The sequence below is a fragment of the Pristiophorus japonicus genome, chromosome 14, assembly GCF_044704955.1.
Source record: "Pristiophorus japonicus isolate sPriJap1 chromosome 14, sPriJap1.hap1, whole genome shotgun sequence".
Taxonomy (NCBI): domain Eukaryota; kingdom Metazoa; phylum Chordata; class Chondrichthyes; family Pristiophoridae; genus Pristiophorus; species Pristiophorus japonicus.
Genome location: NC_091990.1, coordinates 34,666,139 through 34,810,317, shown reverse-complemented (window position 1 = coordinate 34,810,317; position 144,179 = coordinate 34,666,139). Strand labels below are relative to the sequence as shown.

The 144,179-nt window shown below is 44.4% G+C and overlaps 1 protein-coding gene across 4 annotated transcripts; it reads left to right on the top strand.

Moving 5' to 3' along the window:
- The first annotated feature begins 47,570 nt into the window (after positions 1–47,570).
- Positions 47,571–133,597, top strand: LOC139279352 (transcription factor AP-2-beta-like). 4 transcript variants are annotated; one of them, XM_070898473.1, is made up of 8 exons: positions 47,571–47,597; positions 48,291–48,731; positions 54,199–54,227; positions 57,250–57,311; positions 97,264–97,471; positions 97,789–97,907; positions 116,760–116,901; positions 133,306–133,597. In XM_070898473.1, exons 1-8 carry the CDS (start codon positions 47,571–47,573, stop codon positions 133,595–133,597), a joined length of 1,320 nt encoding a protein of 439 aa, XP_070754574.1. The 4 variants fall into 4 exon arrangements, with proteins under 4 accessions (XP_070754574.1, XP_070754573.1, XP_070754572.1 ...); XM_070898472.1 differs by lacking the exon at positions 54,199–54,227 and adding an exon at positions 51,451–51,456 and having other exon boundaries at positions 48,291–48,752; positions 57,236–57,290; positions 97,246–97,471; XM_070898471.1 differs by lacking the exon at positions 54,199–54,227 and having other exon boundaries at positions 48,291–48,752; positions 57,236–57,290; positions 97,246–97,471.
- Positions 133,598–144,179: the final 10,582 nt, after the last annotated feature.

Genomic DNA, 144,179 nt, shown 5'->3' with positions numbered 1-144,179 from the left:
TAGGATCATGGCTGATCTTCTACCTCAACTCCACTTTCCCGCCTAATCCCTATATCCCTTGATTCTCTTAGTATCCAAAAATCTATTGATTTCTGTCTTGAATATACTCAACGACTGAAAATCCACTGCCCTCTGGGGTAGATAATTCCAAAGACTTATAACCCTATGAGTGAAGACATTTCTCAGTACTAAATGGCCAACCCCTCATTCTGAGACTGTGACCCCTAGTTCTAGACTTTCCAGCCAGGGGAAACATCCTCCCAGCATCTAACCTGTTAAGCCCATTCATTATTTTATATGTTTCAATGAAATTACCTCTCATTCTTCAAAACTCTAGGGAATTTAGGCCTAGTCTACTCAATCCCTCCTCAGAGGACAATTCCTTCAGCTCCCCCATAGGCAGCTTAAATGTTGCGGCGGCGGTTGCAGCGAGGCCCCAGATCACCACGATCTCAGGTAAGCACCTCCCCGCCCCCCACAGGCAGCTTAAAGGCAGCGGTGGCGGCGGCTAGATACTCCAGGGAGCAGTGCGAGCAGGTTACATCACAGTAAAGTAGGGAAGCAATTGGTTGGTGTGTTCTCTCTCCTTTATTGATTTTCTTGCTAAATTATTGAATCAAAAGTTTACTAAATAGCAGTAGTGTGTGTTTTATTAAGGGTTAGAATTATGTGGCATTGGTGGGACTAAAAATAAAAAAAATCATCAATTAACTACATTAAGATGGCAGGACGGGTGATGTGTCAGTGCTGCAACACGTGGGAGCTGGTGGACCCCATTGAGATCCACGGTGGCCACGTCTGCGGTAAGTGTCTGCAGCTTGAGGAACTTCGGTTCCGCATTAATGAGCTGGAATCCGAGCTGCGGACACTGCGACACATCGGGGAGGGGGAGAGTTGCCTGGACACTGTGTTCCACGGGGTAGTTACACCCCTTAGGTTAACTAACTCAGATTTGGCTAGCGGTGAAGGACAGGAGGGTGTGACTACGAGTGAGGAAGGTATTGGGATCCGGGAGATAGTGATGGAGGAGCCTCGGCCCTTGCTCTTTTCGAACAGGTTCGAGGCTCTTACGCCGTATGTGGACGAGAGCAAGGACTGCAGGGAGGATGAGCAAACTGACCACAGCACCGTGGTACAGGAGATCATTCAAGCGGGGGAAGTAAAAAGAAACATTGTAGTAGTAGGGGACAGTATCATTCGGGGGATAGATGCAGTTCTCTGCAGCTGTGAGAGTGAGTCCCGAAGGCTGTGTTGCCTGCCCGGTGTCAGGGTTAAGGACATCTCCTCAGGGCTGGAGAGGAACTTAGAGTGGGAGGGGCTAGATCCCATTGTCGTGGTCCAAGTTGATACCAATGACACAGATAGGACAGACAAGAAGGTTCTGATAAGGGATTATGAGCAGCTAGGGGCCAAATTAAAAAGCAGAACCACAAAGGTAATAATCTCTGGATTACTACCTGAGCCACGAGCAAATTTACACAGGTTAAATAAGATCAGAGAGCTAAACTTGTGGATCAAAGACTGGTGTGGGAGAAATGGGTTTTGGTTCCTGGGGCACTGGCACCAGTATGGGCTAAGAGGGAGCTGTTCCGTCGGGACGGACTCCACTTGGAATGTGAAGGGCTAGGATCCTGGCGAACCGAATAATTAGGGATGCAGAGAGAGCTTTAAACTAATTAGTTGGGGGGAGGGTTCAGGTGAGCAGAAACCTAAAAGTTTAAAGAATAAGGTGAAGGCAATGGAGCAGGGTAGCAATGGAGGAAACGAAAACCTGAACATGACAGAAAGGGACAGAATCTATAAATATAAGAGTGTATCAGAAACTGGGGCCATATCAGAGAAAATGGTAAGAAAAACATTTAAAAGCTCTTTATCTGAATGCATGCAGCATTCGTAACAAATTAGATGAGCTGTCGGCACAAATAGTTACAAATGCGTATGATCTGGTAGCCATAACAGAGACGTGGTTGCAAGGTGACCAAGACTGGGAACTAAACATTCAGAGGTACTTGCCAACTCGGAAGGACAGACAGAAAGGAAAAGGAGGTGGGGTAGCTCTGTTGATAAAGGATGAAATTACTGCAATAATGAGAAATGATATTGGCTCAAATGATCAGGATGTTGAAATAGTTTGGGAGGAGATAAGGAATAATAAGGGGAAAAAGTCACTGGTCGGCGTAGTCTACGGGCCCCCTAACAGTCGCAACTCTGTTGGTTGGAGTATGAACCAAGAAATAGTGGAGGCTTGTAAAAAGGGAACAGCAATAATCATGGATGATTTTAACCTCCATATTGATTGGGCAAATCAAATTGGTTAGGGTAGCCTTGAGGAAGAGTTCATAGAGTGCATTAGGGACCAGGTTCCTTGAGCAGTATGTAACGGAACCAACCAGGGGGGCAGGCTATCTTAGATCTGTGTAATGAGAAAGGATTAATAAACAATCTCCTAGTAAAGGATCCCCTTGGAATGAGTGATCATGATTGAATTTCAAATTCAGATGGAGGGCGAGAAAGTTGGATCACAAACCAGCGTACTAAGCTTAAATAATGGAGACTACAAAGGTATGAGGGCAGAGTTGGCTAAAGTGGACTGGGAAAATAGATTAAAGTGTAGGATGGTTGATGAACAGTGGCGTACATTTAAGGAGATATTTCATAACTCTCAAGAAAAATATATTCCAGTGAGGAGGAAAGGATGTTAAAGCAAAGATAGCCATCCGTGGCTAACTAAAGAAATAAAGGATGGTATCCAATTAAAAACAAGGGCATACAAAGTGGCCAAAACTCATGGAGGACAGAAGATTGGGAAGCTTTTAAAAGCCAGCAAAGAATGAATAAAAAAATGATTAAGAAAGGGAAGACTATGAAAGTAAACTAGCATGAAATATAAAAACAGATAGCAAGAGTTTCTACAGGTATATAAAAAGGAAAAGAGTGGCTAAAGTCAATGTTGGTCCTTGGAGGACGAGACCGGGGAATTAGTGATGGGGAACATGGAGATGGCAGAAACTGTGAACAAATATTTTGTATCAGTCTTTAAGGTAGAGGACATTAACAATATTCCAACAGTGGATAGTCAAGGGGCTATAGGAGGGGAGGAACTGAACACAATCACAATCACTAAGGAGGTGGTACTCAGTAAGATAATGGGACTAAAGGCGAATAAATCCCCTGGACCTGATGGCTTGCATCCTAGGGTCATAAGAGAAGTAAAGACAAACATCAAGAGGTTCTTCATCCTCAAAGGTGTTCAGGAGAGGGAGACAGAGGAAATTAGCCCAACTCCAGAAGAGTATGCAAAACCTGCTCCTGCTGCAGTCGATGGGGGTCGATGTCGCAGAGGAACTCCAAGAGATGAAGAGCCAGCAAGCCTCGCTCTTTGCCTCAGAGTCCTCCAAAATCATTTTCCGCTCCAGAGTCCGCTCCGTCGAGCAGGATGAGACGTGTTCGCGTTTCTTCTTCCAAAAGATACACAGGGGGAGCTCTGTGATCAGCAGCCTAAAGGAAGAAGATGGTTCTGTGACGTCTTCACAGCCCGACATGCTGAGGAGCAGCAAATCCTTCTATGCTGGGCTGTATGACGTCAAGCCCACTGGCCGCGCGGCCTCCATGTCTTTCCTGTCGTCTATCTCAGAGGTCTTAGACGACAGCAAGCGGGAGAGTCTGGACCACCCGCTAACTCTGGACGAGATGACAAAGGCCGTCCGGTCCCTTGCAACGAGTAAAACTCCCAGAAGCGACGGCTTACCGGTTCGAGTTATATTTGGCTCTGTGGGACTGGATGGGCCCAGACCTGCTACAAGTGTATGGGGGTATGCTTCTGGCCGGCAGTATGTCAGAATCAATGAGGAAAGGCATCATCACCCTTATCTACAAGCAGAAAGGGGAGAGGGAGGAAATCAAAAACTGGTGACCCATCTCGCTGCTCAATGTGGACTACAAGATCATGTCAAAGGTCATTGAAAACAGGGTCAAGTCTGCTCTGGAGCTGGTGATCCACCCGGACCAGACCTGCGCTGTCCCCGGCAGGAAGATCTCTGATAGCCTCGCGCTACTCAGGGATACGATCGCCTACTTGCGGGACAGGAGGGTGGACACCTGTTTAACCAGCCTAGACCAGGAGAAGGCCTTTGACAGGATATCGCACACGTACCTGATGGACGTGCTCTCCAAGATGAGATATAGGGAGGGTATCCGCAATTGGATCCAACTGCTCTACACAGACATCAGTAGCACAGCTCTAATCAACGGGCGGGAAATTGAAAGCTTTCCGATCAGGTCTGGAGTCAGGCAAGGCTGTCCCCTCTCCTCTGTCTTCTTTGTGTGCTGTATCGAACCCTTTGCCGAGTCCATCAGGAAGGATGCGAGCATTAGAGCGGTGACGATCCCAGGCAGCGGAGGCGTTCAGGTCAAGACCTCCCTGTACATGGACGACGTCGCTGTCTTTTGCTCGGATCCGCAGTCAGTCCGCAGATTGCTCACAATCTACGACCAGTTTGAACTGGCCTCGGGAGCGAAGGTAATCGCAGCAAAAGCGAGGCCATGTTCTTTGGCAACAGGGCCCACCGATTCTTTATTCCCTTCACTGTTAAGCCAGATTACCTGAAGGTGTTGGGAATATGGTTCGGAGCGGATGGGGCGTGCGCCAAAAACTGGGAAGAGCGTACTGCCAAAGTGAAACAAAAACTGGGATGGTGGAAGCTGCACTCCCTCTCCATCGCAGGAAAGAACCTGGTCATCAGGAGTGAGGTGCTCTCGGTGTTGTTGTATGTGGCACAGGTCTGGCCCATCTCACGCTCCTGTGCTGTGGCAGTCACCCGGGCCATCTTCCACTTTGTCTGGAGGTCCAAAATGGACCGTGTCCGCAGAGACATGATGTACAAATCTCTGGACAGTGGAGGAAAGGATGTTCCAAACGTGGCCCTCATCCTGATGGCCACCTTTGTGTGCGGCTGCATCAAGCTGTGCACCGACTCCCGGTACGCAAACACTAAGTGTCACTACGTGCTGAGGTTCTACCTGTCCCCGGTGTTGCGAAGGATGGGTCTGGCCACGCTGCCGTGAAACGCCCCCACCAGTTGCACCATGCCTGTCCACCTGTCCTTTGTGGAAAAGTTTTTCAGAAAAAAACCATTTGACCACAAGGCCATAGAGCAGTGGTCGGCACGTAAGGTCCTGGACGCCCTACGAAAGAAGGAGAGGGTGGATGGACCCTGTCGGGTGGTTCCCCGAGCAGACTGTCAAACTCGTCTGGCAGAACGTCTCATCGCCAGAGCTTTCACACAAGCACCAAGACGTAGCTTGGTTGGCGGTGAGGAGGGCCTTACCCGTCAGATCCTTCATGCACAGCCGGAGTTTCAGAGACACGGCACTCTGTCCCCGAGTTGGCTGTGGTGTGGACGAGACAGTCATCCATTTCCTTTGGGATTGCTCCTTTGCAAGGCAGGTCTGGATGGAGATGCAGTGGTTGCTGTCGAGGTTCATCCCTAGCAGCTCTGTAACACAGGACTCTGTGCTCTACGGGCTGTTCCCAGGGACACACACCGAGACAGACATCATCTGCTGCTGGAGGGCCATCAACTCGGTGAAAGACGCACTTTGGTCTTGCCGAAACTTGCTGGTCTTCCAGAGCAAGGAGAAGTCTATGTCTGCATGTTGCAGACTGGCGCAATCCAAGATCCAGGAGTACATGCTGAGGGACGCACTAAAAATTGGTGCAGTGGGGAAGCACCACAGTTTAAAGCCCTTCCGTCATGATAAACCCAGGGGCTGGAATCAGTATAAAACTCCCCTCAGGCTGTCCTTGTAAATTTTTTGTATACATAGAGCACCGTGATCTGAAAAAACCTATGTAGTACCATGTATAATGCAAGTTCTGTTTAGTAATGTATGTTGCAAAGAAATGTAACTGTACCCTCACCCATTCCGTGTACCGTATAGTGCCACTAGTAAATTAATTTGATGACTGTATTACAATGTATCCTGGATTGTACTGAAATGTACCTCGAAATGTAAAGCAAGCAAATGAATTGAACGGAACTGCGTTAGCATCCAAATTATTGTATGAAATTGCTGACCGCATCCAAATGTACTGAACTATCTTCCAATGTATTGTGCAAATTTTTATATGAATAAAGTATATTTTGAAATAAAAAAAAGTAATGGCAGGGATAGTGGATGCATTGGTTGTAATTTATCAAAATTCCCTGGATTCTGGGGAGATCCCAGCAGATTGTAAAACTGCAAATGTAACGCCCCTATTTAAAAAAGGAGACAGACAAAAAGCAGGAAACTATAGAACAGTTAGTCTAATATTTGTGGTTGGGAAAATGTCGGAGTCCATTATTAAAGAAGCAGTAGCAGGACATTTGGAAAAGCATAATTCAGTCAGGTAGAGTCAGCATGGATTTATGAAGGGGAAGTCATGTTTAACAAATGTGCTGGAGTTCTTTGAGGATGTAATGAACAGGATGGATAAAGGATGTGGTGTATTTGGACTTCCAGAAGACATTTGACAAGGTGCCACATAAAAGGTTACTGCACAAGACAAAAGTTCATGGGGTTGGGGGTAATATATTAGCATGGATGGAGGATTGGCTAACAAACAGAAAACAGAGAGTCGGGATAAATGGTTCATTTTTGTGTAATTAGTGGGGTGCCGCAGGGATCAGTGCTGGGTTCCCAACTATTTACAATCTATATTAATAACTTGGAAGAAGGGACCGAGTGTAACGTAGCCAAGTTTGCTGACGATTCAAAGATAGGTGGAAAAGCAATGAGTGAGGTGGATACAAAAAACCTGCAAAAGGACATAGGTTAAGTGAGTGGGCAAAAATTTGGCAGATGGATTATAATGTTGGAAATGTGAGGTTATGCACTTTGGCAGAAAAAAACAAAGAGCAAGTTATCATTTAAATGGAGAAAAATTGCAAAGTGTTGCAGTACAGCAGGACCTGGGGTATTTGTGCATGAAACACAAAAGGTTAGAATGCAGGTACAGTAAGTGATCAGAAAGGCCAATGGAATCTTGGCCTTTATTGCAAAGGAGATGGAGTATAAAAGCAGGGAAGTCTTGCTACAGTTATACAGGGTATTGGTGAAGCCACACCTAGAATACTGTGTACGGTTTTGGTTTATGATACGTCCTTACTATATAGTATAAATGCACATGAGGCCCATGCTTGAGAGAAGGTCAGTCTGTCCTTTATTCCTTAGCACTCAAGTGATGAAGGTGGGTGGAGCTTCCCCTTTTATACCTGAAGGTTCAGGTTAGGAGTGTCTCCCACCTAGTGGTCATTGTTCTCACAGTGTACAACTTAGGTCAGATTATACATGGGTTACAATGCTGGTTGAATACATGACATCACCTCCCCCGCAAAGTCTTATTGGGATCACAGGTTGAGTCTCTCTGGTGGTTTATGCTCTCTTGTAGAACGCCTGAGTTGGGGCTCCGGTTGTTGGGCGCTGGCCTGAGTGTCTGCTGTTTGCGGTGCCTCAGGCCTATCCAGACTGCCCACAGTGATTGGGCTCTCCTCCCTTTGGTTCTGCTGTTCGGTCACCTGTGGTGGAGTGAACTCTACATCGTGTTCTTCCTCTGCTTCTTCTATGCGGTTGCTGAACCTCCTTTTTGTTTGATCCATGTGTTTACAGCAGATTTGTCCATTGGTAAGCTTAACTATCAGAATCCTATTTCCCTCTTTGGCAATCGCAGTGCCTGCGAGCCATTTGGGCCCTGCAGCGTAGTTGAGGACAAAAACAGGATCATTTACATCAATACATCGCGCCCTCGCATTCCTGTTATGGTAGTCATATTGTGGCTGGCGCCTGCTCTCGACAATTTCTTTCATGGTGGGTGTATAAGGGATAGCCGGGTTTTGAGTGTCCTTTTCATTAGCAGCTCTGCGGGTGGAACCCCTGTGAGTGAGTGTGGTCGGGATCTATAGGCCAACAGGAGGCGTGATAAGCGCCTTTGTCGGGAATCCCCTTGGATCCTGATCATCCCCTGTTTGATTATCTGCACTGCTCGTTCTGCCTGGCCGTTTGAGGCCGGCTTGAATGGTGCCGTTCTGACATGGTTCTGACATTGCCTGCCATGAAACCCTGGAATTCAGTGCTTGTGAAGCATGGGCCATTGTCGCTGACCAAGACGTCCGGTAGACCGTGGGCGGCGAACATTGCCCGTAGACTTTCTAACGTGGCAGAGGATGTGCTTGAATTTAAAATGTCACACTCGATCCATTTGGGGTAGGCGTCCACTACAACCAAAAACATTTTTCCCATGAAAGGACCTGCGTAGTCCACATGGATATGGATGCGTGACCAAGGCTTGGCAGGCCATGGCCAGGGGCTAAGGGGGGCTTCCCTGGGTGCATTGCCCAGCTGGGCACACATGTTGCACCTGCGAACACAAAGTTTCAGATCTGCGTCTATCCCTGGCCACCAAACGTGTGATCTGGCAATTGCCTTCATCATGACAATGCCCGGGTGCTCATTGTGGAATTCTCTGATGAACACCTCTCTGCCCATCTGGGGCATGACTACGCGGTTTCCCCACAGTAGGCAATCGGCCTGAATCGAGAGTTCATCCCTGCGCCTGTGAAATGGTTTAAATTTCTCAGGGCATGCCTTGTACGTGGCTGCCCAGTCCCCATTCAGGATACATTTCTTGACTAGAGACAATAACGGGTCTCTATTTGTCCAGACTTTAATCTGACGGGCTGTCACGGGTGAGCCTTCATTTCCGAAAGCTTCAACAGCCATGACCATCTCAGCAGCATGCTCGGTAGCCCCCTCAGTGGTGGCTAGTGGGAGCCTGCTGAGTGTATCGGCGCAGTTTTCAGTGCCTGGTCTGTGCCGAATTGTATAGTCATAGGCAGCTAACGTGAGTGCCCACCTCTGTATGCGGGCCGATGCGATTGCATTTATGGCCTTGTTGTCGGCCAAAAGGGACGTTAGGGGTTTGTGATCTGTCTCCAGCTCAAATTTCCTGCCATATACACATGCGAGCACCTCCTTTTCTACCATCCCGTAGCCCCTTTCTGCCTGGGACAGACTCCTGGAGGCATAAGCTACCGGCTGTAACTGACCCTTGACATTGACATGCTGCAACACACACCCGACACCATAGGACGACGCATCGCACGTTAACACAAGTTTCTTACATGGGTCGTATAGTGTTAACAGAGTGTTGGAACATAACAAATTGCGTGCTCTATTAAAAGCCCTTTCCTGGCTGTCCCCCCAGACCCATTCGTGACCTTTGCGTAGGAGCACGTGTAGCGGCTCTAGCAGCGTGCTCAATTTGGGAAGAAAGTTACCAAAATAGTTCAGGAGCCCCAGGAACGAACGCAGCTCCGTCGTGTTACGGGGTCTGGGTGCTCTCTGGATTGCTTCCGTCTTGGATGCAGTAGGGCTGATCTCGTCTGCTGTTACCCTCATCCCCAGGAATTCTACCTCTGGAGCTAGGAAGACGCACTTCGCCTTTTCCAGTCGCAGCCCTACCTGGTCCAGTCTGCATAGCACCTCCTCCAGGTTGTGGAGGTGTTCTTCAGTATCGTAACCCGTGATGAGGATGTCGTCCTGAAAAACCACCGTGCTTGGAATCGACTTGAGGAGGTTTTCCATATTTCGTTGGAAGATCGCGGCGGCCGAGCGAATCCCGGACATCTGTTGTACTCAAACAACCCCTTGTTTGTCGTGATGGTGGTCAGCTTCTTCGACTCACTCGCAAGCTCCTGGGTCATGTAAGCTGAGGTCAGGTCCAATTTTGAAAAAAGTTTGCCACCGGATAGCGTCGCAAAGAGGTCCTCCGCTCTCGGTAGCGGGTACTGGTCTTGGAGTGACACCCGATTGATGGTGGCCTTGTAATCACCACATATCCTGACCGACCCATCCGCCTTGAGCACCGGCACGATCGGGCTCGCCCAGTCACTGAATTGGACTGGTGAGATGATGCCTTCCCTCAGCAGGCGGTCCAATTCGCCTTCTATCTTTTCCCGCATCATGTACGGCACCGCTCTGGCATTGTGGTGTACTGGCCTGGCGTCCGGGTTTATGTGAATCACTACCTTGGGCCCCATGAAAGTGCCGATGCCGGGTTGAAATAATGAGTCAAATTTGTCCAGGTTCTGTGAGCATGATACTCGCTCCACAGAGGAAATTGCATTGACATCGCCCCATTTCCAGTTCATGACAGCAAGCCAACTCCTTCCCAGTAGCGCGGGACCGTTCCCTGGGACAATCCAGAGTGGCAACCTGTTTTCCGAATCTTTGTGGGTCACGATTACCGTGGCGCTGCCGAGCACCGGAATAATCTGCTTTGTGTAAGTCCGTAGCTGTGTGTCAATCGGCGATAATTTTGGCCTCCTGGCCTTGGACGCCCACAACTTTTCGAACTGTTTGATACCCATCAGGGACTGGCTGGCCCTCGTATCTAGCTCTATTGATACTGGGATGCCATTGAGGAGCACTTTCATCATTATCGGTGGCGTCCTGGTATATGAACTGTATACGTGCTCCACATGAACTCGCTGAACTTCAGCTTCCAGCGATTTCCCCCAGTGTTCATTTCTGCAATTTCTGCAGGTATTTTGCTCATCTCTGCAAACTTCGGCTGAGTGTGTGCCTCCACGCCTCCAACATGAGCTGTGTTGGAAACAAAAGGTCCCTTGCCAGTCGATCGTCCCTGACTGCCCCTGTGACTTTCCTTGAGTGTGCCATTAACAGGTATTGATGGTCCCATTACTGGCCGCATTGTCCCTTGCAATGGCGTGAATCACCGTTCAACTTGCCATTGTCTCTGTCGAACTCCCCCTCTGGGTTCGACTACATGTTGGGGCATGCCCGACTGCCCTTGTCTGCCTGGAGAACTGTGTGCTGCTTTAACAATGGTGAATCTCTGTCCCAACCATTCCTTAACACAGTACCTCTCGTCTGTTCTGCTCGTGGCCATGCTCGCGTGGTTTAAATCCCAGTTTCTTGTCGCCATTGATACGTCCTTACTATACAGTATAAATGCACACGAGGCCCATGTTTGAGAGAAGGTCAGTCTGTGACCTGTCCTTTATTCCTTAGCACTCAAGTGATGAAGGTCGGTGGAGCTTCCCCTTTTATACCTGAAGGTCCAGGTTAGGAGTGTCTCCCACCTAGTGGTCATTGTTCTCACAGTGTACAAATTAGGTCAGATTATACATGGGTTACAATGCTGGTTGAATACATGACAGTTTACATATTTAAGAAAGGATATACTTGCTTTGGAGGCAGTTCAGAGAAGGTTCACTGGGTTGATTCCGGAGATGAGGGAAGGTTGAGTAGGTTGGGCCTCTACTCATTTGAACTCAGAAGAATGAGAGGTGATCTTATCGAAATGTGTAAGATTATGATGGGGCTTGACAAGGTGGATGCAGAGAGAATGTTTCCACTGATAGGGGAGACTAGAGCTAGGGGGCATAATCTTAGAATAAGGGGCCGCCCATTTAAAACTGAGATGAGGAGGAATTTCTTCTCTCAGAGGGTTGTAAATCTGTCGAATTCGCTGCCTCAGAGAGCTGTGGAAGCTGGGTCATTGAATAAATTTAAGACAGTGATAGACAGTTTCTTAATCGATAAGGGAATAAGGGGTTATGCGGAGCTTATGTTATGTTCTTATGAATCAGTCTAATAAGAACATAAGAACATAAGAAATAGGAACAGGAGTAGGCCATACGGCCCCTCGAGCCTGCTCCACCATTTAATAAGATCATGGCTGATCTGATCATGGACTCAGCTCCACTTCCCCACCCGCTCCCCATAACCCCTTATGCCCTTGTCGTTTAAGAAACTATCTATTTTTGTCTTAAATTTATTCAATGTCCCAGCTTCCACAGCTCTCTGAGGCAGCAAATTCCACAAAATTACAACCCTCTGAAAGAAGAAATTTCTCCTCATCGCTGTTTTAAATCGACGGCCCCTTATTCTAAGAACATGCCCTCTAGTTCTAGTCTCCCCCATCAGTGGAAACATCCTCTCTGCATCCACTGAATTTCTGCATCTAGTGAACCTTTTTTGCACTCTATCTAAGGCAAATATATCCTTCCTTAGGTAAGGAGACCAAAACAGTACACAGTATTCCAGGTGTGGCCCTATATAATTGCAGTGAGACTTCTTTACTGTTATGCACCAATCCCTTTGTAATAAAGTCTAGCATACCATTTGCTTTCCTAATTGCTTGCTGTTAACTTTCTGTGATTTCTGTGAGAGTTCATTGAGTACAAGGTACAATCTCAGGGCTGGAATTTGCTGCAGAGGCGAACCTCTGGAATACGCTTCCGACCTGAAAGCAAATCTGAGCCTACTGCTGCCTCCCAGGCTTCGGGGACTTCAGGTCCTGGGCCTGCAAAAGGCTCACGGATCCCAGGAACGCAGGCAGTTCGGAAACGTCCCTAGGATCACGTGGGTCAGATCCTCCTGCCAGAAAAGAGGATTCCACATATGCTTATGGGGATTCCAGTTACGAATGGAATCCTCATTAGCATATGAGGAATCAACAACAACAACAACTTTAACGTAGTAAAACATCCCAAGGCGCTTCACAGGAGTATTATGAGCCTCCAAAAATTGACACCGAGCCACATAAGGAGAAATTAGTGCAGGCGACCAAAAGCTTGGTCAAAGAGGTAGGTTTTAAGAAGCCTCTTGAAGGAGGAAAGAGAGGTAGAGAGGCGGTGAGGTTTAGGCAGGGAGTTCCAAAGCTTAGGGCGTCGGCAATAGAAGGCACAGCTACCAATGGTTGAGTGATCATAATCATGGATGATCAAGAGGGCAGAATTAGAGGAGCGCAGACATCTTGGTGGGGTGTGGGGCTGGTGGAGATTACATAGATAAGGAGGGGCGAGGCCATGAAGGGATTTGAAATCCAGGCATTGTTTGACCGGAAGCCAATGTAGGTCAGCGAGCACAGGGTGATGGGTGAGTGGGACTTGGCGTGAGTTAGAACAGCCGAGTTTTGGATCACCTCTAGTTTATGTAGGGTAGACTGCAGGAGGCCAGCCAGGAGTGCATTGGAATAGTCAAGTCTAGAGGTAACAAGGGCACGGATGAGGGCTTCAGCAACAGATGAGCTGAGGCAAGAGCCGAGATGGGTGATGTATGGAGGTGGAAATAGGCGGTCTTAGTTATGCTGTGGATATGTGGTCGAAAGCTCATTTCAGGGTCAAATATGACACCAAATTTGCGAACAGTCTGATTCAGCCTCAGAAGTTGGGGAGAGGGATGGAATCAGTGGTGAGGGAATGGAGTTTGTGGCGGGGACCTAAAACAATGGTTTCGGTCTTCCCAATATTCAATTGGAGAAAGTTTCTGCTCATCCAGAACTGGATGTGGGACAAGCAGTCTGACAAATTAGAGACCGAGGAGGGGTCAAGAGAAGTGGTAGCTGGGTGTCATCAGCGTACGTGTGGAAACTGATGTTGTGTTTTCGGATGATGTCGCCAAGGGGTAACATGTATATGAGCAATAGGAGGGGGCCAAGGATAGATCCTTGGGGGACACCAGAGGTAACAATGCAGGGGCAGGAAGAGATGCCATTATAGGTGATTCTCTGGCTACAATTAGATAGATAAGAATGGAACCAGGCGAGTGCAGTCCCACCCAGCTGGACGATGGTGGAGAGGCATTGGAGAATGATAGAGTGGCCAACCATGTCAAAGGCTGCAGAGAAGTCAAGAAGGATGAGGAGGGATAGTTTGCCTTTGTCACAGTCACAAAGGATATCATTTGTGGCTTTGCTGAGAGCCGTTTCGGTACTGTGGCACCAGCGGAAACCGGATTGGAGGGATTCAACATGGAATTGCGGGAAAGTTGGGCACGGATTTGGAAGGTGCCAACATGTTCAAGGACTTTGGAGAGGAAAGGGAAGTTGGAGATGGGGCGGTAGTTTGAAAGGACGGAGGGGTTGCGTGTTGGTTTATTGAGGAGAGTGGTGATGATGGCAGATTTGAGGGCGAGGGGCACAGTACCTGAGGAGAGAGAACCGTTAACAATGTCAGCTAACATGGGAGCCAGAAACGGAAGTGGTGAGCAGTTTGGTGGGAATAGGGTCAAGGGAGCAGGAAGTGGGCAGAATGAGCTTGGAAAGGTCATGAGGGGAGATCGGAGAGAAACTGGAGAAAGATGTGAGGTCAGGGCAGGGAGGATCCTTAGAGTAAGTTTGGCCCGGTGGGCATGGGGAAGGAACGGAAGAGGCAGAGGTGGCTGAACGGATGGTCTCAATCTTAGAGACAAAGAAGTCCATGAGCTCCTCATCCCCAAATAATCAAATAATTTACACAACTCTAATAAAAATAAATGTTCCCATTGTCACATTTAATTAAAATTCCCTTTAATGAAACATTAATAATAAAGATTTTATTTTTTTGAAAAATAATTTTAAATATTTTAATCCAGGCTTAAATTTACATCAACTAATTTGAAATATTTGTTGCTGATTTTTTATTTTTACATTTTTAATTAAACATTTATATTAACCCTTATGCTGGTGAAAGCAGACCCTACTTTGTTCTTGTAGTTTTATGTGCCTCATCAGAACAATTGTGTCTTAATAAACGATCACAAACTCCAGCCAAAATGTTACTGTACTCAGTATCTTTTATTCCCTGTATAACTGTTCTCCTTTAGCCCAGTTTTCAGCATGCACAGATGTTTCATATATTTGAAATTCTTTGAAACCTCCCACCCCTTTTACCCACCCATGACATCTGAATCGGAATTGAGTGAACTGGTGACCTCAGGTATGTCCACTGCCTAGAACCTGGGTTTGAATCGTTCACATTGAAAGATCGAAAGTGTCCCCTCTCACAATTATAAGGGTCCTACAAAAAGTGGGTTTGGGCAGATCAACCCAGAAAGCATAGCCAACACCACAAAACAGTTCACAAAGTGCTAACTGGCAATGATTGGCAGTGTCACTTTGTGACAGTGGCTGGTATGAAAAATAGGGACATTTACACTGGGGATTTACTGAAGTTAGGATTAATGTGCGGTGTTTAAGGAAAGTAGAGAAAGCTTCACTGCATCTCATCTTGCTATGCTTAATCAGGAAGTGATTGACACTGAGATGGATGAAAAATGGGGATGTGAGTTCCATGCTCCTGCGCAGCACTCCTTCTTCACTTTGTGAAGACAGAAATTCACCATAAAATTATTTAATTCACTGTACCCTGTATAATTAAAATAATCATTAAAGAAAGAACTTGCATTTATACAGCACCAATAATGTCCTCAGGAAACCCAAAGTGTTTTACCATTAATTGCTTTTGAAGTGTAATCATTGCTATTATGTAGACAAACACAGCAAGGTATCACAATCAAGAAATGAGGTTAAAGTTTAAATACCAGTTAATCTGTCTTGGTGGTTGTAATGTATTTGCTTCATGGGGTCTTTGCTTAACAATTCATAGCAACATATTACTATTAAGAATGAGTTGGTTTATTAACAAAGGTTTAACAATCACACTACACATTACCAGTTCATCTACTAGGCTCACAACTGCATAACTCATCGTGAATGATCTAGACCCAACTGACTGGGGTTTTATTGAGTCTTGTGATCATCACGTGACTGGCTAAGCCACTCACAATGCAACAGCTCAACAACTCTTTTAATAGGACAAAATAAACATTACTTCAACTGCCCCCCGATCTGGGGGACACTCCAGACACTTTTCAACTGCCCTTTTTTTTTGTGTTTTTTTTGTGATTTTTTTGGGGGCATTAAAATCATAAATTTTACAAGTGCCCCTTATAAGAGGGGAGGGGGACACTAAAACCGGCAATTAAAACAAATTAAACTTTAAAACATATAAAATCAAATTAAAATTTGGTTGCCGGGGGTAATAATGCACTCGAGTCCCTCCGGTGCCCACCTCTCGCGGAAGACCGCGAGCGTACCGGTGGACACCACGTGCTCCATCTCTAAGGACACCCTGGCTCGGATGTACGCACGGAAGAGAGGCAGGTAGTCAGGCTGAACTACCCCCTCGACTGCCCGCTGCCTGGACCGGCTGATGGCATCCTTGGCCGTGCCTAGGAGTAGTCCTACGAGGAGGCCCTCGGACCTACCCGCTCCCCTCCGCACAGAGTGCCCAAAGATCAGGAGTGTCGGACTGAAGTGCAGCCAGAATTTCAGGAGCAGCCCCTTTAAATAGTGGAACAGGGGCTGCAACCTCGTACATTCAATGAAAACACGGAACATGGACTCCTCAAGACCGCAGAAATTGCAGGCGGCCTGGGAGCCCGTGAACCGACTTAAAAATTTGTTGCACGGGACTGCTCCGTGCACCACCCTCCAGGCCAAGTCCCTGATAAATAGTGGGAGGACTCCCGCTTAGAGTGCACTCCATCGGGGACCCCCGCCTCCTCCGGACGGGCAAGATGGTACGCCATGGCATGTCCACACGGCAGACGAGGATGCCAAGGTTGGGAGTGTGCAGGAGCAGCCCGTATAGGAAACCTCTCCGCGCAGAACTGAAAGGCACGGAGGGGATTTCCCCGAGGCGGCTCAAGTTGTGAGACGCCGGCTCCCAAGGGCGGTTTCGGGGTTTGGCGCTGCTGAGGAATTCCGTCCAGACGGGGGTCAGTTCGGACGGGATCTCCCCACGTGCTTGAGTCTATCGATACACCTAATGGAGTCAGGGCCCAGTGCTGTTTTTAGCGACTCGATGGCATCGGCCGCAAGGCGGACGTCGGCTGAATTTAGGCGCTGTGCCAGCACGTCTGGCGCCATCCAGCCCGCTCCTCCGCCATCAAGCAAGTCCCTGACCCTGGTCACCTCACCAGCCACAGCCCTCTCGTCCGCCTGCCACCTAAAACCTCGGTCGTGGAGATACGGATTCCTGAGCAGCGGCTCCTGCAGGACAGCCGCCATTCCAGATGGTGGAGAGCTGAGCTTGGTGGAGACTTTGTTCCAGACCCTGATGAGTTCCTGGTAAAAGACAGGCAACCTCTGGACGGCGGTCCTGACGCCCCCCAAGCTCACAAACAGGAGCTGCATGTCATAATTGAGGCTGTACTGCTGGCGGAAGAAATACGTCGCCAGCGCACGCCACCTAGAAGGAGGCTCGACGTAAAGGTATCTCTGCAGGGTCTGAAGACGGAAAGTCGCTAGCTGGGTGCTAACGCACACCAACGACTGACCGCCCTCCCTAAGCAGGAGACTCAAGACCGCCGCAGAGACCCAATGCTTCCTGTTGTTCCAGAAGAAGTCCACCAGCTTCTTCTGTATCTTGGCGACAAACGCAGGGGGAGGGGTCAAAGTGACCAGCCGGTACCACAGCATAGCGGCTACCAGCTGGTTTATGACTAGCGCTCGACCCCTGTAGGACAGCTCTCGGAGCAGTCCTGTCCAGCGCCCTAGGCGAGCGGCGACCTTGGCCTCCAGCTCTTGCCAGTTCGTCGGCCAGGCTTCCTCGTCGGGGCTAAGGTAGACTCCAAGATAGAGGAGATGGGTCGTGCTCCAGGCAAAAGGCCTGAGCTCCTCCGGCAGGGAGTCCACCTGCCACTGACCCACCAGGAGTCTGGAACATTTCTCCCAGTTGATCCTGGCGGAGGATGCGGCCGAGTAAATCTCCTGGCACTCACGCATCCTCTGCAGGTCAACGGGATCCTCTACCATGAGGAGCACGTCATCGGCGTAGACCGAGAGGACGACCTCCACACCCGGCCCTTGCAGAGCCAGTCCTGTCAACCTTGTCCGCAGAAGGCGCAGGAAAGGCTCCACGCAGATGACATATAACTGGCCAGACATGGGGCATCACTGGCGCACCCTCTCCTAAAGCGAAGGGGCGCCGTCAAGGATCCGTTAACCTTAATCAGACACTCCGCAGCAGCGTACAAAAGTCGGATCCGGGCGACGAAATGCGTCCCGAACCCGAAGGCGCGCAGAATTCCGAACAGATAGTCGTGATCCACCCTGTCGAACGCCTTCTCTTGGTCGAGAGATAGGAAGGCAACCGACAGACCAGTCTCCTGGGAATGATGGATGAGGTCTCGGACCAGATGGATGTTATCGTGGATTGTCCGGCCCGGGACTGTGTAGGACTGGTCGGGGTGGATCATGTGGTCCAGCATGGCGCCAAGGCGAGCAGAAATCACCCTGGCGAAGATTTTGTAATCCGTGCTGAGGAGGGAGACCGGGCGCCAGTTCTTAAGTAGGCGGAGATCGCCCTTCTTAGGCAGCAGGACGATGACTGCCCTGCGCCAAGAGAGGAGCATCTCCCCGGTCACCAGGCTTTCCCCCAGGATCCGTGCATAGTCGCCCCCCAGGACGTCCCAGAACGCCCTGTGGAACTCCACGGTCAGCCCGTCCAGCCCCCGGGGTTTTCCCCTCGAGGGCGCCGGACAACTCGGCCAGGCTTAGCGGAGCTTCCAGATTTTCGACGCCCTCCGGGCCGACCTTCGGCAGGTCCTCCCACAAAACTCTACGCGCTTCCTCGCTGGACGGCTCCGGAGAGAACAGAGCCCCGTAATAGTCTCAGGCCCTGTTGCTGACACCCTACGGATCCGAGACGAGAGAGCCGTTATTGGCCAGCAGCGTCAAGTGCTGCTTACGGACACCCTGTCTTTTTTCCAGCGAGTAGAAGAAGGTGGAGCCGCGGTCCAGATCCCGCAGGAACCGGATCCGCGATCTCACGAACGCGCCTCGGGACCCGACGAACTGCAGGTCCTTCTTCACTTCGTACACCGTCCGCAGGGCCGGGTCCTCGACGACTTGACCGAGACGAGATTCCAGGTCGAGCACCTCTTTTTCTAGGCGCGCGACCCTGGCCGCCCGCCTCTTGGTCGACCCCGTCGCATACTCTTGACAGAAGACACGGACGTGAGCACGTCCCACCATAGCCTCAAGGAGGGGAAGCCCCCCTGCTTCCTTCTCCAGTCGGCCCAGAAACGACGGAACGAGTCCTGGAACCGCTCGTCCTCCAGCAGCCGGTTGTTAAAGTGCCAGTACGCGGACCCTGTCCTCACGCGGAGTGAAGCGAGCTCCACCCACACCAGGTGGTGGTCCGAACACGGCGCCGGCCGCATGGAGGCCGCCGGAATGCAGGAAACGTATGCCTGAGACACGTAAAGGCGGTCGATTCTGGACCATCCTACTCCAGGCCTCACCCAAGTAAAGGCACTGGAGTCGGGATGGAGATTTCGCCAGACGTCCACCAAGTCGAAGGACCAGACCAGGTCCCTCAACTTCTCGATCTCCGTCATGCTCTGCAGGGCACCGGAGCGGTCCTTCGCCTCGAGGGTGCAGTTAAAATCCCCCCCGAGAACAATACAGTCGCCAACGTCGACGGAGCCAAGAAGAGCAGACACTTCTTCGAAGAAGCGCGTTTGCTGCGGGCCGGGCTGAGGGGCGTACACGTTCACGAGATGGAGCGGCACGTCCCCCAGGCAAACCGTGATGTGCAGCAAGCGGCCTGGCACGGGCTCCTCGACCCCCAAGATCTCCAGCTGAAAATGCGAGGCCAGCAAGATGGCCACCCCACAAGAAGTGGCAGTGAGGTGGCTCATGCGGACCTCTCCTTGCCATTCCAGGAGCCACGTGGCTTCGTCTCCCAGAACGGTGTGGGTTTCTTCCAGGAAGCACACCGCATATTTCCCCTCCAGCAGGAGCGAAAAATTGTTAAATCTACGGCGTGCCTCTCTGCCACCGTTGATGTTGAGGCTGGTTATGGTAATCTTCATGACAAAAGCATAGTGCAACCTCGACTTAACCTATTGTTGGGGGGGAGTGGAGTCATTTGTTGACCTCCACTCCCTCAGCAGCCCAGCGAGGAATGTTTTGAGCCGGCGCAGCTCAAGGCTTTGCGCCTTTGATATGGCCCGCCCGCGGCCATGGTTTTAGCAGCGGCGCGGACGGACCTGATGAGGAGCGCCGGCTTGGACCATTTTTCCAGGGCCAGATGGTCTCAGTTGCGGCGACCCAGGCTCTGGGCCAAAAAGTCCCAGAGCTCCTTTACAGGAATGAGGGGGCACTCAGCGGCAGGCACGAGGAGATCCACCGCCTCACTGGCGATGGACTTCAGATCTTCTCCCGCACCCTCCACCGAGTCCCCGTCCCCCTCCGGGAGGTCGCCACCAGCAGCCGGTCCGTCGATCGCACGAGGTACGGCAAATGGCCTGGCCGCTCCATCCAGCCCTAGCTCTGCCCCGATCCCACCCTCAGGATCATCGGCAGAGGAGTCCCCACTGGGCTCTTGTATTTGTATTGCCGAGTCAGGAAGCGCTAGCGGAAGGGGTTCCCCCCTCCGTCCCAGGCACCGAGGAACATGGAGAAACCAGGTCGAAGAACCGCTCCAGGTCCTCCAACTCCCCCGGCTCCAAAGGTAGGGGGTGAAGGTTGAGATTCTGCCCCCTCCCCGCCACCACCCCCCGGCCCAGCGTGTGGATTTTCATTAAAATCATTAAAATGTTCTTTATCTGCCGGATCGAGCAAATCCCGGGAGATGTTGATTGTTGGCTGGACGGGCTCAAGTTCGGCCTTTTCGGCCCCGTCCGCCTCAGTCCCCGGAATGCTCGACCCGGCAGCGATGCATTCCTCCGTCGGCCCCATGCCCCCCACGACAGGCAGATCTTCTTCGCCATCCCCGGGAGGCAGAGGCTGGGCAGCCTTGACTGTCTCACCCTCCCTGGGGACAGATTCCCCCCGCCTACGGCGCGGTTTGGGGGCGCTGGTGGGGGACGCGGGACATGCGGCGGGCACCGACTCCTCCGCGGGGGGATGTTGCTCCTCCTCCGCCTCATTGGAGCGGTGCCTCCTTTTCTGTCTGGGGGGCGCGGAGGCAGGGAGACCTCTGGCTCCGCTCCCCCCTTTGACTTTTCTTGCCCGCGCCCGAGCCCCTCCGCGGTATTAATCAGGGGCTCGGGCACGGGCTCAGGGCACCCCGCACTCGCCGGTGACAGGGGTGGGCTGAGCGCGGTGATGGGGCTATCCGGCGCACTGAGGGGACCCGCCTCCAAGTGTTTCTTCTTCCTCTGCGCCTTCCTTCCGACCAGACGCTCTCCCTCCCCCCCCGCCTCGGGCCATGAAAACAAAGGCCTCCGACAATGCCCGCACACCCACGGCTCCCGGTACGCGGACGCTACTAGGGGGAGGAGTGGCGGTGGCGCCAGCCTTGGCCGCCTTAGGTGGTTTGGCGGCCTTGGAGGCGGGCCAGTTCTTACGAATGTGCCCCACTTCCCTATAGGCATGGCACCACACGCCGTCCGACGTCCAGAAGACATGGTAGGCAGTCCCCTCGTGCACCACATTAAAGGTGCCCTCCGGCGTCTCCTCCCGCGCCAGCTGGACAAATAGCTGGCGGAAGGAGAACACGTGATGCAGACTGGCCTCCCTGAGGCCGAGCGATATCGGGTTAATCCCTTATCTTACCTCCCCCAGTTGATGTCGGTGAGGGAGGAGGAGCTCAGCGGGAACAAAGGGCGGGACATTCGAAAGAATGACCCTCTGCGCGGTGGCCTCGAGAGGGTCCACCGGCAGGAACATCCCGCCCACCATGAGCCCCTTTTCGAGGGCCAGGGACACCGCCCGCTCCGACCCCAGGAAGAACACAGCCTTCCCGGACATCTTGGAGGCTGCGACAAAGGCCAAGCGGCCGACTACCCCAGCCATCGCCCGCACGCACACCTCAATGCTCATATTGGGGTGAGTGTAGCTCTTGACCCCACTTTTTTTAGTGATCAATTTAAATGGTGGCAGGGCAACAGAGGTGCCATGGCTGCGGATGCCGCCTGCGCGTATGTTTTTGCTGGCCCTGCCACCAGCGTGGATGGGGACGCCATTATCCTCATCCCTTTAAGGTCTACACCCACCCCAAAGTCACAGGCCTGAAGGTCTTAATTGGCCTCGTTAAGTATATGAGCAGAGGGAGCTCTCAATGAGGCACACCTCTCCCCTAGTTCTTAATATGAAATATATGATTTTAATGAGGAGGAAAAGGCTCCCAGAAAGAGAGAAAGAGAGAGAGAGAGAGAGGAATGAGGGATGCTGTGAGGGCAGGTCTCCCCTCACAGTGCTGGGTGGGTGTTGCTGGGGTGCACTCCCCAGATGGTGAAAGAAAAACAAAGTCTTATGGATGGTCTTTGGGTGGGGGGAGAAGATGTCTTCACCTGGGGCAGCTGGAGCTACCCAGGTACAGCACTCCCAACGATGTTTAATGGGGTATTAACGAATCTTCAGCCAGGTAGCTCCAGCTATGCCAGGCCAGGCAATGGGGGAGGGGTACTTCAGTGGTGTGTGGGGCCTAGTTGTGGGCAAGTCCCCCACACACACTTTCACACACACACACACCCTGTGAAGTTATCTTCTTTCTTCCCCCCACCGATAAAACAAAGTCTGATTGGGGAATGCACCAGTACACCCATCTGTAGATGTTGAAGTCAATCGCTCTCCCTCCTTCCTCACTGGATGATGTTTTCCAAGGTTTTGATATTATTCCCCCTCTCTCCAACTCTCTGTAGCAGTAGTATTGGTGATGTTTTCTGCTCTCCTCCTCTCCCTCTGGATGTTGAAATGTAGTAGTAGGCCCCTTCCTCCTCTTCCTGGGGTGTTTCACAGGGTCCACAGACCTCAGGCAGGAGCAAAAGCAGAGAGCTCCTTCCCTCACTGCTGCAAGCTCCAAATGATTAGGCCACGCCTCCAACAGCTCTACACACCTGTGAGCATCCTCACATGTGCATACATTACAGTGATGTTACTAGTGGCCGCACCACCATTGCGATCTCTCGCCGCTCCTTCACCACAAATATTCTCCGTGCCTCCGCCATGATCTCTCACAGCTCCTCCACCACAAAACACTTGCCGCACCTCCGCCATGATCTCCCACCGTACCTCCGCACCAAACATTCACCGAACCTCCGCCATGATCACCCACCGAATCTCAGCCACGATCCCTCATCACTTCTCCGCCACAATCACATGCCACACCTCTGCCACGACCTTCCCGCTCCTCTGCTGTACCTGCTGGCCCAGAAGAGCCGAGGGCCCAGGGGCAACACAGGCCAGCCCACACTGTGATATGTGTGCGCACTAGGTCCGTGCAGCAGAACAGGTCTCCAGTCGGCCTGGTTAACCCTTGCCACTGGATAAAGTCCTACCTCTGTGATATGTGGTGGCTGATGTGCAATGGTCACCACATGTAAAAAAAAATCCACAGACAAGCATCTTCCACCCCTTCGATTTGGGTTCAGGACTGCAATATCTGGTGCTTCATTGGAACATCTGTGAACTCGTCCCTTTTGGTGTGGAAGCAAGTCATCCTCATTCGAGAGACCACCTATGATGATGATGTTACTCATCATCATCATAGGCAGTCCCTCAAAATCGAGGAAGACTTGCTTCCACTCTAAAAGTGAGTTCTTAGGTGACTGAACAGTCCAATATGAGAATTACATTCTCTGTCACAGGTGGGACAGACAGTCGCTGAAGGAAAGGGTAGGTGGGGAATCTGGTTTGCCGCACGCTCCTTCCGTTGCCTGCGCTTTCTACATGCTCTCGGCGACGAGACTCGAGGTGCTCAGCACCCTCCCGGATGCTTTTCCTCCACTTAGGATGGTTTCTGGCTAGGGACTCCCAGGTGTCGGTGGGGATGTTGCATTTTATCAAGGAGACTTTGAGGGTGTCCTTGAAACGTTTCCTCTGCCCACCTGGGGCTCACTTGCCGTGTAGGAGTTCCGTGTAGAGCGCTTGCTTTGAGAGTCTTGTGTCAGGCGTGCGAACAATGTGGCCCACCCAACAAAGCTGGTTGAGTGTGGTCAGTGCTTCGATGCTGGGGATGTTGGCCTGATCGAGAACACTGACATTGGTGCATCTGTCCTCCCAGGGGATTTGCAGGATCTTGCGGAGACATTGTTGGTGGTAATTCTCCAGCGATTTGAGGTATATGGTCCACGTCTCTGAGTCATACAGGAGGGCGGGTATCACTGCAGCCCTGTAGACCATGAGCTTGGTGCAGATTTGAGGGCTGGCTCTCTGAAAACTCTCTTCCTCAGGCGGCCGAAGGCTGCGCTGTCGCTCTGGAGGTGGTGTTGAACCGTGTCGTCGATGTCTGCCCTTGCTGATAATAGGCTCCCGAGGTATGGAAAGTGGTCCATGTTTTCCAGGGCCGCGCCGTGGATCTTGATGATGGGGGCATTGTTGTGTGGCGGGGTCAGGTTGGTGGAGGACCTTTGTCTTACGGATGTTTAGTGTAAGGCCCATGTACTAGTGGATGAATGTTAACCAAGGCACCGGGGAGAACAGTCTGCTCTTCTTCAAGTATTGCCATTGAATTCTTTACGTTCACCTGAATAGGCAGATGGGGCCGCAATTTAATGTTCCATCGCAAGAGAGCACTTCCACCAATGCAGGGCTCTCTCAGTACTGTATGAAAGTGTCACCCTAGATTGTGTGCATCAAATTCTGGGGCTGAGCTTGAATCCTTATGACTCAGACCGTGAGATTGTAACGAATAAGGCTAGCTGTTAAATGGTGTAGATATGCTACTGCAGTCCTCAGCGGGCTAATTAACTACCTAATAGGGGAATATTTTAATTGAATAAAAATATTAAGTGGGAGCACAGAATTCCATGAGCTGCTTCAGGTCTGTGTTACCAGAATGTTGTGCTGATTAAATTAACATCTCCATGCACAGCATTCAGAAGAATCCACCTTCAGAACTCCCAGGGAAACTGACATTTTTAACTCGAGGGGGTTGGAATAATCTTTTTTCAACTATGGAACATGGTTTCAAATCTAGCCCAGACGGGCGAGGTGACATCCTGTTGGCTGTAAGGACCCTCATTGAAATGAGTTTAAGCAGCTTCAACTCAGTTCCTCAAGGGCAGGTAAATGGTTTTCTTACTGAGCACTTGGCAGGTAAATGGAGCTTTGATGTCTATCAGGCAGTAAGTAGTACATCTGATCTATGATAGCTTGATGCTGACATTTCAGAAATAAAAATTTTGTTTCTTAAAGCTACCATTCCTCAGTTTAATGAGCAAACAACCTCCCACCACCAAAGAAACCTGAAATATTTCAACCACTTAGAATCGGCAATGCTTGCATATTGTGCAGTGTTTTGGGAATTGGCATGCATAAACACATTGGTGGCACATATGAAAATAATTAACTCAAATTTGCAAATTTGAAACATAACCACAGACAAATGATTTATGCATAATCGCATACCAGTTAAGAGTTGCACACATAGAAACTCAGGAAGTTTTCCTGTTTAAACATATTGCAGACATTCAGTGAATAATTGTGCCATTATTGTTCCAAATTCCTTTTCGCCTCTCGGATTTATCCGGCCCTGTCTCTTTATGTTTGACATCAGCTGGATGGCAACATTTCTCTCTATGCTGCAGAGTTTAGTGAATATAAATCACTTTGAGTTTGATATCAGGTTAATTGAAAGGCAAAAAATGAAACCTGGCAGTATAGGTGAGCAGAACAAATTTAATAACTATGTACAATTTAAACAGATGTTTCAATCTCAGTCCTGGGGTGAGTTAGCTGATCATCCAGAAGCGGGGAGATCACCCAGTATAGTGGTCGAGGCATTCCAATTGGCCTCAGCACCTCAGTGGTGAAGAGGGCAAAATCAGCCTGGAGTCCCATTCCTGAACCCTATTCAGTGCTCCCTCCTGGAATAAGTGCAGATGTTGAGTAACATCAGGAGCCAGCTTGCCTGTGATGCTGCCTATGGTTAAATATCCTACTTACACACACTGCCTAAGCATATATAAGAAGAAAGCCGACTAAAATGGCATATAGGAGTACAGCTAGCACCTATTAAATTATAACCAGTATCTTGAGGGTATGGGGGGGCAGACATTGTGGGGGGAGGGAATGGCATTTGACAACATGGATAAGCAGGACAAATGTTATAAATGTAAACAGGTATTTAAATGTAAGTTTTTTTTTTATTCGTTCATGGGATATGGGCATCGCTGGCAAAGCCACTATTTATTGCCCATCCCTAATTGCCCTTGAGAACTTGGTGGTGAGCCACCTTCTTGAACTGCTGTAGGCCGTGTGGTGAACGCACTTGTTGTGTCCTTAGATGCTCTAGTAATGACTCCACGAACTGTAGTGACCTTAGCCCTTTATTCGTTAACTCCAGAGTGAGGATCACACCTGATGGCCTGCCTTTTATACTTGGCCAGGCACACCTGTACAGGTAACCTACAAGTCTCCCACTGCTGTGCCCTCTGGTGGCACACCTTGAGATAGTACCAACAGTAACCATGTAGGACACATGACATCACTCTCCCCTGAGCCTTTAGTGCAAATTGCCTCTGCATTGACTGTGCTCTGGGCTTAGCTCTATGTGGGCTCTATCTGGTCGGTCCTTGGCAGGTCGTTTCAATCTTGGGTGAGTGGTTGGTGCAGTAGTGTACTGGTGGTTGCTATTTGTGTGTGTCCCTGACCACTCCATTCTCCCCCGCCAACCCCCCGCCACATATAGATTATGTTGGAGGCTCATAACATTCATATACATTTAAATTCAGGGAAAATGTTACATTTGTGGTTCCATTGTGAGACAAGTACGTTAGACTGGTGAGATGCCTTATTGATGCAGTGACCGGTGCGCGAGGACAAACTAGTTCCAGGGCTGCTGGATTGAGTCCTTGCAGTATGGTGGCGGCTCAGTGCCCAGTGCTGGCAGTGGGAGCCTGGTTGGCTCGAGTTGCCTGCTCTTGGGGCTGTTGCCGTAGTCCCTAGCGTCAGGCCAGTTCACAGATGCCTGTAATCTCTCTGTCCTTTCTTTGCGCCCTGGTCGTTGCTGCTTGCTGAGGAGCTGTTGCCTAGCAGGGGACTGCTGGCTCGCTGGCCTGGGCATTGTTTGGTTTGGGATCCTGGCTGGTCCTGGTCCCCTTTGGGGGAACTGTGGCGGGTGAACCTTCATTTACGGGTATGGCCCTGGAGGTGATGGGGTCGGGGGGCTGTGCCTTGGCACAGTCTGCTCCTTCAGGCATGTGGCAGTCGGTGCCATCGGGTGCCTGAGAGGTGGAGCTGACCAGGGGCATGGTATCTATACCGGTGCCTTGCCCTGCTGAGGCAGCTTGCTCTGCAACTCGTGTGCATTGGCTGCTAGTGGCCACACTCCATGGTGCATGATTCTGGTCCCCGGGACGCAGGCTACAGCATTGGGTAGCTCGCTGGATCTGTGTGCTCCCGATGGATGTCTGCCCGCTGCATTGGCTGCGTGCAGTTGAAATCCTGCATCGCACAACTTTTCCTTACTTATGATGGACACTCTGTGGGTTCGATCGCGATCGCATGACTTTTCCTTACTGGTTGCATGTGCACATTTCAGATCACCAATTACACATTTTACATAATCACGCGACTTTTCCTCACTGGTTGCATGAACACAATTCGGATTATCAGTTACACATTTTACATGATCAGTTCCACATTTTGTCTCTGACTTGCAGTTACTATTACATTGCTTGAGTGTGTGGAACTGTCCCTTTAAATGTAGTGAGTTGCAGGCCTCCTTTAAGAGAGCCTTGCTTTCTTAACCCCAATCCACTTCTCCGTTTGGTGCCACGTGTTGTTCCATCAGTGCTGCATCTCGTGGTCTGGCCGCGGCCATAGTTTTCTTCAGCACCTCACCTCGTGGTTTGGGCGCCATCTTTCCTCCATCCACGATGTCAACTGCGGTGATCCTCTTCTCCCCAGGTTCTGCCTCCGAAGCTGGGAAGTCGCCTCTGGATCCGATTTTCTTCCTCTGGAGTCCTGCCACTGGAGCCTGGAAGGTGCGTTCGGGTTGTCTCAGCTGGATCATCTCCATGCAGTCGGCTGAGCGGTCTGTGTCTCGGGTTGCCATGCTCGTCTGCTCTCCGGTGTCGGGTCCAACCTCAGGTGAAGGCTTGCTTTGCCTCTGAGCGCAGAGGACATCGATTGCTGGAGGGATGAAGTCTTCTCACTTCCAATGGATCTTCTCCATCCACCTTCTGCCGAGCAGGGTTGGTCCATCACCTGCAACAATCCACAGAGGTAACTTGTGCACCGCGCCATCATGGGGTACCTTTACATTCGTACTACCAATGACTGGGTTGATTTCATCAGTGTAGGTGCGCAGCTTTGCCTGAACCGGGACCAACTTGGGTCATTCAGCTTGATTGTCCCATAGCCTCGCAAAGGCTTCTTGATTCATCACTGACTGGCTCGCCCCCGTGTCCACTTCCATGAAGACTGGAACGCCATCTTTTTCGACTTCCATCTTCAGCAGGTGGTGTAGGTAAATATGCTATGTACCTCCCCGTGGGGCTGGGCTGCCTCTCTGCCTATCGATTCATAATCCGCGCTGGATTCCTGGCCATCTGCAGACTCTTCATCGACACATTGAGTCATATTTCTCTTACACATTCGCTGCAGGTGGTCCTTTGTGCCACAGCCTTTGCATACATAGTCTTTAAAATGGCACTGGTGAGCCCTGTGATTCCCTCCGCAATGCCAGCATGGTGTTACACGATTAGCCCCCCTCAGCGGACTCTGCGTTAAGGGACTTGTGGGCCTGTTCTCTCTTCCTGAGAGAGTTCGCCTCTAAATGGCGCCACTCTGTGCACAGTACCTGTCGGGTTTGAGTCCTGAGGGTGAGTCATCTGCCTAGAGCCGCAGGTCGAGGTCATGGATGACTGGCTCACAGAGATGGCCTTCTGCAGTGTGACTGTGGTGTCCGCCGACAGTAGCTTATGAAGAAGGCCTTCATGGCCAATTCTAATGACAAAAATGTCCCGCAGCGCTTCATCGAGGTGGGTGCCGAACTCACAAGGTGCCGCCAGCCTCCTGAGGTCTGCTGCGTACTTCGCGATTTCCTGGCCTTCGGGCTGTCAGTGGGTATAAAACCGATGCCTGGCTATGAGGATGCTCTCCTTGGGCTTGTGTTGCTCATGGATCAGGGTTACGAGCTCCTTGTACGTCTTGGTCGTTGTCTTCGCTGGTGCCAGCAAGTCCCTGACGAGGCCATAGTTGGTGGGCCCACAACTGGTTAGCAAGATAGCTCTGTGCTTATCAGCCAGTGTGGCCGAGTCATCTCCTGCCAGGTCGTTTGCTGTGAAGAAATGTTCCAGTCTCTCCACAAAAGCGTCCCAATCATCACCATCGGCGATCTGCTGCAAAGTATCAAGGGTAGCCATTTTCGCGTGAAAGTTTGTTATCTCATCGCCAATTGCTGTGTCCTTAGATGCTCTAGTAATGAGGCAATGTGTTGTACTTGAACTGTGGTGACCTTAGTCCTTTATTCGTTAACTCCAGAGTGAGGATCACACCTGGTGGCCTGCCTTTTATACTAGGCCAGGCACACCTATACAGGTAACCTACAAGTCTCCCACTGCTGTGCCCACTGGTGGCACACCTTGAGATAGTACCAACAGTAGCCGTGCAGGAAACATGACAGTACTCCCGCAGTGCTGTTAGGGAAGGAGTTCCAGGATTTTGACCCAGCGATGATGAAGGAACGGCGATTATATTTCCAAGTCAAACTGGTGTGTTATATGGAGGGGAACTTGCAGGTGATGGGGTTCCCTTGCACCTGCTGCCTTTGTCCTTCTAGATAGTAGAGTACTGCCTTGTGAAGTTGCTGCAGTGCATCTTGTAGAAAGGGAAACACTCATCCATGTTGCACTGGTGGTGGAGGGAGTAAATGTTTAAGGTGGTGGATGAGGTGCCAATCAAGTGGGCTGCTTTATCCTGGATGGTGTTGAGCTTCTTGTGTGTTGTTGGAGCTGTACTTATCCAGGCAAGTGGAGAGTATTCCATCACACTCCTGACTTGTGCCTTGTAGATGGTGGAAAGGCTTTGGAGAGTCAGGAGGTGAGATAATCCCGCAGGATACCCAGCCTCTGACCTGCTCTTGTTGCCACAGTATTTATGTGGCTGGTCCAGTTACATTTCTGGTCTGGTCAATGGTTACGCCCAGGATGTTGGTGGTGGGGGATTCAGTGATAGTAATGCTGTTGAATATCAGCATTAGACCCTCATTTGTTGGAGATAGTCATTGCCTGGCACTTGTGTGGTGCAAATGTTACTTGCCACTTGTCAGCCCAAGCCTGAATGTCGTCCAAGTCTTGCTGCATGCGGGCACAGACTGCTTCATTATCTGACGAGTTACAAATGGCAATGCACACTGTGAAATCATCAGCGAACATCCCCACTTCTGACCTTATGATGGAGGGAAGGTCATTAATGAAGCAGCTGACGATGGTTGGGCCTAGGACACTGTCCTGAGGAACTCCTGCAGTGATGTTCTGGGGCTGAGATGATTGGTCTCCAACAACCACAATCATCTTCTGTTGTGCTAGGTATGACTCTAGCCAGTGGAGAGTTTTCATCCTGATTCGCATTGACTTCAATTTTACTAGGGCTCCTTGATGCCACACTTGGTAAAATGCTGCCTTGATGTCAAGGGCAGTCACTCTCACCTCACCTCTGGAATTCAGCTCTTGTGTCCATGTTTGTACCAAGGCTATAATGAGGTCTGGACCCAGACTGAGCATCGGTGAGCAGTTTGTTGGTAAGTGCTGCTTGATAGCACTGTCGATGACACCTTCCTGATGATTGAGAGTAGACTGATGGAGGGGGGTAATTGGTCGGATTGGATTTGTGGACGGGACATACCTGAGAAGCTTTCCACATTGTCGGGTAGATGCCAGTGTTGCAGCTGTACTGCAACAGCTTGGTCCGAGGCGCAACTAGTTCTGGAGCACAAGTCTTCAACACGACAGCCAGGATGTTGTCGGAGCCCATAGCCATTGATGTACTCACTGCATTCAGCCACTTCTTGATATCACGTGGAGTGAATCGAATGGCTGAAGACTGGCTTCTGAGATGGTGGGGACCTCAGGAGGAGGCCAAAATGAATCATCCACTTGGCATTTCTGGCTGAAGATGGTACTAAATGCTTCAGCCTTGTCTTTTACACTCAAAAGGAGGACACAAAAAATCTGCAAAAGGACATAGACAGGTTAAGTAAGTGGGCAAAAATTTGGCAGATGGAGTATAATGTTGGAAAGTGTGAGGTCATGCACTTTGGCAGAAAAAAAATCAAAGAGCAAGTTATTATTTAAATGGAGAAAGATTGCAAAGTGCCGCAGTACAGTGGGACCTGTGGGTACTTGTGCATGAAACACAAAAGGATAGTATGTAGGTATAGCAAGTGATCAGGAAGGCCAATGGAATAGAAACATAGAAACATAGAAAATAGGTGCAGGAGTAGGCCATTTGGCCCTTCTAGCCTGCACCGCCATTCAATGAGTTCATGGCTGAACATGCAACTTCAGTACCCCATTCCTGCTTTCTCGCCATACCCCTTGATCCTCCTAGTAGTAAGGACTTCATCTAACTCCCTTTTGAATATATTTAGTGAATTGGCCTCAACTACTTTCTGTGGTAGAGAATTCCACAGGTTCACCACTCTCTGGGTGAAGAAGTTTCTCCTCATCTCGGTCCTAAATGGCTTACCCCTTATCCTTAGACTGTGACCCCTGGTTCTGGACTTCCCCAACATTGGGAACATTCTTCCTGCATCTAACCTGTCTAAACCCGTCAGAATTTTAAACGTTTCTATGAGGTCCCCTCTCATTCTTCTGAACTCCAGTGAATACAAGCCCAGTTGATCCAGTCTTTCTTGATAGGTCAGTCCCACCATCCCGGGAATCAGTCTGGTGAATCTTCGCTGCACTCCCTCAATAGCAAGAATGTCCTTCCTCAAGTTAGGAGACCAAAACTGTACACAATATTCCAGGTGTGGCCTCACCAAGGCCCTATACAACTGTAGCAACACCTCCCTGCCCTGTACTCAAATCCCCTCGCTATGAAGGCCAACATGCCATTTGCTTTCTTAACCGCCTGCTGTACCTGCATGCCAACCTTCAATGACTGATGTACCATGACACCCAGGTCTCGTTGCACCTCCCCTTTTCCTAATCTGTCACCATTCAGATAATAGTCTGTCTCTCTGTTTTTACCACCAAAGTGGATAACCTCACATTTATCCACATTATACTTCATCTGCCATGCATTTGCCCACTCACCTAACCTATCCAAGTCACTCTGCACCCTCTTAGCATCCTCCTTGCAGCTCACACTGCCACCCAACTTAGTGTCATCCGCAAATTTGGAGATACTACATTTAATCCCCTCGTCTAAATCATTAATGTACAATGTAAACAGCTGGGGCCCCAGCACAGAACCTTGCGGTACCCCACTAGTCACTGCCTGCCATTCTGAAAAGTGCCCATTTACTCCTACTCTTTGCTTCCTGTCTGACAACCAGTTCTCAATTCACGTCAGCACACTACCCCCAATCCCATGTGCTTTAACTTTGCACATTAATCTCTTGTGTGGGACCTTGTCGAAAGCCTTCTGAAAGTCCAAATATACCACATCAACTGGTTCTCCCTTGTCCACTTTACTGGAAACATCCTCAAAAAATTCCAGAAGATTTGTCAAGCATGATTTCCCTTTCACAAATCCATGCTGACTTGGACCTATCATGTCACCATTTTCCAAATGCGCTGCTATGACATCCTTAATAATTGATTCCATCATTTTACCCACTGCTGAGGTCAGGCTGACCGGTCTATAATTCCCTGTTTTCTCTCTCCCTCCTTTTTTAAAAAGTGGGGTTACATTGGCTACCCTCCACTCGATAGGAACTGATCCAGAGTCAATAGAATGTTGGAAAATGACTGTCAATGCATCCACTATTTCCAAGGCCACCTCCTTAAGTACTCTGGGATGCAGTCCATCAGGCCCTGGGGATTTATCGGCCTTCAATCCCATCAATTTCCCCAACACCATTTCCCGACTAATAAGGATTTCCCTCAGTTCCTCCTCCTTACTAGACCCTCTGACCCCTTTTATATCCGGAAGGTTGTTTGTGTCCTCCTTAGTGAATACCGAACCAAAGTACTTGTTCAATTGGTCTGCCATTTCTTTGTTCCCCGTTATGACTTCCCCTGATTCTGACTGCAGGGGACCTACGTTTGTCTTTACTAACCTTTTTCTCTTTACATATCTATAGAAACTTTTGCAATCCGCCTTAATGCTCCCTGCAAGCTTCTTCTCGTACTCCATTTTCCCTGCCCTAATCAAACCCTTTGTCCTCCTCTGCTGAGTTCTAAATTTCTCCCAGTCCCTGGGTTCGCTGCTATTTCTGGCCAATTTGTATGCCACTTCCTTGGCTTTAATACTATCCCTGATTTCCCTTGATAGCCACGGTTGAGCCACCTTCCCTTTTTTATTTTTACGCCAGACAGGAATGTACAATTGTTGTAGTTCATCCATGCGGTCTCTAAATGTCTGCCATTGCCCATCCACAGTCAACCCCTTAAGCATCATTCGCCAATCTATCCTAGCCAATTCACGCCTCATACCTTCAAAGTTACCCTTCTTTAAGTTCTGAACCATGGTCTCTGAATTAACTGTTTCATTCTCCATCCTAATGCAGAATTCCACCATATTATGGTCACTCTTCCCCAAGGAGCCTCGCACAATGAGATTGCTAATTAATCCTCTCTCATTACACAACACCCAGTCTAAGATGGCCTCCCTCCTAGTTGGTTCCTCGACATATTGGTCTAGAAAACCATCCCTTATGCACTCCAGGAAATCCTCCTCCACCGTATTGCTTCCAGTTTGGCTAGCCCAATCTATGTGCATATTAAAGTCACCCATTATAACTGCTGCACCTTTATTGTATGCACCCCTAATTTCCTGTTTGATGCCCTCCCCAACATCACAACTTCTGTTTGGAGGTCTGTACACAACTCCCACTAATGTTTTTTGCCCTTTGGTGTTCTGCAGCTCTACCCATATAGATTCCACATCATCCAAGCTAATGTCTTTCCTAACTATTGCATTAATCTCCTCTTTAACCAGCAATGCTACCCCACCTCCTTTTCCTTTTATTCTATCCTTCCTGAATGTTGAATACCCCTGGATGTTGAGTTCCCAGCCCTGATCATCCTGGAGCCACGTCTCCGTAATCCCAATCACATATTTGTTAACATCTATTTGCACAGTTAATTCATCCACCTTATTGCGGATACTCCTTGCATTAAGACACAAAGCCTTCAGGCTTGTTTTTTTAACACCCTTTGTCCTTTTAGAATTTTGCTGTACAGTGGCCCTTTTTGTTCTTTGCCTTGGGTTTCTCTGCCCTCCACTTTTCCTCATCTCCTTTCTGTCTTTTGCTTTTGCCTCCTTTTTGTTTCCCTCTGTCTCCCTGCATTGGTTCCCATCCCCCTGCCATATTAGTTTAACTCCTCCCCAACAGCACTAGCAAACACTCCCCCTAGGACATTGGTTCCTTTGGAATCTTGGCCTTTATTACAAAGGGGATGGAGTATAAAAGCAGGGAAGTCTTGCTACAGCTATATAAGGTATTGGTGAGGTCACATCTGGAATACTGCATGCAGTTTTGGTTTCCATATTTACGAAAGGATATACTTGCTTTGGAGGCAGTTCAGAGAAGGTTCACCACGTTGATTCCAGGATGAGGGGGTTGACTTATGAGGAAAGGCTGAGTAGTTGGGCCTCTACTCATTGGAATTCAGAAGAATGAGAAGTGATCTTATCGAAATGTCTAAGATTATGAGGGGGCTTTACAAGGTGGATGCAGAGAGGATGTTTCCACTGATGGGGGAGACTAGAACTAGAAGGCATGATCTTAGAATTAGGGTCAGCCGATTTAAAACAAAGATGAGGAGAAATTTCTTCTCTCAGAGGGTTGTAAATCTGTGGAATTTGCTGTCTCTCAGAGAACTGTGGAAGCCGGGACATTGAATACATTTAAGACAGAAATAGACAGTTTCTTAAATGATAAGGGGATAAGGGATTATGGGGAGCGGGGAAGTGGAGCTGAGTCCATGATCAGATCAGCCATGATCTTATTGAATGGCGGAGCAGGCTCGAGGGGCCATATGACCTATTCCTGTTCCTATTTCTTATGTTCTTATGTTCTGGGCTCCGTCATCATTGAGGATGGGAATGTTCATTGAGCCTCATCTTCCTGTTAGTTCTTTAACTGTCCACCACCATTCATGACTGGATATGGCAGGACAGCAGAGCATTGATCTAATCAGGTGATTGTGGGATTGTTTAGCTCAGTCTATAGCATGCTGCTTCTGCTGGTTAGTGTGCATGTAGTCCTGAGTTGCTGCTTTCCCAGGTTTTTTAGGTACACCTGGTGCTGGGCCTGGCATGCACTTCTGCACTCCTCATTGAACCAGGGTTGCCCCCCTGGTTTGATAATGGTAGAGTGAGGGATATGCCGGGCCATGAGGTTACAGATTGTGGTGGAATACAATTCTGCTGCTGCTGAAGGCCTACAGCACCTCATGGATGCCCAGTTTTGAGTTTCTAGATCTGTTCTGAAACTATCCCATTTAGCCTTGTGGTAGTGCCACACAACACAGTGGAGGATGTCAAAAATGTTTAGACGGGGCTTCGTCTACAAAAGGACTGTGCGGTGGTCACAGCTACCAATTCTGTCATGGACAGATGCATCTGCATCAGGTAGATTGGTGAGGCTCAGTTCAAGTAAGTTTTTCCCTTGTGTTGGTTCTCTAACCACCTGCCACATGCCCATTATGTCCTTCAGGATTCAGCCAGCTCGGTCAGTAGTCGTGCTACCGAGCCACTCTTGGTGGGATGGACATTGAAGTCCCTCACATATAGTACATTCTGTGTGCTTTCTATCCTCAGTGTTTCTTCCAAGTGATGATCATCATGGAGGAAGTACTGATTCCTCAGCTGAGGGAGGGCGGTAGGTGGTAATCAGCAGGAGGTTTTCTTGCCCATGCTTGAGCTAAAACCATGAGACTTCATGAGGTCCAGAGTCAATGTTGAGGACTCCCAGGGCCACTCCCTGCTGACTGAACACCACTGTGCCGCCACCTCTGGTGGGTTTGTCCTGCCGGTGGGACATGGCATACCCAGGGATGGTGATGAGGAGTCTGGGACATTGGCTGAAAAGTATGATTCTGTGAGTATGACTATGTCAGGCTGTTGGTTGACTAATCTGTAGGTCAGCTCTCCCAATTTTGGCACAAGACCCCAGATGTTTGAGGAGGACTTTGCAGGGTAGACTGGGCTGAGTGTGCCGTTGTCATGTCCGAAGCCAGTGTCGAGGTTGATGCTGGGTGGTCTGTCCGGTTTTATTGCTTTCCATAGCGGTTTGTTACAACTGAGTGGCTTGCTAGGCCAATTCAGAGGGCAGTTAAGTGTCAACCACATAGCTGTGGGTCTGGAGTCACATATAGGCCAGACTGGGTAAGATTTCCTTCCTTAAAGGACTTTAGTGAACCAGATTGGTTGTTACGACAATTCATTTCTGATACTAGCTTTTTATTCCAGATTTATTTAATTTACTGAATTTAAATTCCCCCGGCTGCCGTGGTGGGATTACGAGTCCAGTAACATAACTACTATGCTACCACTCCCATGCTATTGGGTGCAATAGCTATAATATTGTTACTCAGCTGTGAAATAATCTGCTTGTTATACCCACATGTCTCATATTGCAATAATATTCTGTAGTGATGATATCAGTTTAGCATATCACAATCTTCAAACATTGTGATTCTGACACTACTTTTAACTGTTATTCATATTGTTTTCATTTTACTGAAACTAAATAATATATATATTATAAAAATAATGTATGGTTAGCAATGAGTCATAGGACTATAATTTAATCCTGGGGGTAAAGTGACATCCATAAAGTATTTGAGCTTTGCTCTTGTGGTTTATGATATCATCTGATTAAATTATACCCTTACTATTCGATTCCAACCATCTACAATTCTATATATCTGTCCAAAGTAATGATTGAAGAACAACAGAGAGAGAGAGAAAATCTGGCAAGTCCAGAATTAGTATCTGCAAATTCAATCTGGAATCAGTAAGCTACTTTAACTCCTTTGTAGATTGGGGAGTCACATGGAAAATTAACTGCATATGTTACTCATGTGTTTCAACGTCATAGTATACAAGCGAATGTTGGCCACTCTCCCACCGAATTCTGACTGTTATATCATGGAACCAAGAAGTTGGTGTGACTTCTGTTGCAAGTTTTATACCTACACTGTTCTTTTCATTGGTCAGAACACTGAAACTCAAATCGACAACAGAAATAAGTAAATTAGAAATATACATGCTCTTTTGACATTGTTCTCTTCTTCTGAAGGCACTTCTTGCTGGGTACAATTCTAAAGATGTTCACAACCCTTCAGTACTTCTTCCAATTGGCCATTTCTCGTGTTAAACTCGAGACAAGAGCATCACAGCCAAGCCCAGTCTCATCTTAGCATGCACACTGACCAATAAAAATCACGAGATAATAATGAGGAGTAGGAACCCTGATTGCCTCCCCTAACCACCTTGGGACACTGGGGCCAATTATAAGATTTGTGAATATAAAACCTGGTTGGGATCACAACACGACACAGACTGGGAATTGAATCTAAACTATGATTCAGCTACACATTGCCTTTATCAACTAAGCCAACGGAAGAAGCTTTGCATGCACATTTAGCACAAACCAATGGCTCGGATTTTGCGGTGGTAATGACGGTGAAACTGTCAGCGTTTGCCATCATTGCCCCCCTGAAACTGGCCGCAACTTCAGGATCTCGTGCTCCACCACAGGCTGCGCTGTGAAACTCCCCAGAGCCAACAAACAGCTGAAATCACATATAAGGATGAAAACTTCCCCTTTAACGATGGAATATTGCTGTTAAAAAACCCTAAAACTTTAAGCCTTGTTGACAGTGGTGCAACTTGATTTTTAATAGCATACTGACTGTTGTACAACCTATCTGGCCCTGAAAAATTAACTTTGTATTTGTGGAATTTCAAATGTTTCCATTAATATGAATACGAATTACAAGTTGTTTATATATATATATTTTAAGTTTGTTTGATATTTCAGGTCTGCCTTAATCCTATGTGTATGTCCCAATGTTTATTTTGCTCTTTGTAAAATTTATAAAAAGTAAATTTGAATTTGTGCATTTTACTTCCTGATTTGCTTTCAGTGATTGGCTGCTTGGCCAACTTAATGACATCACTGTTGCTGGATGCATAGGATTCGCTTGGTTTGGCACCAGATTCAAACAAAGGTTGGGAGAGCTGAAATCGACGCCACAGAGATCTCCAGAGCTTTGTGGCCAACTTATTTCGAGGTCAGCAGCGAGTGCTGTTACTTTCTGCTGACCACAAATTATTTCTACATTTACTTTATAATGCATCCAAAATCAAATGTTGAACCTAATATAATCAAGTAAAACCAGAGACAAGGTCAGCGTATTGAGATATGCAGGTTTTTTTAATTTGTTCATGGGATGTGGTCAATGCTGACAGGGCTGCATTTATTGTCCTTTCCTAGTTGCTCTGAAAAGGTGGTGGTGAGTCTTATTCTTGGGTGGCTGGTAATCCTTCTGGTGATACTGCTTCACAATGGTATTAGGTAGAGAATTCAATGTTTTTGAACCAGCAACGATGAAGAAATAACAATATAGATCCATTCAGAATGGTGAATGATTTGGCGATTCCTGTGCTATTGCTGATTTTGTCCTTGGTGATAGAGGTTGCAGGGCTCAGCAGTGCTGTTAAAGAAGTTTCGTACATCTTGAGGATAGTGAAAGCATGCTGAATAATACTGAAGCTTGATCACAAGAATGAAGAAAGCCATTTGGTTCATCAATCCAAAGTGACCCTAACGTCCTCCCATTGCAGCATCTGGTTGGTCCTCAAATGATCCCAGGGTTCTTGTCTCCAGTACGCTGCACGGTAGTCCATTCCAATTGTTGATCATTCTTTGTGTGAAGAACTTTCTCATATCAGCCCAAAAGTTGATTTTTATTAGTTTGAACCTGTAGGCTCTTGTTCTATGCTGGTGGGTTAATGTAAAATAATTGTCCAGACTCACCTTTTCTATACTGGTTACCGTCTTGTATATCTACATAGGGCCACCACTCAGACATCTCCTTTAAAAGCCAAAAACTGCCTTTGCGCTTCCTGTTAGCGTCTGGGCGGGGTGGAGGGGTGGTAATGGGGTGCTCAGGGGTTACTGACAGAGCGCGGCAAATTCAGCGACGCCCGCGAACTTCCCTGCCGGTTTAGTGCTGCCGCTAACACTTACCGCCTCGACCTCTCACACCTCGCAGATTGTCATAAAGTGCGCAGCACCCCATTACCGCCCTGGCTGTGAAATTGCCTCCTGACCCTCCTGTATCGCCGAGCGTCAGCAACGACAGGAAGAGGAGGCGCTGTCACCTCAGCTGACCGCTTGGGGAGCGCTAATTAAAGGCAGTGGTTTTCAGGTAGGCCAAACTTTATTCTTTGCACCAGTCTGGTGCCTGCTGAAAGTTTTCGATGTTTTATTGCTGCGAGATGTCCAAGCCCTTCACTCTCTGAGAGTGATTGGGGCTTTAATGGCAGTTGCGCAGGTCGCCTGTCAAAACAGGACTGAGCAGAAGTATATTGTGCACCATAATTGGCCCTTCCCTTTAAGTGAGGGAAGCAGCATCTGATGCCGGGAACAGAAAATGATTATCCCTCCGAGAATTCAAAAGTTATCGCCCCAAATGGGGCACGATGCAATTTCTAGCCCCAAGTTTCTCCAGTCTTTCCTCATAACTCAAACTTCTAACACTAGGAGTCAGCCTCATAACTCTTATCTGCACAGCCTCCAACATTTGAACTCTGTGTCAGTGACCAGAATTGGATACAGTATTCCAGGAGTGGTCTGACCATGGTACTGTGCAGTTAGATTATGACTTGCACATACAAGATAACTTCTTTTGCTTTTCAGTTTTATTCTACTTATTTCATATTTCAGTTATACTTGAAGTTGGTACCATTTTTAGAACAGTGCAAGTGGACAGCACTGAGTTATTCTGCTTCAGTTAAAATAGAACTCTGTGTATGCTGATTTAAATACATGCTCAGTACTTTACTCACCTACCTTTAACAACCAAAGTTAGAATTGTCAAATTGTGTCTGATAATGCTCCTGTGACGTGCCTTGCAACTAGGTTAAAGGCACTATATAAATGCAAGTTATAAATCATTCAATCAGATGTTCTCATTTTGAAAAATTTCATGAGCCATATTTTGCTGTAGGAGGGCATCTAATGGCATCTGCTGTTAGTTGGACCTGCCCTTCCACATGCAAGTTTTCACATTTATTTCCGTGGCAAGTTGTTGCAAGTGCGAGCTGATTATGGCGCAGTGAGGGAAACAAGGAATCTGGGACCTGAGTGAACAGGGCAAGCAACTGTGTGTTGTCTTAACCAATCAGATTGAAGGATTGTGAAATAAACAGAGGAACGACGGAGAAGGAAGTATAAATCAGAGTGAGTGAGTTAAATGTAAGAGAAATAAAGAGACGGGGAAATTGGATTAATGGAATGAGAAAGAATAGATAGAAAGGAAAAGGAAACTGTTTTTCATTTTAAATTTGACATTTAAAAAATCTTCAACAATTAATACCTGAAGGAATGAGCCGCCACACTTTTAATAGTTAATTTTCAGTGCCAGAGAAGTGATGTGGCAGTAATTCACGCTTATCAAATCGTTAAAAGGGTACATGCGCTTGACATTTTGTGGCGAGTTTCGACCGTATCTACTGCACAAATACAGAAACCTCACACCATTCAAAGCGTTTCAATGGTGAGGAAGGCAGTGCGGCAATGCAGCGCAACTCAGGCAGCAACTTTTGAATAATGGCATTTAACCGCGCACCTGGTCCTCGCCTGAAGTTGCTGTAGCACTTCGGCTTAAATAACAGAGGGCGCCATTAGCCGCATTGTTATTTACACAGCAAAATCTGGGCCGATATTAAAGTTCAATGGAGTTCAGCAAATCGCCTAAAAAGTTTCAAAGTTGTGTAACTGGTACAAAGCAGAAGCAGCAAAAGTCTGCTGTGTACCACTGAACTGCTTGAAAGTGTGACCCTCAGTGAAGCAGGCTGAGTTGCATCACCTCTGCTCTGCGGGTTACACTGAGGTTAGTGACAAAGGAGCTGTGCTTGGATGCACAGAGCCCTGTGCCTTGGTGGTAAATTTTTAATGTTAGGAGCCTACAGGCGAATTTCAGTACTTCGCTTGAGGAAGGGTAACCACATAAAGTTCCCAGCAGATTCAGTATATTGTCCGGGAATTTTAGAATGTGAATTCTCATCAGGCTGGAGTTAAACTGTAGCTGGTGTGGTCAAAGTGCCTTCTTTGGGTAATCTTACACTGCTTCAGAAGCTCTGATGCACATTTCAATCTCTCAGGTAGATCTTTCTGGTCCCTCAGAGGCATGCATAAGACACCAGTGACCTTTCCCCATTGAGTATAATCCATGAATTTAAATCATTCACCGCCAGTGAGAACCAGATGTGTTTTTTCTGTATTTGAAAAGCCGGCTCTGACACACACTTAGCTCGGAATTGAAAAGTTTAGACCAGGGCTTGAACAAAATTCGTCAAATTCTGTTTCTGACAGCAGCAGCAAACGAGTGGCTGGATTGTTGATGCAGCGGCTCTGGAATCCGTATACCCACGCAAATGATTCCAAAGTACTCTCGGCAAAATTACAACTTAGACTCAAGTTAAATCTGGCTTCAGGAATGTGAGAGCAGGTGGCGATTGCTCCTCAGTTTACATGACACAGCCAGAGGAGCATTCAATTCTAATCTTCCCCAGTGAGAAACGACATTTGGGAGGTGGCGGCTGCCTAGTGTGTATAATTATTTCAGTTTTATTATGCTGTGGTTGCAACAGGCATGAAAAGTTTCAATCAACTGGGAAGTGGCTGCCGTGTGTTCCGCTGGGTGTCGCTGTGACACTGGGACACGGTGCTGTTGGGGCAGAGCGTGCAAAGTTGTACTGTACCCAGCACACGCTCGCCAATGGACAGCAGAAGGGAACTTCATGCAGCAAAGAGGCTCGGCCGGTGAAATATAAACACTCACATCAGTGTTTTTTTAAGTAATGTTAGCAGCCGGAAAGCGAACCTGTGCGATCTTCGAATCGAGGATGAGTCTCATAAATGCCTCAATTTGCTTCCCATTTTAGAACAACTTTATTTTGAAAGAAAAAAGACTTGGATTTCTACAGCGGCCTTAACGACCACCTCCAAGCGCTTTACTGCCAATGAAGTAGTTTTCGAAGTGTTGTCAATTTGTGCACAGCAAGCTCCTACAAACAGCAATGTGATAATTCGTTTTTTTGATTTCCGGGACACCGGGAATAACTCCCCCGGTCTTCTTCGAAATAGTGCCATGGATATTTTACGTTCACTTGAGAGAGCAGACAGGACCACGGTTTAACGTCTCCTCCCATCCGAAAGACGGCACCTCAGATAATGCAGCACTCCCTCAGCACTGCACTGGAGTGTCAGCCTAGATTTTTGTGCTCAAGTTCCTGGAGTGAGACTTGAACCCACATCCTTCTGACTCAGAGGCGAGGGAGCTACCCAATGAGCCACAGCTGACATTGCAGGGAGGGAAGGGGGAAGGGAAGCAGATGGATAGGGGCAGGGAAGGGGGGAAGGGGGAATAAGGAGCAGGGGGAATGGGAATGATTTTGCAGATCATTCAGTAAAGAGTTTGAATCTGGCCTGTGATAACTCAGCGATCAGTTGATTTTTTTTCCTACATTAGATACCTTCTCTTACCATTTGCATCCTGTGTGTGTCTCTGAGTGTACGTGTGTTTTGGGAATGGGGCGATAAATTTAATTATTTAGATAAATTCGAAGCATAGTTGAGTTATTTAAATCAGCCATATGAGAAAGCACGGGAGTAATCCAAGTGTAATAGTAGATTTGTGGCAGGGGAAAATAGGATTTGGAAACTAAAAGCATTTACTAGTGGGGTTGATTAAAGGTGAGATTAAACTGTTTAACGAATGAATTCAGGTGTATAAGTTTCACCCCTGCCCGCTTCTCTCCTCCTTCTGCCCAACGACAACAAAAGCCGGGGATCGCTGCAGGCGACAGAGGGAGAATTCAATTGAATTTAATGTGAGATCTTCAATCTGTGACTGTTCCTCAAAGCTGACACCGAGAACCAGGACCAAATCTCCCAACAACACACGAATTACACAAAGACATGGCAGAGAGAGAGAAAATCAAATTATATACACATTTACGACAGAAAGCATAACAGCAATCAGCGATGAAGGTTACATAAAGAAAACAGTTTAACATTGCAAACAGTTAAAGGATGGTAATAAAATGTATTAAATAATACTTCAGATCACACACAGCGCGTAAAGAGAGAGCAACTAAGGCCATTAACTTGGCAATGCAACATGGAAACGCACAACTAGATAGAATGTCTAACTAACATGCTATTCAAATAGAAACCGTTTACAAAAGATGCGCGGATTTGCACAGATAGCAATATTTAAAATCTATGAGATATCGGATTTAGGATGCAATCGAAAAAAAAGCTGAAAAGTCAATTGCGCGGATCTGATCGTTTCAAAACTGCAAAAGCATTTCTGCGTTGAAATATATGGACTATTGTTATTATCGGATTCAGAAAATACCGAGAATCAAGCGCCACTTGCTCCTGCCAGATGATTTCTGTAAAATCACTTCCTGGCGTTCACCGCTAGGGAATCGTGCGGATATTGTCTTCGAGTGACTGGTGTAGTTTTGGAAACTGGAAGAGACATCCAGTATGCGCCGGACGAACAACCTGGGAAGAGGCAAATGTCCGGAGTCTGTGGCAACTGAGAAATTGTGTTAATGCTAATAAAAGGCAGTGGGTCCCTACTGCTTGAAATATCCCGTGAATAACTAATATCATTCCTCTCAAAATAAACTTTTAAAAGTTTATTCATGTCTTACGGGATCCCTGAATATCTTTTGTCCAGCACGAATAAGCAACACGCTCCTGTCCCCCAAGAAAGCACTAAAGCTGCGGTGGGGGGTATATATTTTTCTAGATATCGGAGTTTTCCTAGGTCTGACTAATTCCCTGTTATATTCTGTTTATGAATAACTGCGGATTACTTTTACAGACTGCGACTCCTTTTCGTGGAGAAAACATTTCTATTCTCCCCTTGGATTCCATGCACAGTATTTATATATAAATAGTTATTATAAAACCCCGTCTATCTATTTCCCTCTTTACATGTGACGTTGGCTTTCTCCCTGTTGCCAAAATATATGAAACTTATTTCGAAGGAATATGATAAGCTGATCGAACCCTTAATGAGACCAAATATGTATTGGGTTGCAGTGACGCTGTAACTATCCTTCCCAAATGTATGTACATATTTACATGTATGTATATTTACATGTATGTATGGACATGGGTGTAAACTTTTTTAATGGTTAATTATCTTGATATCCGTATTCAGTTAAAATTTCGCACAACAGATTTTCCCCGTGCATTTTCTGGGATTATTTCTGCCCTTTAAAAGGGAGGCGGGAAAATGAATGATTGGTGGGAAAATGTCCCCAAAATGTATTCTTAACTTACCAAATTCTTGGTTATCCCTTGAGATGTTCTTAAATCGACGTAAATGGAAATGCGTTTTTCTTTTGGTTTTAGTTATTAGCCTAAAATAAATCTGTCAGGAAGTAAATCCTTCGCTGCGCATGTTTGTTTAGCTGCGAGTGAGAAATTAAGTAGGATATGGGGAGCAACAACATTTAAAGAGAGTGTACAAAATATTCTCATCACCCGTTCTTCATACTTATGTAGGATTTCCGAATTGCTTTAGCTTGACAAATTAGAAATGTTTTGGAATATTTTGGACATTCTTAATGAAATTTATTATCAGTGATCAGATCACCTGATCTGCACGGGGAACCCCGGCTTGTTAAACGTCAAAAAGCTTAGATTTTTCGAGATGCAGTCCTTGTCAAAGTGATAATTACTAAGTACGATGCTGTGCAATTGGAATGAACGAAGAAAGTGGCCAGTATATGGTATTGTGTACCAGTATTACGGCCAGTGAGAGGCACTGCTATCAGTACAGCTACACATAGAGAACCACCTTCCCCGCTCTCTTTCACACACAATGTTTCTTACAGACACGCATAGTTAAAAAAAAATCAACACATACAAATCATTCTCTTTCATACACCCAAGCACACTTACTTACAGGCATACGTATCTAAGCTGTCTTACTCAATTCCTATTCTCACAACCGCTTTTTCCTTCACACTCAACAGTATCTCTGTTACAAATGCCCAGAACAGAATGTGTGGGGAAAGCTTTCGCCTATCGCAAAAAATTGGAATACCATTCCGTTAAAATTGACGACTTTCGCAACCTCACTTGTAAAGCCGTGCCATTTTTCTTGTATTTATGCATATTTATCGCCCACTGTCTGATTCATATCCTTATTGCCATAAAGATCATTCTGAAAAAGTTGTACATTTTTTGGTCCATTTGTATTTATCGTGGTCAACTCTGAACTTTCGGGTAATTTGTTTTGAGAAAGTTTTTTTCATAATGTTTTGTTTCTTAAATATTATTTTCGCAATGTAGTTTGATTTTTAATGTTCGATTTGAATGCATCCTGCAACTACAATACATACAGCCGACACATTAGGGATTTAAAATGTAAATCAGCCATCCCCTGTGGCAATGCCGCAACGAGATGACCATTATAACTGACCCAAACTTTATTTTATTATTAACATTGCGGATATTTATGCGCTAGAGTGAAGACGGGATATTTCTCAACACAACCTGGCGTACAGGTAACGATGGAGTTTAATTCTTGTTCTGAGATTTAGTTCTTGTATCGATCCATGTTCCTGCTGATTAAATTGGAGACAGTTCGAGCTCCCCAACCCCTGTTTGAGTCGGACACCGCTGACAGTGTGTGTGTTAGCGGCCATTTATAAACTTTCCTATTCACTTACCCGAGTAAATTCCAACTGAAAAGAACGGGGGCTAAATTCAGAGTAAATGAAGATTTCTACAATAGCCAGCTAAATGAAGTAGGGAGGAAGGAAGTAAACACATTCCGGAGCTGAAAGCTAACTCGTGCATTTTTTACACCTGCTCATTATCACCTTCGTTTCAATATCCTTTATTCAGTAATATCTTGCAAGTGCGTGTTTAAATGTTACAATGGGTATATTGCAAATTTACGGATGCCGTGGCAATTTTAAACTTTTTCCCCCCACAAATGGACTTGGTTGGGAGAAAAGGCCTCTCTGTACCTGCAGGAACTGAGAGAGAAAATAGGGTAGGAAAGATAGAAAGCGCGGAGCTCCAGAGAGGAAGTTAAGAAAAGCTGTGTAAACGGAGTCCCATCCAAGGCTTTAAATACATATATTGTTAGACTGGATGGGCCTCGAAGTTTATTGTTGAAAATAATTTGTTAAATGTCTTTATTATATTAAAACAGATATATTTACCATTAAGTCTAAATTGTGACATGTCGGCTGTAATACGCTGAATTGCAGAGTTTACCTGTTACAACATAACCTGCACAAATAGAGTTTATGAATATTTCATAACCTTGCGTTGAATATTGTTCAATTTCATTTCATTTCAATACATACATACGGAATTATCACAAGGGAGCACTGAACAACGATTGACCGCAATATTTGGTTTTGTTGGCGGAGACGGCGAGTCTATGAGGCTGAGGGGGACAGACCTGGAAACTCGGGGAAGATGTCAGCATCGAGCCGGGCATCGGGCTCTTTCGACTGGTTCACAGGCAGAGACGCCGCAAGCGACGCCAACTGCTCGATGTATTCAGATTTAAAACAGGCCCTCCGGCAACGGCGCTGGCCGATAGAAAAGGTAGAAAAAGCCCAACGCCGCGGCGGATTGCTTGCTTCCACCGTCCCGACTTCTCTCAAACTTTGAACAAGTTGCCTTCGTGCAGGGTTGGAGCAGGACTCCGAACAACAGTTTGTGTCGTTTTGTGTGTGTGTGTATTTTTAAATCCTAAGGCATTTGTTTTAAGTGTGTTTATTTTCTGTGAAAGATGTGTTTTTGGAGCGGGATCTTTACACCCACTGTCCCTAGGTTCTGAATGGTTTGCTCGTCCGCTCCAGTCACTTTGTGCCCGGCTTGTGCCCGGCTGAGCAGCGCTGATGGGCAGATTGCGCAAACAGACAAGACTTAATAAAAAAAATGTGCAAAATACATATTGTCTCTGTTTTTTTTCTCTCTCCCCCAAATGTCTCTTTCGGATCCTCCCCGCTATTTCTTTTCCCCTCCCGCATCAGGAGTTGTTCAGTTTGATACAGGAAGTGCGCGTCCCCGGCGCCCAGCGTCGGGAACGCGCGGCGCTCGTTCACGCTCGGCTGATTAAAGATTTGCTGATATTTAATAGAAGAGAAAGCCCAGGACTCAGTGAGACAGAGAGAGAGAGAGAGAGCGAAACTCGCAGCCGATTCCAGCCTGCAACTCTTGGCTTCCTCTTGCAAATACACCCCCCTCCCCCCGACACACGGATCTTTATGGATTTTGGGCTCGTCTTCTAATTCTTTGGAGTTTGTTGCGACTGAAACAAAAATAGAAGGAAGAAACTGGGATTGTTTGGGATTTGGTGTCCCCCAGATCGCACAGATGTTGGTACACACGTATGCTGCAATGGTGAGTACGGCAGAGAGGGGGGAACAGGGCCGTTTATATCGGATTGAAACTAAATTAATAGCATCGTGTGGGGAGGGGGAAAAATTGTTTATTTCCTTACCAAAATAATGTACACCAGATGGTCCACCCGACTCGCCTTGTTTCCCTATCGCCTTCGTTATTTTGGCCAACTTTTGACATTTCACAATGGGGCGCTCAGTCAGTACAAAACTGTAACTGCCCCACCAGAGACAACGTTATATGTTGACACACACACACACAAGGAAAAATAAATCAGGGGAACTGTGTATGTATACACACAAGGAAAATTAAATCAGGGGAACTGTGTGTGTGTATGTGTGTGTGTGTGTGGGAGGGGGAGTTGGGGGCTAAGTATTTTCTCCTCTGGGCTGGTGAGTCTAATTTTGATTCCAGATTTGTAGTCGATATATTTCCTCGCAGTAACTTATTGTGCAAAAAAAAAGCTACCGTTTGAGGCAGAGAAATAAAATTCAAATAATCGCACGGAGACTAAAGTAAGAGAGGAGCAATGCATAAGAAAATTAAATGATATTTTACATATATATATATATATATAAAACGCGAAGAATAGAAGGGAAGTGAATGTAGCGGGAGGGCTGCTGTTATGCCGCACTCGCAGGCAGTGAATTTCGCTCCTGTAATCGCTTTTTCTTGTTTGTTCTCCTCTCCCAGGATCGGCACGATGGAATGAACGGCAGTCACAGTGCCCGGCTCGCCCAGCTCGGCTCCATGAGCCAGGCTCCCTACTCCACGGCCCCGCCGCTCTCGCACACCCCTTCCTCGGATTTCCAGCCGCCTTATTTCCCGCCGCCCTACCAGCCCCTGCCCTACCCACAGAGCCAGGAGCCGTACGCTCACGTCAACGACCCTTACTCCCTGGCCAGCCCCCTGCACCAGCCCCAACAGCACCCGTGGCAGCAGCGGCAGCGCCAGGAGGTGGCGGCCGAGCAGGGCATCCTGCACCAGCCCCGGGGTCTGTCCCAGTTGTCGAGCCTCGACCACCGCCGGGATTACCACGGGATCCGGCGGCCTGATGTACTGCTCCACTCCGGGCACGGCCTGGACTCGAACCATGGACTGGTCGACACGCTGGCTCTCCACGCCCTCAGCCACCACGGACTGGACGATGTGCAGGTACGGAGCCCAGTGCAATGAACACTTTATATTAATATATTCATATATACACACACAAACAAATAAGACGGACGGGAACAATTATTCAGGAACATTTACTAGTTTTGAAGAGATAAAAAAACAACCCTAAGAAATATTACAAATGCAAACGTAACGTTATTTCTGATACTGCATCACACGCGACAATTTTGGACAGAATCTAAAATAAATAAATGGCAGCACAGGTACAGGAGAAGTTTGCAATGAGCTGACTAGTTTAATGCTCAGACTGTCAGCACGGGAGAAGGCGGCTGCATTGCCCGCAAACAGTGACACTGTATTTCTAATAACTCGCCAATCCGAAAAGATGAGCTGTTTTAACACAGTCGAATCCCCTGAATTATTATTGCATAAATATATTGAGGGGGAAACAGCAATGCATGCGGCTGTATTTTTTGGGGAGTGAGGGTTTCATCCTCAATCCGAACATAAGACGTGTTAGGGTTTCATTTTGTAAATTTACATTCCAATCGATATCTAAATAATCAGCCGATTTAGTAAATTAATGTATATATATTTATTTCATTGTTAAATGATAAATATTTTCAAATGCAAATCTGCATAACTGAGAGACTGAAGGATAAAGCTGTGAGTGTGTAACCTATGATGACGGCTCCAAGTACTTATGAATCGTTCTGACCTGTATGCAGCGCTCCTGACAACAACACTCCGGCTTGGAGAGCAAAACCTAAGTAACGAGACAATTTAAACCAAGAGAAAGTGACAGTTTATTAATACAGGCGGGTCATTATTGTCACACTTTGGACTGCGCGCTTTGTCTAGCTCGCCCCCCTCCCTTTTTCACCTCAGTTTGTGTGAAGGATGTGTATGGTCTATTGGTCTGTGTTTAAACTATGGCTGGGTGATCTGAACACAATCTGACAAGTTTCCCGAAACAGGGCAGGGTTTGGAAGCGGTATCACGGTGAATCTGCAGCACCCCCCACAGCACACACTGTGTAGATTTACCGTATGGCCATTTGGACGGGGCAGTCGCGTTTCAGATCGAGTTATTCATTATTGTAGCTGCCTTTCTCGATAGATCCAGGGGTGCCGAGGTGTTCAGTGCAAAAGTGACAACCCCCTGATGCGTTATATCATTTTTTTAAACAGAAAAGCTACGAAATAATATGCTCCTGGTCACGACAGTCTGATGGAAATATTTTTTTCAGCTTCAATTTCGTTGATAAGACAGACCGATTCCCAGAATTCAAAATAACTCCAAGTGGTACGTTTAGTGCGAGGATTGGCTTTCCACCTTTACTCAAGTTAATCGTAGTCACATAAAGGAATATTTAATTTGTATAAAACGTGGAATGTTTGAACACAGAGTTCTTGGTTTGAATTCATTCTGGGCGGGTGTCCTGCCTCTAATAAAATCCAGAACGATTGGAGCTGAACATATCAATGGGTTCTGCCCGGTTGTTCCTTGTGCTCCAGCTCTGTTATTCCCAGTTTCGGTGGCTTGTTCCACTGAAAGCTTCTTCTAATTATAGGCTTTGTAAACGCTACTCGCCTTATTAAATCCGCGCGTTAGCGCTATGTGTAGCGTTTAGCAACCCAACATTTTTTACAAATTTAAAATGGCAAAAAAAATCGAGAGAAATCATCTGCGATCGAAAAACTCGACTTGGTCATGAGATGAAAAGAGCGAGAGTCACTCTCAAAGTGGCCGCTTTATGCGGATTGTGACTATATGGAAGGAAAATATGCCCTACGTCAGGGACAGCGCTTCCCTGGTTATTTGCAATATATATATGTTAATAATCATTTTATAACCAGGTGCAACATGATGTAGGATTTTCTCTGACTGGCTTTGTTCAGTCTCCCCTTCCCACTGTAAACTGGGCGCTGGGGTGATAGATTTCCTCACTGTTCATTGCCAAGGCTTTACTGCTGTCACGATTATCTCTATAAAGTGTTCTTTGACTTCTCGGTCCCAGTGCCAGAGTTTGGCGTTCGCAAATCTAGTGAGGTCGGTCATAAATAACAAAGAGGTGCAGAGGAAACGAACGAGATTTAAAAACTTTTAGAATTGGCAAATAATTTATAAACATTATATGTTTATTTAAAAAATCCCCAAATCTAACTGTGCGTTTATCTTTTTAATTGTTGTTAGTGTTTTCTCAAACGCTTTTGAAAATGTCACCCCGCCCCTGTCTCCTGAACACCCACTCAATCCACCGCTCCCAGCAAAATCCTGGTATATTTAACTAGATTATATTACAGTCTCCATAACATGGAACAGGTATCATGCCAGTGAAATTCTAACTAATGGGGGGTTGGGGTAGGATTAATAATCAACGAATACATAACATTAATATATTCTGTTTTGCGCGATTGAATACATTTATTGCAGAATGCCAATTTAAAATGTATATATCAGATTTAAAAAAAATCTGTTTTATTGAATTAACAAATCCAAATTATAGTTGGATCCGGCCAACACTTTCCCACTTGATTTAAATTCGTATTTCCTTTCGCTGGAAGGCTGGCAAAATGGCCAATGAAGATATGTCCTAAAAAGGGATCATTTCTATTGAAAGGATTAATTCTGTCGCCAAGGTAACCTGATAGTTATATAATAACAATCGGGCTTTTATAGAAGCGAGTTTCACCCACTGCACCAGCTAACCTAGTTTGAGGCTGTTTGCTACCAGCAGTTAGTGTTGTCTCCGCAGGGTGAATTAGTATGTAATTCACAGTGCACGAGTTTCCATGTAAGTTATAAACCAGGTGCACGGTTTTAATGTGAAGGAGACTTTAACGCGGTCTTTCCATTCCAGATGTCAGTTCAATGAGGAACGGGTTGTCAGTCGCGTACGATATTTGACCCTGGTAAATAATTATTTCAGAATAACACTATAATAACAGCTCTTGCCGTTTTCATTGTTTTCTCCTCTTCAAAACTGAAATTCCCAGAATGTGGACAAGCGCAGAATTTGTTCCAATTATAAAATTATCGGGTGCCATTTCTCATCTGACCAGCATCCTGATCCCAACATAACAAGCACTGACGGCTTAATGATGCTTTACTCAGAATGCCGCTGTAGTTTAACATAAGGTGCGGATCATAGTCTATATATTTATATAATAACTGCATTAAAATAAGTACTTAAATATACTCCAAATAATTTCTCAGATTGACACCAACTAAAATTGGTGACCTCCTGGTAAACAAAATATAGCCACGTATAACCGAAGTGAAGATACTGTGTAAACTAATCAGATACAACGTATTTTGGGTAATAAGAGAAGTTTGATGACTTCTTGCTTTATGAACACGAGCCCTTAAAGAACTCGAGAACCCCAGGACATCTTGTAAATTTTCAGAAGAGATACAGCACAACCCACAAGCACCTGGAAAGTGAAGTTAATTGCGAAGAATCCGCGGAATGTTCGACCTTGCTTGGCTTTTACTAGTTTTTACACGAATGTGCTGACTGTACACGCTGAGAGTCCGGTGACATGCTTGCAGACGGCATGGGTCGAAATGTTCAATTTGCTGAACTTCGATTCAATGTCATCTTCCCTCTTAACATCGCATTCCTCCTAATGTCACATTTCTCCCTATTGTCACATTTCCCCAATATCACATCCCCCCAATATCCCATTCCCCAATAACACATTTCCCCAAAATCACATTCCCCCAATATCCCATTCCCCAAAATCACATTCCCTCAATATCCCATTTCCCCAATATCACATCCCCCAAGAACACATTCCCCCAGTATCCCATGTCCCTAATATCCCATTTCCACAATATCCCATTCCCCAATATCCCATTTCTCCAAAATCCCATTCCCACAGTATCCCATTCCCCAATATCCCATTCCCCTAATATCCCATTTGCCAATATCACATTCTCCCAATATCCTATTTCCCCAATATCCCATTCCCATAGTATCCTATTCCCCAATATCCCATTCACACAGTATCCCATTCCCCAATATCCCATTCCCCCAATATCCCATTTCCCCAATATCTCATTCCCCAATAACACATTCCCTCAATATCCCATTTCCCCATAACGATTCCCCCAATATCCTATTTCCCCAATATCTAATTTTCCCAACATCCTATTTCCCAATCACACATTCCCCCATAACCCCATTTCCCCAATAACACATTCGCCAATATCCCATTTCCCCAATAACGTATTTCCCCAATGTCCCATTTCCCCAATATCTAATTTCCCCAATATCCTATTCCCCAATCACACATTCCCCCATAACCCCATTTCCCCAATAACATATTCTCCAATATCCTATTCCCCAATATCCCATTCCCCAATATCACATTTCCCCAATCTCACATTCGCCCTAACATCACATTTCCCGTAATGTCACAGGCAATATCTAATGTCACGGGCAAAACAAGAACCACTGGGAGACTTCCTTTGGAAATCCCGACCAGGAACGAGCTGTGATTTTATCCTCTAAAGATGATGGTTGGAAATTAATATTTGAAGTTTGTTTCTTTCGATGCTGTTTTCAAACATAGAAATGACTGAGACATTGCTCGTGTGTGTTAGAGAGAGTGCAAAAAGAAATAAAGTACAAAATCCTGGCATTTAACTCAGATAGAGGGAACAGCAGGAGGAAAGTCCAGGCCAATGGATGAATTAAGGTAACAGTTTGCTTAACGTGAATATTGAGCAAACTACCCTGACCTGCACCAGTGCAGTTTAATGACTGCGATGCGTTCTTGTTTGTTTTAAATGATTAATATAATATGCAAAATCAAGAGAGTAAGTTGCATATGCCAGGTTGACACACTCGGAGACTTTGGTCACTGTTTGGTTTGGGACAGCAAACTCGTCCTGAGTAAAAGTTCGGTTTGGGTGCGAAAGTAACCACCCTTATCCTCACCTAATGCGAATTATTTTGATATGAAACAATAAAGTAGTCATAGAGGAATTCTTATTACTAGAAAAGCGGTACAATTCATTGAGGACCTCAGTAACTTCTACCTTAGTATAAAACCGTAAATCTCCCTAATTTAGAGCTGTGGTGTAATAAGACATGATCCACGCAGTATAATTTATTCTTATTGACGTCTGTAATTAGACTTGAACACTGCTCGGAACAGATATATTCCCCTCTTTGCAGTTTTATTTTAAATACAGATTGAGGACTAATTCAAATACGTTAAGTTCTCAAAAGACATGAGCCAATATAATTTATTTTACACCTCCGGGATAAAAGTTAATCTAACAATTTGTATTAATATTTTTTCCGTAAAGTTAGACTTTAGTTTGATTTTTAATGTTCTTGTTAGATTTGCATGTAGCAGGATATGGGTCTATGTATAATAAATCCAAATTCTATTTTTTCAAAAACATTGATACAATTTATCAGATTAACTTTTATCTCAGAAATCAAAACTAAATTATATTTTGTCTCCTGTCTATTGAGGACCTAGCACATTTGAACGAGTCCCAAGCCATCTACATATAAAAAAGTACTGCAAAGAAGGAAGTGTATTTGATCTAGGTAGGATACAGATATCATTTTGAGGGGGTTCCCTCTAATAATGGGCTGTTTGTTAACCTGGGCCCAGTCTCCATTTTGCCTTGTATCATGAGACCCATGTATGAAATGTTTGTCTTTTTACTGCAGTGTAAATAGCAAAGGAAGATTGGTCGAAACATTCAGGACACAGTTCCGACCAGCGTATTTTTGTGCAGTATATAAACTGCACCAGTAAAATTACCTGAGAGCTTCCCATGTGGCACCTGGAGTCGATGAATGCGGCAGTGGGCTTACAGTGAACGAGTAGCTAGGATCTCTCGTGTTTCTAGTGCAGATCAGTGCCCACCTAACACGAAACACCAACTTTAATTCCAACTTCATGTTCACGCCTATAGCTATGAATATTCACGAGTTTTCCAATTCGTGTACAGCATACTGTGCGGCGTGGCGGAAAATAACCGCTCCCAAACAAAATCATTAAAATTAGTACTAAAGAATGGCTCAAATGCATGCAAGACAATCACAATGGCGATCATTTTACACGATAAGTAGTAAAGTGGTGTGTTCGCGTATACAGGCTCACTCCTACTCTTGTAAAAGAGCGGTTAATAGCCCTAAACAGTGTCTGTCGAGTTATTTCACCACAGGCCAGCACAGCAAACTGTAGTAATACCTCTTCTGTCAACGTGTTTGGATGTAAATAGGATTTCCTGTTGATGCTGATGATGTCGTATCACAGATGCTATAGCTTAAATCCCAAAGTGACCATAAACAACCGGGACATATGGAGCTGATTCTGCTGCTTTATAACCCAAATCTGTTTGCATGTCTTCAATGTGGGCACGGTGTGGAACAGTTGCTTAAACTCTCCAAGACACCCACTGTCCTTTGCAGCTTTTAAAATATCGACTTATTTCATCCAGTCATAAACTGAGGGACTGGGGGAAGGAAACTGTTACATATGTTTTGTTCAGTACAGTGCTCTAAAGTACAACGGGCAGAACCTTACTTTCACTGATATAGCAAATAAGCTAGCCTTGTCTGATTCTTATGCCGATACAGGAGTACCAGAGTGAGATCTCGAGCATTGCAACAAACAGCAAGATTTGAATCCAGTGCAGCTCCCCTTTCCCTGCTTAATGCGACGCGTTAAAAGTTTGGTCACTCACCCTTTTCTTATACTGTAACGAGCAATAATGTCAGTCGGAATTTCCACATTGGGATCCGTGAAAAATAAAACAAAAACGTTGTTTATGGGCATGTACAGGTAAATTAAAGTGCATTTGACTCTTGGATCAGTCTGCTACATATTTAGAGTAAATAGATTGGCACATGGGAATGTTCCGATTAGGGTTTGGATCCTATTCACTTCCACTATATAAAAGTTTGATCCAACAGCGTGTTTTCTAATTAATCACTTGTTAGGATTAAAGGTTCGATCGGTTTGAGTTTAAAACAAACTCCGCTTTAAGCGCAAATCTCAAATCCCTGTCCTTAAATGCAAAGAATGCGCTGGCCGGCCGCACCAATCAGGCTTCAGTTTCGCTTTGCAGGCCATTTAATGGTTATTGTTGGATATAAGTTAAAAATTCCTGGGATTCATTTCGTTCCCATTACTCTCTTTTTGTTGAAATAAATTCTGCAGTAATGAATTTGATCCCGCCCCTGAAACCCATGTACAAACATGGATAAACTTTGTTGAATTTAAGAAGCTGAGAATAGAAGGAACTTACAAGCAAACTCCACGCGGATGAGGGATTGGGACACATCAATAAATCGCGAGATTTCAGACCCTGGTATACACTATAGCAATCTTTGTTGTGATCCATGGAAACATCTGTGACAGGACACATGGAAATTAGTCAAGATCTTCTCCCAACACCAGTTTACATTGGCTTAATGTTGACTACCCGAGTACTGTGTCTTGTCAATATTTTGATAATATACGTATGTATATAATATGCGCACCTCTACTGTTAAAGACTTACATCAACATAACAATGAAATGACACCTCTATTAGCCCTACATCGGCATTGCTGGTCATATTTAGAAATAATACCACATGCTGTAGAAAAACTCGCCTTTTCCCCATCATTATGAATTCCAGTCCTTAACATCGATCACTTTTTGCTATGCCCTTATTTTTGAGAAAAATAAAGAAACAATGTTTCTTTGCAAGCTGATCGTTTGACTCGTGTTCTTGAAAAAATGCGACCGTCAAAATACTTCAACTAGTTTTCCCCAACCCCACAACAAAAGTACAAAAATACAACAACAAAATGAGAATTGGACGGTTGAAATAGTCAATAACTCGGAGAAATATCGGGGTCATTATTATAAGATTTGTTGAATCTTTCGTCCCAGAATGTATGCCATATTGTCCTTCGATGTGTGTTTAACAATTATAGAATAGGATTTAAAAAAATCTCTGCACTGAATATAATTACAGTTTTGTGGAGATTTGGCTTGAATATGTCATTTATTTGCAAGGGGCTGCCATTGACAATCCTGAGACGAAAATACACGCATGAACTTTGTTCGGTTCTGTGTTTTTTTTTGTCAGTGACAATAGACGGTTCCGGGCACCGCAAGACACACAAAAAGTTATATGGCGTGTATGTATTGGAAATATTTGGGGCCTTTCAAGACAGGTTGACAAATATAGAAAGAAACTGACGCGGCTAGATGTAAGTGGATAATCTCCAGGGGGAACTGCGACAGTAGATGTCGGTGACAGTGAGGAGGAAGAGGCGGCGACAGAGACGAGAGCAAGTGAGTTCACTTCTGTCGGTGCTAGCCTTCTACCAAATTTAAAATGTATTGAAAATCGGGATAATTTCTCATTAACTTAGAGGCGGGGAACCGTGAATGCCACAGTGGGCTGCAGTATGGTCAGTAGAGAGACAGTTGTTACTGTATTGCGGCTGTTAAATAAACGATCTGCTCTTTTTTTTACTTTTTTCCCTTCAGGATGATAACGGCAGCCCTGGGATGAATATATTGGACCAGTCTGTAATTAAAAAAGGTAAACAACCCCTCCTGCTCTGTTCAAGCTGTAATAAACTGGAACTGATTGCGCGCGTATCTGACTTATTTTTATGAGATATGCATGAATTTTGTTCCGCAAAAAAAACATATTCACCTACCAACAGCATCACTGGCTAGGAATTCACATTCACAGACTCGCCGTCTACCGAAAATATGCATTACCAGAAGTCGATTTACAGTCACTTATGTACCCTCAGCTAGTTAACTGTTTGCTATCTCACTGTTATCGGTACTGGTTATTTTATGGTAACTCGACATTAGGGATATGACAAAGTTCGAGGCTCTAAGCTGGATCTAGTTACAATATATTTGGCAGAGATTTGCATCAAAACATATCCAGTAAACAGGAAGCAGCGAATAGTTTCTACGTTGCCTACCAGAAGTTCGTTAAAGGTGAAGGATAAGCATGTTGATGTTTTTTTAAATGTTTTTGGAAATAGAGAGACACATAAATACCCAGGCTACAGTTGAAGCCTTGTTACACACGAGCAATAAATCACATTCCACGAATTCCAGTTAGCTTTATTTTTTTGTACAAACTGGTCAGAAATGAACTGGCAGTGACTTGCCAATAACTTGGGCTGCTTGCTTTTCTGTTCAATAAAGTATTTCTGCAACCCTATAATCCTTGAATACTAACTAAAACGGTCACACAAACACATACAGAGAACTAAGTACATTTTAAAAAGTAACTTTTGTGGTTCGCGAGTGAGACTGGGACAATGCCTGGACTTCGAATATATTATAATAATTATCCAAGGCTTTTTTTGCACTTTGGACAGTCGGGCGAACAATGAACGACTTTCATTTATATAGCGCCTTTCACGACCAAAGTGTTTCACAGCCAAAGAAATACTTTTGGAATGTAGTCACTGTTGTAATGTAGGGAGGGACACACCAGGCCGCACATTTGAAAAATAAATAACAACACTAGAATTTGATTACATTTATTCCAAACAACTGGAAATTTGGGCAGGTGTAAGAGGATAGGCTGTTCTGAGTGAGAGTGAGAAGTGCTAATACAGCCCAAACCTCCATACAGGCGAATTTCTTTTCGGGAAATGAGGGAAGCGAGAAAGAGGCTGATCTGAGGAGTGATCTTATTATGAGTGAAACCGGGATAGTTGCCTATACAACAGGTACTCGACTTGAGCACTAATACTTCCTGGGTGAAGCGCCACTCGGCGTCCCTGAGAGATGTGATAAAGGCGCTAAATAAATACAACTCCTTTCTTCGTTGATTTAAAAGGGTTTATTTTAAAAGGAGATAAACTCGTTAAATTTGGTAACTTCAATATAATCAATTCCTGTCTTCAATTTTGCTGAAAACCCTTCAAACCAATAAATGTTGTTTCCAAGGATGTCTCGATTCCCAGTAAGTTTCTTCCGCACTGGACAGTGAAGGAAGAGTTGATCGAATTCGCCTGTTGGTAACTGAGCGGGTTTGTAATGTACATGATTAAATGAGGACTGTGTTTAAAAACAAGCAGGACAGTTTATTGCGGTGCCGTATTAAAAGGATTGAGTCTGTAATAAAATAAAAGATGTTCATTGTCGGCCCATTTTGCGATTCAGAGTGCGAATTCCCAGCACCTAACTGCCCATTTAACTCATTCAATGCCGGACGTAACCAGATCAATAGATGCATGTAACTGAGAGAAAGAGTGACGCGGGTGTCTGCAGGTTTCTTTTCCCCGTTTGCTTTAAATGTCCCACAACACAATTGAAGCAAAACAACAAACAACAGCCAGTCAGACAAATATTCAACGCTCTAGTCTAAACTAGTCAGATAGCCCGTCTCTTCAGCGGGATCTAACACTGTTCGGGCAGCCAAAGTTCTGACCGACTTTCAAGAGCAATGAAATAACATCGATTTCATATCTCTATATAAACGATTTGCTTAGAAGCCAAGCTTAAATCCTCTCCATTTTGTTCCCTTGTTAAATTCTCAACTCTGCCTGGTTGAGTGTATGCTTGTTGATGCTTGAGTTATCAGCGCCAGTCTGTCCTCGCGTTTAATCTTATGTCGCTTGGTTCTATTTCGTTTATATATTACATACATTGTAAACATAAATTGAGAACGTTTCTGAAATTTCGGTGGAGTGTTTATATACATTAAACAGATCATATAAGTAAATATGAAACGAATATTACTAAACTGCCAATCGGAACTATTTAAGTTTAGACCAAATGCCGCGAGGATGTGTGTGTGGGGGAGGGGGAGGGCATATTTTCAATTAGAATTTTGGAAACACACCTTAGCAAAATAGCTGTTTCACCCCCGCTCATGTGCCATGTTCGCGTTATTTTCCCCTTGGGTCGCGCTGGGTTCGGACGGGCAACGGGGAAACAACGCGGCCCCACACGTAGAAAGAAAGGCAGAGTGAGGAAAAGAGGGATTTAGAGGGGAAACGAGTGTGTGAGGCATGAAAATGAAGTATAAAATAAATCAAAGCAAAGCCATTGAGAGTCAGCCGTCGGAGAAGCGGCCATAGAAAGAGACGGAAAGAGGCAGTAAGCTAACAAAACAACTTGTATTTATATAGTGCTTTTAAGGTAGTGAAAAGTCCCAAGGCGCGTCACAGGAGTATTATGAGATTTTTTTAAAATGACACCGAGCCGCCGAATTCGAAATTAGCACAGGTGACCAAAAACTTGGTCAAAGAGCTAGGTTTTAAGGTCTTGAAGGAGGAAAGAGAGGTAGAGAGGCGGAGAGGGAGGGAATTCCAGAGCTTGGGGCCTCGGCAACAGAAGGCACGGCCACCAGTGGTTGAGCGATTATAATCAGGGATACTCAAGAGGGCAGAATTAGAGTCCCATCAAAATAAAACAAAGCGAAAAGCGACTACAAATTTAAGAGTGAGAAGCCAGCGAAGGATGGGGAGGGTGACGGTGTGAGAGATGGGTGTTTATCAACTCTCTCCCTGCCTTGTTTAGCTCTCATTTTCACCATTAGCCCCTGTTGACTATTGCAGCGTTCGACAGCCGTCAGTCACACACCGGGCTGTGGAATCTCAGCTCGGGGAACAGCCTGGGACAGTGCCACCACTGAAACACTGTGCTGTGCTCGCTCGCTGATCCTTTCTCCCTGCCTGTCTGCTTCTATCGCTCACACATCGCCCCGCGGGAAAGGAGCCTTCCCATCAGGCTGGCCGAAGGGTTGACTGCCTTTACCTTTGTACTTCAGAGAATACTTGTTCCTCGGTGGACACATTCACTCTTTAAATATATATAATAGAAGAGCTCGTTTTACCCCCTTAGGAGTTACTCATTGTCTGAATGACATTGTAGGCTTCGTTTATGACAGTTTCTCGCCAAAATGTTAAACATTTTATAACAATATTTTCAGTTTATAAGAGGGATTAAAGCTACTGTACACACAAACGATAGAGGGGAAGGCCCTGCAAGTCCAACTATTGTAAGGACAATTCTAATCGCAAGAGCCATTCTTGGCTGGGGCATTATTCTTTTACAAGGTTTGCTTATTTGAAAATGATTCTGATCAAAGTGAATCTCGAATAAATATTCATTGTGTCCTTTTAAGATTTGGGTAGTGTTCTATAGCACTGATAAACTTTCACGAGCAGGGGTTATTTTTCCAATTCCTCTTGTTAATACCAACGGTTGGTAAGTCACCGGGGAACTGCATCTTTGCTTATGATTTGAATCATTTACTTAAACCATAACTGGCGGAATATTTCAACGCGCTGCTTAGAAAATAGAAGTTATGCAGATACAATCGTGCATTTAATATACTTCGACATCATAATTCAATTATCGTTCACTTTTTGTTAAAAAAATACAAATCAAAGCCTTATGTTCTACTTTACGAAATGTTTTAAATAGTTGCATGGGGAGTGAAATTTTTGAACGAATTGTTAACTTCAGAGCGTGTTTGCAGTTTGAGCTGCTCCCGAGATAGAATCGAGCGAGTTTCTGTCAGGTGCAAAGGGCCGACTGCCCAGCATTTTCGGAGAAAGGGTTTGTAACTCTGGCTCTGAACTTACTCTGTGTGATACTGAGCTCCCAATGCTTAGTGCGTTGGTTATTCTGAGATCTTTCTCTGTATTATCGAGGGCGATACCAGCTGCACCAAAACAGGGGAAAGAATGGCGTCTCCTTTTAGTATCTCACCGCTAAGAATCAGACATGAACGGTGGCTGGGTGCGATTTAGTGAAACACTCAATCTGTTATTGTGAATACCAGGAAAACCTGATTGCAAAGCTGCTACAACAATGCTCAGATCACACTTCTCAAGCAAGTAGATTGGCACTTGGGGTAGAAACGACGTTAAGTTCAGTAGTCCAACCGTGCAATGCACAATATTTTTACATAATCGCCCCGCACAAATGGAGATTTTTTTTCCCTCGACGTGTCCATTTTGTTCACAAATAGCCGCCCCCAGAAAAAAATCTTGCTTTTATATCGCTACAATTTAAAGGCGCTAAACATGATTGGTGGCTGAGTGCAATTTAGCGTGAACACATCGCATTCAACAACTTCTGTGCAGCTCTTACATTTAGATCTTACACAGGCAGACCCGGCACTTGTGTGCATTTTGCACCAGAATAGGTAAGGATGTGACACGACACGCAAGAGAGGATAGAGGATATCAATTTATTGTCCATATGACCATTGCTGCCACTTTCCTACAGTAACAACACATTGATGTCTATTTAGCAATGGGGAGCAGACATCTGAATGTGTCAGAATGCGCAATGCAAATGCCCAGCACCTCCAAGTCAATTGTTGCATAAGGAGGGCGATATTGAATGGTTGGCAGCATTATGTATATTATATATTGCAACAATGAAATCAAAGAACAACGATTTTGAAAGGAAAAGGCAAATCTGTACGGTCTGAATGGATTATAAAGATACATCAAGAAATGATGCTAGAAAATAGCAAGAAGTATAATAAGTCATCTTGACAATGTGAGTGAGCATGCTTATTTAAACCCAAGGAAAAGCAAGGCCCGTACAAGAAAGTACGGGAACACTGTGCCATATCCACAGCACTAGTCTAATACTAGCTTCCATCAGATATTATTCGCTTTCCTTATTGAACTAATAGCTGAACGGAAATACTCAGTTCTTTGTATAAAAAGGATAGCTGTAGACATGTATCAGCTTTTATGTGAACATTTTTAGGTAGCTTTTGTATGGGGACTTACTGCAGTTATCTTCAAGCTAATAATATGAATTTATAATTAGGACCTGTTGTACATTTGTATAAATTTATGAGATGTGATTTGAAAATAGTTATTCAATAATTTTTACTAAGTTGATTTTATGGCATTCATTGCAGTAATATTTACAAAACATATACACACACATACAATATAATTCATACATTTATCGATTGCATTTCAAATATTGGAATAGACTTTATAATTAGTAATCTGAAACAACAATACGGAAAAGCTTGAATACTGATGTTCAATGTATAGTGGCAGTCAGGACTAGGTTAATTTAATACGAAGATTCCAGTCTCCCTTTTACTCCTTAGGTATAAACAATCTATAAAATGCACTATTTAAAATATTGTCAACCCCACAAGAAGGCTAAACATGTATTTTTAGTCTAATTATTAAGTTATTATTTTGAATTCATATTTCCCTCTCAAGACTTTAAAATTTATGTTAGACAACCACTTTCTTCAAGTTATTAGAACTGCTTTCAGAGATTGTGTGAGAAATACTGGCTTTGAAATGTTGAGGAATTCTAGCACATTTCGTGCACCCAGTCAATTAGTAAACCATTTTATCATTTATATATCATTGGGTGAGACAGTGTTGCAAGAGATTCAATTATATATTTCATTTAATCAAACTATAATTGAACTTTTATAATACATCAAACACATAAAACTGCATTGCATGTTTGATAAAATATTGTCATTAAATTGCTTTGATCATATAATAACATTTTCATAAAACACATCTGAATTTGCTGTAGCATTTTGTATTTTTATTGGGAAGCAGATTATGAGTTAACAATAAGTATTTGAAATCTTGCCATTGTTCCCTTTAACTAACATCAATCCTTAATGTGAGTTCAGGATTCATTTCTCATTTACAACCCTATCTGTGAAACTTTTAACAAGCTCTTAACAGTGCTTAGGAAGGAGCTTTTTAAATTATTGATTTCCTTTCAATCATTTTAGGATGGCAGCAAGACTCAGAAAAACAGTAACACTGAATGAAAACCCCTGAACTACTTTTTACTGAACTGAGGAATTAAAAAAATATATTCAGAGGAAAATCTGGCACAGAATTCAATTCACTTATCAGACATATTCCTATAACAAGAAATTAGTAAGTGTGTAGTATAGTAACAGAATATGATTTTACTGAAGCAAAACAAAAATTGAAAATCATTTACCTTTAGCTGCATTTTTACACCCTGTAAATGTTAAATGTTTTACTTGTCCTCTGGGAAATATCAAGCAACAAAACCAAATCTAGTAATAAAGCTGGACCAAGAAAATGGTGTCCAAATTATTTGCACTAATCTTATACATACTGATGGTTAAGGCCCCAGTACAGTGGCCTTCCATTCAAATTAACTGCTGGTAACTGCTAATCTACTTTAACAATAGGAATGATTACTTAACAGAAAACTGTGTGAAAATTGCATCAAAATTTACCTTTGCCCAGTCACATCATTACAAACAGTGATTATTTTTGAGGAAAACAGACATAGCTTGTAAGCCTATCGCAATCAATAGAGCCGAGGCTATAGTATAATGCACAGAAAGACTTTCACTCCCCCAAAAATAATGACGGTACCTGGAAATAAATGAAATTTATCTGTAATGAAAACACTTATAAAACAATTTCATTTCAACATCCTTAACTTTGACCAGATCTACTTTTCTGATCAGTTAGAAATCCAGCGTACTGATATTACTATACCTCCAAACATACTATTTAGTTTAACGCACTGCACTTTGAAAATTATTCACTGAATCAGAATGGGGGACTGGAGGTAAAGTGATATTGGTAGCATAGAGCTTTCTGAAATGAGATTTTTGACTCAGCTAACTTTGAGATATCTGTGATCCTGACTTTTCTTTTCCTTGTGGTTTGTTGCCAGTTGCGCTGCAGGCCTGTTGGAGCCCCATGTTTTGCGTTACCTTCAGTGGTAGCTCTCATGATTCTTGTAAATGCTGTATGCTGTTGAAAGTGTCTTCCATACTTTGGAATGCCGTGGGTGACTCAAACACCACATGGGTGCCACTTACAGTACGTTGCCAAGAAAAGAAAAAGGGAACCAAAGTGAAGCGTGTTCCTGTATTATTTGATAAATTACAGGCCAGAAGCTACACCACACACAGCAATGGGAAGTGGCAGAAATGCCTCTAAATTTTGTTTGAACAAAGCACACACAGTGAAACACACACACACACACACGAACATACACACACGAAAATAATTTCTGTACAGCACCATCCTGGATTGTCTGAGAAAATGCCCAAATCATCTGCAAGTATTTAGGACAAATCTCCAAGTGTAATATACGCCTGAATTCTGCATTTTGTGGCATGAAATTTAGGAAGATTTTAGTATTTTAGGTACATTTTAGTATTCGAGTATAATGTGCACTCCCTACTTTTGAATTTCTTTTGGGGAAAACTGTGTGTATTGTACTTGAAGATTTATAGTCTACTATAAACACTTTAATTTCAGAAAAATAGTGTTTCCTCTTCTATTACCCAGCATGTAATAAACATATTAACAATCAATAGTTGCTGTTGGTTACTATAGACTATTTAATAATACATTTCTAACATAAACCTAGATTATGATCAATCACTCTCAATACAATATTTTGCATTAATAGAATACTATGCCTAAATGTGGAAATTGTCATGTATTTCTTATTCAAAAAGGAATCAACTGTAGGTCCTGGTATGTGCTGTTCTCAGTCAAGGCAATGGTAGAGTGTTATAGTTGACTGCAGTGTTCCTCAGTTAAGGAGAGAAAAATTGTTCAGGGTTCCTGCACCTGATTCCTAAACCAGTGACCTCTGCTGAAAGTAATATGTCGATATTGGGTGAGGACAGAAACAGGTTTGGCTGTGATATATCCTCCAATAGTTTCCCAAAACTCACTATCAAGCCTCATACGTGAATAATGGCCACTCCGAAGTAATGGAGAATGCATGACAGGCTTGGATCTGTATTCCAACAGGAGCAGAGGGAAGCAAATTATTGAGAAGGGAAGAAACAAAAGCATTTAGAAAAAGGAAAAATACCAGCATATTGAGTAATAAATTGCTCAGTGCATCTTTGTGTAAAATAGTGACAAAAGAAAGGTAACTGGGCCTGTGGCAGAGAGATAGTTGCCCATTTGTCAGGTATAGAAACATAGAAACATAGAAAATAGGTGCAGGAGTAGGCCATTCAGCCCTTCGAGCCTGCACCACCATTCAATATGATCATGGCTGATCATGCAACTTCAGTACCCCATTCCTGCTTTCTCTCCATACCCCTTGATCCCTTTAGCTGTAAGGACCACATCTAACTCCATTTTGAATATATCTAACGAACTGGCCTCAACAACCTTCTATGGTAGAGAATTCCACAGGTTCAAATTCTCTGAGTGAAGAAGTTTCTCCTCATCTCAGTCCTAAATGGCTTACCCCTTATCCTTAGACTGTGACCCCTGGTTCTGGACTTCCCCAACATGAGGAACATTCTTCCTGCATCTAACCTGTCCAATCCCGTCAGAATTTTATAACGCTTTAACGGTTTTCCAATGTGGATACAGTTTAAACCTAAATGTAGGCTTTAGAAAGACTCAAATGAAAGTGTTCACCTAATTTTAGGAGGTTCGATTATTTGCATGGTTCCAGTTGCACATTTGGACAGATGCAGGGAGCGTGTTATTGGTGGGAATGCAAATCTGCATTTAAGTGAAATTTAAAGGGGAAGGGGACAATTGAAGAGCATTAACTTAAGGGCACAGAAATTCTGGCAGCCTTTGGAAAAGCTCAGGAGGCACCGTAACCCATCTGCCAAATCTGAAGGGGGAGGGGACTGAGAAGTGACAGGCAAAAAGGAAGGGAAATGAAACCCAAGATGCAGGCACAATCTTACAGGCAAGTGACAGGATAATCCACCACTTGACTCCCTGTTTGAAGGCCACTGAAGTGGAGGTGATGCTGCACAAGGTACTTGTGAGGAGGGTTGTCCTCTATGCCATTCCGTGGACCATCCCAATTGGTTAGCCTTACAGTATGCCTGCTAGGCGGTAGAACCAATTTTCATGCCACAGCTGACCATTACGGTGCCAGCTATATCCTGCATATTAATGGCAGGTTCCCTTGCAGCAGATGGCACAGCTTTGCATCTGGCAAGCTGTTGACGCGGATCCTGTGAAGAGAGTTTTATGCCTGTCATTGTCAGATAGGTATGACAGTGCCTACAATTATGTTGGTAGCATCTTGGTGAATGTGGCCAATCAGGTATTACTGCCTGTTGATTCAGTCGAGCATGCATTGTTTTATGCACTCCCACTGAGAGCATGACATACCATGATCGAAGTGCTTGTAAGGAGGTATCCAACATTATAGTTAATTATACATTCACATATCTTAATAGTAATGTGTCAGCCTCCTTTGGAAAGAGGGGCTAACCATCTGCCAAAGTGAGATCTGGTCACTTCTGTCTGTGGATACAACTGTGTGTGTACCAGCGAGTGGGTACGGATCATGTCTCATGCAGCTGACTTGCCTTGCATTCCTCTGAATGTCCTTCTCTTCTTTGGGCAAACACATCTGATAGTTGTGTTCCCAATGGGAACTGGAGGGGCAAAATAAAATTGGAACAATTGCCGCGAAGGTCCAGCAGTAAAAACAAAAATCAAAACTGGTGAAAAAATGGCTGAAATATTGCATCATCAACTTATCTGTGGCCACTAAGTTGCCTACTAACAGAGCTGACTCTGTAGCAACACTGGACACTTATTTCACCTGGGCATCTTTTCAAAATGATATTCCTCACACTTGAATGTTGGGAAATATTGCGCAGCACCACCTCCACCTCCAAATGAATATTTCAATGAACTGCCCGCCAGTTTGAGACAGGTGCTTCCTGTGCTGCTAATCCCCACCCAAAGAAACTATGTTGCGGTGCAAAGTTGGCAGATTTCTGGTGGAGTAGAACTCCCACCCATGTCTTGTTACTGACTCCCTAATTTATGCCATGATAATAGGCAGCCAGCAGTGGAAAATCTCGACTCTTGTCCCCAATCTCCCATCACCAGGTCAGTAATATAAATGGAAAATCAGAAGGAGGTTAATAGTTAATCTGAATTTACTTGAATTGACTTTGATTATGAGTATGGGTTTTGTGTACAAGCATTCTTTTGTCAATTATTGACCTGCATCAAACCCATTTGCTCAAATTCAGGCCCCCATGCAGAATAATTATGTTAGGTGCTCAAAATAATCTTAGGCAAATCATATTACTGAGTTTGGTTCCACCTGCACTGAGCTAAATAGTTATGTGCTGCAACGTTCAGATGCAATGGCAGCTTTCAGTGTGGAATCAACTTCTTCTCCTGTTTCTTTTTTTATTATTGTTTGAATAAACTTGACTCAAACTGCAGTATCTAAGCTGTAAGATAAAATTAATGTCACACTATCAGCAACTTGTCCCCACATCAGTCACAGCACGCCTGGTCCGCAGGAATGATGGTAACTTTGATTAGAGGAGCCTATTCCAAAGGACCCAGGCGAGCTTGGCTGATCCCAGCGGCCTATTCTCCAGGTGATAAAGTGCTTACTGAGCAACGGTCATTATTGCAGTCATTCCATCAATGTAGAAGAGAGAGACCTGAGGTCCGGAAAAGCTGCTGTGAACTCTAAAATATTATTCTGATAAAGGGTAGTCACTGTAACAACCAGAAGGATCAAATCTTTTGAGGTAAATTCCCTCTACATATAAATAATAGACGCTCTAACAGCTTGGGATAACAATTTCCAAAGCAATGTTCATCTGTTATACTCACACGGTACTGTCAGCTCCACTTAAGGGACTATCCAATATTGTGTTAAGGGATTGACAAACAAAAACCCTTTTGTTCCACATCTACAACCATTGCTTTGATTCCTGGCAACTTTAAATGAAAGCTCATATTTACTAAACCTAGATGACACATTTTTTGTTATGTTTACAGCTCGACTGACACAATCACCTTTGAAGCAATGTCCCAGGTGGTTATTGCACTCCCCACTTAAACAAAGCTAGTTCGAATTCAAATGATGCACATGCTTCACTTAAAAAAAATTGCAATTAAAAGTATAGTAGAAATATTTGTACAGAACGCAGAAACAAGTATCTAAATGCAAATTTCTGTTAAGTGAATATTTCAGGTAAAAACATAAATTTTTGATAAACAAGGAAAAATACCTGCATGTAGTTAGTGCCTTATGTTCTTCAAACAGAATAAACCTATTATAAGATATTTTGACTAGTTTGATTCACACTATGATATCATTGCTATATTATGGCCTGGAGTTTCCGCTTGATTGTGGTAGTTTTTTTTTGAGCAATTTGCCCGATATCGGCGTAACCATCGCAAAAGATTGCATAATTTTAAACGTGAATTGCGCTCAGCGCCACTCAAGTTTCCGCGATTATTTGCACCAGTTTTTAAAACATTGCGATAGAAGCAGGCCCTGCCCACAAACCTGACCTCGCCTCCAGGCTGCATTATTCACCATTGGGAGTTTCTGCTAATTGTGCTCGTTTGCAGGCCTTCGAGGAGGCTTTAAAAATTAAGCTGGATTTTTTGGCCGCATGGACACTAATAGGTATGTTTTAAAAGGTTCTGAATGTAAAAAAATTACTGAGGAACTGACTACTGTAACCCGGTTTAACTAAAAAATAGTTTTGTATATTTTTTCGAAGTCACTTTCAGTCATTTATAATCGGGTTACTCACAGGTGGTGGTTAAAAATGCTTATTTTTTGTGATAAACCCACTTTCAACTGTAGTAATCAAAAGTTATCAAGTTACCAGTCAAATATATCAAGAAATATTTTTTAAAGCACATTGTTTTTTTAAATTACGTTTTAAAATGCTGTCCAATTGTGCTGGTTCATGACCGATTTTACGCTTGACAATATGCAAATGTGTTTGAGTGGAAACTCGGGGCAAAAAAATACTTTTCAAGACAGGCGCAATTTTGGGCACAATTTGCGCTGGAATCGCCATTTGTGGCCAAAGCGGATGTTCAATATATTTTGGCATTAGTATCATATCTGGTTTATTGGTATGTCATATTCACAAATAAGTGTTGTCGTGGCAAATATTATCTCGTACTTTCCAACTGGCTGACATCTATTAATTGCTGTGTCAACAATTTTTACAAGATATTCATGATCTCATATGATATATGCCTTTGTTAAAAATTTATGGCCTTATGAACTATTAATCCATCCACAAATGTTTAATTAAAAAACTGTACCTTGTGCTAATTTCCTTACACTCTTAGTTGTACAATGAATTACTTAATTACTTAATTTATTGGATTAGTGTTAAGATTACTCAAAGCTACAGTGTCACATAGGACTGACAAAACTAACGAGCAATGTTCAGGCTAATTGTTTCTATAAGAGCAAAGAAGAAAATAATAAAATATAGTGAGGAGGAACCTATAAGATTTGGAAAGCTTGTGCAACTATTTTTTCATTGGTTTAATAAGAGGTGTTCATTTAAACATTACATCATGTTAATAAAACTATATTAAAAATCAACTTAATCCACAAAATGGGAGACATTGGTGATCAGTAATTTTGTGTGTGTATGTGTGTAGCGGGGGGGAGGGAGGTGGGTGCAGCATTCCAATAACATGTGATACAAAAAATATCTTCATAGACAATGAATTCTACTCATTTTAATAAAGAAAAATGGCACGTAAAGTTCAGTTTTCACCATTTTAAAAGTATGGCTGCAGTTATATTAAACCAAGAGATGCAGGAAACAACTGCTTGTTTAATTTTGTGGATTGCAAACATCGCTTTGTGTATTTAGCTGAAGACTGGAAAGCGGAAAGTTCATTAGTAACTACATTAATAGAATAAACCAATAAAGTTAAGTATCTTTTGAAAGAAAAGATGGTCGTGCTCCATGGACTGGCAGATTGCAGGCTTACACTCTGATTCTTCTCACTGTGGGCTCTCAATCTCAGCTGGTCCATCTGAACATTGAAAGAGGAATGAAGACAAGGGACAAGTTCCCCTGACTCCGCCTCAAAATACTCCAAGCAGTTGGCTGCAGAGCAACGTTACCATAGCTCTCGGATCAGATTGATTGAGTAACCTCCAAGCTGGATAATGCTGAGTGCTGGGGAGAGGACCTGAAAAGAACAGAGAAAAGATTTTTTGTAAATGGATGATTAAGAAACAAAGAAAGACTTACATTTCTATAGCGTCTTTCACAACCACCGGATGTCTCAAAGTGCTTTACAGCCAATGCAGTACTTTTGGAGTGTAGTCACTGTTGTAATAGATTAACGATAAAAGGACAATTAGAATGAAATGATGAATCGCTCTTTGCAGTCTTTTCAAAGTCTGCAATTTTAATATATTTGCCAAAATTCATTTTAATTCAAGTAAAGGAATGAACTGCATGTAATTATTTCCACTTTAATGTGAACTGGGAATTGTTTTCAATATAAGCGTTTGATATTGAAGAGCAGTGGTTGCATAATCAAACTGAAAACAAAAGCATGGAAAATATTGAGACAGCCGTGCACCCTTGGATCTGAATGTCTTCCACTGAACCCATCTAACAGTAAAATGATGGAAATCATTATACAGTTGGTTTCTGTTCAGTGCATAAGTTGTTTGCCGCAAATATCATAAATATCGTACAGATGTTAACAATAGTCACCAGGGAATTTACATTGCAATATGGGAATGTTTATTCCATAATAAATCTTTGGGTTTAGTTTCAATCCCTATTTACTTAACAGGAATGTACAGCTAAAGGCACTCAGTGAACTGGAAGGAACACTAGGTATGTCTTTGGATTTTTCATTTCTACCCAATTCGAATGAATTGCACATGTAGTGGATGCACAAATGGGTTTGGTGTTCAGTTTCTAGTCACTTAACAGAAATGTTCACTTATTAGTAGCGCTGTTCATGATGCTTTCTTGTAAGAACAAAACGAGTTTCTCTCTGGATTTAATAATATCTAATTTTCCTGAACATTCATATTGACTTGCTGTAAGAAATGTTCATGCACCCTATGAAATTAGTGATGGCTGCAAATCAATATATTTGTTTGGTTTTATAGATTTAAAATGTTGAAAGTCTCTGATTTTGATCTGAGGAGTACCCGCAGTGCTAAGTGAATGCTGCATGGTATATTGGGGATCTGTACAGTTTGCAATAATTACTGATTAGTGGCAAACAGGAGCAGATGGCTTTTATTCTCATTAAGAAAACAAGCAACATTTCTGTTGGAAGTTATTCAAACACTTGCTTTGCTGTGAAAAATAACGCACGCATAAATGTTATACATTAATCCATTTTGATTCGTGGTAAATATATATTTTTAAAATTAAAGTTAACAAAGAATTATGCTAATTTTGTTTCAGCTTCCCTGTTTGACAGTTAAACATTTCTCCTAACTCGCAATATAAAAGAAGCAGTGTTAGTGTCTCAGGTCTCTGAGGAAGGTACTTCTCTTTTTAGAAAGGATGTGTAATTGTAGCTGTTCAGGGTGGCCTTCTGCTCCCTGTGCACATATTACACACCCCAGCACTCCAGTAAACTTCAATCCAATTCACTTACAAACCTGTTTAATAATCACTCGCTGTCACGTTACAACTGCAACCAAGGAATAAGCAGCGAGGAGGGACTGTGTTCCAGAGAAGAAAGCATGTTAGATTATGTCGTAGGTTTTGTTCATGCCCTCATCTGCAGCGATTATGATAATAAGACCATGGCAACTTAGCAATCACCTAGGCTTTTGTTAAACAGAGTATATGTTAACCTTTTGAAGTAATTATAGACAATATTATTCAAATGCTACATGCTAAGTTAATGATTACTGTTAGTCTATTTTATATGTCACAATGCATTCTATGTCCCTATATAAACAGAAGCGGACAAATCATACAAACTGTCAGAATAATATAGCTGAAACCATTAAAGAATGTCTTCATACTGGGTCAAATTTCAAAGGATGTCCTAACTTATTATTTTTAATATGGCTTCAACACTGATGACCTCGCTGTTCAGTTCAGCTTTAATAGATGTCCCCTGCTATCAACTTTGATGCAATTTTAGGGAATAGGGATCATTTTTTATCTTAAAGTAAATTGTTTAGACATTTTCTTTTTTGTTAATAAGATTTTATTAGAGATATTCAAGGTTTTGGACACAGGAGGTGGATACCCATATAAACCAGATTGACAGTTCACAAAGGACAGAATAAAGGTGTCATCCTCCATCAGATCACTGTCCTTTAAGAGCAGGCTTTTTCGTTATTGTAAATGAATTACTCTTGTCAGGGTTTAAGTGTAACTTTGCGTGTCCTATTTGAGACAGCAATACTCAATTATTCTGTGGTATTGCTTTATTTAAATAATGGTTGAAGTACTGCAGTGGAGATTTGAACTCCTCCAAACTGTTATAGACACACAGATTCTCATGTAATTGTTTTTTTGGTAAACTCTGTAGTGTGTGTAATCAGTGTGGCTTTCTCACCCTATATGAAACAAAATAGCATCTAATATGTATTGTACAGTATTGTAGTAATAAGATACCGTGATCCTATCTTTAAAAATAAAATAATAAAGTATTAAGTCAAAAGATTCAACAGTATTAACAACTGAGCTGTAGCACTTTTAAGGATAAAACTTGTAGGAGTTCTTGCTTGCAGATGGAAGTTCCTTAGTTTTTTCCAATAGTTTCTAACACAGTTTTGATTCTGCCAAATTACATGCTTCATTTAGAGCTCAATGCTTCATTTGCAAAATTGAGTTGATCGGACTTGGATACAGCTGGCTCTTTTAGCCCGTTTTCTCCTTACAGATGCTCCCTGATCAATGCAGGTACTGCAGGGCAATACAAACAGTGAAATCTTTTTTTATTATATGTGGAGGAGCTGCCATTTCCAGTTTAGATTTTCTTTTTTTTTGAATGACAGCAAAGGTTTTATCTATGTCTAATGTTACTTCATAATACATACATATAGGATAACAGATGGCTGGCAGTGAGTTACAAAAGCAGTAATTCAATAAAGTGGTTCTGATGACGCCATTAATGTGAAGACTGAAGCTCAGGCAGACTTGTAAACGTCAACAGAACGCCAAGCTTAAATTACTGCCTAAAACTCACTGCCAGCTGTTTGTTATTCTTTATAATGTGAAGCCTATAATTTTATATTCACAAATTTTGGCATTTTTAAGCCTTTATGTGTGTACAGTAGAGAGTGCGCAAAGAAAGAAAGTAAAAATTACTGATGATGACAATGATATAGAACCTGAAAGCATATCACATGACATGACTGACACTGATGTGTGGTATCACGTGTTGCTTTAGCACTAGATTATTGGGAAATAACTTTCAAGCTATATTATCGACTGACATGTTTCAATGACATATTTCTGGCCATTGCCCAATGCCACTGTACATTTACATTTTGCAGTGATAGGCACACAAACATCCCAAAATCAGGTATTATTTTTCTCTTAATACATTTCATTTGGCGTATAAAGTATTTTGAGAAAATTTACAAATGCCCAGAGCATAAAAGAGATATCAGCTTTTACTAAAATAGCAATAGATGTGGAATTGACACAGATCACATCTGTCTAAAGTGTTACGTAAAGTATTTGTATTTATTTTTGCCAAAACCATTTTTACAGGGTAAGTACAAATGAGTGTCCCATTGATCAGCAGCACAACATAACTCAGTATAAAGTTCTGGTGTACAGAATGGCCCTGCAAAAAGATACAGAGCAAGATAAAAATAATATGTTTAAAACATTCTTTAGAACATAAAAATATAAATAAATTAATGTGTCAACGTTTACCAGAGAGGATTGCAAATGCTAACAAATACAATTGTGTTTCATGGATTTTGTCTCGGTCAGGTTTAGAGCAATTATGTTTGTTCAAAGCTTTAGTTTTCATTTCATGGCTATTCCAGTGCTTAATGGCCATGTGTTTTACCCCGTTTTTTCTGTTTTGTTTTCATCGATTAAATTTGACAATTTAAATTACAGCTTATGCTTGTTTGATTCTTTAATGTTTCTACTATTTGGGAAACCAGTTAAGTGAATTTACAGTAGCCTGAATGTTCAAGCTTTTCAAAGGGTTTGTTAGATTCTAACTAATGGCCTTGGTGGTACAGCGATCCAGACTGATAGGATGTGGGCTTTTTCCTTTGGACCCTCACATGGTGAATTCATGATTTCAGCCAGGGTGGGGGATGTTGCCAGTGGAGATGCGAAAAGATAAATTGTAGAATGAATTTTGGAGCAAGGCACGTGCTCGAAGTTGCTGATTAAAAGGCCATATTGGCAGACTCCTGGGAAAAGGCACTTGCCTACTCTTTCATCCTCCATTCATATTGTTCCCTCTGGAGTAAAATGCTTCCAGTGGCAAGAGGAAATGTCTGCCACTGGCGCTGCCTGCCATTGGGCTACCGTTTTGTTCTGGCCATAGGTAGACTTATCTCATGATACTCCTGTGAAGCGCTTGGGACATTTCACTATGTTAAAAGTGCCATATAAATACAAGTTGTTGTTATTGTTGTTGTACAAGCTAGTAGTATGCTTCTGACACTGATTGGGTTGTGTGAGCTTCCCCTGAAGCTGGAGAAGATCTATAGGCAGAATCACACTGTTGTGAATGTGATTTTGTAGAAACTCCACGAGCACAGACAGTCTAGTGTTACTGCCATTCTCCAAATCTGCCTTGTGGTAGAAACAGGAAGTGGATCATATTATTGAACTGGGTCCAACAGATATCTGATGTGAGTGGTCCAATTTAGAGCTTGATAGTTCTTCAAGGGAGAGATTTACCTTGAGCAACAAGTGATGTCACATATAGGCCAAGAAGTACATTCAAAGTTAAAATAATATGTTGATTTGCAAAGCAAATTTACCAGCCATTATTCAAGTACATGTCTGTTGTACAGAATCAAGGGCTGAGCTGAATCCTTGGTTTGTTTACATTGTTGATCTCTGCTTGAATACGGAGATGTTGTTCTTCCGGTTACATAAAGAGAGTAGGAATCGCTTGCAGTAAGTCATTTTTTAGTCCTGGGGACTCATTTTGCGACAATGCACAAATGAACCAAATTTGTTAATTCGTGCGTAAACTCCTGACAGTGTGTGCAGTGTAATCTGGAAACAACACCAGTGCAGGCTTTTCAGGTGTGTGCTATTAGAGTGCGCATCAGCTGTTTTTTTCCAATACGACACAGGGCGTGTTAAGCCACAGCCAGTTGGAACTGATGCCACTAAGGCCTGCCTGCTTTTCTAAACTCATGAAGATGCAGCAACTTGGTGATATCTATAACAATGCAATGGAAATTGGCCAAATTTGAAGATGATACTAAACTGGATCTGCGGGGGGTGTGGGGAGGAGGGCTGGTTGGGAGGGATTGAGTCAGAATAGCTCCCAGAGGAGGTAGCTAAAATATGGAAATCACAAACATGTGTGAGGTACTGCACATCCAAACGAGCAATGGATGTCATTTATACACTGTGGATGGTGTAGAAATAGCTAATGATGGGATGGGGAAATATTTAAGCCAAAGAGACAGTTCAGAGGTTGATCAATGATATCAAAGTTCGGAGGAAAGACTGAAGAAACTGAAGCTCTCTTGAAAGAGGATTTATAGAAGTATATATGATATTAAATAGCATAGATAAAACATATTTGGAGCACTACTTTAAGGTAAGCCAAGATGTTAGGGAGACAAAGGCTAAATTTAGTAGAAAGACAATTTAGGACAGATATTTGGAAAAACCTTTTTACTTAACAGTTAGGAAGGGCTGTGCTTCAGTGCTCCACCTAGCCTCTCCCCCTATTTCTATTTCTCTTCCAACCCTCCTATCACTCTTTCATAGTCCTCATCGTCTATAGCCCTTCTGCCATGGCAACTTCATCACCTTCGGCATTGATGATTTCAACCTCCCACTATATCCCCTTCACCACTCTGCCCTCCTGTCTCACGTAGCCTCACCCTTCACAAACGCCCCCACCCCCAACCACGGTTGCCTCACGGTGACCTGCCATGTCTTTGCCACCTTTGAGGTCTAAATCACTAATTAAGCTATTTCCTACTACTTTCTTATTTCTCTAACCATCCACATCCCCTTTCTTTCCTACAACCCCACTAATCTCACCTCATTTGCTTGGGTGGGGGGGGGGGGGGGGGGGGAGGTGGGGAATAGCTCCAGCCAGCTCTCTATTAACTTGATTTCAAACTCCCAACTCCTTCTACTCTGGCCCTCAACTTGCCATGATGATGTTGATCTGCTGAACAGTTTCCTTTCTTCTGCCTTTAATGTCCTCATCCCACACTGTCACTCACTATCTTCTACCCTGCTGCTCTCCTGGTACAATCCCCTTCAGTCCTTGAAGTCCAAGGGTTGCAGACATGAGTGCATTTGGCACATTACTGGCTCCAGATCTGGTTTGACCATGTTAAGCATTGCATTTCCTCTGTTTCCACATTCAAACACTACAATTATTACAAGACCATCCTGGATGTTAACCCCCATGACGCTTTTTGAATACAACAAACTGCTTTATGAAGCTCGCTTACTATACTCCACCCACCTTCATTTCTAACACCAAATGTAGGAGCTCATAGATGTTGTTTCCAAGATTAAGACCATCTATGCAGTTATCTGTCTCCTCTTCCCATGCACCTGATCACCCTACAGCCCCATCTACCACCCTGTGTCAGTCAGCACCTGTCTTCATATCTTGTCTTCTTCAAGCTCATGCCTTCCATGAGACCTGTCTCCTGCTCCCTCTCCACTTGGCCCCAAGTTTGCACATCTTTACACTAGCATTGCCCCTTTTGTTCAAAACTGTTGGCATTACCCTCTCCCCACTCAAAAACCCTCCTTTGACTCATCTATCCTCTCCAATTAATGCCCCATCATTAACTTCACTCTCTTCTAGGTTCCTGACCATGTCATTGCATCTCAATTCCATGTCCATCTATCCCACAAATCCCTATCTGAAGCCCTCCAGTCTTGCTCTGCCCGTTAACAGCACTGCGACCCCTCCTTATCAAAGTCAGCAAGGATATACTTTGTAACTGCAGCTGTGGTGCATTATCCCTCCTTGATCTCCTCATCTCTCCATGGCCTTTGTCATGGTTGACTGTGTCATTTACCTCCACAGTCTTTCCCTAGTGGTCCAGCTCCAGAGTATTGCCATTATATGGTTCCACTCATATCTGTTCCAATGCAGCTAGTATATCACCAGCAATGGCTTTCCTTTTCATCCCTGCTTAGTCACCTCTGGAGTTCCTAATGATTCATCCTTGGCTTTTTCTTCTTCCTCAGTTAAGTCTTTGTACACTAGTATTTCATGGCGTGATTTCACAGCCCCAATGACTTTAAAAAAATAATTCAATAATTGCTATTCTGTTGCAAAGATAGGAAACTAACGCCAACAGGGTGTGGAGTACCATATTTCTGAGAGAGTTTTGTTTGGAATTAAGAGCAATGAACAGGTTCAAAAAAGAATTCCCCCTGTGCCAGTAATGCTGGCTGTAGTGACCTACTACCAAAGGCATGGACGTGGTTAACTGAGTGGCAGGGCAGAGAATTTATTGGTCCTTTGCTAATATTTCCATTTTTCAAAAGCCAGTGGAAATGCAGGTAATAGCCCTCATTTCCAGAGCAGCAGCTAAGAAAAGTAAAGGTCTCCTCTTCGCTTGGGCAAGGCTGGAATCCTGTCTACAGCATAGCAGTGCTCCAGACAACAGCCATTCACGGGGCAGAGGAGCACAGCAAACAGATTTTCAGTGTTGAAATCCACATTCACAGAGATCTGTGTTAACTTTCCTTCTCTGTATTCATGCCAAACTACAGTAGGACAACATATGGCACAAAATCGAATATTTTGAATCATGCAGTTGTAGAAATCATGCCAAATATTAGCTAGGCAGATCCACTGATCAGCAGCAGTAACTGCCTGCTGCGTAGAATAAGAAAAGAAAGACATACATTTATATAACGCCTTTCACTGCCTCAGAGCTTCCCAAAGAGCTTTACAGCCAATGAAGTATATTTGAAGTGCTGGCACTGTTGCAATATAGGAAGCATCCAGTCTTATGGCTTTCAAGAACATTCGTGGAGCTGCCCTATATGGCTCAGCGGCCTTAGTGTTATATTGAGTCCTATAGGCCAGTAAAGTCATCGGTTTGATCCCTGCTCTAAACTGCGTCTGCTGATCTCAGCTGAGGTGGTGATAGGAGACTACTAGGAACCTCGGTGCCCCTGGACTAGTGAGGGAAAAATTAGCTGAGATTTTTGTCTGCACTCATATATGGGACCCTCCCCAGGAAGGAATCGGCATCTTCAGGTCAGGAGGGGAGAAAAGGAAGAATGGTAGAAAAAAACCTTGAAAATACAATGTTTTTTACGTAAATGTTAGGGTTTCTACCTTATTACATAGCTTGACCATTATTATTTTTAAATGGATTGTCTTGTGTTGGAATCATTTATATTAGAAAGTCAGAAGTTGCTTTTATATGGTGCTTTTCATGCCCTCAGGAGGTCTCAAAGTGTTTTAAAAGTGTACTCACTGTGGATTGGCTAACTTGGCAGCCAATTAATGCACAGCAAACGCCCCCAAATAGCAATGCAATGAATCCCCAGTTAGTCCATTCTGGTGATGTTGGTTAAGGGATAAATAAGAGCATATGAACATAAGAACATAAGAAACAGGAGCAGGAGTATGCCATTTGGCCCCTCGAGCCTGCTCCAGCATTCAATAAGATCATGGCTGATCTGATCTTGGGCTCAGCTCCACTTCCCTGGCCACTCCCCATAACCCTTCAACCCCTTATCGCTCAAAAATCTGTCTATCTCCACCTTGAATATATTCAATGACCCAGTCTCCACAGCTGTCTGGGGCAGAAAATTCCACAGATTTACAAACCTCTGAGAGAAGAAATTCCTCCTCATCTCAGTGTTAAATGGATGACCCCTTATTCTGAAACTATGCCCCCGAGTTCTAGATTCCCCCATGAGGGGGAATGTTAGCCAGGACACTGGGAGAACTCCCTGCTTTACATAAAACAAAATGCTACGGAATGTTTTCTGCCTAAACATGCAGGCAATCCAAGAGATGGCACCTCTGGCAATGCAGCACTTGATTAGTATTACATTTAACTGCTAGCTGAGGTTACATGCTCAAGTCATCTAACTAACATGAGGATTAAGAACTAAATTTACAACTACACAAACATCAAAATGAATCTGTCAGTTTGTAAAATACATGCCTGTTAGACTGAATCATCCAGGACTGAGCATGTTGTAGGTTTGTGCAGCTGAGCCAAATGTAACCTTGAATACAGAGATGTTGTTCTTCCGGTTACAAAAAGAGAATAGGAATTGCCTGCAGTAAGTCATTTTCAGGCCTGGGGACTCATTCTGCTACAATGTGCAAATGAGCAAAATTCATTAATTAGTGCATAAAATCAGCATAGTGTGTGCACTGTATTCTGGTAACCACATCAGTACAGGCTTTTCAGGTGTGTGCTGTTAGAGTGAGCACCAGCTGGCTTTTTTTCCAATACAGCACAGGGCGTGTTAAGCCACAGCCAGTTGGAGCTGATGCTGCTGATGAGCTACTTGTATTTTTCTAAGATAAATTCAGTAAAATTATAATAAGGGAGGAAGGTGACACGAGAATGCAACAAAGCAAATTCAGTTGATGAACTGTGATGGGAACGCTTTATTCGAGACACTTTACGAAGCTCACGACTGCTGCGTGTAAATAGAAATTAGCACAATCCGAAAATGTTTGTTGTTTGATTACTGAACGAGGAACAGTATTTTGGGGGGGAGGGGGAGGAATAAGAAAGAATTAGGATTACAGAATGGTCGTCAACACCTTTTGTGTCCATTTTCTTTCTTTATTCCACATTTTGCTCGAAGAGAGTGATGCATGCTGGGAACAGTTGCACAATTGCAGACAGCCCTCCAAAACCTCATCCAAGTAGCTATTCGTCATGTGATAGTGAGGGGTAGAAATTCATCTTGGGGCGGCAGCGTACATAGGAGGGTATTGTATTGGCTGCCTGTTATATACTCTGCCTGATATTCGGTTCCATTCGCTTCAATAGAACAGAATATCGGCGGGGCGCATAATGGGCGGCTGATGTGATACCACCTGTTTTGTGACAAATTCCTAGCCTTTGAGTATCAGCAGACTATTTGAAGCTGAAGTGGGGGGTGGGGGAGCTGGGGATCACAGTCAAGTTTGATCCTATCCTCACCTGATATCCACAATCATGCATTTCCTAGCAGAGGTTCACCGTACAGCAATAAGGAGCAGGAAGTGCTTGTTTTGAGCTCTAGCTATAACTTCTCATCTGTGGTATCATCGGTGTGAATTCTTGCTGTACCCATTAGGAACATAGGCACATAAGAACAGTAGGAGGCCATGCAGCCCCTCGAGCCTGTTCCTCCATTCAATTAGATCATGACTGATCTGTATCCATAAAGCCCTTGCCCAACAAAAATATTTGAGACTCTTAACACCTTTCCTATAATGGTGTACTCAGTACTTCACCTGTGAACTAACTAATGTATTGTCCAAATTCACATCGTTACTTTTGTATTCAAATCTTACATATAAAACCCACAACGGCCTTTTCAGTTTGCACTCCCAGCTTTAAAGAGTTATGAATTTGCACCCCCATCATCTTCCTGTTAAACTCTTTCCAGTTAGGGTATATTTTATTTTATCGTTCCTTTTTCTAAAATAGCCTACGTTAGCAGGTCATTCTCCACAGGCCACTTATATTGGAACGGTTTTTAAGGCAGAATTTTTTAACCAGACTAACATGCAATGAGTGAATATATCAGAGAGTAGAAATTATATAGGATTATATTCGCACACTTGTTCATTGAATATGTTCAGATACTCTATGCTCAAGAAATTAATTTGGAATGTTTGACATTTCAAAGGCAATTTCTCAGTGAAAAGCATGCACAAGCATGTGAAATACTTTGCCAAAGATGATGATTAATTGTGGACGTCTGTTTTGTAAGGCTTCAATTTTATTGCTACTTCCGCTTTGATGCAATGCAACTGTTGGCTCTCACTTAACAGTGACACTAGAAGTGGCAGTGCAACTCTTCTATCACATTAAAGTGGGAGAGGTGTATTCACACTGGCTTCCCAGTACACAGGTGGCAGTATAACCAAGGCCTACCAGCGTTTGAGTGTGAGAATGTTGGATAATTCAAGACTCGTTTCCACTGGCATTTTGTAACATAACCGAAGTGCCAAATCCTAAGGGCTTTTCTGGCAAAGTAGCGAGCAATAGATGGAATCTCTAAAAACTGAAATGTCACGATTGATAGGTAGTGGGTATTACATGAAGTAAGAGGGACTGCAGAGGAAGTCATGACAATAATCGAACATTGGTGCTCAGCTGGCATGCACAACCTGATCAGTCACATCTCTCCCCTGTATCAATTATCCTGGTCAGTCACATCTCTCCCCTGTATCAATTATCCTGGTCAGTCACATCTCTCCCCTGTATCAATTATCTTGTGTGCTACATCTTGGACTGTTAACTCTTTGTGCAACCAAATGTCATTTGAACCGTTTAAAATAATGCAAATCCAATTATTAATAGGGCCAAAACAGATTACAGTAGTTTCTTCGCAATTTCCAGGGAGTCAGGGTGCCTTGTTTTATTAACTGTGTTTCATAATCATGCAATATTTGTCTATAACTTTACCTAATCAATGGAATACAATTCTATATAAAACACAGCTTAACAATACAGAGAAATAAGTACTTATTATAATATATTATGAACTTTTTAAATATATAGAATAGAAACAGGAATACATAGTAGACACAATAATCTACCTGGTTTGTTGCAGGATATGTTTTATGTGATGTGTATTTTTAACAGAGTAACATTTTATAGATATTTTTAACACTCTGGTGTCCTGGCCAATATTTATCCCTCAACCAACATCACTAAAAAAACAGATTATCAGGTCATTATCTCATTGCTGTTTGTGGGATCTTGCTGTGTGTAGTTTGACTGCTGCGTCTACTACAATAAAGCAGTGACTACACTTCAAAAAGTACTTCATTGGTTGTGAAGCGTTTGGAACGTCCTGTGGTTGTGAAGACCAGGCCTTCAAATCTACCACCAAACTCATGGTCTCCAGGGCTGTAGTAATACCTGCCCTCCTGTATGGGTCTGAGGCATGGACAATGTACAGAAGGCACCTCAAGTTGCTGGAGATATATCACCAACGATGTCTCCGCAAGATCCTGCAAATCTCCTGGGAGGGCAGGCGCTCCAACACCAGTGTCCTCGACCAGGCTAACATCCCCAGTATTGAAGCACTGACCACACTCAATCAGCTCCGCTGGGCAGGCCACATAGCATGCATGCCAGATACGAGGCTCCCTAAGCAAATGCTTTATGAGGAGCTCCTTCATGATAAACGAGCCAAAGGAGAACAGCGGAAACATTATAATGAAACCCTCAAAGCCTCCCTGGTAAAATGCGGCATCACCACTGACACCTGGGAGACCCTGGCCGCAGACCGCCCGGGTGGGGAAAGTCCATCCGGGAGGGCGTTGAGCTCCTTGAGTCTCGACGCAAGGAGCATGAAGAGGCCAAGTGCAGGCAGCGGAAGGAGTGCGCGGCAAACCAGCCCTACCGACCCCTTCCCCCGACGAATGTCTGTCCCACCTGTAACAGGGTCTGTGGCTCTCATATCGGACTGTTCAGCCATCAAAGAACTCACTTTGAGAGTGGAAGCAGGTCCTCCTCAATTCCGAGGGACTGCCTATGATGATGATGATGGTTGTAAAAGGTGCTATATAAAAGACTGCAGGAATTCAGGTGGAACCTCTTTACCAAGAGAGTGCTTAGAACATGAAATTTGCTACCACAAGGAATAATTGAGACGAACAGCATTGATGCATTTAAGAGGAAGCTAGATAAGCAGATGAGGGAGAAAGGAATAGAAAGTTATGATAGGGTGAGATGAAGTAGGCTCAGGTGGACCTGTTGGGCTGAGTGATCTGTTTCTGTGCTATAACATTCTGTGTAATTCTATGTAATATGTGTGTGGTACAAGGCATTTTTTTATATATGGTAGAAATTACTGGAAGAAATGGGCAGTTTATCTGTACATCATGGATTGAACATATACCCTACTTTGTAACAATCTAATGTAATTCTTTTCAATCACAATTTCAGGTGGATATTCATAGACATTGATATTCATAATGTATTTCACATTTTTTTGCCTGAGAGTATATTATGTTCTAATGTTTTCCCCTGTTTTGTCCCATTCTGGTCTTCGTGGGCCATTAGTCACCTTGTATGACTACAGGGCATGTGCATCATTTAGGCTGACAGCAGTTCTCAAGCCAATCACCATGCGTTATTTGAGAAAATCTGTTGATAACACTCCCCAATTATTCTCACCATCGCTGTGCTTGACCCCATTTGGCCTCCTTACAGCGATGCACCTGAGATGTAGGGACATAAGAAATGTAGGCCTAAAAATTCAATAAAGCCCGTAAATGGGTGGTGCCACTGCGGGGCGATGTTAACTCGCTCCTGTAAAAAGAGCATAGGCCGCAGTGTTACTTTGGTGTTGCCTGCTGATTTAAATGAGCGCAGCGCAGAACCTATCCTACAACATGTTCTTTTGGACAGTGTGCTCAGCAGGAGGCCAAAGGTCGGATCTAAAGTATCTGTGCTGCGTGATCAGGAAGTCAAGATTCATGAAACTGAAGTGGAATGCTTCTGGTTATGTTTCTTGTGTTTTACAAGTTGTCAGAGAGGGTATGCAAGATAAATCAAAGCCTCAAAATACACTAAGCTGTCAGATTTTAAACAATGCAACTTGCAATTTAGCTGAAATCTATGTTTCATTCAACTGCTGACACTCTCAAATATTTAGTCGGCTGATTTGTCCAGTACAATTATTAATCAAAAAAAGTCATCACTAACTGACTAAATGACTGCAATTTGGGTGGAATCATTCTAGCAGTTTGAGGTACCAAATCCTTGAATTTATGAAAACTCATGCTACATGTGTCATTAAATTCTTGACTACACCATTTAGTGCAAACAGTGTCAAAATTATTTGAAACAGTGATCAGTTAAGATTGCAAACCTGTCACACAGGTTTGGTGGGGCTGCACATACTCTGCATAGTTACTGAAGACTGAGAGATCTAAAGATCTCCTCCACTTTCTCCTGGATCTACACACTGGCAATGGTTGCATGCGTCGGCATGCTTTGGAGAGGGCATTAAAAGGAACGGCAACGTCAAAAATCACTCAGCACATGTCAATTCAGTGTTGCACGCCGATTGATGTTACAATCTTGGTCATTAAAATATTTGAGGCGAGCACAGGCAACGGGCAGCACTGCCGACCTGCCCTATACAGCGGCAGCTACATTCCACGTTGGAAGTGGGCGGGAGCAAGGTGGCCGCCATTTATTTCTTCAAAATCAGCCGTAATGGCCGGCGCTTCAGGTCCAAATTTCTAGGCCAAAATCTCATCACATCTTCGTGCAGCACATCTTGTGCTGCCAACACAGCCAATTTTAATGTACTTCGTGTACTTTTGCTTGATAATTGCTGCTATGACATTTGTATTTAGACATACAGTGAAATCCTGAAACGAATTAGGGCAAGCAAAACAATACTTCTAACCACATTTGTATATAGTAAGACTGGCTATACTAGTGCTGAGTATAACCTTGTTTGAACAGTGGGTGGGAGAGAGCTTGCATCTATTGTATGAACTGAATTTTTGTGCTTCAAATTATAATATATTTGCACGCAACTGTAATTTGCCACTTAAACAGTACAAGTAAAAAAACAAGGTTTACGCATAGTGAGCGAGAGCAAGGAAACAAATAAGTAGAAACTAAATTAACCTTGAACAAAATGCCCCAAGCTTAAATAATTAAAATTTTTAGCAACTGTAGAACAGTATTATAAAATATGTTTCTTAAAACAATGTTAATCGGCCTCAACCCACAATACCTACCCGAAGAAAATAAGCAACCCAGTTATCACATGGACTGTAAGAAAGTAGTTTGGTTCAGTGCTGGGCTGTTTATATGCTCAGTGCCATATCATTTGACTGAAGAGCTCCATCGGTGACAATTTTGCAGTGGGAAAGATTGTCATGTCCTACATCCATCATTAATGATAACACCTCAATATAAAGGAACACCTAGGGCTGGATTTTCGTCATTTTTTCGATCATTTACCACCCATTTATCACCGAAAATTCCACCGGTGGTAAATTCATTGCCGATTACCACTGAAATATTGCTGATTTCATAATTTAGCACCGAAATAACATTTATCAATGGTAAAAAATACCACTGATCTCATTTTTTTGCCGTTTTTATGACGTCATTATAACGTCATTAAGTGTGCAACATTGAAATACCACCGAAAATTACCGCCAGTAAATTCATCAATACCACCATTTTTACCACTGGCCTAAATTAGCAGTCTTATCTGATCTTACCTGATCGAATCCAATGCTACGGACGTCATTTTAAAAAACGGAGCTGCAATCCGTTCCACACGAGTTTTACACAGACATCTTTATGTGAGTTCAGAGTTAGATTTTTAAGGTTATCTGAGGCTTTTAGTGGATTATTTGAGAAAATTGGAGGACATTTTAAGGATATTTAAGAAAATTGGAGGACATTTTGAGAACATTTGAGGACATCATCAGCTCATAAATCAACTCTTTGCTTGAACAGTGAGAGTTATGTTTCACCTTTACCGCCCACTCTATCATTGAGTTTTACCCGTCATTTTCTAAAAGTTAGACACAGTACATGAATGGATAGGTTTAACAAAACTTTATAAAATGTAAACTTTGAAAAATATAAAAGCCAATAAGTAAATCATTTTTTAACTTCAACGATTTAAAATGTTTTAACAATATAAAAACAATAACACAACAAGAACAACTACAAGAACTACAACATCAACTGCAAGAACAAAAACAGCAATAAAACATGAGCCCCCACCCTGCACTTTTATCTGCGGCCAAGACTCCCACCGAAATACCACCGAAAATTACCACCAGAGGTAACTTAATCAATACCACCATTTTTACCACCCGCAAAAATAACACCCAGTTTACTTTGAGTGTTGCATGATCAAAAAATAAGAATGAAATACAGTTAGCCCTACCACTGGTCATTTTTGATGAAAATAGCGGCCTTGAGTGAAAGTGGTATTTCGGTGGTTAAAAAAAACCCACGATATTTAAATAGCACCGAAATACCACCGGAAAATCAGTGGTAGGGCTAAATGATGAAAATCCAGCCTTAGAGTACTGCGTACAGTTTTGGTTGCAATCTACGTCTCAGAGAGTTTATCCCATTAACATAGACGGTCCCTCGTATCGAGGATGACTTGCTTCCACGCCAAAAAGGGATGTGTTCACAGGTGTTTCAATGAAGGATCTACTACTCCAGGTTCAGGACTACATGTTGAAGGGTGGAAGATGGATTTTTTAACGTGTGGTGACCGTTGCACATCAGCCACCACACGGGCTTGACAGAGCTAGGTCTTGGTCCAGTGGCAAGGATTAACCAAGACAACTGGAGACCAGCTCTGCTGCACGGACCTAGTGCGCACATATATTGCAGTGTGAGCTAGCCCGTGCTGCCCTTGGGCCCTCGCCTTTTCTGAGCCCCAAACCCACGCCTCTCATGGGCCCTGATCACGTTGCTCCACGATCTCTCGCCGTTCCTCCACCCCGACCTCGTCGCTCCTGCTGTATCTGCCCACGCTCCAATTGCCAACCTGGACCTTGGTGACATCCAAACCAGTCACCCTCTTCACAGCCATCGACCTCCTGCACCAGCACGCGCTGTTCCCTGGAGTGATAAACTCCATGCTGCTCCTCCTTTTAAGGCCCCGACCTGCCGCTGATGGTCCTCGCAGGTCGGGGCCGCCACGCTGAACAGCACGCGTTACACACTGAGTAAAGCTCCCTCAGCACTGTCCTAATCACACCCGAACTGAGTAAACCTCCATCTACACTGACCCATATAACAGGACAGGTTCTCAAATATACTCAAAAACTCTCCAAAGAGAAGTCCAAAGATTTACCACCCTCCGAGTTTCTCCTCATAAGAACATAAGAAATGGGAACAGGAGTAGGCCATTTGGCCCCTTGAGCCTGCTCTGCCATTTAATAAGATCATGGCTGATCTAATCATGGACTCAGCTCCACTTTCCTGCCCGCTCCCCATAACCCTTTACTTCCTTATCGTTCAAAAATCTGTCTATCTCCACCTTAAATATATTCAATGACCCAACCTCCACAGCTCTCTGGGGCAGAGGTTGTTCCAATGAGATGACACTGGATAGAGAGGTTACTCCAAACACTTGCAACCTGCATAAAGCTCAATCTGTCTTCCAAATGCAGTAAGCAACAGTTTCTGAGCTTGGAACGTGAAGAGCTGTGGGATGGGAGCATTTATAGCACATTTGCAGCTGTTAAGCAATGAGATGATTCTATGGCCATTCAACTCCTGACCTGTTTAACAGACATGATCCTCGAGCAGTGTAGACCCCATGGATGACCTAGTAAACCCTGAAGGTGTGCCCAGCAAGTAGGTGAGTCACACAGACCAGGAAGGTACCAGGTCCGATCTCCATTTGTGCTGAGTTAGCTAGGACCGTTGTAGAAGCATTGCACTTGATCTCAGTTGCCGCTGGGTTAGGGAAGGGAAAGTTGACTATGATTTCCACTTATGCTTATATTGAAACTTAGAAAACTACCAAATACTGATTAACAGGTTGAAAAAAGCTACCAACTCAAGAACGATCCCGAATAACAGACCATGACATGTGAAAGCAAATAATTACACTGAAAATGTACACTGAAAAGGCTTGCTGTTCCTACATTTCCCCTTGATATGTATGTAATAACTCGATAGACTGAATACTGTAAACTAACACAGGTACAAACCTACTTCTGCTTTAATAGGACCCAAAGTGATTACATTACATGATGGCTTGTCTTTTATACCTGGGCCGCACACATGTGCGTACAGCCCAATGACCTCCGACAGTGGCACCACCTGGTGGCTAGTAACCCCAAGCATACATACATGGCAATATCCCCCTTTAAGATATTAATAACAGTCTTTTTACAAATTGAGACGGTCCAGGGCTTTCCGCCCCCGAGTTGATCGTCTCAGTTCAACTCCAACCTTGGGCGAGCATTCTGAGTCTGTTATGACTGGGGGCTGGGTAGCCGATCTGATGGGAGTGGCAATGACCATGTCAGGGATTGAAAGTCCAGATTCATTGATGACAGCGGAGTCCCCTGATGACTGAGGGTAGGTTGGTTGGTCACTGATTGTGTCTGACTCAGACTGTTCCGGTTCATCCGTGTGCCGTAGCTTTATCTGATCGACATGTTTCCTGCATGTTTGCCCATTCTTGAGCTTGACGAAAAACACTCTGTTAGCCTCCTTGGCCATAACAGTACCGGCGATCCACTTGGGACCTTGACCATAATTTAGTACATACACAGGATCGTTAACAGAAATATTGCGTGACACAGCAGCGCGATCATGATACCACTGCTGACTTTGACGTCTGTATTCAACATGATCGTTCAAGTCAGGGTGGACAAGAGAGAGCTTGGTCTTGAGACTTCTCTTCATCAATAGTTCAGCAGTGGGGACCCCGGTTAGCGTGTGGGGTCTTGTCCTGTAACTAAGCAATATGCATGACAAGCGAGTCTGCAGTGAACCTTGAGTTACACGTTTCATACTCTGCTTGATGGTTTGAACAGCACGCTCTGCTTGACCCATTAGATGCGGGTTTGAATGGTGCTGACCTCACATGTTTGATACCATTGAGTTTCATGAACTCTTGAAACTCCAGACGAGTGCAGCAAAGTCCGTTGTCACTTACAATGATGTCGGGCAGACCATGAGTGGCAAACATGACACGAAGGCTCTCAGTGGTAGCTGTGGATGTACTGGATGACATGATTATACACTCTATCCACTTGGAATATGCATCCATCACAACTAAAAACATCTTTCCCAGGAGGGGACCTGCAAAATCGATGTGAATCTTGGACCATGATTTAGATGGCCACGACCACAGACTCAGCGGCGATTCTGCTGGTGCTTTACTTAGCTGTATGCAAGTGTTGCATTGATGCACACATGATTCCAGATCAGAGTCAATTCCAGGCCACCATACATGAGACCTGGCAATGGCTTTCATCATGACAATACCAGGATAAGTGCTATGTAGATCATGTACAAATTTCTCTCTGCCTTTCTTAGGCATAACAACACGATTACCCCACAGTAAACAATCTGACTGAATGGATAGTTCGTCTTTGCGACGGTTTTAAGGTTTGGCCTCATCACCCATTTGCTTGGGTATGGCAAACCAATCACCACTAAGGACACAACATTTCACAACCGATAATATCGGGTCCTGGCTGGTCCAGGTCTTAACTTGTTGAGCCGTGACAGGGGTTCCTTCACTTTCAAAAGCATCCATAACTAACATCAGGTCTGCAGGTTGTGGCATCTCCACCTCCGGTGTGGGCAACGGCAGATGGCTCAGTACATCGGCACAATTCTCGGTGCCAAGTCTATGGTGAATAACATAATCATAGGCAGGTAATGTCAGCGTCCACCTCTGGATGCAGGACGATGCATTGGTATTTATATCTTTGTTTTCCGAAAACAATGAAATGAGTGGCTTGTGATCTGTCTCCAGTTCAAACCGAAGACCAAACAGGTACTGATGCAGCTTTTCAACCCCATACACAAAGCTAATGTTTCTTTTTCTACCATGCTGTAGGCTCTTTCCACCTTTGACTAACTTTTAGAAGCATATGCAACAGGTTGTAGTTTACCCAACTCATTAGCTTGTTGGAGCACGTAACCAACTCCATACGATGAAGCATCACAGGCCAATACTAGTCGCTTACACGGATCATAATGTACCAGCAGCTTGTTAGAGCAAAGCAGATTAGTAGCTTTCTCAAAAGCTCTATCTTGAGACGCACCCTAAACCCAGTTGTCGCCTTTTCTTAGCAGCCTGTGCAGTGGCTCTAATGAAGTGCTCAATCTAGGTAGGAAAATACCGAAGTAGTTGCGTAGACCAAGGAATGAATGCAGCTCCGTCACATTCTAAGACTTTGGTGCATTTTTGATGGCCTTGGTTTTCAAGTCTGTGGGCCTGATGCCGTCAGCAGCAATTTTCCTCCCCAGGAATTCGATTTCCGGTGCCATGAAGACGCACTTCGAATGTTTCAGTCTAAGTCCCACTTTGTCCAGACGATGTAGAACCTCTTCCAGGTTGTTCAGATGTTCGGCGGTGTCACAACCTGTGACCAGGATGTCATCTTGGAACATGACGGTTCTAGGGACGGACTTCAGTAGACTCTCCATGTTCCTCTGAAATATGGCTGCAGCCGAGCGAATTCCGAAAGGACACCTGTTGTAGATAAACAGTCCTTTATGAGTGTTGATGCACATAAGTTTCTTCGACATCTCGATCAGCTTCTGTGTCATGTAGGCCAACGTCAGATCCAGTTTAGTGAACGACTTAGCATTGTAAACAGGTCATCAGCCTTCGGTAACGGTATTGATCCTGTTTCGAAACTTGGTTGATCGTAACCTTGTAGTCTCCACAAATCCTGACAGTGCCATCACTCTTCAACACAGGAACAATGAGGCTGGCCCATTCATTAAATTTGACCGGTGATATGACCCCTTCACGCTGGCGTCTGTCCAGTTCGATTTCGACCTTCTCCCTCATCACGTACGGAACCGCCCGAGCTTTATGATGGATGGGTCTTGCATCCGAGTCCACGTGGACACTGCACAGCCTTAGTATCCCACAACTTGTCGATTGTCCTCTGGCTCATTATTGATTGACTCGCACCCGTACCCAATTCCATCGGTATCGGCACACCGTCAAGTTTCACATTAATCATTATCGGTTGGCTCTTTGTTAGGAACGAATACAGTCCATACACTTCCTCTCTGGTATCTCGGATTGCATATCCAGACCCGCGCTATACTGGTCATCATCCTCCACGTGGTGTGTCACAGCATGCTTGCTCAGTTGCGGACACATGCGCTGTAGATGCCCCAATTTCGAACAGCCTTTACAAATGTACTGTTTAAACCGACACTGATGAGGCCGATGATTGCCCCCACAATGCCAATATGGTGACATCGGATTCATTCCCGTTGGCGGACTTTGGGCAGCCACAGGTTTCGCATACGCAGTTGAATAGGCCCTGTCATATGCAGCTCTGCTAAACGACGATACAATCTTATTTACAGTTCTTGCCGAGTTCTGATTTTTCGATGATATCTGCTTTAAATTTTTGTACGTCGTCATGCATGCTTGGGCAATCGTGATGGCCTTGCTCAAATCCAGCGTCTCCGCCACCAGTAGCTTATGCAGGATCACCTCATGGTTGATGCCGATTACAAAGAAGTCCCGCAGCATGTCTCCCAATGCATTTTCGAACATACACGGCCCAGCTAGACGTCTTAGGTCGGCAACGAATTCCGACACATCCTGGCTTTCAGAATGAGCGTGCTTATAGAATCGATATCGTGAGATGATGATGCCTTCTTCTGGTTTGGGATGGTCACGTACCAGAGCACACAATTCCTCATAGTCCTTGTCCATTGGACTTGCAGGCGAGAGAAGATTCTTTATGAGTCCATAGATTTTCGGACCGCAAACCGTGAGGATGACCACCCTGCGCCTAACTGCGTCAGTGGATTCCTCCATTTTGTTGGTCACGAAATACTGGTCCAGGTGAGCACAAAATCTGCCCAGTCCTCTCCTTCCACGAATCTCTCCAGAATTCCAATTGTGCTCATTTTTGCATGTGAAGGTTCTTAAGTTACCTCGTCACCAAATGTTATGTATGTAATAACTCGATAGAGAGAATACTGTAAACTAACACAGGTGCAAACCTGGCTCTGCTTTATTTGGGCCCAAAGTGATTACATTACATGATGGCTTGCCTTTTATACCTGGGCCACACACGTGAGTACAGCCCGATGACCACCTGATGGCTAGTATCCCCAAGCATACATACATGACATCCCTCACTGCTGTTTCTTTTCCCTCCTGCTGGTGCTCCTACTATAGACTGTTAGTGGGAAGTCCTGACCCAATGAGAATCCCTGCTCATAGTATAGAGTGGCATCAATCAATGGGAGCAGTGGCAGGTGAGTGATTGGGACCACTGCTCAGGGGAGGAGCTGTGAAAGGAGACACCAAGATCCGCCCCAAAATGTTGACTATCCTGATCAAGCATGGATATATTGCATTTTGCTCATTATCAGACAACTGTTTCTGGAAGCGGAGCTGCATGGACGTTGCTGAGAAGTGATGCCCCCAAGTGATATCACCCACTGATACGCACTGTCGAGGCTCACAAATGAATTCTGGCCTTTTGGGTTAGGTACTGAGGACAACTTGTCATGTATCATACATGGCTACTGTTGGTACTATCACAAGGTGTGCCACCAGAGGGCACAGCAGTGGGAGACTCATAGGTTACCTGTACAGGTGTGACAAAATATTGGTCCAGGCGAGCTACACTAGGTGTACAGCCTAGTATAAAAGGCAGGCCACAAGGTGTGATCCTCACTCTGGAGTTAATGAATAAAGGACTAAGGTCACTACAGTTCAAATACAACACACTGCCTCGTAGACTCATTACTAGAGCATCTAAGGACACTACAATTTCTATCGGTTCTACACCCACCGACGGCCCGAAGGCCAGGAAATCGCAAAGTACGCCGCAGATCTCAGGAGGCTGGCGGCACCGTGCGAGTTTGGCACCCACCTCAACGAAGCATTGTGGGACATTTTTGTCATTGGAATTGGCCATGAGGGCCTTCTTCGTAAGCTACTGTCGGCAGATACCACAGTCGCACTGCAGAAGGCCATCTCCGTGAGCCAGTCATCCATGACCTCGACTTGCGGCTCTAGGCAGATGTCTCACCCTCAGGAATCGAACCCGGCAGGTACTGTGCACAGAGTGGTGCCGTTTAGAGGCTGGACTGTAGAGCGTGAACCCTCTCAGGGAAGAGAGAACAGGCCCCCGAGTTCCTTAACGCAGAGTCCGCCAAGGGGGGGCTAATCGAGTAGCACCATGCTGGCGTTGCGGAGGGAATCACAGGGCTCACCAGTGCCATTTTAAAGACTATGTATGCAAAGGCTGTAGCACAAAGGGCCACCTCCAGTGAATGTGTAAGAGAAATATGACTCATTGTGTCGATGAAGAGTCTGCAGATGGCCATGAATCCAGCGTGGATTATGAATCGATAGATAGCGAGGCAGCCCAGTCCCATGGGGAGGTACATAGCATGTTTACCTGCACCACTGAGTGTTCCCCGCTGAAGATGGAAGATAGAGGGAGTTCCAGTCTTCATGGAAGTGGACATGGGGGCGAACCAGTCAGTGATGAATCAAGGAGCCTTTGCGAGGCTATGGGACAATCTGGCTGAATGACCCGAGTTGGTCCCGGTTCAGGCAAAGCTGCGCACCTACACCAATGAAATTATCCCAGTCGTTGGTAGTGCGAATGTAAAGGTACTCCATGATGGCGCGGTGCACAAGTTACCTCTGTGGATTGTTGCAGGTGATGGATCAACGCTGCTCGGCAGAAGGTGGATGGAGAAGATCCATTGGCAGTGGGAAGACTTCACCCCTCCAGCGATCGAAGCCCTCTGCGCTCAGAGGCAAAGCAAGCCCTCACCTGAGAGTGGACCCGGCACCAGAGAGCAGACCAGCACAGCACCCGAGACACAGACCACTCAGCACGAATGTGTGGAGATGATCCAGCTGAGACGACCTGAACGCACCTTCCAGGCTCCAGTGGCAGGACTCTGGAGGAAGAAAATCGGATCCGGAAGCGACTTCCCAACTTCGGAGGCAGAACCCGGGGAGAAGAGGATCACCGCAGTCGACATCGTGGATGAAGGAAAGATGGCGCCCAAATCACGAGGTGATGCACTGAAGACAAAGATGGCTGCGGCCAGACCACGAGGTGCAACGCTGATGGAACAACACGTGGCACCAAATGGAGAAGCGGATTCGGGTAAAGCAAGCAAGACTCTCTTAAAGGAGGCCTGCAACCCACTACAATTAAAGGGACAGTTCCACACACTCAAGCAATGTAATAGTAACTGTAAGTCAGAGACAAAATGTGTAACTGATCATGTAAAATGTGTAATTGGTGATCTGAACTTGCACATGCAACCAGTGAGGAAAAGTCGCGCGATCGCGATCGGACCCACAGAGTGTCCATCATAAGTAAGGAAAAGTTGTGCGAAGCAGGATTTCTACTGCACGCAGCCAATGCAGCGGACAGACACCCATTGGGTGCACATAGGTCCAGCGAGCTACCCAATGCTGTAGCCTGCGTCCCGGGGACCAGAGTCATGCACCATGGAGTGTGGCCACAAGCAGCCAATGCACACGAGCTGCAGAGCAAGCGACCTCAGCAGGGCAAGGCACCGGTATCGATACCCTGCCCCGGGTCGGCTCCACCCCTCAGACAACCGATGGCACCAACTGCCACGAGCCTGAAGGAGCAGAATGTACTAAGCCGCAGTTCTCAGACCCCACCGCCAACAAGGCCATATCCCTAGATGTAGGGTCACCTGCCACTGTTCCCCCAAAGGAAACAGGCACCAGACAGGATCCCAAACTAAACAATACTCAGGCCAGCGAGTCAGCAGTTCCCTGTGCACTGCTTGACGACAGCCCCTCAGGGAGCAGCAGCCACCCGGGGTGCAAAGAAAGGACAGGGAGGTCACTGGAATTTGTGAACTGTCCCGACGCTATGAGAGCAGGCCATGCGAGCCAACAGGGTTCCCCCTGCCAGCACCGGGCACTGAGCCGCCACCAGACTGCAGGGACACAACCCAGCAGCTCTGAAACTAGCTTGTCCTCATGCACTGGTCACTGCATCGATAAGGCATCTAACGTACCTGTCGCACCATGTAACCGCACAAAAATAAAATTCAAAACCCACTTACCTGAACTTGAATGTACATGAATGTCAGGAGCCTCCGCCATAATTGATGTGGGAGGGGCGGGGGGAGAATGGAATGGTCAGGAACACACACACACAAACAGCAACCACCAGCTCGCTACTGCACCAACTACTCACCCAAGGCTGAAGTGACCCACCAAGGGTCAACCAGACAGAGCCCACATAGAGCTAAGCCCAGAGCACAGTCAATGCAGAGGCGATTTGCACTGAGGGCTCAGGGGGGGGGGGGGAGTGATGTCATGTATCCTACATGGCTACTGTTGGTACTATCACAAGGTGTGCCACCAGAGGGCAAGCAGTGGGAGACTTGTAAGTTACCTGTAAAGGTATGCCTGGCCTAGTATAAAAGGCAGGCCACCAGGTGTGATCCTCACTCTGGAGTTAACTAATAAAGGACTAAGGTCACTACAGTTCAAGTACAACACGTGGAGTCATTACTAGAGCATCTAAGGACACTACACAACTGATGTTTGTGGAACTGTACTTTCGTAAAGAGCAGATAACTTCTGGGGGGGGGGGTGAAATGGCAGAGAAAATTGTCAAGAAAATATGATTAAAACAAAAATCAGAAATAGTTGCTGTTGTTATGAATTTGTTGTTAGGATTTATATCACAAGCAGCTTGGGTTGTGACAACAGTTTCCTTGAATTGGATCAGCAAGAGTTTGCTTTTTGTTACATTTACACCATATGTGGATTTGATTGTGAATGGATTGTGATACAATGCACACATGCTAGGCCTCACTCAAACTGAGCAGATACCAAGCCAGACTGTCAGCGGCAGTTTTAGTCTGGGCTATTTCTCACTGGTTTGTTTAAATATTTAAATTCACTACCAGTAGGAGTAAAGCATTGTTCATCCGAAATCATGCTTCCTTTGGCAGTGAAGGTAAGCACGGATATCTGGCCCAGGATGGGGAATATGTTCTTTCTCCTCTCCAAGATTTAAAAACAACAATGTCAATGATTTCAGGGAAGGCTCCCTTGAAGTCAACATCCATTTCCAGAAAGTTTTAATTTAAAAAAGATAAATATTTGACCCTTGGAACAGTGCAAATTGGCTTTATTACATATGTGCACTTTCCTGCAGGGTCACTGGAGCAGACACCCTGACAGCTCTTCCCTCTCACTTGCCCAGAGGCACTGAGGGCAATTATAGTGGCCTGGCAGCTTTGAAGCATTTTATTTCAAGGTTTTGATCATTCGTGTGTTTGTTGATATGCAAAATAATGGCTGGTCAGGGGCTAATGACTGAGATGCATTGAGATACCGTGATAGTTTGGGACTTGTTATACCAGTTTGTGGTTTTACCACTGATGCACAAGCCTGGACTGAATGGATCTCTTTAGTAACATCCCTGGCTATCCATTGTCCCTATATGTGTTTTCAGTATATGATCATAATCTACATTCATATGACACACATTTCACGGGCTTGATAGATATTTTGACAAACACTTCATATTGTGGAGTGGCTCACCCTATGTTACCTATTGTTTCTGTATAGAATGCATTCAACATTTTATGTACTATATTCTACAGTGAGTCTATTTTTGTTTGCTTTATTTCAGTTCCAATGCCGATTAAAGCCAATGGCAGTTCACTTTCTTTGAGCATGCATAAGGATGGCTTGGTCGGGGGAGTGACGAACCCAAATGAAGTGTTCTGCTCCGTCCCAGGCCGCCTGTCACTGCTCAGCTCCACTTCCAAGTACAAAGTGACTGTGGGAGAGGTTCAGAGGCGCCTGTCGCCACCAGAGTGTCTGAACGCATCGCTGCTCGGAGGAGTGCTCAGGAGGTAAGTGAGGGAGAGAATGTTATAAATGAAAGAGGTACCACTGAGAGAGAGTGAGAGTTGAAATTAAACAGAAGGGTAGAGGAAAATAAAAAAAGTGTGATTGAACAGTGAGATAAATGTAAATATGAGAGGCATCGAGGGTGAAAAGGAAAGAGAAATGGAAAAGAAGAGATGAATAAAGAGAGAAAAAAATTAAAAAGAAAAGAGACCAACAAATAAAAAGCAAAACGGGAAGTAGACTAAACAAACAAGGAGCTCATAGAATTGTTGCTTTTCCAGCTGCTCACAGGATTGAAACAAATGTCTGTCTTCCTTAGGGCAAAGTCGAAAAATGGAGGCAGATCTTTGAGAGAAAAATTGGAAAAGATCGGATTGAATTTGCCTGCAGGGAGGCGCAAAGCAGCCAACGTCACCTTACTCACCTCACTTGTCGAAGGTAAGGGACTTTTCAATACTCACTCGAGGGTATCAGTATCATAAACTCATGCTTAAATCATTTGCTTCTGCATGTTTATGTATGCACATAAAACACATGAAGTATTTATGTGAATTCATGTACTGTCCATAAAAAGTAAAGCAATTAGTTTTAAGGCTCAAGAGCTTAAAAAAGGTCCTGCAAAATCCTACTGCAATTTCCCACTGATGCAACAAACATGCACTTAGCATATCACAAACTGTTTTATATTAATGCTGGATGATGACCCACATGTACATAAAGATTCATAGCATGTCGACGGAACTAATTGCACAGGTAACTGGTAAGGAGCATAACTCAATACTGTTGCCTACCAACTTTGTGACTGCTTCCTTAAATGTAATCTACTCCTGATAATCGAAAATTACTTTTTTGCTGTAAAAAAATCAAATGATCCAATCATTCAAATCGAGGAAGGTAAAAACACAGCAAAGTTGGAATTTAGTGCTAAAAACTAATAACAATAAGCAACTCTGAATTAAGAGGCTTCGACTTAAATATATAGATAGATAGAGAACAGAATCTTCTACATATTTAGGATGCGTTCAGACACTCTGCAAGGGAAAATCTTGTAGAAACTGGGAGAAAATTCATTGAAGACCGAGTTCATAGCATTATTTGCATTAATATAGCACCTTTAATGTAAAGAAAGAAAAAAAGAAAGACTTGCATTTCTATAGCGCCTTTCACGACCTCAGGGTATCCCAAAGCACTTTGTGGCCAATTAAGTACTTTTGAAGTGTAGTCACTGTTATAATGTAGGAAAAGCAGCAGCCAGTGTGCGCACAGCAAGCTCCCACAAACAGCAATGTGATAACGACCACATAATCTACTTTTGTTATGTTGATGGAGGGGTAAATATTGGCCAGGACACCGGGGATAACTCCTCTGCTCTTCTTTGAAATAGTGCCATGGAATCTTTTATGTCCACCTGAGAGAGCGGACTGGTCCTCAGTTTAACGTCTCATTCAAAAGGCAGCACCTCCGACAGTGCATCGCTCCCTCAGCACTGCACTGGAGTGACAACCTAGATTTTTATGCTCAATTCTCTGGAGTGGGACTTGAACCCACAACCTTCTGACATAGAATAACATCCCAAGGTGATTCACAGAAGCATAAAGAAATACAGATAGCTAAAGAAAGATTAGGAGGACATGATCAAATTGGTTGAAGAGGGAGTTTTCAAGGAGGATCTTGGAGGAGAGGGAAGTGGATTGATGATAGGTGTAAGGAGGGAATTCTGGAGCTTGGGGCTTTGGTGGGCTCAATTTTAAAATTCTCATCCCTGTTTTCAAATCCCTCCATGGCCTCACCCCTCCCTATCTGTGTAATCTCCTTCAGCCCCACAGCGTTCCAAGATATCTGCTCTTCTCCAATTCTTGCCTCTTGAGCATCTCCGATTGTAATTGCTCCACTATTGGTGGCCGTGCCTTCAGCTGTCAAGACCTGAAGCTCTGGAATTCCCTCCTCAAATCTCTCTGTCTTCTCTAGCTTTCTTTCCTCCTTTAAGACGTTCCTTAAAACCTATCTCATCGTCTGCCCTAATATCTCCTTATGTGACTCAGTGTCAAATTTTGTTTGATAACACTCCTGTGAAGTGCCTTGGCATGTTTTACTATGTTAAAGGTGCTATATAAATATAAACTGTTGCTGTTGTTGTTGAAGGCACAGCCAGAGGAACAGTAAGTTCAGGGCCGAAGGAAGTTACAAAGACAGGGAGGGGCAAGGCCATGGAGGGATTTAAATATAAGTAAAATTATAGCATTGCAGAGAAAAGCATGAGGTGACTCTAATAAAGGATTTGTATGTATATATATATTAGATGTATGTTTATAATATTATTAAGATGTTTCAAAATACACTTGCATTGGTAATGAACAAAGTGAACAGGAATTTTTGAGCTGCCATTATTATCGCTGGTAAACTCCATCAATAAGTTCAGGGCCAAAAAAGAATAGGAATTGTGGGTCTGGAGGCTAAAATACATTGATGAACTTCTCCCATTGCGATGTACAGCATCATTATAATCCTTACAGTTCGGAACCGATTACTCATGCTGCCTCTTTTCCATCTCAGCAAACAAATACTACACTAACCCTTTGAAAACAGTAATGGATTTAACAAATATTCTTTTGTCTGAATATTTAGAGTGTGAACCATGAGTGCGTTCTTTTAAAAAATCAAACCGTTAACAAAGATTAACCATAACATCCTTTTGCTCTGACTGGTTCAGTGTTTTTGATTTGTTTTACTTTAACAGTGAATGTTGATAATGACACTTTAAGGAGAGCTGCTCTGGAGGAGCTACAGAGCCCAGCAGTGTGAGTGAGCTGGATTGACGTCAGTATAGACAATCAAGGTCCTGCAACTGCAGCAGTTTGTTAATTTAGAGCCATCATACTATTGGATTTAGTGACTTCTCCAAGTCTGCTCTTCTGATGATGTGGTCATCACTGACTGTGTAAGTCAACAGAGAGACAAAAAGAGGTTAATTGTAATATGCTCCAACACCCTTAACTAGAATAGCCCTCAGTAACAACTATCAACATACCTTCAATGCAGAAAATGGTCTGAGCTGAACAGATGAAAGAAAGGACTAAAGGAATAGATGCTGAGCCATGGTGCGAGAGTCAGGAGAGACGATCAAAAGCTTGGTGGCTTTCCGAAGGCTTTTAAAGGCGGCGAGAGAAGTGGCGAGATAGAGGAGTTTAGACAGGGAGTTCCGCAGACCAGGGCTGAGGCTAATGATTAAAGGGAAGGGGGAGTGCGAAAGGCCAGAATCGACGGACCGAAGAGTATAGTGAGAGATGTAAGACTGAGGAAGTTGCAGAGATAGGATGGGATCTGGGCATGGAGGTATTTGAGGACAACGATAAGAATTTTAAATTTAATGCGCTGGGGGAATAGAGAGCCAATGTGGGCCAGCGAGGAGGGAATGCAGACAATGGCCATTAATCTGGAATTGTACTCCAGATCAATCAGAGCGTTTTGGAGATATTTTCCAATATTAAAATGTCTGTTATTGTGTAGGGCCTTTGGGAATGGAAACATGGAAAAGCACCTAGTAAGGCAACCCGTGAACCCCCAGGGTCCAGAGAAAGACTACCGGGATGTTGAGATTGGCACCATATGCTGTACAAACTGTGTTATTGTGCTAAATTATTCTCACGCAGATCGCTATCTTAATGTTTAAATACAGAACGGATCCAGGAATTAAAAAAACAGCAGAAGCAGTATAAAACCCAAGAGCTGGCAGTGATGTTTAAATATAAATAAAAGACCTGCTATGAGTTACTTCAGTTTAACTCAGAATATTTAAATGAAATTTCATAAGATAGTCTTGGATGGAGATGGCCCTTCAGCTCAATGGATTTAATTATCTCAGAATAGCAACTATATTGTCTTCCAGTTCCTGGTATCGACATCCTTTCCTAACAACCTGTTGTTATAACTACTAGCACACCAATACCTTGCATTTATATAGCACCTTTAACAGACAAAAAGCAGGAAACTATAAGCCAGTTAGCCTAACATCTGTGGTTGGGAAAATGTTGGAGTCCATTATTAAAGAAGCAGTAGCAGGACATTTGGAAAAGCAAAATTCGGTCAGGCAGAATCAGCATGGATTTATGAAGGAGAAGTCATGTTTGACAAATTTGCTGGAATTCTTTGAGGATGTAATGCACAGGGTGGATAAAGGGGAACCAGTGGATGTGGTGTATTTGGACTTCCAGAAGGCATTTGACAAGGTGCCACATAAAAGGTTACTGCACAAGATAAAAGTTCACGGGGTTGGGGGTAATATATTAGCATGGATAGAGGATTGGCTAACTAACAGAAAACAGAGAGTCAGGATAAATGGTTCATTCTCGGGTTGGCAATCAGTAACTAGTGGGGTGCCGCAGGGATCAGTGCTGGGACCCCAACTATTTACAATCTATATTAACGACTTGGAAGAAGGGACCGAGTGTAATGTAGCCAAGTTTGCTGACGATACAAAGATGGGAGGAAAAGCAAAAATCTGCAAAAGGTCATAGACAGGCTAAGTGAGTGGGCAAAAATTTGGCAGATGGAGTATAATGTTGGAAAGTGTGAGTTCGTGCACTTTGGCAGAAAAAAATCAAAGAGCAAGTTATTATTTAAATGGAGAAAGATTGCAAAGTGCTGCAGTACAGCAGGACCTGGGGGTACTTGTGCATGAAACGCAAAATGATAGTATACAGGTACAGCAAGTGATCAGGAAGGCCAATGGTATCTTGGCCTTTATTGCAAAGGGGATGGAGTATAAAAGCAGGGAAGTCTTGCTACAGTTATACAGGGTATTGGTGAGACCACACCTGGAATACTGCGTGCAGTTTTGGTTTCCATATTTATGAAAGAATATACTTGCTTTGGAGGCAGTTCAGAGAAGGTTCACTAGGTTGATTCTGGAGATGAGGGGGTTGACTTATGAGGAAAGGTTGAGTGGATTGGGCCTCTACTCATTGGAATTCAGAAGAATGAAAGGTGATCTTATCGAAACGGATAAGATTATGAGGGGGCTTGACAAGGTGGATGCAGAGAGGATGTTTCCACTGATAGGGGAGACTAGAACTAGAGGGCATGATCTTAGAATAAGGGGCTCCCCATTTAAAACTGAGATGAGGAGAAATTTCTTCTCTCAGAGGGTTGTGAATCTGTGGAATTCGCTGCTTCAGAGAGCTGTGGAAGCTGGGAAATTGAATAAATTTAAGACAGAAATAGACAATTTTTTAAACGATAAGGGCATAAGGGGTTATGGGGAGTCGGCAGGGAAGTGGACCTGAGTCCATGATCGGAACAGCCATGTTTGTATTAAATGGTGGAGCAGGCTCGAGGGGCTGAATGGCCTACTCCTGCTCCTATGTCTTATGTTCTTATGTTCTTAAACATTCCAAGTTGCTTCACAGCGGCGTGAGGGAGACAAGAGATGGCCCAAAGCTTGGTTGAACATGTAGGAGACAGAGGTGGAAAAGTGGAGCGGTTTTGGGAGGGCATTCTGAAGTGTTGAGCTGTTGATCATCATCTATGTAAAGAAGTACTTCCTTAAGTCCATCCTAAATTTACCCAAACAGTCCTGATCCATGTTCACTTGTCCTCCTATTGTATCCGAAACTATGAATTGGGTTTATTTTCTATTAAGTACATTACATGCTTATAAGATCTCCTCTGAGACATGGATTCCCAATGCTGAAGTTGGCTCTCTTATGTTGCAGTGATTACATTAGTTTAATTATACTTGATATGAAGTACAACTGGCCGCAGAACACATGAAGGACAAAGTACTGAGTGTGTTATGTCTGGCCAGGTCCATAAGTCATATCAATATGGTGTCATCACTATAAAGTCTTATTGTTATAAAGTGAAAGTGCTGACTGCATTAAATTTTAATGAAATGCTGAAGTAAGTACAAAACATAAAATCCCATTTTGTACTCGTTCTGACTTTTTCACTGAAATTATTCACAGGCTGAATTTCAGCTATCTTGTTTTGTAAGTATAGCCATTTTGATGAAACCAAAATTTAAGTGACAGCAATTGGCTCTGAGTAACACCAACTAAACAATTACTGATAAAATATGTTGGCCACTGTTTTGATTTATTTTGTCTGCAAACATTGTGGCATTACACTGGCTACAGGGCAATTTGTATTATGTAAAATATATGATAGGTCAGGAAACGTGTATGCCTTTTGAAAACTTCTTCACAACACCAGGGATTAAGCAGTGTGGCATTACAGATTCTGAATGTATAGTAAGTGAAGGAGAATAATGGTCAATGTAAATCTTTAAATAACTTAACATTATTAAAAAAAGAGTCCCATTTTTAGCATTGCTTTTCAAAATTAAGATAAATTATATTAGCCCCAATTTTAATTTTAAAAGTTGTGTCTGTTTCCCGCACCTGTCCACATCTTCACCTGGAACTGTGAATCATTATACAAATGGACTGAGCGACAAAATTTGAACATATTATCACTCTAGTGAAATTAGCACCATTTAGAACTAACCCACATCAGTACATGATAATTTGCCGCAGTGACTCCTTCTAGGCAGTTCCTCCCAATTGTCCCATCATTTACACAAAAATATTCAATAGTTAGCAGAAAGCAATTTGAATTTATTTACAGGTATTAAGGCTAAAACTTGAATGTGCTCAGCGACCTGATAGATTCAACAGTGGAGCACTGGATTTCCATTCTGTCATATGGAAATTGAGTGCTTCAAGCCCTGCCTGAAATGAACTCAGATATTCCACAGTGGGTGCGTTTCACTGGCTGTCAGCCATGAGGTGTTTGATAGAGAAATCATGGAAAAGGGAGGAATCAGCTGAGGGCAAAATGGATGAAATTCCTCTTCTTTCTCTTCATGGTCTGTCATCAAGCGGTTGGGAGGGTGACTTGCTCCCTCTTCTCCCATATACTCGCTTTTGGAAAGCAGCTTTATACAGAGATTACCTACACCATACTTTTATTACATGTTCATTTAACCTTTTGAGGACTAAGGGAGACTTATTGCTACAAAAACAACAAAAAAAACCAAACGTTTAATTTCAGTCAAAGTGTACGGTCAGTGTAGAAATGCTGTAATAGTTGCATACACATCCTTAATTCTCATTACAGTATTCACCATTTCAGTGAGAGCTGATTGGTACAGAATGGAAACTGCAGCTCTGATTTTGCAAAGTCAGGGCGAACATGTTTATGGTGAATTTACCAGAGAAATCCAATTCTCAAAACATGAATAGTTTATTGTAATGTTCAGAATCACGCAGGCAGAGAGTGGAGTTATGCAGTCTGTTGCATTATTTATGCCAGTTCCATGCATGTTTCAGGACACTCTTGATAAATGCATCTATTTATTGGTGTGGCATTAATCTACCCAGTGTTATGCCTTCCAGGGTGAAATCGCTAGTGATGGCACTGGTTCAAGTCACTGTGTTGTGGCTGTGCAGAGCTATTCACTGCTGAAGAGATGCTTGCATGGTCACTCCCAGTACCTATTCCAGGTTTGGAGAGGAAGTAGTTCTGTTACACTGGGATAATTTTAACCTGCCCGCTGGGCGGGAAACGTGCTGGTTCGAGTCAGTTCTCCACGTTGGAGTCAATGGAGAGTTAAAATGAAAGCCAACTAGAACCCGCCTGTTTCCTGCCCGGTGAGATTGGTTAAAATTACCCCCCAGTGTCATTAGTGCTGGCATAGTAAATGTGGAACTGATATTAACGGGCAGTGTTACTAACGACATATCTTACATGCAAAAGGAATATACTCGGAAAAGGGTACAGTTTGAAATTTGGGTTCAGGAGATTAAAGTCTCCTCTCCAGACATTCTTATCCCTTCTGAGAGTAAAATAGATGGCAACGTTAGAATGATTTGAGTCTGGCAGTGTGGCTTAATCTAATCAACACCAGTCCACTGACTACTGGCTTCAGAAATATATATTAATGTGTTCCTAACACGAATGAGACTGCACACAGGGAGGTTAAAGTAACAGTGGCCTCAGTCTTTATTAAGACACACCAGAATGAGGAACAGGCCTTAGGGGCAGGCTTATATACCGTGCTCCTAAGGGATGCTGGAATCCCTTGGTACTAATGGGGATGCACTCCCTGGTGGCGGAACATGGGAGTGCATGCTTTACAGATACACAACATCACTCCCCCCAAAGTCAAAGTGAAAACTATTTACAAAATGAGGCGGTCAGGAGCCTTTCTTTCCCTGGTGGACCGCCTCGGTACAAATATCTGTTCTGGTGTGTTGGCTGTGCCCTCGCTGGGCTGGCGTGTTGTTGGCCCTGCAGGGCTGCTGGGTGAGCCTGGCCTTGCCGGGCTGTTGGGCATGATGGGTTCGATTTCCTGGTCCGGGGTGGTGTCGTTGATCATTTGGGTGTGTGTTGTGGTCTCGAAAAAGGTGGTGTCTGCTGTGGGTTGTTCAGGGCAGTCTGTGAACCGCAGCCTCGTTTGGTCCAGGTGCTTTCTGCAAATTTGTCCATTGTCTAGTTTGACTACAAACACTCTACTCCCTTCATTAGCTATCACCGTGCCCGCGATCCACTTGGGACCATGTCCATAGTTTAGCACATACACAGGGTCATTCAGATCAATTTCCCGTGACACAGTGGCGCGACCATCGTTTACATTTTGTTGCTGCTGCCTGCTCTCTACCTGATCATGCAGGCTAGGGTGAACCAGCGAGAGTCTGGTTTTAAGTGTCCTTTTCATGAGTAGCTCAGCCGGGGGCATCCCTGTGAGCGAGTGGGGTCTCGTGCGGTAGCTGAGCAGTACTTGGGACAGGCGGGTTTGGAGTGAGCCTTCTGTGACTCATTTGAGGCTCTGTTTGATTATTTGTACCGCCCGCTCTGCCTGCCCATTGGAGGCTGGTTTAAACAGGGCCGAGGTGACATGTTTGATCCCATTGCGGGTCATGAATTCTTTAAATTCGGCACTGGTGAAACATTGCCCGGTGTCACTGACCAGTATGCCAGCCAGGCCGTGGGTGGCAAACATCGCCCTCAGGCTTTCAATGGTGGTGGTGGCGGTGCTTCCCAACATTATTTCACATTCAATCCATTTTGAAAAAGCATCCACCACCACCAGGAACATTTTACCGAGAAACGGGCCCGCATAGTCGACATGGATCCTCGACCATGGTCTGGAGGGCCAGGACCACAAACTTAGTGGTGCCTCTCTGGGCGTGTTGCTCAACTGAGCACACACGCTGCATTGCCGTACACAGGACTCTCAGTCAGAGTCGATACCGGGCCACCACACGTGGGATCTGGCTATCGCTTTCATCATTACTATACCCAGGTGTGTGCTGTGGAGATCCGAGATGAATGTCTCCCTGCCCTTTTTGGGTAGCACTACGCGGTTACCCCACAACAGGCAGTCTGACTGAATGGACAGCTCGTCCTTTCATCGCTGGAATGGTTTGATTAGCTTTTGCATTTCAAGGGGGATGCTGGCCCAGCTCCCATGCAGTACGCAGTTTCTTACTAGGGACAGCAGAGGATCTTGGCTGGTCCAAGTCCTAATCTGGCGGGCTGTGACAGGTGATTTATTATTTTCAAACGCTTCCATGACCATCAACAATTCTGCGGGCTGCACCACCATCAACAAGTTTGCAGGCAAGTTTCCACCCCCATGGTGGGCAATGGTGGCCGACTGAGAGCATCCGCACAGTTCTCGGTGCCTGGCCTGTGGCGGATGGTATAGTTATACCTTTGTATGCGGGCTGAGGCATTAGTATTTAACCCCTTGTTTTCAGCGAACAGGGATATGAGGGGCTTGTGATCTGTTTCCAGCTCAAATTTGAGGCCAAACAGGCACTGATGCATTTTCTTTACCCCGAATACACATGCTAATGCCTCTTTCTCAATCATGCTGTAGGCCCTCTCGGCCTTAGAGAAGCTCCTGGAGGCATTGGCGACAGGTTGCAACTTCCCCGCAAAGTTAGCTTGTTGTAATACACATCTGACTCCGTACGACAACGCATCACATGCTAGCAGAAGTCTTTTACATGGGTTATACAATACAAGCAGCTTGGTGGAGCATAAAATGTTTCTGGATTTCTCAAAAGCAATTACTTGTTTTTTTCCCCATATTCAGTTCTCACCTTTATGCAATAACACATGTAGGAACTCTAAGAGGGTGCTTAACCCCAGTAGGAAGTTACCAAAATAGTTGAGGAGTCCCAGGAACGACTGCAGCTCCGTGACGTTCTGTGGCCTGGGCGAGTTCCTGATAGCCTCTGTCTTGGCGTCTGTGGACCGAATGCCGTCCGCCGCGATCTTTCTCCCCAAAAACTCCACTTTTGTTGCCATGAAGACGCATTTCGACCTCTTCAGCTGCAGTCCTACGCGATCCAGTCGCTGGAGAACCTCCTCCAGGTTTTGTAGATGCTTGACGGTGTCCCGAACCGTGACCAATATGTCGTCCTGAAAAACCACCGTGCATGGAACCGACTTGAGTAGGCTCTCCATGTTTCTCTGGAAGATCGCTGCAGCCGACCGAATTCCAAACGGGCATCTGTTGTAGATAAATAGTCCCTTGTGCGTGTTGATGCAGGTGAGGCCCTTTGAAGACTCCTCCAGCTCCTGCGTCATGTAGGCTGAAGTCAGGTCGAGCTTGGTGAACGTCTTGCCTCCTGCCAGCGTCACAAATAGATCGTCTGCCTTAGGTAGCGGGTATTGGTCCTGTAGCAAGAAACGATTAATAGTTACTTTATAATCGCTGCAAATCCTGACTGTGCCATCACTTTTGAGTACTGGAACAATCAGGCTGGTCCACTCACTGAATTTCACTGGGGAGATGATGCCCTCACGTTGCAGCTGTCCAGCTCGATTTCCACTCTCTCCCTCATCATATGAGGGACCGCTCGCGCTTTGTAGTGAATGGGTCGTGCCTCTGGGACCAAGTGGATCTGCACCTTCACCCCGGAAACGGTTCTAATGCCTGGCTCAAAAAGGGAAGGAAATTTGTTAAGAACCTGGGAACATGAGGCCTCATTGACATGTGATAGCGCTCGGATGTCATCCCAGTTCCATTGGATTTTGCCCAGCCAACTCCTTCCAAGCAGTGTGGGGCCATCGTCCGGGACAATCCAGAGTGGCAGTTCGTGCACCGTGCCCTCGTAGGTGACCTTGACCATGGCGCTGCCCAGGTCAGTGATAAGCTCTTTGGTGTTCATTCTCAGTTTTGTGTGGATGGGGCTCAGGGCTGGTCTGAGTGCCTTGTTGCACCACAGTCTCTCAAACATCTTTTTACTCATGATGGATTGACTAGCGCCAGTGTCCAGTTCCATGGCTATGGGTAAGCCATTCAATTTTACATTTAGCATTATAGGTGGACATTTCGTCGAAAATGTGTGCACCCCGTGTACTTCAGCATCTGCCTCCTCTCTCTGAGGCTCAAAATTGCTTTAATCCACCATGGACCGATCTTCCTCTCCCACATGGCGGTTAGCAGGTTTTGCAGAGCTTGCAGCTCGTCTGCAAGCTTGTTGGAGGTGCCCCATTGTTCCACAGCTCTTGCAAACATACCCTTTGAAGCGGCATGAATAGGCTGAATGGAAGCCTCCACAACGCCAACAAGGTGTGAATTGCCTTGCATTCATCCTTTGTTGGGGACTCTGAGTCATCTGGGTCACCTGAGGCCTGCTGGCAGTTGCAGACTCGTGGTTTCTGCCCTGTACATTTCTGCTCGCAAACACAGTTCCAGTTAATTTATGAACGTTGCTAGCACTTGTGTGCTGAGTGATTTGTTTGGTGTTATCACTGGTGGACATAAACGCCTGTGCTATCGCATGGCCTTGCTGAGGCTCGGTGTCTCTACAGTCAAAATTTTTCGTAGGCTGGTCTCGTGGCCAATGCCAGTACAAAAAAGTCTCTGAGCATTTGCTCCAGGTAGCCATCAAAATCACATTGTCTTGCAAGTTACCTTAGCTCGGCGACGTAGCTCGCCACTTCTTGACCTTCAGATCGCTGGCACGTGTAGAACCGATACCTCGCCATCAGCATGCTCTCCCTCGGGTTAAGATGCTCCCGAACCAGTGTACACAGCTCCTCATATGACTTATCTGTGGGTTTCACTCGAGCCAGAAGATTCTTCATGAGGCTATAGGTCGGTGCCCCGCAGACCATGAGGAGGACCACTCTCCTTTTTGCAGCGCTTCCTTCTCCGTCCAGCTTGTTGGCTACAAAGTACTGGTCTAGCCATTCGACATAGGCTTCCCAGTCCTCACCCTCTGAGAACTTCTCCAGGATGTCCACAGTTTTCTGCATCTTTGCGTTGGATCCGTATACTCGTCACCAGTTATTGTATTCCTAACACGGATGAGACTGCACTCAAGGAGATTAAAGTAACAGTGACCTCAGTCTTTATTAAGACACTCCAGAGTGAGGAACAGGCCTTAGGGGCCGGCTTATATACAGTGCTCCCAAGGGATGCTGGGATCCCTTGGGACTTCAGGGGATGCGCTCCCTGAAGGCGGAACATGGGAGTGCATGCTTTACAGATACACAACATATATGTAAAATACTTTTTTCTGAAAATAATTGTGTAGATACTCCCATTGTGATACTGAGGGATGATTACAGTCTCTGTACTCTGATTTCTGTTTCGTCTGTTCTCTGGCAGTGGGCACCGATCAATATGTAGCAGGACTTAGTTTGGGAGCAAGTTCTGGCTGTTGTTTCATTTTCTCTGAATGTTGTTTTTTTTAATGAATTACCGATAATTATTTGAGAGTTTTAGTCAAATTCCATGAGGGAGAAATTCGATTTGAGCTCAGACTGAGTGCAAAATCAACCGAGAGACTGCTTTGCCTGCTGGTCTGTGGCGGAATGAGGAGCGAGCCAAGTTTGCTTTGTGCCTTATTGAAGTGCCGCCAGCAAGCTGTGGGCAACAAGTGGATTCCCTGTTGCAGCTCACCTTTCGAGGAAGGCGGGAATTCGGCAGGGTCTCGGTGGGGGGTCGGGGTGGTGGCGGGGGGGAGGGGGAGAAGGGCGGTTGGTGGAGGGACATCGAACACCCCGGCAGGTGGCTGGAACTTTTTGTGGGCCCAGGGAGAGAACCCTTGGGTCTTTTTTCTAGCTGCCGCCAGGTCCTTTAAGGACAGCTGGTTAGGTCGCTGAAGACCCGATACAACAAGACGGAGCGAACATGGCACAGGCTCTGCCCATTTGGACCTGGATGTCGCACTTGGGGACCTACAACCTGCATAGGACCTGAGTTTGCATATTTAAGGAGCCTAATTCCTGTTTAAGATGGGAACTTTGGATGATTAAAAGTCACCTGAGCCAATATGGCATCCGACGCACCTCTGGCGAAGTACTGATGCAGCAGATCATGCCACAAAGTTTGGAGGTCTAACGCCGATTTATACACTGGAGAAATGAGTTGAATTTCTCCCCCCATAAGTGTAGTTTGTTTCTAGTCATTCCATCATCATCATAGGCAGTCCCTCGAAATCGAGAAAGACTTGCTTCCACTCTAAAAATGAGTTCTTAGGTGACTGAACAGTCCAATACAGGAACCACAGTCCCTGTCACAGGTGGGACAGACAGTCGTTGAGGGAAAGGGTGGGTGGGACTGGTTTGCCGCACGCTCCTTCCACTTGATTTCTGTATGCTCTCGGCAATGAGACTTGAGGTGCTCAGCTCCTTCCCGGATGCACTTCCTCCACTTAGGGCGGGCTTTGGCCAGGGACTCCCAGGTATCGGTGTGGATGTTGCATTTTATCAAGGAAGCTTTGAGGGTGTCCTTGAAACTTTTCCTCTGCCTACCTTTGGCTCGCTTGCCGTGTAGGAGTTCCGAGTAGAGCGCTTGCTTTGGGGTCTTGTGTCAGGCATGCGGACAATGTGGCCTACCCAATGGAGCTGGTTGAGTGTGGTCAGTGCTTCAATGCTGGGGATGTTGGCCTGGTCGAGGACTCTAATGTTGGTCTATCCTCCCAGGGGATTGGCAGGATTTTGCGGATTTTTTCTAGTCACTATTGGATCTAGACCTACATTCAACGTAATGTTTTTTCTGCTCCTGAAGCCACTTTGCATGCAGTGAAGTAATATTATTCTTAAAAAAACACAGAGTGTTATGACTGACGTGATGTGCAAGTAATGCGGACACTGCAGTCTGGTAGAAGAAATCGGGTCATTTTTGTGGGCAAATCTAATTATCTGCCTGATTAGCCAGAGTTTGTTCAAGGAAATGAAGAACTGTTTCTAAAAGGAAATTGCTAACATTTGACAAATAATAAACAATTGCTTTATAGATGATCTGTTTGCTTTCTCAATCATAGACTTTGAAGAATGCTAATCTATTGGTCTTTTTATGTTGGATTGAAGTTTCTTTACTGTAATCCAAGTGATTCTAAAGAATGAGGGCTAAATATTCTCCACCTCCTCCCCCCCCCCCCCCCCCCCCCCCCCCCCCCACACACACACACACGCACACAGATATTTGCAGAAAGATTATCCCTGTCCAGCCTTAGGCTGTTGCTTTCTTACTCTCTAAGTCTCATTCTGTAGTTACGGGCACTGTTTCACTGAAACATTTTCATTTATCATCCTTTGCCACCTATCCTATTACCCTGTCCTCACTGACTTCCACTGGCTCTCCGTCCCCAAAGTAATGTGTTCAAAATCTTCACCCGTGTTTACAATTCCTCCCACCCTCTCACCGCCTTCTCACCACCCCAAAGCCTTGACACACTCTCCCTCTGCAACCTCCTCCAGCCCAATGTGCTCACTGCTCTTCCGCCTTTGGCATTCTGTGCATCCGCCCTCCCTCCATTCCACCGTCACTGACAATCTTTAGCCCTCATGATCCTATGTTCTAGAACCCTTCTCCTAGCCACTTCTCTCCTCCATCCACTTTCAAAAGCCTCTTGAAAGTTTACCTCATCGCCCGTTCCTACTGTCACCTCCACTAAATCACTTTCTACTGTTGCTCTGCATCATTTCTCTCCTATTCAGAACCTTGGAATTATTTACTGCTTGAAAGGCATCGTTTAAATTTAAGTTGTTGTCTTTCTCCTTGTCTTCCTTCTCAGATTTTTGGACATAATTTCCCTGTTTTTTTGTTCGGCATTTAGCAAGCATCTGTCTTTCATTACTTTATCTCCATTATCCTTTTCTCTCATTGTTACCTTCTTCCTTTTGCCACTTCTTGCTTCTCCATTCTGCCCATTCTGTCTCTCTGTATTACCGTGTCTCTTAATCATTTTCTCTGTCTTTCAAACACAGCCTCAGTTCTAACAAAACCATTGATACAGATATTTTAAAAGCATGAGTTTTTATGGGTTTTTTTTACAATTATTCTCTCATTTTTGAAAAAAAACCTCATTTACAATCAATCCCCTTTCAGTCAGAACATCTCTAACTGTGTCACAGTCTCTCTATACTTCCTGACTTGTTTGGGTTCACATCAAATCTGTCCCTCCACAAACCATTGCATTCAGCTGGTCCTTCTTTTGAAACTTTCAGTAAGAATATTTTCTCATTTGGATTGTTTTATATTTGAAAAGCTGAGAAACGGTAGGTTTTCAGTCGCTCCCTGTCATATCCTCGCTGGTCATTGATCATATTAAGTGTTTTAAGTTCCAGTTTATCGTTTACCAAGACAGCGATTTCCCTTGCTGAATATTTATTGCTGGCCGTTCTATACAGTAAAATGGAGCAACGCAACCAGCTACTTTATCACATGGAGGTGAAATATATTTGTAATAATGTGCAGAGGCCACATGGGTGATTTTAATGTATTTTTCAGTGACTGTTTTCAGCAGTTGATCCATCTAGAGCCCAGTAGAAAAACTGCAACAAAGGGTTTGCATTACTGAACATTTTGAGCTCTCATAAATGGGAGACATTCTGATCCAGAAAGAATACTTTGAAAGAGTTTATCATTGAACAATAACCTTAAAAATGGCTTTTTTGGCGACAGATGATATTGATGGAACAGTGACTGGTAAACTCACTCAGACAAAACCTAACAGAAATGCACACATATCCTGCAGGCACTTGGCCCCTTTATGTGCGTCTCTCCCATTCGTATTTATTTTCAGTTCAGAATTAAGTTTACGCTGCATCCTTCTTAACAAAAGACAGAGGTAGATAGTTCCAAGGGGACAGAAACTGAAAATTGTGAGAAGGGAGATGAGAGAGGGACGGAGAGAGAAAGATCATAGCTGAAGTGAAAAGGGGAAAAACAAATAGTAACATAAAAATATGTATTTCTTTATTCTTTTTTACTCTAAGTATTCTTGACATCTAGATTTCAGATTACTCTTATAAGTGAGCTCTAGCTTCTGATGCTTTCACTTGTCCAGATACCGAGCTAAATTTTTTAGGGTGCCTCGGGAATGAATAGCGAACCCTCTTAATTTTATTTCAGCAACTCGCTTTTTCACATGTTCACACATGGTCGTCCTGGTCTTCGGAAGATGGCAGAATAACACCACTAGACTTTGACTTAGGCTTTAACTGCCAAAGACATTTATTAAGCAGTAAAACAAAAAGCAAACACTGCCAGCAACACAAGATATATTTTTATAGTAGTTGTTAAGCTTAACTAGTGCTTTGAGTAGTAGAAATTATAAATAGTTTCGAACTACTGTGCATAACTATGATATACAAAATATTATTACATATAGTTCTTTTCCCTTTATCACTATACAGAAGCTGTGGCCTTATGATCTCTCTTAAAAGGCTAGGGACAGATGTGGAAAACAAGGCTGATTAATATCTTTACAAATGTGACCAAGACTCAGCAAATTTAAATAACTGCTTGTTATTTTTTTTAAGAAAGCTATTAATCAAACACATATTTGCACAAATCCCCAAAATGTTGATGTAGCAAAAAAATGAATGACTTGGCCACTTACTCAGATATCTGTCTTACACAAACCAATTTCAATAATTGCATCAGGTTAAGTTGGAACATGATTTCTCTGAGTCAAGCTGGTTTTTAGCCCATTATATATCCTGGACAGAATTAAGGAATCCAGAGCCAAGCTAAATCTTAAACCATTATGCATATCTTCAGAAAATGTGTGTTCCATCTGACGTCCGAAATTTCAGAAAACACCATTTTGTACTTTATCCTTTGCACCTCTCAGTCAGATCTTCTCCCAATAAACTACCCACTCCCTTATGAATTTGCCGGCACTATCTGCTTTCACTGCCTCTGTGTGTGCTCTATTCTACACCTTCGCCTTTCCTCTTCTGAGCTTGAGTCTGTGCTCTGATTACAGAATTTGTGGTTATGTCAAACAATTTATTAGGGTTCAATTTATTTGTTATCCTTAGGATCCTGAAACCTCAGTAAGGGCTCACACAAGCCATCTTTTCTTGAGTGTAAAATTCCCAGTTTCTTAAGTCTCAGTTTAATTGTCTCTCTCCTGTGTACCTTCTCCAAAATGAGGCGGTTCCACGTGTCGTACAGTGACCAGAATGATATACATTACTGCAAGGCGGGCTGAACCAATACTTCATACAAGCTCACCATCACCTCACGGGACTTATGTTCCATTTCACTAGCTACAGACACAAACCTTGCAAAGAGCTGAACAATTCCATATTTTAAGGATGCAGAAACTGCCCGGGGAGGAAGAACAGTGAAACGGTCCTGAGTCTGTTTTGTCATAGTATTCAAATGATGCAATGGCATCTTATGAGATGTAATTTGACATCATGGCATTACAGTGTTTAAGAAACAAAGAAGAAAGGTCTTTCATGAAGAGAGTCCTTCTTTAAGCATTGAGATGTCAGTTCAAGAATGTAAAAAGCCAAAACAACATTGCAGAATTACTAGTCTTAAAATAATCTTTAAAAATATTTTAAATTACGGTATGATGCCATTAAAGTATACAATAGGTTCTGCTTGAAAAATTATGTAATGGGAGTATAAATCTAAATTTAAATGTTATGGTAGCTGGACTGTTGAGCAAAATATGGAACCATTCAGGAATGCATACTTTAGTGAAGGCCTTTTTATTTTTAAAATTTGTTGAGAATAACTTACTGTCACTACTTGAAAGGCATCTAAAACTCAACATTCTTGCTCCCTTAATGTCTAACAGAGGGGAGTGATTGCTCACCGGAAGGCACCCAGCTGTTAACCCCTTGAATAACAAATAGTTTATTTCCAACCTCCAAATTCCGCCAGTGATTTTTAGCCGGATTGATTGAAGGAAACTCTCTCAGCCAGATGCTTCTCAGGTTGTCTAAGATGAATTAGAATTGTTGCACTGGCTCAGTGCTACCTGGGAATATCATTGTTTCTTTCTTAATATAAACTAACATCATTGTTTTTTTTTGATTCCCGCTTGTGAGTTAGGTTTCTGCATTCTTGATGTGGTCTCAGCATTGCCCTTAGTTTATTGCATGAAAATTTTTATGAGCAATGTACTAAGCAACTGTTGCTTATCTAAGGCAACCTGATGATTACCATCCAGTGCATCTGCAAGGTCAAACCCAAGTCTGGGATTCAAACACTGGCACTCCCACCTGACAATCCAACAGGCTGGCATTGTAACTAAAAGGCTGCGCTGAGTTTTGTTGTTTATAAGAAAAAAGAAAATGACTTACACTTATATAGCAAAACATTTCAAGAGGAACACAGGGGAAAGAGGAATGAACTCCCAGCAGGAGTTAGGTGGAGTGTTAGGGAAGATTACTAAAGGTTTAGGTCAAGAAATAGGTTTTGAGGAGGCTTTTGAAGATGGGGAGAGATCTATCAAGGTTTAGGAAAAGAATTACAGAGCTTAGGAGAGTGATGGCGTTAATGTCTGCCTTTCATGTGGGAGAAGAGTAGAGCAAGCACAATAGAACCAGAAGTGGCGAAAGTGTGAGCTGGGATATACAGCTGGAGGAGGTTGCAGATGAAGGGTGGGGTAAGGCCATTGAGGAACTTGTAAACAAGCATCAGGATTTAAAAATCAATGTGTTAGGAGATGGGGAACCAGAGAAGGTTAACAAGGACAGGGCAATGGGTGAGTGGACAGGATAGAATGTAAAGTTCTGAAAGTGAGCTCTGGACACTGGCTAGGAGAAGGTTGGAGACGTTGGAGATATCAAAGGTATGAAGCAGAGTTTTAGCAACAGTGATGGTGAGGTAAGGAAATGGGTTGTCTTAGTATTGGATAGGCTGTGCAGTTTGAAACTCAGCTCAATGTCATACCAGCCTTAGTGAATCACCAGGGAAGGAAATTTCTCTGATTTCATGCTTAATACATTTTGTTCTTCTCCTCTGATGCTAAATGGTTTCACTCACTCTCATTTCTGTTTTGCTTTCTGTAGGAGAGGCTGTGCACTTGGCCCGGGATTTTGGGTATGTTTGTGAGACTGAGTTCCCTGCAAAGGCAGCGGCAGAGTTCCTGACCCGACAACATTCAGACCCAACTGAGCTCCACGCTCGAAAAAATATGCTGCTTGCCACCAAGTGAGTACCAGTCTTGCAATATATATTTTTCTCCAGTCAAGAAGATATTAAAGTGCACTTAATCTGGGCTCTGGCTGTTCAAACATGACTATTTTGAACAGTGAATACCATTTGTAGTTGTCAACATTCAGCAAGAACATAAGAACATAAGAACATATGGCCCCTTGAGTCTGCTCCGCCATTCAATAAGATCATGGATGATCTTCGACCTCAACTCAACCTTCCTGCCCTATCTCATATCCCTTGATTCCCTTCTTCGAAACTAACATCCTGTAAATGTCGAAACTGTTTCAAGGCTGAATTACAGAAAGGCAAGGAATCCCAAAGCATTTTCTTATACTGGTGGTCTTCAGATTAACTGAGAAATCATGATTCTTATTACTATGATCTAGAAATTCAACTGGTAGTCACAAAAAGATTAATCCCAAGTTCTCCGTTGGACTAGGTTTATATTGAAACAGAAGTATTGAGCCTCATCTGTTCTAACTATCAGAGTCAGGTTTGTGCAACACTATTCGAGTCAGAATTGTATCCAAAGGCTCGTTGGTCAGAATCACAGTTCTCATACTTGACAGGATCCTACTATTCTAACCAATGCTCTTTACATTTAATAGCAATAATCCTGTGCAGTCTGCAGATGTTTCCACAATGGAATACTGTACTTTGAACTGATTGAAGCACTTAGTTACCAGCTCTCCCAGTCTCTTATTCCAGAACATAATTAACGGAAGGATGCAGGGTAACCGCAGTGCTGAAAGGTCACTCAGCAGTCAGGCAATTGTAAAATATCGCCTTTGTTTATTTGGAGCACAATAAATATCTAGGGCTGGATTTTTGGCTTTTAAGATTTCAGGGCGTTAATGATGGCGGGGCGGACCTCATACTGACTGAAAAAAGTTTACGCCTCAGTCAGTAAAATTGGGCAGCTGGGCCCTGGGTGTGGGGCGGAGCGCTAAGGGAGGTGTTGCACATCTCTCTCAGGGCGCTAGGCCGGCTTAGCATGCGAAAATCCCGAGCTAATGAGCTGGCCTCGGAGCGCTCTGAGAGGCCTGGTGAGAAAAAAAAAGTTTTAAAAACATTAAAAAAATTACCTCACACCATCACGACATAAATCGCAACAAAAAAATAAATAAAAAGCAATCACACTTACCTGAGGCCGACATGACTTACCTCTCTGCGGCCGCTACAGCTTGGACTGCCCGCTTTCACAGGAGGTTCCAGCAGGGGGCGCTCTACCGAGTGCTACGGATCGAGCGGGAGGCAAAAATCGATCTGGTGTCGCAACCAGGGGCGTTGCACACCAGCTCGCATTTTCCGGGTGGTAATGCTCCGTGCTCCGCCGGTTCCGGCCCTGGCAACCCCGGCGGGCACTGGAGGCTGGCCGCCCGCCCGGAAGAGCTCACCGCTGCCATTGCCACCCCTCTGGGGCGAAAACAGAGGCAGCCAGGAGTGAAAAATACAGCCCATAATGCTCCAAAAATAAAATGTGGAAAGCCTGCCTTCCAAGGCCTTAGTTGCAGTGCATCCAAACAGCGAGTTAAACAAATAACATCGAGCCACAACATGTTACTTATAGGAAGTGGACACTCTTGTACATAGCCATTTGATCTGAACATTTGAAAAAGATTAAAAAAGAATGGGTGGCATTTTTCTCAGAAATATTACCACCAATAACGTTTAGATTTAAATGTAGCAGCCCTAGGTTGTCACACGTCTGTCTGTACTGTATGACATAACAGGTTTCCAACATGTGCAAGCATGCTGCTAGCTTGTCAGTAAATCTGCTTGTTTGCACTTGGCATTGAGCCATTATCTTCAAAAAGTGCCCATTCCACAGCTGCAGCGGCACGCTATTCTACATTTACACAGTGACTCATTAGCTGCTCAAGAAGAGTTGAAAGATCCGTTTTTGAAAGGGCAGCGTGATTGCTATTATTTTCTCTTCACCTTTAACAAAACCCCATTCTCAAGAACCGCATGCTTTCGCAATCTTGTGGGTCACAGATTACAATGAAAAATAGAGGCCAACATAACCCTTTAAGGTCCATCTTCTTCTTCGTTCGTATGGTAATAGCAAAGCAAATCAAATGTCAATATCTAAGTTGGATATCTGAGGGCAGTGCTCCAGGGTCTGGTTAGGAACTCCCCAGTCGTATGAGGGGGATGCTTTAATCTTCTATCTATGGAGAAGGTGGCAGCATCGACCTTGACCAGTTCTGAGGTGGTTGATGGTTGTCCACTGTTTGTGAGGAAGGTTTGATCCTTCAGGTTGTACGGTGGGGTCCTCTATAAGGAATCCATTCCGTATGTCGCAGTTCTTCCAAGCATTTCACCATCGGTCATCAAGGCTGAGGGGAGATCGTTGACGGACTTTGGCAATGGTCCAAGATGGCCTTCTAGATTTGAGACAAGTTGGTGGTAGGTTGTTCAAGTCGGCCTGGATCGGTTCATAATTTTTGGCTTCTCATGGCTACTTTTAAAGGTGCCTGGATGTTCACAGCACCAGAGAGCATCCAGAGAGCACTGTCCAGGAGCAATTAGTGCCGAAAACACCAGAAATGTGTTTCTCCAGCACCCAGAACTCAACGCCTGAATGTGCTGTCAGGCCTAATTAATGTAACAGTGGCACACTATTGGACACAGCCATGAAGACTGGAGGAAATCTGGCTGCTTCCAGGGCCTTAAAGGCACCAGCACCATTAAAGGGGCAGGTATAGTTTAAAGCACATGGGAGAACCAGAAAGATTTTATTCTTTTCGCAGGTAATGGGGCAGGATTTTTACCTGGACACCTACTGATAAAAAACAATGGGCCGAAAATTCCGGGCTCGTTGGGTGCGTCGAAGTGTGCACGGACCCAGCGAAGCCTCGTAAATGCCAGTTTTCGGGGCGCGATGCGCATGTGCTGAAAACCGGCTTTTCCGATCTGTCAAGATTTCTCTTGACAGATCCTCTGCATCCCCGGGAGAAGGACATCCGCGTGGGAGAGATTGGGCTATTTGCCCAACTCATGCCCAGCGAATCTCCTTTAAACTTTTACGCCTGGTAAAAGCATGCCCATAGCATACTTTTACCAGCGTAAGAGTTTTAAAATATATAAAAATAAAATTTAAGCACTCATTTTTATATTAAAAACCCTGTCCATTAAGGTAAGTTTATTTTTAACACTATTAAAACGCACAAAAAAAAACCCCCAAATATATTTTTTTGAAAACATTTAATTACATTTAATTTCAATTAATTTTAAATATGTGAGGTGTTTTATTTATTTATTATGCTGTGTTTCGGTGTTTTAGGGGTTTTCTCATTGATAGTAATGGGAGTCCGTACAAACAGAGCTCCCATTTTTATCAATGAGAAACTGCACCCGGTACTTTTGTAGATTGTTTTTGGGCTGGAGGCGTTCGTACGAAGGAGGTCTCCGACTGCAATTCCCTCCCCCTCCCCCCCAATAAGTTCTTAAATGAATGTACACGCCAGAAGCTGCGAATTGCATGTTGCTGGTCTTCACGTCTATTTAAAGGTGCTATTCCCCGTGAATAGGTTCGTGCTGCTGCACTGGGATAGCAGCAGCAGCCGCCCAGGCAGTAGAGCAGGCACCACTGCAATCTACCTTGGAGGGAGCTGGTTGGAGGGCAGCAGCAAGGTGCCAGGCAGCAGTAGGCGCAGAGACAGGGAAAACAAGAAATAAGAATGATGATATGAGAAGAGGAGGAGGGTGCTGGCTTGACTACAAAGCTTCCCTTTTTATTCCAGGTGACATGGAGCAGGTGTATGGTCTGGGGAGAAGGGATGCCTACTCTGTGGTAGGGGAAAGTTGTTAGTTACTCAGAAATGGCTGAGGTGAATGATTTCTGTGGGGTGTGTGGGGGCCTTCCCCTTATCTGCCTCCAAATAATCTATTTGCACAAATGGGGTGGAGGGGTGGGGGGAGGGGGAGGGATGCTCACAGTAATGAACATAGCCTCCCTCACTGTGTGTAAAAGAATAACAGCATTCTTCAACATGTCTTGAAGCAACAAACCAAATTTATCCAAAAAGCCAAAAGTAAAGACCTTTCTTGACAATATCCACCTGTCCCTTGAGACAGATAGCACCGAAACAGCAACGCTGCAATCGGTAGCAACAGTCCACCCAGAACTACTAGAGGAAATCTGAGTGCAGAGGTCTCTGACATTGATCTGCCTCAGATTAACATCGCTGTATCCTTTTCAGGCACAGTCAGACGCAGGCATCAAATAAACCACATGGGCAGTGCTTTTCAGGAGCAGAATGGATTAGTGCCCATTCTGCACTGCACCTGTTTTTTTGGGGAGCAGGGGTGAGGAAAATCATCCCTCAGAAGTGAATTTTTGAGGAGATATATTTGATCTAATTGCACCATCAACTATGGAGTGGTGATGTTGATGGCTGGAAGTTTGTCACAAGGCTAAAATAAAAACATTAAAAGCTGGGCTGTCTTCATCCCAGTCAGTACACTGTCCAATGTGGAACTACTTGAAAGGTTCTAGGTTTGACCCACAGTCACCTGATCTTAGCTACGATGGCAATAGTTGTGCTACAATTGACATAGGTTTTCTTAAGCAAAAGGATGGAAGAAAAACAGGTATGATTTCTATTCAAGAGTGTGTGAGGAATGTATGTGAAGATGTGTGTGAGTGTGTGAGTGTGAGTATGTGTGTGTGTGAGTGAGTGTGTGTGTGTGAGTGAGTGTGTGTGTGTGTGTGTGACTGCATGTGAGTGCGAGTGTGAGTGTGTGAGTGAATGAGTATGTGTGTGAGTGAGTGTGAGTGTGTGAGTGTGTTTGTGTGTGTGTGACTGTGTGTGAGTGTGAGCGTGACTGTGTGAGTGAGTGTATGTGAGCGAGTGTGTGTGTGTGAGTGAGTGTGAGTGTGTGAGTGTGACTAAGTGAGTGAGTGTGTGTGTTTGAGTGAGTGTGTGTGTGTGTGAGACTGTGTGTGAGTGTGAATGTGACTGTGAGTGAGAGTGTGTGAGCGACTGTGTGTGTGTGTGAGAGTGTGTGTGTGAGTGTGTGAGTGAGTGTGTGTGTGTGTGTGTGTGACTGTGTGAGTGAGTGTGTGTGAGTGAGTGAGTGTGTGCGTATGTGATTATGTGTGAGTGTGAATGTGACTGTGTGTGTGACTGCGTGTGAGTGTGACTGCATGTGAGTGTGACTGTAAGTGAATGTGTGAGTGTGTGTGTGTGTGTGAGTGTGACAGTGTGAGTAAGTGAGTGTGTGTGAGTGTGAGTGTGTGTGTGTGTGAGTGAGTGTGAGTGTGTATGTGTGAGAGTGTGTGTGTGAGTGTGTGAGTGAGTGTGTGTGTGTGTGTGTGACTGTGTGAGTGAGTGTGTGTGAGTGAGTGAGTGTGTGCGTATGTGATTATGTGTGAGTGTGAATGTGACTGTGTGTGTGACTGCGTGTGAGTGTGACTGCAACTGTGTAAGTGAATGTGTGAGTGTGTGAGTGTGTGTGTGTGTGTGAGTGTGACAGTGTGAGTAAGTGAGTGTGTGTGAGTGTGAGTGTGTGTGTGTGTGTGTGAGTGAGTGTGAGTGTTTGTGTGTGTGTGCCTGAGTGTGTGTGAGTGAGTGTCTGAGTGTGTGTGTGTGTGTGTGTGTGTGTGTGTGTGTGAGTGTGTGTGTGTGTGTGTGTGTAAGTGTGTGTGTGTGAGTGTCTGAGTGTGTGTGTGTGTGATCTGGATTTGCTGTGATGACATGCACAAAGAGCCAACATTCACTATCCAGCCTCTGCATTAAGAATAGCCATTTGTGTGGTATTCGAGAGCGATAAGTATCCATGGAACTGGGCCAGCACCTTCAGAAGTTAAAGAGAAAATCATACAAAGAAAAATGCGGCTCACTAATATGTCACTCTTGATGCAAAGCTTTTTACATAGTTGAGTACTGATGAAAGGGAATTAATTTGTTTGTCATTGTTCAGGTTAACATTGCCAGAGTATATCAGAGATAGCTTGTTACAGAATAACTATCTATGACTCTCATTAGTATTGAGGTTGTGGCTGAGATATGTCACCTAGTGGTGATGGAGCTCCTTTCTTCCCTCAATTCCACTCCCCTGCAGATTACTTTGGAATTTCCTGGGGCGGCTTTTATTATTGTCATTTATCCAGTGAAAATGGTTGATATTTATGTAGAAGACAGGATCATCATCCAGTCAAAAAGAGGGTGTTTTATATGCCCACAGGCTGGATTCTAGCTTAGTAACGTTTTGCCCTGTTCATATATCAGTGCAGTACCTGGTGTGTGTGTGTGTCTATGGGGGAATAACTGGCAAATTTCCCTGTCTGGTATTAATTAATAGGTCATGATGTAATGTTTTTCAACCATTGCCGTCAGGGTGTATCTTGTTTGAACTGGAATTTGTACACCTGCCAACAACCTTGGACCCACAGGGCTTAACACTGCGATATCATTACATTTCCTTGGAAGAATAACCTTCACAACAGTTCATACAATTGGCGTTGTATTGGATCCCTGTTACTGTCGCCATCAATTTGCCAGCTCTGCTAGTAAGTGACACTAGGCAATAAGTGACAGTATTAGGGTTTCACTTGAGGGTGATGTTTTCCCTTGTGAAGCTTTCTCGTTGAGCTATTGTTTAGCACAACCTATGTAAAATGAGACTGTCATGCCAGGCAGCAGTGGGTATTGCAATCTTGCCCAGGGTTCCATTACCTGTTTTGATGGAGCCAAGAGCATTTATAATTCTGATTGCGATAATATTGCATTTAGAAAGAGCGACTGAAAAAGGGAATGCAGAATTAATTCCCTGGTGACATTTCCAGATAAGTGAATGATGAATCAATTGAAAAGAATAAAGAAGTCAGAATGAAAAATAACAACATATAAGGCAGTGATTGGAATCGGCTGTATTTTATATATGTGCAGTATCATAATATATTATATGACATAACATAAATGCAGTCAATTGTCATAAGTTATGCTTTTTTGTATTATGTCCTCTGACATTTCCTGTCCTGTGCACTTCCTTGGACATGAAGACAGTCTTCAGACCTGCTCCCAGGCTGTGTTCAATGGTGCTTTGGAGCTGGAAGTAGAGGGGCCCTCTAATTTTCCCATCATCCCTGTGAGGAAGGGCCTGAATTGTTTTTAGCAGCTGCTCATGGTGTTGTGATTGAGATGGGAAGCTCATGCTATGGGAGAATCATGATGGAAGCCCCATTTCTACCATTCTAGGGCACAGTACACTGAATGGCCGAAACACTGTGCACTACCCAATATATTGTAAAATATATCACAACGTATAATCTATATTATATAGTACATAGTGTATTAGAACAAATAATATAGGGAATAACAGTATATTATATTGTGTATATTTCATAATATTGATCATATAGTGTGTAATATTTGATAATATACTCATCTATCTAATTATAAAATCAGTACGTCAGCACGCTTCCTGTCTGACACACTACAGGTGGCACATTCAGATATCATATTTTGCTGATTGAATCCAAGCAAACAGGGACAAATCTGAACTGAGAAATCAGGAAATGTATGAAGCAAAAGTAAGGAAAATGGCTGGAAAATCACCAGTGAGAAACTACAAAGAATTTATGAAACCAACCAGGCTTAAATGATCAGTCAGAAGATTCTACCAACAAAAGAAAGGAGAAGGCAAATCAATCAAATCTCTCCAGAATACTTCATGGAAATTCTATGGTCCACTATTTGGCCCTTCAGACTACCTGACCATGCAATCAAAATACCATTTCTGGCATAATAAAAACATTAAAAAAATTACATATTTCTCAACAATATTATTGAGCTCAGCTATAGATTGTTACATGGGGACTTCAGCTTCTCTCAAAAGCCTGTGCTTTGCTGTTGACATTTTCCCAGAGCTCTCACTCTGTCAGATGAAGAGTTAACCTGTACACCTGTGCCTGTGATTCCCACGATGCGGCAATCTGAGCACGCAGAATTTCACAACATTACGATGACTTTCTCAGTGCAAGTAGAAGTATGTCTTTCCTCATGCTGTAATGGGATTTCTGAGTTTCTCCGTTTTTCTGAATGATGGGGAGGAAGGCTGGCCAATGCATTTTAAAAGCTTAATTTTTAAATTCAGAGAGAGTGTGAAAAGTAGTCAATACACCACATGTGCCTTATTTTATTTTCTACTGAGAAATCCTAAACCATTGCTGTTCACAGAAAATCTGTTTATTTTCATCATTAGAAATGTCAAATTGTATCTCTAATCAGGCTATAACAGTTGGTTTTCCCCAAATGATTTCAAGACCAGCTAGAAGATGAATTTAAGAAACTTTTTTTGAGCAAGAGCTTCACATCAAAACTATATTCAGCCTCTTGTTTATACTTCAGAGTTTAGCTTAGAGATAGATAAAGGAAGATGATTTATAGAACCTCTGTTTTATTTTGTTTACACTTAGAATTCCAAAACAATTACTATTGTGAGACTTTGTACTCCTATATGAAATCTTTCATACATAGAAACATAGAAACATAGAAAATAGGTGCAGGAGCAGGCCATTCGGCCCTGCGAGCCTGCACCACCATTCAATATGATCATGGCTGATCATGCAACTTCAGTACTCCATTCCTGCTTTCTCTCCATACCGCTTGATCCCTTTAGCCGTATGGACCACATCTGACTCCCTATTGAATATACCTAACGCACTAGCCTCAACAACTTTCTGTGGTAGAGAATTACACAGTTTCACAATTCTCTGAGTGAAGAAGTTTTTCCTCATCTCAGTCCTAAATGGCTTACCCCTTATCCTTAGACTGTGACCCCTGGTTCTGGACTTCCCCAACATCGGGAACATTCTTCCTGCATCTAATCTGTCCAATCCCATCAGAATTTTATATGTTTCTATGAGATCCCCTCTCATTCTTCTAAATTCCAGTGACTATAAGCCTAGTCGATCCAGTCTTTCTTCATATGCCAGTCTTGTCATCCCGGGAATCAGTTTGGTGAACCTTCGCTGCACTCCCTCAATAGCAAGAATGTTCTTCCTCAGATTAGGAGACCAAAACTGTACACAATATTCAAGGTGTGGCCTCACCAAGGCCCTGTACAACTGCAGTAAGACCTCCCTGCTCCTATACTCAAATCCTCTTGCTATGAGGGCCAACATGCCATATGTCTTCTTCACTGCCTGCTGTACCTGCATGCCAACTTTCAATGACTGATGTACTATGACATCCAGGTCTTATTGCACGTCCCCTTTTCCTAATCTGTCACCATTCAGGTAATATTCTGCCTTCCTGTTTTTGCCATCAAAGAATAACCTCACATTCATCTACATTATACTGCATTTGCCATGCATTTGCCCACTCACCTAACCTGTCCAAGTCAGCCTGCAGCCTCTTAGCATCCTGCTCACTGCTCACACTGCCACCCAGCTTAGTGTAATCTGCAAACTTGGAGATATTACATTCAATTCCTTTGTCTAAATCATTAATGTATATAGTAAATAGCTGGGGTCCCAGCACTGAACCTTGGCGATACCCCACTAGTCACTGCGTGCCATTCTGAAAAGCTTCCGTTTATTCCTACTCTTTGCTTCCTGTCTGCCAACCAGTTCTCTATCCACATCAATACATTACCCCCAATACCATGTGCTTTAATTTTGTACACTAATCTCTTGTGGGAGACCTTGTCATAAGCCTTTTGAAAGTCCAAATATACGACATCCACTGGTTCTCCCTTGTCCACTGTACTAGTTGCATCCTCAAAAAATTCTAGAAGATTTGTCTAGCCTGATTTCCCTTTCATAAATCCATGCTGACTTGGACCAATCCTGTCACTGCTTTCCAAATGCGCTGCTATTACATCTTTAATAATTGATTTCAACATTTTCCCCACTACCAATGTCAGGCTAACCGATCTATAATTCCCTGTTTTCTCTCTCCCTCCTTTTTTAAAAAGTGGGGTTACATTAGCTACCCTCTAATCCATAGGAACTGATCCAGAGTCTATAGAATGTTGGAAAATGACCACCAATGCATCCACTATTTCTAGGGCCACTTCCTTAAGCACTCTGGGATGCAGACCAAGCAGCAAATATGTTCCAACTTTGTATCCTGATGTGCTAAATTCCCAGACCAAATAATAATGAATATCTGAATGACCTGAGGCTTTGTTTGCTTAACAATTCGACTTTGGCCCATAATTTGTGGTCAGCGGTGTTGTGACAGTGATCAGCACTGATCTCGCTATCTCTGTGGTGAGAACTTTAGCTTCCTCGACATGAAATTGATTGTAGCGCTGTCAAAAGTGGATTCCTAGCATAGAGCATAATGATGGATCAAGCTGTCTAAGCAGCCAATCACACTGAAGGATTCTCACAGATGGCAAACCAGGAAATAAAAAGCAACAATTACCTTCACATTAAAAAAAATGTTGGAGAGTGAAATAAAGATTGGGACATACAGATACACATGGGGCAAGGGAGAAACTGAAATATCATGAACAAACTTTAAATACATTTTTTTAAAATCTAGTAATTTTCTATCATAATGGAGAAATTTGACATTCCACAAATATAAAATTAATTTTTCAGGACCAGAACAGTATTTTAGCTGTCATAACACTGTTAAAACCCCAGTTACACCAATTCTAACAAGGTTTAACATATAATGGGGTGTTTGACAATGATATCAGCACGGAAAAGCTTATGTTTTCGTCAGTTCCACTGATTTCACTGATTGGTGATGTTGGGGGTGGATTTCACAGCGCAGCCTGTAGCGGAACATAGATTGACTGACTGCAACTTCAGGATTTTCACGTTTATCTGTGCATGTGCTAAATCCTGAAGTTGCGGTCAGTTTCAGAGGGGTAATGATGGTGAACGCTGGCAGTTTCGCCATCATTACCCGCCTTTGAGACCTTAAAGTCCATTTTACTAGCAAAATAGCAATTATACATTACTTGTTTTAGCACTTCTGCCCTTTTGAAACAGAGTATCAACCAACTTCTATGGGAGATCTGCTAAGATATATAAAAGTCCAGTACATTTCTGTCACAATTCAAAGTGTCCAAATTATGAAAAAAGAAAATGATTTATTTCCTGCTAATTTCTCAAAGTTTGATAATCTGTACACTCCCCCAGAGCAGGAGCCAGGAATTTAAGTAGCTGTCAATCCAGAGAACTTTCCCCAGTATTTAGCCTCCAAAATGATGTCAGGATGTGCATATAGATCCATTCCCTCCAGTGGGTATCTGAGCAGTGGCCTTAAAGAGACAGACGAGGTTGAGGACAGTTTCATTTTAGCAGCTGAACATCACAATATTGCACTAGATCCCAGATTACCCAAGAGCAACAACATGTGAGATCGAGGAGCAAATGATACAATGCATTGTAAATCATGATTTAATATATTGTAGTATGTATTTTAGTGTGTTATGTGTTTCCTACAATCTGCCGCTGCATAGTACTTGGTATTGTGAAGTTGAACTGAACTGTACAGTGTCACATATCACCAGATACCTTCGGGTGCTGAATCCTTCCCATCTTCATCACTTTCACATCTACGTTACACCACCTTTTACTGTGTTTCGTGAGCCCACCACAGAATTTTAAAAAGTCTAATGTGAAATAATTATAGACTCTATACTATAAAGGATAACAAATGTCTGGTAGTAAATTTAACACAGAAGTTCAATCTTGTGGTTCTGCTGAGGTTCGTAAGCCACTTTGCTCTCGTGGTTTATGGTGACATCAGAACTCTTTAATTGAATTACTGCCTGGTAACTGACTGCCAGACATTTGTATCCATTATAACACTATAATTATTTCACATTTTGTTTTCATATCCTATGGGTATTACGAGCAGAGTAAATCTTATTTTACAAACAGGTTGTACACGTGGTCCCTGTGCTTGACACTCAGCTGCATTAGATCTGTCCAAATCCAGCTTTATATTACCTATACTTTTTTTCTGACCTTTTCTTTTCGCTGTTCTAAATTATTCTTTTTCCCCGCAATCTTTTATAATTTTTCCATCACACACATAGTACCTCCTGGCTGAGGGGTCGAACTGGCAGCTGTTCCCAAGCCCATGGCCGAGCTCAGCTAGCTGCTGGGTGGTTATACAAGAGCAGCCCCCATCCCCACCCCCCACCATGATCTGTCCCCTTAATGAGGAGAAGCTCATGTTATTCACTTGGTGCGTGATCTCGACCCATCTCCAGCTTTTAGTATCCAGTTGGTATGGGGTGTAAAGTGACACACAGACAGTTCAATTGGACTGAGGAGATGAGGGGGTTGACTTATGAAGATAGGTTGAGTAGGTTGGGTCTATACTCATTGGAGTTCAGAAGAATGAGAGGTGATCTTATTGAAACATATATGATAATGAGAGGGCTCAACAAGTTGGACGTAGAGAGGATATTTCCACTCATAGGGGAAACTAAAACTAGGGGGCATAGTCTCAGAATAAGGGGCCGCCCATTTAAAACTGAGATGAGGGGGAATTTCTTCTCTCAGAGGGTTGTAAATCTGTGGCATTCTCTGCCCCAGAGAGCTGTGGAGGCTGGGTCATTGAATATATTTAAGTCGGTAATAGACAGATTTTTGAGCGATAAGGGAATAAAGGGTTATTTGGAGCGGGCGGGGAAATGGAGCTGAGTCCATGATCAGATCAGCCATGATCTTATTAAATGGCGGAGCAGGCTTCAGGGCTCAAATGGCCTACTCCTGCTCCTATTTCTTGTGTTCTTGTGCCTTTGTGTTGTAACACAACATAATTGCTGATAGTTTGTCATGGAGGGTTGCATGTTGAATTGTGAACTCCCTCCTTGAAATGAAAAACTTTCTGAGGGTGAAATTGCCCCTTTTTATCATCTGTTAGTGCCTCTGGGGGTCCAAGGCAGTTTTCGCCTGGGGGAGGGGGCACTCTCGCCTCCCGAGAAATTGCCCCAGAGGTCTGAGAGGCGCTGCCTTGGTGTGGGCGGATGTTAATGTCGGCTTCGCAGACTGCAAAGCTGGTGCACATTCGCTCTCGGGGTGCTCTTTAAAGGGGAGGCCTCCAGCGCCCCGTGCCGCCATCTTTTTTTGTCGGCCGACTCTTGGGTCGGCCCGACCATGGCGGCCTAAGCGTGGGCCACCATCGTGCAGCCCGGCACTCCATCTTGGGTGCTCTGGTGGCGCAGTGGCGGGCAACAAAGGGCTGTGCAGAGAGTAATGGAAGGGGAAGGGCGTTGTGGCGTATCCACGTAGCGCTGTACTCAGCGCTGTGCTACCACCCCAGGAGTCGCCCCCAAAGGAAGCGGAACTCCTTTGAGAGGTGGTCGGCCCAATTCCGCATTGGAGGCGGGAGTTCCGGGCCGGGCGATGAAAATCCCAGCCCGGAATGTTACTGCCTTCGATCGGGGCGCAGAGTAATTTCACCCCCATAACTCCAAACATACAATGTGTTTGAATTCTTTGATTGTAAACAGGTACAGACCTATTCATTGAGCCATCTATCTAGAAGGAAAGTCATACACACTAATTCTTGAGCATCCCCGATTTTAATCCCTCCACCTTTGGTGGTCATGCCTTCAGCTGCCGAGGCCCTAAGCTCCAGAATTCCCTCCCTAAACCTCTCTGCCTCTTTACCTCGCTCTCCTCCTTTAAGACACTCCTTAAAACCTACCTCTTTGACCAAGATATTGGGCATCTGCCTTAATTTCTCTTTATGTGGCTCGGTGTCAAATTTTGTTTTATAATGCTCCTGTGAAGCGCATTGGGACATTTTACTACATTAAAGGTACACTATAAATACAAGTTGTTGTTGTTGTACATTAGCTCCAGTGCAATTAATGTGAATGGAAATATTTGCTACTGGGGCTACTGTGCTGTACCTGACATCCACTGCAGTAACTGTAAATGGGGATAAATCTGCAAACATACTTTTCTACAAGAGGTCTATTTTTTCTATTTTTTGAATTATGGATAGTTTTAAAATTGAATGCCAATGACATCACTTTGGCCTGTTACTAAGGAGGTACTGGGGTTGATTTCCATCATCCTGCTGTAAGTCAGCAGATGTGTTTTTCACAAGTTTCTGACTCAGCCTTAACTGAGCCTGGCTGTATTTCTGGGTTCAGCTCATTTAACTGCCCTGGGTGAGTGGGAGATTGGGGCTCCTGCTTCAAACTGGGGTGACAAGCTCTGCCCGACTCCAGGCCTTAAAGGCACACCGCAGTGTCAATTTCCAGCATTCGTTTTTGATCAGCCGACAGCTGTGAGGAACAGCATCCAAATAGTCTCTTATCTCTCAGTGCAGCCCTAATGCACCACAGAAACCCAGGAGGTTGCTGGCTGCCCTTTTACATCATGTAACTCTAATGCGTCTTCGGAGGTCTTCGGAGCAGGTGTCCCCTCAATTAGAATTCCCGCACAATGACACAGGAGCAAGTTATTATTTAAATGGAGAAAGATTGCAAAGTGCTGCAGTACAGCGGGACCTGGGGGTACTTGTGCATGAAACACAAAAGGATAGTATGCAGGTACAGCAAGTGATCAGGAAGGCCAATGGTATCTTGGCCTTTATTGCAAAGGGGATGGAGTATAAAAGCAGGGAAGTCTTGCTACAGCTATACAGGGTATTGGTGAGGCCACACTTGGAATACTGCGTGCAGTTTTGTTTTCCATATTTATGAAAGGATATACTTGCTTTGGAGACAGTTCAGAGAAGATTCACTAGGTTGATTCCGGGGATGAGGGGGTTGACTTATGAGGAAAGGCTGAGTAGTTTGGGCCTCTACTCATTGGAATTCAGAAGAATGAGAGGTGATCTTATCGAAATGTATAAGATTATGAGGGTGCTTGACAAGGTGGATGCAGAGAGGATGTTTCCACTGATGGGGGAGACTAGAACTAGAGGGCATGATCTTAGAGTAAGGGGCCGCCCATTTAAAACTGAGATGAGGAGGAATTTCTTCTCTCAGAGGGTTGCAAATCTGTGGAATTCGCTGCCTCAGAAAGCTGTGGAGGCTGGGTCATTGAATATATTTAAGGCGCAGATAGACAGATTTTTGAGCAATAAAGGAATAAAGAGTTATGGGGAGCGGGTAGGGAAGTGGAGCTGAGCCCATGATCAGATCAGCCATGATCTTATTGAATGGCGGAGCAGGCTCGAGGGGCAGTATGGCCTACTCCTGTTCCTATTTCTCATGTTCTTATGTTCTTATTATGACATCACTTCTTCAACATTTACAGGCAATTTCAATACTTCCACCTGTTTCAGTCAAGATCTTCCAGGTTTGTAGAGCTGTTGAGGCGATCGAGGATGTCGTTCAGCCTGACTGCCTGCCTCTCTTCCGCAGTTACAACCGAGCTAGGGTGTCCCTGGAGATGGAGCACGCGGTGTCCACTGGTACGCTCGCGGCCTTCCGCGAGAGGTGGGCACCGGAGAGACTGGAGTGCATCATTACCCCCGGAAGCATATTTTAACTTGATTTAAGTTTCTTTTAAAGTTTTATTTGAAAATTTGTGGGTTCTAGTGCCCTTACTAAAAGGGGGCACTTGATTGAATGTTACTTTAAAATAGTTGTAGAGCTGTTGAATTGTGAGTGGCTTAGCCAGTCACGTGATGTTCACAAGACTAAAATAAAACCCCAGTCAGTTGGATTTAGGGGATCCACGATGAGGCATTCGGTTGTGAGCCTAGTGGATGAACTGGTAAGATGTAATGTGATTGTTAAACTTTTGTTACTAAGTCAACTAGTTCTTAATAGCAATGTATTGCTATGAATATTTAAGCAAAGAACCCATGAAGCAAATGCATTACACCAACGACAGGAATTCTCCAGGAAATGGATGCAAGGCCTAAATAGACCGGAGACCTGGCCTTCAGGTCGATTTTCCCTGCCTAACATCCTGCGAACTGGTGCACATGGGGCTTTAAGAAGAGGAAAATTGGTCCTACTGGGTCCTTCAGTAGGAGGAGAAAGAATCCACTCTTAGAGCTGATGTTTTTTTGATGGACTCTGGATTTACCCCCTGCCGGTAACTCAGTTCCCTCAGATTATCTGTCTAAATCCCACGAGACATTTCTCCTTCAGTGCCATCTTTCACCATTTTTAAAAAATGGACACCAAAGTCGTTCACAATTCTTTGAAACAATTTTAAAGGTGAAATTCTTTCCATAAAAGCAAAAGAGGAGGCAATAAAGTCACAGAGGCCTACAATATCCAACAGGACTAAAATCCAAAATAGTGACCGTAGCGGTGATTGTGATTATATGAAATTGTTTTCTCTGCTATTTGAACAAATGAATGTCTCATTTAAAATTGCAATGGAGTTTAATAAAAATGCTTTAAAGCTCTCCTTCCTAATGCACAGTATGATTTCAACCCACATATTTCTTAGCAGCCAATATTTAATGTTCCCGTTTCCTTCTTTTTCAGGCAGATCTGTAAAGAATTCACCGATTTATTGGCTCAGGACCGCTCTCCATTAGGAAACAGCCGCCCCTCAGCAATCCTGGAAGGGGGAATCCAGAGCTGCCTGACTCACTTCAGCCTGATTACACATGGCTTCGGGAGTCCCGCCATCATCGCTGCATTAACCGCCTTCCAGAATTACCTGGCGGAGGCTATAAAGGGGCTGGATAAGATCTTCCTGAGCTCATCCAACAGCCATCCCTCGGGGGAATCCGGGACTAAAAGCACAGACAAAGAGGCCAAACATCGGAAATAACCGGGGACAGATGGCATGGAGCAAACTGTTCCAATTATTAAAGAGATTAAACAGTCATTCAACGTGCAATTAAAAAAAAAAGGACAAAAAAATAATCATCAGGAGGATTGTGTTGAGGTGGCTGCGCAGTGTCAACTTTCTAATTGAGGCGAGGAAGAAGCAGGAGGAAAGAGTTAACCTGGTTTTGTTGGGACCAAGTAAGGTCTGAGCCCGGGCTTGTCTCAGTCAATGACATGCACATTGAATTATCTTGGGACAATTGATCCGGAATTCGGGAACATTAACCTGGCAAGACATTAATAAAGCACAAGTTTGGAGATCAGCCTCAGCAGAGCAAGCAAATAGTGTTCCATATGTATATATTTATTTATGTGTAATTAAATGGGAACTTTAAATAGACCCGTGCAAGCTATTTATCTGCTGACCTGGTTTTCTGCTGTGAGTGATAGGAGATGAAGACTTTGCTTTTAGATTTTTTTTTTAACTTGAGGTTTCAGGCACAGGATAAGGACAGACTGGCAGTATCTGTGTATAGGTCATTGTATTTTCTTGTGGAAGTAATGCACAGAGGAATATTTGTGAATGTGTTCCTGAACCATATTTTGAAACGGTGGCGTGTGAGGTACGAGGTTATAAATCTCTTAATTTGTTTGTCTAGAGTGTTTCCTAAATTGTTGAATAAATTGTGCTGCTATACAGAACAATTCTATTACATATTTCTTTCATGTAATGAAAGCACGGCTGTCAGGACTTTGTAAGATTTTGTAACCTTTCAAACCCCCACCCCAAACCCTGCAAAAGCAACAGTTTAAACTGAACCCATGTTTGGGTTGTAAACTCATGGGGCACTCTGCCTTGTTAATAAAAGAAAATAATTTAAACAGTGCTAAAATTAAAATGTTCACTTCGGTTTTTTTAAACAAAGGAAAATATGATTTTGCAGCGGCTCATGGAACTATCAACATCCAACTCTTTTTTAGAAATGATGACCTGGATTAAACATAATCCCTTTGACAGCCATACTAGCAGAAATTCTTTATTGTTGGTGTGGTCAGTATGGAGTAACCAGGAGGCACACTTACCAAACCTGTACCCGATCTTCCACAATTTAAAGAACAATGACGATGACAGCAAATAGGGCATGTCATTTCATCAAATCATTATTTCCAAGCAAGATCATTGGGCTGTATATCAGGCACAGCGGGAGACATTCCATAGGAAGAAGTAATGTTTCATGTTCCTGTAAATGTTGTTTTGGGTTCGTGGCCCATTGACAGTAACTTTAACATTGAAAAGAACAGTTCCAGGCTGTGTGGGACCTGCAGAGAGCTGCTCAGCTGTGCAGCTTGGAGGGAATGTTGGTCCTGTTGCGTGCTTTTCTGTACAATCTGCACTTCAATTCTGGGCAGAACTTCCTCCCCCCCCCCCCGCATCCCATTCCTCTGATGGTATTCCTTTTTACCCAGTATTAAAACACCAGAATACCACCAGTAGATTATTTAAATATTCAAATCAGATCATTACTGCAAAGTAACTGTCACCACTAGTAGTAAGGCCTCAGTGCCTCCTCCCCATGGGAAAGTGCAGCCCCAGGTGCTGTGTAATAGGGTGCATCATAACATTCCACTGGTGTCCATTCGGCTTAAGTAGCAATCGATCAAGAGTTGCCTTAAGGTACATGCACATTCTATATTATATCAAAGTCAAACCTGTGTCTTTGAGCAAGTGCTTTAAAAATTAGGTCTAGCAAAGCAAAAATACAATTTCAGGAACAATTCATATTGTTTCCTGTTTGCTGCCATTGTGTAAGGTGGAATTAACCCTATTACAGACTTGTATATGCTCGCCCTTATCGAAATGTTCTTGATATTCAAGAATAAGTAACTGAAGGACTCCATGTAGATCCAAATCAGGTGTTTTTGATCCATGCTCTGTGAGCCAAGCAACAAGCTGGGCTGAAGTATTGGTAGCATGCTGAGTCAATGGAAGTCTGCTCTGAGCCTGAAAATTAACAAAATAATTATGAATCACACCTCATGCCCCAATCCAATTGAGAAACCAATTAAAGCTGCTCTGGCCATAAGGAAGTATTTGCTGTTTAAATAGTCCTGATTAGTTTTACTCACTGATTACTAATGTATTCCTTTTAGAAAATATGCTGCTGCTTTTGTGTGAGAGGGCATTTGTATCGCAGATAGCTGCTTAGAAAAATGTGGAGCTGGCAGAACCAAGTTATACTGCTAGCTGTACATCGTTACCTGGTCAGGAAAATAGGAAGGAAGATTCAGTGGGACTGTCTGCTCTCTGCTAATGTTGAAAAGGTTAAAGATGAACTTTAAAAGAATATAGAATCACTTAAATTCAATTCAGATGATTTTTAATCATACAATTTGCATTGATATGAAGTGAAAATCACAAAGTGTGAAAAGTAACTGGCCTCCAATATGTTTCTGCTCCGACATGCATGTTTTTACAAGCCGGGTGCTGCCATCTGAGCAGTTTGATGGCCATATCCCTGGCTCCGTGACTGAGCAAAGGAGGTTTGAGCCTCATGAGATGGATCCCAGTAAAGCTGATAGTCATCCACCAACTTGAGTCTCTCAAACCTGCAAATACACATCATTTTCAGTATGTTTTATTTGGGGATTTTGAAACATAGAAACGTAGAAACATAGAAAATAGATACAGGAGTAGGCCATTCGGCCCTTCGAGCCTGCACCACCATTCAATAAGATCATGGCTGATCATTCACCTCAGTATCCCTTTCCTGCTTGATGAAACAGTCCATTTTTGTAACAATCAATTCTGCACCTTGGTGTTTAAGGTACACTCAGGTCCTGGAAAGAAAAAATGGGAGTTTTCAGTCAGTAATTCTGCTGTACCACTTCCCCCCTTCCCCAGTAGCCTATTCCGTCTCCAAAGGCAGTAATCTATCAGCACCAGTATGGATACCAGTGGGGAAATGATTCTACTTGATGATTTCTGTTACCACCAGAATACCGACTGATGAAAGTTGGACTGAAGAATTAGCATTCAATGGAAGGTCCCGCCCACTGTGTTTGAAGGAAGTTAAGGCAAACAGCATGGTTGCAGATGACAGAAATAAGCAACAATATTTACTTAGAGCCCTCCTAGTGGCAGAAACTCTGAATGCAGCACTGAACTCTGGTTGTGCTGACCTTTCTCAATGATGTTATGTTTGTTTCAAAATTATAAATAGACTTTAATATTTTCATCAAATTCCTATTAAATCTGAAAGAAGGGTAATACACAGTCTAACTTTTTAAAATAATGACAATGAACAATAAAGTGAAAGTAAAAAGGTAATTTGTGCAAATTATGCATCGAACAACTTGATCAAAAAGAAAGAACTTTCATTATTTATATAGCACCTTTCACATCCGCAGGACATTCCAAGGTGCGACACAGTCAATGGATTATTTTTGAAATGTAGTGTTTTGTAGGCAAATGAAGCTGCCTCGTTGTGCACAGAAAGATCCCACAAGCAGCACATGAGATCGATGACCAGTTAATCTGCTTTGGTGATGGGGTTGAGGGATAAACATTAGCAGGACACCAGGCGAACTCCCTGCATTTCTTTGAATAACACCAATGGATCTTCTACGTCCACCTGAACAGACAGACAAAGGCTCAGTTTTAAGAACATATAAGAAGATAAGAAATAGGAGCACGTTAGGCCATTTGGCCCCTCGAGCCTACACCACCATTCAATAAGATCATGGCTGATCTGATCATGGGCTCAGCTCCACATCCCTGCCCACTCCCCATAATCCTTTATTCCCTTATCGCTCAAAGATCTGTCTATTTGCGCCTTAAATATATACAATGACCCAGCCTCCACAGCTCTCTAGGTTAGAGAATTCCACAGATTTACAACCCCCTGAGAGGGTACCTCCTCATCTCAGTTTTAAATGAGCGACCCCTTATTCTAAAACTTTGCCCCCTAGTTCTAGATTCCCTCACGAGGGGAAACATCCTCTTTGCATCTATCTTGTTGAGCCCCCTCATTATCTTATACGTTTCAATAAGATCACCTCTCATTCTTCTAAACTCCAATGAGTATAGATCCAACCTGCTCAATCTATCTTCATAAGTCAAACCCTTCATCTCAGGAATCAACCTCGTGAACCTTCTCGGAACTGCTTCCAATGCAAGTATATCCTTCCTTAAATATGAAGACTAAAACTGTACGCAGTACTCCAGGTGTGGCCTCACCAATAACATTTCATCTGAAAGACGGTGCCTCCAACAATGAAGCATAGTTCAAGAGACTCCCAAATAATAACTTAAAGAACAATTCATTCATTTTTAGAGTCATGAAGTAAAGCAGTCAATCATTTCTCCATTGAAACATTCAACGGAGAATTTAATCAGTTCCTGATCAGTCAGGGAGTAGAGAAATATGTGTTTGGAGCAGCAAAGGTAATTAAAACAGTCAGATCGGGTTGTGAAGCAGAGTCTGTGTGATGGGAGTGGGTGGGGATGGAATTAACACCCAGTCTCCTTTGTGCTCTTAACTGCACATATTCACCAATTTATTCATAGTATGTGACCCAGAAGTAAAATATAATAAAAACACACATGGTGCAACCGACTGTACAAATTCATGTTGGGCTCAAAAGAAAAGCGCAAAGACTGTAAATCTAAAATATAAAGAGAAAATGCTGGAAATGTACAGCAGAGTGATTAGCACCAGATCTCTCAAAGAGAAAGAGCAGTTAAAATTTTGGTGAAACTCTTCATCAGAGCTATGAATAAAATGTCTTCTGAACAATCTCAACTATTTAGCCTGGAAATTATGCGTTGACAATAGTTTTTTGTATCAGGTTGCTTTTTTCTGCCATGTAGCAACGTTATTGCCGCATTTATTTCAAACAGATTAACATCTTGGTCACAATAAATGACAGAGGAATTTGGTGCATTTAAGACAGAATTTCTATGGTCTTATTGCCCAACGTAACTACCCTCAGGCTCATTTGAGTTAATGCTGTTTAGGAGACATTTTGTTCAAGCCTAAATATATGGCAGTGAATGGGTTAAAGTCAAACTGCGGCTTTTAAAAAGATGAAAAAGAACAATAGCAAACATTACGGAATGCTTCGAGGAGGTCGACTCATTTTCTGAAGAGTTCTAAACTGCGGCTGTAATAGGTGACAGAGAGAACGCAGCCTCTTTGGGTTAATTCATGGAGACAGACCAGGAGTCGTCTGAAGAAAACATATTTAGCAATCAATGTTGTCAGTGAGGGAGAACATTGTTAATAGTCTTCAAGTGTCAACACAGATGTATGTAAAGTCACACTGCCGGAATCCAGCAAAAGAGTGGAGTTGTCACATGGGCACATTCTTGGATACGCCCTGATGTAGATAAATTGCTGCCAAATTCCAGGATTGCTCCTCATTTCATCAGACTGCTTTAAATGCTGTCCTGAGTTAGTGCATAGAACAAGATTCTATTGTGATTCTAAATTGATGTGTGAGGTAATGGATTTGGGTAGGGTTAATAAGGCAAGGAAATACATAATAAATGGGAGCACACAGAGAAGTGCAGAGGAACAAAGGGACCTTGGAGTCCATGTCCATAGATCCCTGAAGGTAGCAGGACAGGTAGATAAGGTGGTTAAGAAGGCACATGGGATACTTTCCTTTATTGGCCCAGGCATAGAATACAAGAGCAGGGAGGCTATGCTTGAACTGTATAAAACACTAGTTAGACCACAGCTAGAGTACTGCATGCAGTTCTGGTCACTACATTACAGGAAATATATGATTGCACTTAGAGAGGGTTCAGAGGAGATTTTTGAGGATATTGCCAGAACTGGGGAATTTTAGCTGTGAGGAAAGATTGGATAGGCTGGGATTGTTTTCTTTGGAACAGAGGAGGCTGAGGGGAGACTTAATTGACGACGAGATTCAATACTGCCTCCAGTGCGCCAGTGCAGCCTTTGGCCACCTGAAGAAAAGAGTGTTTGAAGACCAGGCCCTCAAAACTGCCACTAAGCTCATGGTTTACAGGGTTGTAGTAATACCCGCCCTCCTGTATGGCTCAGAGACATGGACCATGTACAGTAGATGTTATGTTCAGAATAAATTCACAGGACTATATCGCAAGCTCAAACTGTTGTGAGCTTGGTCTCTTTATTTCAGACTCTGGAATAAGGAAGCAGCATGGTGAGTCACCTTTTATACCTGCTTGCCCCAGGGTGCACAGGTGACCCTTAGGTCTCCCACAGGTGTGCCCCTGGTGGGTCTTACATTTGGGTAAGGTCTACATAAATACATGCATAACATCTCTCCCCTCCCAAAGTTTTATTGTGCAAGTTATTTGCAAGTTGAGGCGATCTGGCGCCCAACGTCCCCGGGTCGATCGCCTAGGTTGAAGTCCTGACATGGTGGGTTCATACTTGTGGTTGATGGCGAAATTGATCGTGTTAGTGGGTCGCTGGGGGCCAGGTCCTTTGAGTGTGGTTCCTGATTATCTGTCGTTCACAGTTTGGTCTCGTCCCACTGCTTTACTCATTAGCCCGGTACATGGTTTCACAATCAAACACTCTGTTTTCATCACATACACTCCATTCCCCGTCCCTGCCCCCACCCTTGGCTAATGCGATGCTAGTGGCCCGACTGGGCCCTGAGCATGGTCTACATCACTTATTCTGATGTTGCGTGGAGGGGCCGTGCACTTATGATGCATTCTCTGCTGATGGCATGCGGAAGGCTCAGTTCTGAGTGATTCTGTTCGGTGATTGTGTAACACCCAGGATAGCCGGGTCTGTAGGGAGTCTACCGTGGCACATGTGGTGCTAGGTTTAGTGATTTGGGCGCTGACCCTGAGGTCTGGCAAGCCCAGGATGGCCGCAATGGCCTTGAGACTTTCGGTAGTGGCGGGAGGCCTAGTGGTCCCGATGGACATGGGGCATAGTATGGGGGCCCCGGACCACCGACTGCATGTAGCCGCCCTGCCTTGCTTTGCAACGTTGGGGTGGGTCTATCGTCTTTTTGGCGGATAGGTTGCCACATCCCATCTACAGTTTACCTTTGGCAGGTGGTAACATGGGATCCTGGCTGGTCCAGGTCCTAAGCTGGGGGGAAGTTACGGTTGACGCCTCGCTTTCTAGAACTTCCACGACCGCGAATGAGTCTGCAGGCTGCTCCGTTTCCACACCGGAGGTGGGCAATGGTGGCCAACTGAGAGCATGGGTGCCGCTCTCTGTGCCTGGCCCGTGGCGGATCATGTTATAGTGCACAGTCAGTGTTGGACATTCTCGAAACAACGCATCGATAATGGTGCCTCTGCTCTCCCAAGCTTGTGGGATGAGCAGCTTGTCTGGCTCGAGCACATATTGGGACACTTTAGTCCCGTGAACACAGGCTGCTGCTTTGTTTAACTTATTTGATACATGTTCAATTGTTTGGGGCTCGCCCACTACTTTTGCTTGCTGCACAACCTTCCCGACCCCGTGCGGTAACATCTCACTTGCTATGAATGCTTTGTTAGATACATATACCACTGGTTGGGGTTCGCCCGCTACTTTGGCTTGTTGTAAGGTACCCCAACCCAATACAATGGTACATCATTGGCCGCAAAAGACCGCTCGCACGGGATACATGGTGCACACAATTTATTTGAGCGTGGTAGGTTCCTGACCTTCATCGCGGCCGCCCCTTTACCTTTGCCCCAAACCTTGCTGGGCGACACATTCCTCTGTTCCGTTGCGGCGATCTTCTGTGGTCTGGACGTCCCCTCGTTCGCATCCGTGATGCCGACTGCCGTGATCTTCCTCTCCAGGTATTTTGCCTCTGGCGTCGGGAAGACGCATTCTGATCGTTTCGGCTGGAGTCCCACTCCACATGGTCGGCCTAGAGCCTCTTCCATCGTCGCAAAGGGATTGTCGGCTTCGGGTGGTGGGTACCGCGCCTGTACCTCTGCTCGGTTGAACTTTACCTCCTTGTGGTTGTGATGAGCAGCCTGTGCCTTGGGGATCTGCAGGTGGATCTGCACTTCGATGCCTGGTTCAGCTGGAAGTGGGGGTTTGCTCGGCCTTTGGGAAAGGGAGGCCACGTTTGCCGGAGAGGGTATGCAGAGGTTCCCAGTTCCATCGAATCTTCCCTATCCACCTCCTGCCAAGCAGCATTGGCCCATCACCTGAAACAATCCGCAGTGGTAAATCGTGCACTGCTCCCTCATGGAATACTCTTATGTCCGCACTACCAATAACTGGTATCAGTTCCTTGGTGTAGGTACGCAGCTTTGCCTGAATCGGGATCAGCTCGGGTCGCTTGAATTCGTCGCTCCACAGCCTTTCGAAAGCCTTCTGGCTCATAACTGATTGACTCGCCCCCGTGTCTAGTTCCATGGAGACTGGAGTGCCGTTAAGTTCAACTTTTAACATTATCGGAGGGCTTTTGGTGGTGAAGGTGTGTATCCCATATACTTCCTCTTCATCCTCAGGTTCAGTTGCCTCTCCTGCTCGTTCATCATGATCCTCGCTGGATCGGTCATCCGCTCCTGACTCTGCAACGTGGTGAGTCAGAGATCGTTTGCACATTCGCTGAAGGTGCCCCATTGTTCCACAGCTCTTGCACACATAGGGCTTGAATCGACATTGATGAGCTCTATGGCTACCCCCGCAGCGCCAACATGGTGCTAACTGATACGCATTCACGCCCCACGGCTGACTTTGAGTCACTCTAGGCCTAGGTCTGGCCTCTGCAATTGGGTGGGCCCTGCCCTGTGCTGTTCCGCCTGCTGCGAACATTATTTTGTGTACGGTGGTCGCCGGTGAACTTTGATTCTGTGAAGACATCTGTTTCGTGTTATCGCTCGTGGATATGAAAGCTTGGGCTATCGTGATGGCCTTGCTCAGATCTAGGGATTCGGCAGACAGCAGTTTGTGAAGGATGACCTCGTGGCCAACTCCAAGCACGAAAAAGTTCCGCAACATTTCCCCCAAGGATCCTGCAAAGTTGCACTGCCCCGCAAGGCGTCTTAGGTCGCCATGTTCTGGCCCCCGGAGCGACGGTGCGTGTAAAAACAGTACCTGGCCATCAGGATGTTCTCCTTTGGCTTGAGATGTTCCTTAGCCAGCGTACACAGTTCTGTGTAAGAATTGTCCGTTATTTTGACCGGTGCCAGCAAATCTTTTAGGAGGCCATATACCGATGACCCACACACGGTGAAGAAAATCGCCCTGCCGTCTCAGCCTTGTCCAATTCGTTGGCTACAAAGTACTGGTCGAGGCGCTCAATGAAGGCTTCCCAATCATTACCCTCAACAAATCGCTCAAGAATACCAACAGCAGCCATTACCGCGTGAAAGTTCGTGATCCGTTACTCGTCGCCAATTTGTTATGTTCAGAATAAATCCACTGAACTATATCGCAAGCTCAAACTGTTGTGACCTTGGTCTCTTTATTTCAGACTCTAGAGTGAGGAAGCAGCATGGTGAGTCACCTTTTATACCTGCTTGCCCAGAGTTCACAGGTGACCCTTAGGTCTCCCACAGGTGTGCCCCTGGTGGCAAGTCTTACATTTGGGTAAGGTCTACATACATACATAACAGTAGACACCTCAAGTCACTGGAGAAATACCACCAACAATGCCTCCGCAAGATCCTATAAATCCCCTGGGAGGACAGATGCACCAACATTAGCGTTCTTGAACAGGCCAACATCCCCAGCATTGAAACATTGACCACACTTGATCAGCTCCACTGGGCAGGCCACATCGTTCGCATACCAGACACGAGACTCCCAAAGCAAATGCTCTACTCGGAACTCCTTCATGGCAAATGAGCCAAAGGTGGGCAGAGGAAACGTTACAAGGACACCCTCAAAGCCTCCCTGAAAAAGTGCAACATCCCCACTGACATCTGGAAGTCCCTGGCCAAAGACCGCCCTAAGTGGAGGAATTGCATCCGGGAGGGCCCTGAGCACCTCGAGTCTCATCGTCGAAAGCATGCAGAAATCAAGCGCAGGCAGCGGAAAGAGCATGCGGCAAATCAGTCCCACCCCCCTTCCCTCAACCACTATCTGTCCCACCTGTGACAGGGGATTATGGTTCTTTTATTTGACCGTTCAGCCAGCTAAGGACTCATCTTAAGAGTGGAAGCAAGAGTTCCTCTATTCCAAGGGACTGCCTATGATGATGGTATAAAATCATGAGGGCCCTAGATAGAGTGGATAGGAAGGATAGATAGCACGGGAACATCAGCGGCAGGTCAGGGCCCTAAAAGGAGTGGTGCACGGCAGCCATGAACAGCGTGGCGGCATACCACTGCAAGGTGCAGCGCGAGCCGGTTCAGGAGGGTGATGACTTGGAGGAAGGCGACTGGATTGGATGTCACCTAAATCCAGGTCACTGATTGGAGCGTGGGCAGGAGTGACGAGGTTGGGGCGAAGGAGCGGCGAGAGATTGCAGAGTGTTGTGATCGGGGCTCAGGAGAGGTGTGAGTTCAGGCCCAGAAGAGGCGAGGGCCCAGGGGCAGCATGGACCAGCCCACACTGCGATATGTGTGTGCACTAGGTCTGTGCCGTCGTCTTGCCGCTGGACCAAGACCTAGC

Coding starts and splice junctions, on each gene's coding strand:
- LOC139279352 (XM_070898470.1), top strand. CDS start 47,571: ATGTTGGTACACACGTATGCTGCAATG. Junction 57,291..97,245: donor CCAGTCTGTAATTAAAAAAG/GTAAACAACCCC, acceptor GCTTTATTTCAG/TTCCAATGCCGATTAAAGCC. Junction 97,472..97,788: donor CTCGGAGGAGTGCTCAGGAG/GTAAGTGAGGGA, acceptor TGTCTTCCTTAG/GGCAAAGTCGAAAAATGGAG.